We start from the raw sequence: 121,896 nt of genomic DNA, 5'->3' as shown, positions 1-121,896 counted from the left end.
TGCAACAAGAAGAAATGGGAACATTTTTTGATCATGCAATTTATTGAAAACAACACTTGAGCTGGACTCCCTCAAGGTGGTGTCGGAGAGGCGGATGCTGTCCAAGATAAAGACAATGTTGGATAACACCCCCCACCCACTCCATGACATGCTGGTCAGTCACAGGAGCACGTTCAGTGAGAGACTGAGATTACCGAAAAGCACCACTGAACGACACAGGAAATCTTTCCTGCCTGTGGCCATCTCCCTGTACAACGCATCCACTTAACACACTGTTTGCTGCTACAACTACACATGTTTCTTTTTCAGCTATTTATTTATGAGTGACTTATGTATGTATAAGTCACTCATAAACTGCTTGCTTGCAGTGACCTATTGACCTATTGTATTAAATTCTCTGCTATCTTTCCATTATTGGTGTCTTTTATCATGGTGGTACAGTCTTACCTTGCTATAACATATGTGCTGCAGTTTACTCTTATTGGTGGCTTTTATCTGTGAACATAATTCGTTACCTTTATGTATTTGATGTTAATGTGTGAACTGTTTTATTTTTTATTGTTTTATGTAAAGCACTTTGGTATGCCCAAGGCTTTTAAATGTGCTCTATAAATAAAGGTTGTTGTTGTTGTTGTTGTTGTTGTATATATATGTGTATATTGTACTATTCTTAGTTAGTGTATTGTCTGTCTTGTCTTAATGTTGGTTTATAATGGAGCACTGTAACAAAAAATAATTTCCCCCAGGGATCAATAAAGTATTCTGATTCTGATTCTGATTTGTAGGACCTTAATTTTTTCGGGGACATTCTGGCTACAACAGTTATTGTATGTAAATATGAACTTTTAAATAAAAAAATGTATTGTATTATACAGCTCTTCTGTACTTTTTCAATAGGAGACTGTAATCAAGCTTATTAAACGTGTATATTGACAACAGATTTACATCATATTACTTTTTTATTTCAATGTAATTGTTGTACAAAAAACAACAGTTCACTGTGAATTTTACATTTATCAACAAAGTATACCATTATGTATTCTGCACTATATTTTCCACAGTAACATTCAGGTAAACAACGGCTGCCAGTAATTTACTGTAATATTGAACTTTTTAATATTTATTTTATACAGTTTCACTGTATTTAACAATGTAAGACTGTAATCAGGTTAATGGAGTGTATGTTGTTTTTACATGAATTACCCATAAAGAATTTTATAATTTATTTTTAAATTCATAGTTATTTACTGTAAAAAATAAAAAATACAAAAAAAATATAAAACTCTTTACTGTGAAATTCAAGGTTACCAGAATAGTATACCGTTTCGTGTTCTACATTTACAATTGATTTTTCAGGTTGAAATTCTGGCAACCACATCTGCCAGTAATTTACCATAAAGTCTACATTTTTTTTACAGTGTTATTACAACCAAGTAATGCAGAAGAGCATCTCTGAACAAACCACACATCAAACCTTGAAGCAGAAGACCACACTGGGTGCCACTGCTGTCAGCTAAGACCTGGAAACTGAGGCTACAATTCACACACGGTCACCAAATTCTTACTCAAAATTACTCCTTCATGTTCAAGAATCATTTTACCCCTCAGCCACGAAAGCCTGGAAAGGTATGGTCAGGGGACACCCAAGTTTATGACTGCGATAACTCAAGAAGGAAGTCACCTAGGATTTTCACATTTGTACCACACGTGCATCTAGTAGGAGGCTGAGGGCTGACAAAGGTGGCTGCCGGGATGTTGTTTTGAGCGTAGGATGAGAGGCGGCACAAAGCCTGAACACGTCACCAATCTGTCGCAAGACAGGTGTACCTAATAAAATGGCTGGTGAGTGTATGTAAAGCAGTTTTGTACTTTTGTGAAGGCAGGGTCATTCTTGCTAGTAAAATAATGTTAACATTTAATTGTACTTTGTGCATTAGCGTTCTTACACAGGACACTGAGTATTTCTACTTTAACAGACTAAATAGAGTAAAAAGACTGTTAAAGTGAAAACAAACTGACGGCTCAAAGAATTTAGTGATTGTGATGTCGGCTTAAGGAGATGTTGCACCATAATCACAGGTTGCACTACATCCGTTTAATTTTGACGTTACAACTTTTGGGTTATTTCTGCAATTGCACGATGTGAACACATGATGGCGCAGTTGTGTTAGTTTTTAGATTAGCTGGGCTCTAATCTAAGGCCACAGCGCTGCTGGACGCGCGCGCGCACACACACACACACACACACACACACACACACACACACACACACATTCCTTGGGCTACTTGTGTCCCCGCACTGTTGGGAATCACTGCGCGCACTAAGTTAGTACCGGTGTTTTATCTGAGCGTTTTTCTTTAATCTGACATCTCCCGCAGTGCTCATGAACATTCCTGCATTAACTCAAAAATGTCTATCTCTGAATGCGTTTTATTAAACACCGAATTTTGCCTCAGAAATCTTAAATACTTTAACACTTCCGTATTAAAAGCCCCACCTGTGATGCCCAATTACACCTCCGTGGCCTTTTGATACCGTATTTCCTTTATAGTCCCTCGAGAGCAAATATACCAAACCTGACTTTAATGACCTGAAATTTAAAGAGTCCTTTTTTTAAATCGATATTTCTTCCTGAAACCTCACCAATCATATCTGATATTTTGAAAATTGAAAAAGTGACTAACCAACACTGTTTGATTACATTCTCAAGCATTTATTTCCTCCACAGTTTAGCTGTGGGCCTACATGAGCTGACACGCGGTGATAAATATGTTCGTTATTATTTTTGGATAATCTGTTCCTGTTACACGTGTTTGATTTCTTCCCGATCGATCCAAACACCTCTCACACCTCTCAATTTTTGATTCATTCCATTATATTATTATTATTTTCTCCTCAGCTATGAAATTCTTTATATCCCACACGGGTTCATCCGCCACCGCCTCCTTCTTCCTCTATAAGCAAGAAAACTGAAGCATAAAAGACTCTTATTCTCCATAATCAAGGTCAAGAGCGTTTTTTCAATAACTTTGGGAATAAAAGCCTGGAACGGCGCCAGTGCGCCCTGCCAGTCATTTTCACAGCCAGCCGAACACCGCTAAAGTTGTTGACCTTTTGCACCTAAACAGATCAATACGCCGCAGTTTATTCTATTAAAAAAATAGTCCACCGAATTATCTATTAATATTTGTATTTAGTTTAAATCCCCCCTCGGCGGCGTGATAAATTGTTTCAAATAACAGATGGTGCTAAAGGGAGAAACAAAGCGGGGAAATCTGGTAGCAATTATCCTCAATTATGTTCATTGTTATTTTGAGCTAATTATTGTTATTGTCACTTTTGTTTGTGTGTCTTGCGGCGCTAGGCTGCAATAAGCAGGCCCGAGGAAGACAATGGGGGGAACAGGGATATGTTGTGACGAGGAAATGTGGCTTTTATAATTGAGCCTAACCAGCTGGTGTAAATAAAACTTTGATCTAAATGTAGAGGCTGCGGGTCTGCCTCGAGAAATAGACTAATAGGATGTGGACTCGGGACTATGGTCGAACATACCTTATTTTTCTTCTTCTTTTCTTCGTGGGGGTGTGGGGTCGCTACATTATTTAATTACTATGATTTTAAACAAAAACTAAATCTGCGACTAAGGTTTGAGTCATGGAGACAGAAAGATTAAAATCGTGTTTTGGATCGTTTGTTCTGTTCTTAGATAGACTAGAACGAAACTGCCCACGCTGGTTAAATGTCTGAGATTGCCCTGTGATGTCCACTCTGCTGAAGTGCCGTTGCCCCCCCCCCCCCCCCCCCTTTTCAGCTCCTCTATCTGAACTTTCAGCACGGATTCGCGCAGGACTTCATCTCCACATTTACAGAAAACCTTCTAAACGTTTATTAGAAATCCTCCCCTCAAAAAACGAGGAGAAAGCGGACCGGAGGAGGACAGCGGGAGAAGGAGTTCCGTGGCCACTGCACGCGGGGCAGACCTAACTCCTCTCTATTCTTTGTTTGGGGGCGTCTCCTCGCTTCTCTTCCCGTGCTGTCCCCTCCCCTCATTCCCTTTCCATCCCAGCTCTCTCTCTCTCTCTCCCCCCGGGGCGGGAGAAGCCGTGTTTGGTTCAGAGAGGGTCCTTTGGGAAGAGTCACAAAGCGGTTTCCTCTGAGAGAGAGGGAGAGCGAGCGAGAGAGAGAGAGCGGAGTGGCGAGAGCTCGGGAGTCTTCCGCGGGAAGCAGCGCAGCTCTGGACATCACCGACGCCAGCGCGTCCCGGACCACTGAGCTGAGGCAGAGACGAGAGCGAGAGCAAAAAAAAGAGGAAGAAAGAAGTGTCAGAAAATGATGACATCTGATCCGGGTACTAGCTGATCTCTCTGTTTTTTTCTCTGTGACAGCCCAAAGCGGTGGGTTTCCACGCGCACCAGGAGTGACTTTTTCCACCCTACACACATATTTTACGCACAGGGCGTGCGATTTTTAACCCTTTTTTTTAAGTGCTTGGATGTTCTGGATTTTATGACTTATTATGATTCGCCTACCGTTTTAGCACCAACTCCCTCCTCAGGACAAGAGAAAGTGGAATAAAGGGTGCACGCTGGATTGAGGTCTTTCTAAGCGCACGCAGCACCAGCAGCAAGAGTGCGTCTCAAGGTTCCTCCGCTCGAGTCACTGAAAGGGATCCGCCAGAGAACAAGTGCAAAGCCGGGAGGAGAAAGGCAAACGGAGGGACTTGCATCGAGCTCAGGAGGTTTGTTAATGTTTGGAATCCAGGAGAGCATCCAGAGAAGCGGCAGCAGCCTGAAAGAGGAGCCGCTGGGAGGAATGAACGTCCGGAGCTGGATGCAGGGGGGCGGCGTGCTGGACGCCAACACGGCCGCCCAAAGGTGAGCTGTGCCTAAGTGAGGAGCACTTCCACCATCACTCATTTACCGAAAGATGGAATCAGCCTGCGTGTTCTCCTCCAGGATACTGCAGCTGTACAAGAATTGAGACTTTGGGAATGGAAGTGCAGCAGTCCGAAAAAAAATCTGTCCATTCAACTGCTGATAAAATCATCTGTAGAATTAATAATCTCATTCAGAACAATTCTACCACACAAGCTGTCATTAACTAAACAGTTGTAAGCAGCATGTGCTTGGTCTAGAGATTATTTTTTCCGCATATGTTTCAGATGCGATTTATTAAGGATTAAAACAAAGAACAAATACATAAATGCAGTCCTGTGCTAGAGAAAAATAAATCCTGTACTTCCCCCCATTTTCAAACTTACTCGTTGTTTTATTAGAAGGGAATAAAATTCTCCAACTGAACCACAGCCAGTCACAGTAAACGTGGATCTATCACGATCTCCCCTTTACGCGAACAGCAAGTTTGTGCTTCAAGTTGGTTTACAGATTCAGGAGATAATTAAATAAAACAGGCAGCTTTCATAATCACAATCTTTAAAATAAGAGGAAAATCTGCCAAAAAAAAAAAAAGAGCACAAGCTAGATTTTATACTTTCAGTGCTTGTAGGCCCTTTAGGTTTGTTTTTATTTATTTATTTTAGGTTAACTTTACATAATTATTACTATTTAATTTGCTTTCCTTCTTATATTAATTTTGAATTTTTCTAATTTTTACAACATAAAAACTTTACATCCTCTGACTGCTTCTAACACCCCCTCCGTCTGTGTGTCTGCAGTGGAGTGGGTCTGGCTCGGGCTCACTTTGAGAAGCAGCCGCCCTCCAACCTGCGGAAGTCCAACTTCTTCCACTTCGTCCTAGCTCTGTACGACCGGCAGGGCCAGCCGGTGGAGATCGAGAGGACGAGCTTCGTGGACTTCATCGAAAAAGAGAAGGTCGGTTCAGAAATACACGTTGGTCTTAAGAGTTTTTAGATGAAGGAAGATTACTGAGATTTTGTGAAGGCCTCGAATATTAAATTTGGTTTCTGACATTATTGAATGAATTTTTAACGTCCCATTTTAATGAACTACCTGTCCTTTAATTGTTTGTATTATTATTCTTATTATTTATATTAATATTATTATTAAAAACTAAAAATACAATATTATAAGCATTATAAATTTACTGTAAGGCACAAACCTCCTTAAACCCTCGTGTGTATTTGATAAATAAAAAAAAAATGCCTTTTGGAGTTTAAATTGTTTTAATTTACAGCTCCATTCAACCCAACCACTTGTTCTATATAAACAACGGCGCTGCAGCCCGGGCTTCTCATCAATTATGACTTGGCTTAAATTAGATGAAATGTATCGGGAGAATTCCGTGTTGGATTTATTGGCCCTCCGAACACAACTAGTAATTACGCAGGAATTAAAAATCCACAATAACACCACGATTACACACGGAGAAATTACAGGGCTGCACTCCTCTGAGCATAAATCAGCTTTTATTTAATGCAAGACCGCTGTAAAGAATTCATTAAGTTGGATGTATGCTTCACTAGCCTACATGTGAAAAGAGGAAAAAATTAATTTCTTGCTATTTTTTTAAAAATGGTGTTAAATTTTCCATAAACAGCTGTGTGTTTGTTGTGTGTGTGTCAAGGAGACCAGCGGAGAGAAGACCAATAACGGGATTCATTACAGGCTACAGCTTCTTTACAGTAATGGTGAGCAGACTGGCACACTCACACACACACTCACATATATATATGCATGCATAGTTAGAGTCAGCTTTGCCAGATCAGCTTCATGTCTTATTTTATCAGACACTTAATGATATTCACACAGGCAGCAGCTGATTCTTGAGGGGGGGGGGGGGGGTCCTGTCCTCAAAGTAGTAAAAAAAATGTTGCAATGGGTTATCAAGGCTTCCAGAATTTATGTCAACGAAATTGCAGGGCAGAGATTCACGATTGTGTAACGTGACCGACTTCTATTAGTCAAATTTCAAGGCAGTTGTTACAGGATGTGACCCAGCTTTGTGGCTTCATTGCTGTCACTGTCCCTAAATTAGTTTGTCCAGTTTTATGTGCTCTTTATTTTTCTTTTTCTTTTTTTTTTTAAATAATTTTTTGACAGTGTGAGCTGCACTCTAACCCAAGCAGGGACATCACAGCACCAGCCTCCTGTGTAATAAACAATAGCTACAATTCGTGTCTCGCATGTGTTGATATTTGGGAGTCAGAATAGGCACAAGCAATTTATCAGATAAGTCAACAAACAAGGTGTTTGAATCTATTTACCACCTTAACACGGGGCTGAACGGTGTAAACTATGCCGAGTTAAACGTGTGATTTTCGTGTGATTTGGGAGCTATATGGATACAGCCGGCTTGGCGTAAGGCTTGCATCGCAGCAGAGAGAAATGCAGAAGCTGAACAACATTTATTTTCACACTGAACTGATGAGCAGCTGCTGGCTGATCTTTAATAAGCCTCTCACCTTCTTCACAACCCCTTTCTGCCTCGTTAAAAAGGAGCCACTGTCTGTCAAGTCGCAAGTGTGAGCGTTTAAAGCGTTCTGCTCTCAGACTGTTCTCCACTGACTCATATTTCAGGCCTAAATAGGAAACATTAATAAAAGCTTTAAGAAGAAAGAATTTGCGAGTCAGAATTACGTTTGCCCCGCTCCTTTGTTTATTTATTGCGAGCTTATTGCTGTAAATGACGTTAATCTCGTTTCCTTGTTCCCGCTGCTGCCACTTTGCTAACCTAATTCCACGTATTTTAAATGCCCTGCAACGTGCTGCACTGTGTGTTAAAATATGTGTAAAGTTTACAATATTTCTCCCTTCCTCTGGATCCCAACAGGCATCAGAACAGAGCAGGACTTTTATGTTCGACTCATAGACTCCATGACTAAACAGGTAAACACACACCCTAACACACTCTCAGAGCGGTCTGTCACCTCTCCTGTTACCTCTCTGACAAAGAGCTGCTCCACTGATCCTCTTGTTCTCCGCCGCCCTCCTCTATTTCACACAGAAATGAATGTTTATGCGTGTATGATTCAATGGGTGGGTGTTTCCACAGTGTATGTGGGATGTGCTCACACACACACACACACACACACACACACACACACACACACACACACACACACACACACACACACACACACACACACACACACACATGGCTCCAGGCGTCTTTGCCTGTGCTCCTCTCGCTGTGATTAGAGTGAGGAGGCAGCGAGCGGGTGTTGAGGAACAGGAGCGTAATTCTGCTGCTCGCAGTAGGAAGTGGAAAGATATAAGGGCACCTCTGGGATTTGGTCTGCTGCGTATCAAGCATTCCGATCAGATCCAATTTTTCTGGTAATGCTCTTGTTTTTGTTTATGTGTACATTTATAAGAGGGAGGGAGAGCGAGAGAGAGAGAGGGAGGGAGACAGAGAGAGGAGCAGGTAGAGTTTGAGGAGAGAGGCGGGAAGACAGGGATGCATTTTCAGTTTGTGCGCTCCTGGTCCCGCAGGTAAAGTCAGGATGAAAACTGATTGTTTTTGTTCATGAAGAAAGTGCGAGTGAGAGTTATCTGCCTGATGGAATTCAAAATGTGTGTGTGTGTGTTGTGAAAGCCAAGGTATGAGGAGCCAAGAAGCCCACCATGCACTGAATACTTACTAATGTGACTCCAGGCTCTGACAGTCTCACATTACTGCTGCCACGTTGCACCACATACTGTGTGTGTGTGTGTGTGTGCACGCTGGCAGGCCTAAGAGACCACACTGTTTCCTAATAACACTCTTTAGGTTCGGCTTGGTGGGGTGACAACCAGCTACACACACACACACACACACACACACACACACACACACACACACGCATACACACACACGCATACACACAGTTGGGACTTTCTCCTGTAGAGTTTGAAAAAATTAAATACATGCACACTTTTTCATGCTGAAAAAATTAATGGCTTTTTAGAATTTCAATATTTGAAAAGGGGGGGAAAAAGGATGGAGGCAGGTGTGCTGCACCTGTGGTGCCTTCCTTGCACTGTGTGAGTGCTGCTCTGTGGCTGTGTGGATGGGGAAGGGGAGCAGGTGTTTAGTGCTGTATGTATACAGTAAATGTGCAAAGGTGCTTTGGAGAAGGCGTAAAGCATGCTCGCTTCAGTTTGTGTGTGTGTGTGTGTGTGTGTGTGTGTGTGTGTGTGTGTGTGTGTGTGTGTGTGTGTGTGTTATTCCCAGTAGTGGAGGAATGGAACTTTAACAGGTGGTCAAACCAAAACAGTCGCGAGGTTGGCTTAGCTGGTCAGTGATGTCATGGCCGCTGTCTCTAACCGCACACACAGGCATTTGTTCGCACCCACTGTTGTCTTGCCAGGCGGGGGAAAAAAGAAAAAAAGAAAAGAAGAAGAAGCCACACAGAAGACCAGAGGTTGCACTGGTGTCGCTCTTATTTCACTGGTTGTTAACAAGATGTGGCTTCATCCACCAAAATTGAAAACACACGACCCGAGCCCAGCATGCCCAAACACATTTTTGACAGGAACACACAAAATAAAGAGCTGCTGAGTTTGTAACCGTGATAATGAAACAGGCTTTCTGTTTTACAACTTAGGAAATAATCATCAATATTTACATTTGTCATGATGCAAATGCTCGAAAATCCAGCCTTATTCTAGTCTCGTTAATCTCTCTTGGTGCCGTAGTAGCATACCTTTCACACGTTTCACTGTTTAAAAGCCCAGAAACAGAAGACGATAAAAACAAGAAAGCAAGAGGGTCATTTCTCTAAGATTATTCAGAGTAAACCATAGAAACATAGATTTGTTTTAAGTATGAATTTCTCAGTTTTAGTAGTTGATCAGCGGTGTAAAGTATTAATTTTAGTTTTACTTAAATATTCGACTCTGTAATTCAGAGTATGTGCAACACACTATAATGAGGCAAACGGCTTTTATTCTGTTTTTTTCCGCCCTTCTCACTGTGATTTAACAGCCAGTAAAGGAAAAGCCTACTCCAACATTTGGCATTTAAAAGCTGCTGCCTGTTTCTGTTCTATTTCTGTAAGTCTACCTGTTCTGTGTTTGTGCGCTGAGGGCCAGAACTGATTGTGTTAAACGGAGAAGGAGAGCACCTCCTAGTCTTCAGAAGCAGAGCGTGGAGCTCGTTGATCACGACTCTGTCCCGGAGAATAAAGCGTCTGTCACTGCGGCCCTGTCGGATCACTAGCTCGCTAGTCGACCTGACACTAACGCAGGAGGAAGTGTGTTCCCCTGCTTAACGGATCCTTGTTTACATGCCGCACATATCACGCCACTTCAAAGGTGGGGAACAGAGAAGCAAAGATGCTGTGTGAAAGGCCTGCTGAGGTGGAGAGAGGAAGGAGACAGAGGAGGGAAAAGCAGATGAAAGAGAGGAGCAGAGCAGGCAAAGTGACAGCAATGAAGAATCTGAGGCAAACGTGGGCCGTGGCGGTAGAGGAAGGTACACACTAACACAAGAGGCTGTCACAGAGGGTGGATGAAGTATCTTTGCATTGTCACTTTTTCCTCTTTGGAGCTCCAGAGGTCTCCAGCTGCCATGAGGGCAGACCAATTAGAAACTTTAGACCTTCGTTTCATGCAGTTCTGCTGTAAATACTAATGTTTTGTTTTACCTTCCGTAACGCAAGACCTCTCTCGAAAACCAAACTGGTTTAAAAAAGAAAGATTGTTGGCACAGGGCGAGCAGCAATCAGTCAGGTGGGAAAGAACTGGATGTCTTTTACAGTTACAAACTTTTACTTTTGCTGCATGACCCAGACTGTAGCTCATCTATGCTGTTGACCCGATCGCCTTAAATAAAGGAGGTGGGCTGTTATGTGGTGGTACGTGTCACGGGCGACACGGCTGTTCTGTTTAGAAAGATCAATGCATTCACCCAGCCAAAGGTTTAATGGTTTACTTGTGTGTTTGCGTGTGGGCGTAAGACAAGAAAATAGCAAAGTGCAAAAAAAAAAAGGGAAGAGATGATGGTGATGCGCGCTCGGCGAGGTTAGGGAGCAAGCTCATTGCTTTCTTCTGGCCCACTCTTTTCCCATGGCGCGAGGAGCAGGACTAATCACAGACACAACTGTGGTTTATAAAACACGTTTCCTCTTCAGATTTGCTCTGTCAGAATTCTGTCCTTCTCTGCGTTTCCCCACACTTAGATTTGGCTTTCATTAAAGGGCAATCAGGGGGATTTTACGGTTCAAATGTTGATGAGTGAGCGTTTCCAGAAAGAGTTTCAGATGTTGGGTGTCGGATCAACCTCAGTAGTGTGTTAATGGGAGCGGTTTTTTTTCTTCTTTGTCTGAGGTCATTTAAAATATTTACAATCTGAACAAACGCTTATTTTCTTTCCTGCGTATTTGAACTTGCATCAGACGCTTTGACAGCTTTTGGTCAGATTGGCTTTTCTTGGAGAATGTCAGCTTAGCCTGGTGCAGATTCCTCCATGAGCTCATTTTTGTTTCATATTTTCACCCCGTGCTTGAATCGACTGTGGGTGCACATCCCTGGAATCCTGGACCACCAGGAGCTTTTCGGTCTCCAGGTTCACATATCGATAGATTTCCTGCAGGCGTGGGGAGGAGGGGTTCAAATGGAATATGCACATGCATGGAAAATTGTAACTGACAAGGGCCTCGGGGCCTGAAACACATGGGGGCTCCAATTCCAGAAAACACAGCTAGCTATTAGTATGAAATGCTTTAGGCTACAATACTGGGGCCCTCAGACAGTACAGCCTCTGTCACTGCTTTCCATTAAGTTTCACATAGTTGGTACAAATGAGAGGTTCAGCCTACACCCTTTGCTCATCTTGAGGCCCCAATAAGAAGCCACTGGGAGGTTCAGAGCCTCTCCACTGTGCCCCTGAATCCTGTTTTATGCAACCAGCAAAGTGTGCCCCTGTTAATTTCACTTCATGGAGAATGACAAGGAATCACAGGTGAAATAAAAGCACTGATTATTCTTCTTAGAGGGTTTGCATTTGAGTTTTGGGCCATGTGTAGTATATCTGACAGTCCATAAGCTTTAAAGCTACTTAGACATAACATAGGTATGCATTAACATGTGAATATACATGTCTCATTTTCCAAGTATGGCGGTGTCAGTGTGGCCTTGTTAAGTGGTCTTAAAATCAGCTTTATTCATTCATCATTGTTCACTTGATGGCAGCAGGCAGTCTAAACATGAGCCAGAGATGATTTTAAAGGGCAGAGAAACTTCCTGGCTGCTCATGAGGAAAGCGATCTTGTCACTCAGTCAGGCTCGCCGCAGTTTTCGGTACGACACATCAAACCAGCTTTTGCAGACCAAAGACTGACAGGGCGTGCGTATTGATTGATAGGTAGCTTAGTGGTGTGTGACTTATGCCGGTTTATTCTGCTTCCATAGCAGCGCGGGAGTGTTGTGTAACAGAAGCAGGTGAAGCCTCGGCAGCAGAGGCAGAAAATGTGAGGACCATTCTCCGGAGCCGATGAGATGATGGTTGTTATTTTGAGGATTTTCTAAAACAATGAGTGTGAATCAGCTCCGTGTGTGCGTATGTGTGCATGTGTGTGTGTGTAAGGAGGGGTGTGAGACACAATGGGTGTGAGTGTATGTGAAGTAGAGGTGCTACTGATGAAGGATGCGTTCATGGAGGTGAAGTGGGACCTAACCTATTATCTCAATAACACTTTGGCGCTATTCTCAGTGTACGGTGCAGTTACGTTACAGAAAAACTACAAGTCAAGGTGCAGCTTCATGCTCGTTATGATATAAATCTACTATTAAGATAGTAATTTCCTCAAAGCTTTTTTTTGAAAATGAAGGTTTAAAGTTCCCACAAAAACAATTCACTGATCCCATTAACAAATCTCATCGGTCCAACTTCTGATGATTGCTCTGTTGTTGTATTACATATCAGTTAAATGGATCTCTGTGAGCCACTCACACACCGTAAATAAAAACAGTAAGAGGCTTTGGTGTGCTGTGAAATGAGCACGCTGGAGCCTGCGAGTTTAACTCTCCGCTTTCTTCTTCTCCTCTTTCTTTTCAGCCGATTGTTTACGAAGGCCAGGACAAGAACCCAGAGATGTGCAGAGTGCTACTGACACATGAGATCATGTGCAGGTGAGAACAGATGCATCACATCTCTCCTCTCTCCTCCAGCATACTTTGCCTGTGAAGTTCTCACCAATCACCGCTATGTACATTTCTTATTTTGTCACCCTCATTAACCCCCCCGACACGCACATACGCACACACACCTGAAGCCCTATCTGTTGAGGAAGATGAGTTTTGGCTATCATAGTTGTTGCTTTAATTATAAGCTTAAGATGAATTTCTTTGGAAGTAGGTTGGGAGGAAAGTTCTATTTATAGGGACGTTTTGCCGACCTATCCTATACAATAGGAAACGTGCGCGCGAGAACATGTGTATTTTGTGTGCGCATGTGTCTCTGACGCCTGGTTAATTAGGACACAGAGAAACTCATTAGTCAATCTGAACCCTTCTGTTGTTTCATGGCTAACAAATGGGCCTTGCTCTTCAATCTGACTATAAAAAATAGGCAGGAACTCGCGCACACACACACACACTCGCACACACACATAGATCCGTAGACACAAAGAAGTATGCTTGTGTATTCAGAGCCCTGCACAGCGCAGTTATAAAAATTCAGATTTAGCACATGAATTACGTTGTTCTTTTTCCTTGACCTTGTCACTGAAAAACTTTAACTGTACCAATATAAATTGGGGTTCATCTACATGCGCACACAGGGACTTTAGTTGTGAAATCAGGCCCACTAATACTTCATCGTATAGCTTGGTGAATATTCCTCAGGCAGTTCAGCTGGAGAGGCTCATGATAGACCAATTGAAATTCGGATTTACAGTGAATATATAAATAAACAATTTGGCAACAGATTTTATTGTAAATTATTGCCGTTCATCAAGTGGAGGATAATTGCGGACCTGAATCAAATGTGCTTGCGTAACCTGTACGGTATGACTCTCGTACAGTAGAAGGTGCTCGTTCTGTCCTGCAGGATTTTGTTTTAAATACTTCCTTTGGGGGAGCAACAGTGCAGAAAGTATGGCTTCTGCAGCGAGTGTAAACAGTCGCTTGTCTTCAACAGCCGCTGAGGTCAAAGTTACGGCTGTTGCCTCATGTTCTCACATGCTGATTCTGCAGCGGGGGCTTTGCACACAACACAACACGCACACACACACACAAAGAGCTCAGGGCGTCCATTAATCAGTGTGGCTTATTGTCACGGCAGTGCTATTAGCCATATGCTCCCAGCCAATCTGCCACCACAAAGACCTGCGTTGCAAAATTGGCTGGAGCGCTGGCACGAATACGTGAGTGATTTCACTCTAAAATTGGACAATAGATGCTTCAATGAACGCGCTTAATACAAATGTTGGTCGTGCTCAGTGTATTTTAACATTTGCCCTCTTTCAAATCAAGAAGCTTTATGGCATTGTAGATATTTTATTTCACTCTGTCTGACAGAGCAGCCTCGGTATAGCTGGTTGAAATTGCTTTTATTTTTAAGGTGAGTTTAATTTATTGTGGACATTTTAGCATAATAGTTTTCATTTCTTTGGAAACTCCAGGACATGAAATATACTTTTAGACAAATTTCTGTGAATTTGGAAAATCCTTGGCTGCTCAGCTTCTGTGTAAGCAGACGTTTATCTGTTATTATTTGTATCTTTTTTTTTAACAGACATTTGAATGAAACATATCTCTCCAGGAATAGAATTATGGATTAGTGATGAGCCTGTCACTTATGTTTTTAAGTTATTATGTTTGCTAAACTAATCAAAATCTAAGGCTAATCTCTTGACTTTATTTATATCATGTGATCACTGACATGTTAACATAGCTGCTAATCATTCTGACTATTAAAATTAAAGTTAAACACCCATTATCTAATTAGCTTTGATTGGCCAACAGTCAATATCCAAAGATTTTTCATTTACAGAGACAAAAAACAAAGTTTGTAAGTTGTGAATTTATTTTGGCATTTTCCCTCCCAACACATGTAAATTGCAAGTAAGAGACATTGCATCGATTTGGACTCATTGTTTCAGTGATTAAAGCACAAAGATCAGGTGAAAATCATGTCTTATGTGTGTTTGGTGGGAGATGCATGTTAGAGCAGATGATTAGCTCACCAGCATCTACAGATATAGGTCCTGCATTACTCCCATCCCACCCCGTCCTTCTCCTTTCATAGCATAAAACACTCTTCTCCTTCCTCCACTTCCTCTTCTGTCCCTTAAGTTTCCTTCACATCTATTCCATCCCCTCTGTTTCCCACGCCATCACCCAACCTTCCCTCTACCTCTCCCTCATCTGGTTTAGCTTTCCTTTTTCACCCCCCACCCCGGTCCCTGATCTCCTGCTTGATTCCTCTCTCTAACCTCTCTCTGTTGCTGCGCTCTGCTCTCCAAAGTTACAGTGTAATGACCCAGTTCATAGAGCGGCAGAGAGCAAACGACAGCGAGAGCAGAAAGAGCGGCAGATAGCGGAGACAATGAGAAAGGTGTAACGTATCAGTCGCTTTCTTTCTACCTCTGCCATCTGTGACAGCGGGAAACCCGAGATGTCTCCCCTTCCTCTTCTTCCCACCCAGACCCCTCCTCTCCCCTCCCTCCCCTTCTCACCCTCTTCGTTTAGCTCTCCATCCCACGCACACCCTCTCACTCTTTACCCCCCCCCCTCCCCACCCATAGCCATCTTTATCCTCCGCCCTCCTGCTTACACCTTTATTCATAATTGATGCATGGAAGAAAGCCTTTTTGACACACTTGTAGTACACGTGTGAATTTCGGTAACCATGTCAGGTGTTTTGTTTTTTTTCTCACATATGTGCGTGCGTGCGTGCGTGCGTGCGTGTGCGTATACCACCCACGTGTTTTTGGAGCCTCGGGCTTCTTTTTTGTTTCCATCTCCACTTTACCTGATGGTTCATCAGTACAATTAGGATGGACTTTTCGCGCTCGATTTCCAGACGATTATGCTGTTGGTTATGTTGCCTTTGGAAAAAACTTGACTATAAGCATCTAAATGATCTCAGCTTGTTAATTACGTACTCATGAAAACATTTTCTTGCAACACATGTGGAGGGGATTTTAACTAATTAACCTTTCATAACCCCAACAGTATCATATTGACACCAGGAGAGGTTATTATTCTGAGACTTTACAAAACCCCAGAGTTACAATCATATTATGCAGTCACCTTCATGGGCTATGAAAATAGGTGTAATGCCCCATTACAATCTAGTTTCATAGGAAAAAGTGTTGTGGCTCTCCACAGCACAAAGCATGGTGTTTTACAATAAACGCTGTAAAATTGTGACCTAGCATGTAATGTTAGTATATGCGTGTGTAATGTAGGGGCAGGAGTCCTGGCAATCTTGCAAAATGGAAAATGGAGCTTTGCAACATCTGGTTAAGGTTGTTAAAAGATCAGTTTTAAGCCAAAACACGATCTTGGTGCCTGGAGCTCTGGAACTTATCTTTATATTATTTTGCTATTCAGCTAAATTACTACCTGCGTAGTTCTTATAATGTGCTGTGCAAAATTAAATCATCTATTTGAGCCCAATCCTAAAAACCTGAATGTTTGAGAGGTTGTTGGGATTCGGATGAAACTACTATCTTAATAGTTGATTGTTTGAGCCAGATGGGCAAACTGTGGTTAAAGGTGCACCTTATACTGGGAACACTGGTAATGAATATCAACCAGCTCAGCAGTAAAAAGTGGAGAAAATGGAAAAAAGAAATGCTAGGCAGTGACCACAGCAACAAATTACCCACTAGTGAGACAAACCACAACCAACAATAAATCCGGCAGTGTCTTTTTTAATGTATTTGTTAAAGCAGCGATCCCACAGTGTATTTCCTTCAGATCCTGCTATACAGTCACTTTCCTTGTCTTGCAGGTCTATTTTTATCCTTGCTTTCAGGGCAGATTTCTCTGAAAGACTTTCAGTAAAATTCACTATGGCCTGTTTTCGACAGATTGGGACAAATTCTGCAGATGTTGTAATAAATTTGTTTTATCAGTGCAGACGAAAGGCACGCACTGCAACACTCCCACTTAAACCTCTAATCTGGAAATTCCATAAAATGTACCCTATGCCCAAATTTCCCCCCACTTTGCCCTGTGTCTTCTTCCCTGACGGTCTTCTTTTCTCTTCCCGTAGTCGGTGCTGTGACAAGAAGAGCTGTGGAAACCGTAATGAGACACCCTCAGACCCTGTTATCATCGACAGGTACTGTCTCTCACTTTGCCTCTTCTCTCTCTCTCCTTACGCACACACTTGCGCACACCCACAGACACACAGTGGACGAGGGTTTGTGCGCTGACCCGTTTGAACGGCGCGGTGGGACAGGATGTTTGTGTGTTTGGATGAGCTGCTGTCACTCCTCGATAGAATCAGCGGCCTCAGATGCACGGGAAGCATTTGAGAAACCAATTTTGCTTTTATAAGTCAAACAGCAGGACTCATGAGTGGGTGGTGACAGTGTGGAATTACACTTGCAGACACACGCACACACAGGTTTTATCTGCATGTACATGCGCACTCTAGTAACGTAATCATCGATCTTTGCAGAGGGGACACAAATACACATCAGCTGCTCTGTTACATCCCAAAGGCGCACTTTCAGACTTGAGTGCTCAGATGAATGTGTGTTTCCTCTACGTCACGCGAAACACAAAGCAGCTCACTAGCAGGAGTCGTCTGTTGTTTTCCTGCCGCTCGTCTCTGTCTGTCTGTCGCTCTCTTTCTTCCCTTCTGTCTGTCACAGGAGAGGACTGAAGTTATCCCTCCCTTAACATCCACCCCTCTTTCTGTCTCTCCTGCAGCAGCACAGAAAAGTGGGTCATGAGCGAAGAAGAACAAAAAAAAAGTGACAGAGAAAAACTGAAATAAGATCCAACCTCATTTTAATCTGATTTCTCCTTGGCAGTTGTTTTAACCCTGTGCGAGCAGTTCTGTCGGTCTGTCTGCATGTGTTTGAGTAATTCACAGGAAGAGGAGTGAAATATTCTACTCCCTGTCACCACATTGTTACACAACTTAAATCACTGTACAAAATATCATATTCCTGCAGATTTGTACCAAGTGTTTCTTTTTTTTCTTACTTCACCATGACCAGATGTTTAAGTTTCAGTTTGTGAAAGATTTTTGGCAATTATAATATAAGCTGATCATCTGCAACATTAAAAGCACTGACAGATGAGGTAAATACCTCAGATCTTCTTGTTGCAGTGCAGTGGGTGCCGGCATTCATGTGGATATTACTTTCACAGCATCTAGACACTGTTGCAGTCCAAGCACACTCCCTGAGGCACTAGTACTCTTGCAAAGACTTCTCTGGAATGGCTCAAGAAACACGACAAAGAGTTCGGGGTTTTGACCCTGCCTCGGGATATCCAGATTTCCAGATTCCAGTCCAATCATACTGCATGTAAGATGTGCTAGACCAAGTGAGATATACGGAGGAAACACTCCACAACTTACAGGACCCAGACGATCCACTGACAGTGTTCCCATGCCCTACCCTAAGCATACCCCCATTGTGTGGCGTGAGGAACCACACAATTGAAACTGAGGTTTAAATATTGTGGCTTATGAGCGTCTGATGAACAGTAATCACACCATAGACTCTCAGCTTTGTATCTACAGACTGTCCTTCAGTGCTTCTTCACTAAAGGTTCATAAAGACAAACATCAGTGTGATCAGCGCCGCAAACAGAGGTCATAAAGGTTATTACAGGGATAATTTGGCATGAATGAGATTCTTTATTCTCGCCACTTTGGAGGGGATGTACAAGGTTTCGCTCTATACGGTGCAAAACTCCTCTTTCCTCTTTTTCTTTGTGTTTGGAGAAATCTTATTAAGTGCACAAACGTGTGCGTGTGTCATACGCTATACGTGCATTTGTGTGTTCGTGAAGGATATTATAAGTATTGCCACACCACCGCCCAATTCTCCTGTTTTGTCGGCTATCTCAAACGTCTCAGCTTACAGCCTTTTATATATTTGCCTAGAAAGTGTGTATGTAATCTGCGTGTGTGGATTCATGGCTAAGGCTTGGGTTTGGCCCCTAAAAGAATAGCTGATATATTAGACACAAACTGACAAAGTAATAGCTGCATAATCATAATACGTGTGTCACTGTTTGTTACATTGATGCTTGATGACTATTGAAGTGTGTGTGTGTGTGTGTGCGCGCAGGGGGTGTACGTCTCATTTTCCACGGCAGGAGGAGAAAAGCGGAGTGAATTGTGGGAGATGTCAGGGAACTTGGTCAAGATGGAATGTCAAGGTTACCGTGGATACCGTGGGATACTTCCTGTTGCCCCCTCCACTTTGCAGTGGTTCACAGCCTCTTGGTGTAACATCTGGAGCTCTGCTGTTTGACGCAAACATGTGGAGAGAGAATGAGGCAAAGTCAAAATGACAGCTTAAAGTGTCATTGATTGTAAACAGAAGTAGAGCTCGAATTAACTCACCCACTCCAAAGAAATATTCAAAATGTAACTTTAATAGTTATTTTAAACAGTTACAATGAAAACATTAAGGGCTTAGCAGATATATCCCCCTGCATCTGTGGTTATACATACTCAAGTGTATGCTGCATTTAGTTATAATAGTTACAAAGGTACAATCCGGATTGGTTGACAATTTGGCTTGAACTGAAAGGTAATGCCAATGTTTCGGGATGAAGAAGAAATGAAACAAAAAATGGCGTCTTCGCTACAAAGATGTCTGTGATAAATTCCTTCTTTTTAACGGCTCAACTAAAAGACCAAAAACAGCACAAACATAAACAAGAGTATCCCACATTCTTGTCTGTGATCTGTTTTTTTTACACTGCCCTCTGGTGATAGTATGAAGCTACAACATGCAGATGTGCACGTGCCAAGCTCCGCATTGGATTTATAGTTATGTGAAAATGTGGGATGATGGACGCTAATGCACTTAACTGACCGTCAGCAGATGTGAGCGCCTCTATAGAAGAAGACGTTTTGGCAGTTTGGTGGTCTGGGGCGTTTATTCACGGCTTGGGTTTGCAAAGTTGCATCTGAACAAACCACAAAACCTCTGTAACAATGTCCTTTGGACATATGAGACCAAATTGGAGATGTTTGGTTGTAATGCACAGCAGCCAAGCCTGACAGCTAAAGCTTTGCTGAAAATGGATCATGCAACAGGACAATGATCTCAAACAGAGCAGAAAATCTACAGTAGAATGGCTGAAAAAGAAAAGAATGAAGGTGTTGCAATGGTCAAGTCAAAGTCCAAACCTCAACCTGACTGAAATACTGTGGTGGGACCTTAAGCGAGCTGTGCAAAAACCTCAGTGAACTGAAGCAATGCTGTAAGGAAGAGTGGGCTGATTTTCCTCCACAATTAAGTCCTTCACAATGCAAAAGGCTGACAAAGTCATACAGACATACGACAATTTAGTTTTTCAAAGGAATACATAGAGTCCTGTAGAAACTTTCTTTTCCACGTGAATGTATGGACCACCAGTCCACATACTTTGCCAGGCACTTTAAGTAAGTGTGCTATTAAAACAGCTTGAAACCTTGCTCACTAGCGTTAGAAGCCTGTGATGAGCTAATCAGCATCATCAGAGTCAGTGCGATGTGTGTCTTGGCCCCTTTGCTTGACATCATGGGAAAACCAAAGGAAACTGCCCCGACACTGGAAAAAAATTGTGACGTTCCAGAAGCCTTGTTCATCCTCGTGAGCAATTTCCTGAAAGATACCATGTTCATCTGTACAAACAATAGTATGTAAGTATAAATACCATGGGATCGGGCAACAGTCGTAATACTTAGGAAGGAGATGCATTCTGTTTCCGTGAAACTAATGTGTGAACAGTGCAAACGAATCCCAGAACAACAGCAAAGGCTTTTGTGGAGATGCTGGAGGAAAGAAGAGTATCTGCACTCACATTAAAACGAGCCCCATATCAGCATAAAATTGGAAAGAAAGCTCTCAGGAAGAAAAGAAACCACTGCCCTAAGACCTGGATACTGTTGCATGGTATAAATGCTGCCCAACGCTTCTGCAGGGATGGTTTCAGCCAAGTGAAACTGATATTACATTATAGCATATACAGCGCACAGTAGAGAGAAAAGGCTCCAAAATGTTGCTACAGCCAAGTCTGCAGTGGGTTACTGGCAGATGAAGAGATATGCATAAGCACACTTATTTACATACCATTTAAACGTTACATCGACATGTGAACAGAGTTAAGGCTCACGCTCATTTAAACACATTACTCATGCTTTAACAAATTCAAACATTTGTCTGTGCGAACCATTAAAGAGAGTGACTGACAGCTCATTGCGTGTCTCTCAGTCCTTGTGCGCACATGTGTGTGACTGACAGCTAGCCCATCGTACCATGTACGTATGAGTGTATCTGTGAGTGTGTGTGGCCCAGTTAATCCTTGTTATAGCACACTGAGCATCCCACTGCCTCTCAGGGTTAATATAGGGTTAACGACATGCAACGCTATCCTATCATACGCCTGCTTGACTCCTAAAGAGCCACAACCACTCTTCTCCTCTGGGTGTGTGTGTCTATGTGTGTGTGACTGCCATTCAGTTTCTACTTGTAACTCTTACTGTCTTTTTTTTAATCACTCAGCATCCTCATCATCCCCTTTTCTCTTACTTTCCTCCATCACTTCCACTTCCCCCTTTCTCGCTTCCTCCTTTTCCTCCCTTTTTTCTGTGCCTCTGCTTCACCTCACCCTCTCTCTCCACACCCCTCTGCTTTGCTCCCTCTCCCAACCTCCTTTTTTCTTTCTTTGACTCTGTTTTCGTCTCCGTGGCCCTGAGGGGTTACCTACCTCACTGCTCAGCTTTGTGCCTGTTTAGACTGCTACAATTGGCTTAATAGGCTCAGACTGTGCGTGTGTGAGCAGTTTGAGGGGGTTATAGTCTCAGGTGGTGTGTGTTCAGGGCTTAGACGAGTGTCGCGGCGCGAGGAAGGCAGTTTGAGTGTGTGTTTTTCTGTGTGTAGGGGTGCTACGGATACCAGTGTGTGTGAATGTATGTGTCCTCTCAAAGTCTAAAGGGGCCCACATAAGCCTCGGGGTTTAAGGGGTTCCCTGTGTGTGTGTGTGTGTGTGTGTGTGTGTGTGTGTGTGTGTGTGTGTGTGTGTGTGTGTGTAATCTATAGGGTTAAGAGGGGTCAGAGCTTGAGCAAGAGATGATGGGAAAGAGGAAGGGATGGAGGGATGACAGAAAGAGGAGGTGAAGATGATAAGATGGCATTTAGAGGGAGCAGAAGGAAGAAAGGAGGAGTAAGGGGGGGGAGGGGGGGGGGAGAGTGGGAGCTTGTCTAGGCAGACAGAAGAGAGAAAGGAGGAGGAGCAGAGCCAGGTTTGTTTCAGGGGGATAAGAGCCTCAGTCTGGGGAGTCCTGTCAATCAAAGAGCACAGGGTGGGTGAGGAGGGGGCGCTGTCAATCAGATAGAAGAGGAGAGAGGAGGAGGCGGAGGAGGAGGGAGGGCGGATGGAGGGGTGAGGTGAAGAAAGGCGACAGAAAGTGAGAGGGATCTTCTAAACGATCTCTTCATCTTTTCCGCCTTTGTCTTCCTCACTATTGCTCTCTCCCTCTCACTCTCACTTGTCCTAGTTACCAAAATATCTCTGCCAACCTGGTATGTCACTGTTCGCTCAACTGTCACTGTCTGACATGTAGCCTACACACACACACACACACACACACACACACACACACACACACACACACACACACACACACATCTAAAATAGACTGTGAGAGAATATGCCTCCTCCTTTCTTGACCCGTCCTCATCGCTCTTTTCTGTCTTTGCCCTGGTTTCCTTCAGATCTTCATCCTCTCAAATTCTAATTTGCTTTGCTTGGCATCAGCATAATTAGGTACAGGTACAATAATGAACTGTACAATGTAAGAAAATTGCATTAACAGCACATTGGATTTCTTTTTCTTTTTTTTTAAATTGAAGAGGCAGCTGAAAATCACAGATGCTATTTTTAAGGCATAATCTAAAAATTAAAGGTTCCAATGTCAGCTATTGATTTTTTTTCCTGGAAAAACGCCAATGCTTGGTTGTATATATACTGAATAAGACACAAATGACTAAAGAAACTTTATATATAAGCCAACATGACAGTGCAGTGCAGTATCATGGTTTTACACTGTCGATGGTGAAGAAGACATTCAAAGTGGTGGTTTTTCACTTCTTCTAGTTCTTCTGTTTCTCTGAGATAAATCCCGAGAGTTGTTTTGGTCTGACAGAGTTAAATTTCTTTGATTTTACTTTCATCTTGTTCTAAGAATTTGCTGTTTTTTTGTATCTTTACGAAAGATGTAGTGTTGTCTCGTTTTTTGGGGGGAGAAGTGGCATCATTTGCCTTTGGGTTGCCAGGTTTGTCTGCTTCCATCAGTTTCACTGGCTCGGTTATGGTTACTTAATTTGAATTTTCTTAATTTCCTATTTTTTTCTATTTTTATTGTCACTGCCATTAGAAATGGTCAGTTCAGTAAACACGCTTCCATGAAGTTAACCTTTTTGGTGCCATAAGTCCTGTGAGATGTTCTCTTTGTGACATTATTTACCGATACAGATTGCATCAACAAATATAGTCATTTTTAGGTGGTTATAAAGTTTATTGCACTTTTTTGGGAGGATAATGTAAATGAATTTAACCAGATAAACTTCTTCATCATTTATTCTCGGTGTTTCCGTGAGTGTGGAGGATGACATTGAGGTTCTTTGGCTGGTTTGTGAAGATGTCTCGCACTTCATAAACACACACTTATTTAATTATTTGAGGCTGATTCTTTCTTTTCAGCTCACGCTCTGCAGTATCACTTCCTGTGTTAAAGGTCATCGGTGCTGGGAATTATTCATACTATTGACATAATGCCACTGTTCACTTCTCTCTCTTTGTCTGTGTTTGTGTGTGTGTATTTAACAGTGTATAAGAGAGAGGGAGAAAGAGGCAGAGAGGACTATGTTTTATTCATTTCTCTCATTTAGCCTCTCAGTCTGCACCTGTCCCAGCATTTAGAAGCTCGGCATTCACATTACTTGCTGATTTAGTTTGACTGCTTGTTTTAATGGACACACACACACACACATGCATGCACACACACAGACACACACACACACATTTTCATTTCCTCTAACTGTCTAAACTAACGCAGAGGAGCTTGTTTAGGTTCAGAGATGGAGATATGTGTTGTTGTCTTTGTCTATCTACTTTTTCTTCTTCTTTTCATTTTCCCCCCGAACATTTTCCTTTGTATTGTCTGTAAATTGGAATAATTCTAATTCCAACTTATTTTTAAGAGCCAAGTTTCTCCATCAGGCTTGTGTGTGTGAATGGGTGGATGACTGGAAGTGTAAAGCGCTTTGGGGTCCTTAGGGACTAGTAAAGCACTATACAAATACAGGCCATTTACCATTTACCATTTCTGTATCATTTGAATCGGGCGTGGAGTATCAGGAAGAAAACTGCCAAAGGGCAAAACTGAAGAGAGTCCACACAGATGTGTAATATGTACCCCCCCACACACACATACACCTTTTTCCTTTTTCTTTTCTCCCCATTTCCTCCTTTTTCACCTCTCTCATCCTCCCCTTCCTGCTCCTGTCTCCCGGTACTCCCCACCCCCCACCCCAGTGCACATAACCACCCTTAGGCAGGGATCACGTTACCCTAAAAGCTACAAACACGACACGAGGGTCTCAAAGATTTTCCCATCTGTTCCTTTCAAAGCTGTTGTGATGCCTCGATTACTTTAGGTGTCTGCTTGTTGTCAAAAACTACAACTGTTTTCAGCAGCGGGTGAGTGGTGCACTGGATTTTTTTTTTTTTTTTTTGTCCAGTAATAAATATTTGACTACTAAACTGCACAATGAAAAATGTGCCCATTGAGGATGTAAAAAACCAAGTGTTCAAATATTTCAATCTCTGACATAGTAAACGTATAAATATTTAAAGAGGAGTTTAATTGAATTTTTACCCAAATTCATGTTCAGCTCTGCAAAGGCGATGAGGGCATGGATTTAAGCTACTAAAAAAATTTTTTTTTACGTAGGCACGTAAAAGACTTTTGAATCTGTAGAGTCGACACATTGTCTCAGAAATTAGTTCAAGCCTCACAGTGCACTGTATAGACGCCATAGTGTGTTATCACATCAGGTAAGGGGAAAAAATCCCGACGTGGAACAGAAGGCACGCCTTTTCATTTAGTTAACTGACAAATTAGCTGAATGACTAATTAACTTGGCTGATTGATCAACAAACTTACTGATTAATTAAGTCAGAGAGTGATTATGTAACCTACCAATGGACTGACTTCTGTGGCTCTCTGGCAGGCTAACAAAAGACTAGCTGTCGTGTGAGCGCGTGCATTGGTGTGGTATGTGGATAACCTCCAGGTGGGCGATGAGACTGTGGCTAAAGGCCTCTGGGCTCCTACACAGAGATCTCTCTTAGCATGCTCCTATTACTGGACAGCGATTAGTCTCTCTTCCACACACGCACACACACACACACACACACACACACACACACACACACACACACACACACACACACACACACACACACATGGAATTGAGGTAAGCATACAGAGTGGCTCATTCATGATAGGTGGTTGGCGGTGGCGTGTGTGCATGTGTGTGTGAATATCTTAAGCTCTGTCATTAAAAAGCAAACACATTTAGTTTATCTGGAAACTCCCTGCAGATTACACACACATACATATATATACTTGTTAACTGACACACTGATGAGACGTGGAATTTTTTCCCCCCCTTTACCACAAAGTGAACTTGTGGTTGATGTGTTTTGGGAGGCTGAGCAGGAGTGTGTTTACCTACTGTATGAGAGTTTGTACAACTGTAAGAAGGAATTTGTAGAAGAGAAGAGAGGAGAGGAAAGGGGAGGAGAGTACGAATGTGCCAGCCATGCATCATTTCATTATTAATAGCCGTGTCGGGATAAAAACGCTAACCTTGTCTCATCTAACGGACGGCTGAGTCTGCAAGCTCTACACTCTCCTCTATTTGTGTGTGTGTGTGTGTTTTGAAGGGACACTGGTTTGCTGTTGTTTCCCTTTGTTTGGCTGTGCAGGGCGAGCTGGTGAAGTCATTGCAACCCATACAGGTATAAATATCTGTGTGTGCCTCTGTGTGTGTCTGTGTGTGTGTGTTGGGGCAGTGTTTCCCGTGTAAAGCAAACCAGGAAGAGAGCACCAGTGTCCTGCCGAGAGGGGCATTGTTATCTACCTCCTAACACACACACACACACACACACAAACACACACACACATCACCCCTCCCAGTCTGAGCTGCCTGATCTGCGCACCGTCTGTGTCACCACAGTAACACATAGCACACGCCCAAACAACAACAAACACTATGTTTTGCGCTGCTATTGACAAGAAAAAAAAAAGAAAGAAAATTCCTTGACTCACATAATCACACATTTACTGTACATGCAAGTTCACGCATGTGGGGATTATGAGATGGACCACCCTGCTTTGAGAGATGTTTCTGTTATTTTTGTTCCATTGTGGAAACAAAAAAAATAACGAAAACCCAAAACCACACACACACAAAACAAGGCAGGCGAATGCAGTCCTATGGAACTGCGGAGGTGTAATCTGTCAGACAGGAAGCTAGTGAGGTCAGAGGTCACCAAGCACTAATCGATTAGCCGTCAGTTAGTGCTGCGCTCATGAGGAGAGCGCAGCTGTGGCCAGCTCTTCTTCCACTGTGCCTGTGTGTGTGTGTGTGTTACAGTGAAGTGTTTAGGTTTTTTTAGCTTGTGTGCGCTTATTAGGGATGGCTCATGTGTATCTGAGTGCTGATGCTCATGGGTGTCCTCCGTGGCAGCACTGTGTGGGTGTGTGCATTTCTTGGACATATTGATCACAGAGAATTTCAGCTGATTTTTTATTTTTTCAGTCTGACCCTCTGAGGTTAAATGCTGCTCTCTCCCTCTCTCTCCCTCTGCGTCTGTATCTTTCTCGGAGCGAGAGAAAGAGAGATAGAAACACTTGAACTCGGGTCAGGCTGCGTAGGTGTTTGCAGGCTTGAGTCTCAAATCCGCCTCTATCATCCGGGTGTTTATTTAAAATGAAAGAAGTTTTCTTTTTTTTTCTCTAAATCTGCATTTCTTCTCTGTGACCTGTGGGTCTGGCATAAACTTAACTGGTCTTATCATAGTATTTATAATGCTGGCTTTTATGAGAAACTGCCCCTAAAGCCGAAAGGTGGCAAAAACTTGGTTCCTTGCGTTAACAGACAGAAAAACAACATTCAAACACCTTAGTCATATTAACGTCCACAAAATTATGTCCAAAACTATAATTCAGATAATGATGGCCACATGTAATGTTTTTATGATGGACCCATTTTTATTCTTGTTTCTATGTTAAGCATCACAGTCTTTTTATTGGCTAAAAATACCACCTGTTATGTGAGTTTTATGCTGCAAACGCCATATTTCTGTCATGACGCTGTGATACTTATACATAAAAAGGAGAAATTGTTTCTAATTTTTTGCCTGTAAAATTAAAATTGATCATTTAATTAATAACAAAAGCCTAGAGGGTATAAAATAATATGACTTTCCTTTGAGATAACAGAGAAATACATGGTAACATAGTAATTGAGAACTAGGAAGTAGGAAGTAATTACTAAGTTACTCAGTAGCACGTATTTACTCAGAAATAGGGATGTACTGGTAATGAAAGCCTCTTTTTCCCTTTTATGTAAAGTGAGGCATCATAGTCATAGTTTTTTATGATTCATAAGTAACTACTATGTATGATGTTTCCCTCCTCTAGGCAGCAGAAAAACAGCACCTTATCATGGAGTGATGAGTAATTAATGAGCAATTACAGTTTTAATCGCAAACGACACAAGAAGAAGAAGAAAGTGTTGAGTTAAATCGGTTTGTTTAATTATGAATGCATAATTACCTGGTGATAACTCACTAATATGACATCTCCTGTGTGGTTCTTTAGTAACTAAACATCAACTATGTAGTCGTGGATAAGGAGATGTTAGAAGAGCACTGGTGAATGTCTCACTGTCTTCCATGTTAGTTCTGATGCCTTCGTCACGTGTCTTTATGGAAACAAGATCCTCCTGGAAGCACTTTCAGCTGGCAACATGTGATATTTCTCGGCAGGGAGCAGTCACCACTAATTCTTACCCACAAACCTCACTGCTGACAGTTCTTGCTGAACGTATTTTTTTTACAGACGTTTACCATAAAAACTGAAAACCCGAGTGATGTCATCTCATTAGAAATATAGTGTCCTGTGCTACAGTCACACTAGGGAGACCACGGCACAACCAAAATTACTGCGACCGTGTGCGATGAACTTGAGCTCTTGTTGCTTTTGAAATGGTTGCTTAAAAGATGGGCACCAGTTGTTGCCTTCAAAATAATAAAATAAATCAATTTTGTGCAATCAGTTTACAACAAATTGGTGAAAATCACAAATCTGTTGCCGTCTACACATGCAGAAATTAACACTAATTACTTACATTCAGAATCCAGCCAGAACCTCACAGATGTGAAACAGAAAATCAGAAGTTCTTCCACAAATATTGTCAAGGTGCAGCTGCAGAACGGTGACATAGGGGCTCAGCAACCTTGCTTCAATACTGGGATATGACCAGAAACCAAGCAGGTGGCAACTGGCTGAGTCGAGTCCCCTACTGCAGGAGACGCGTCGCAGTTGCACTCATCAGCACAGACTGACTCAGATTTCACACCTTTGCCAGTCTGTCTGAGAGTGACTGGAGTCAGTCTGAGTTGGACCTTAGTCGTATGGAGAGGTTGCCTCCCATGAGGCGACCTGTGCAATCGAAAGCAGTTGCCGCAACTACTTGCAACTGGTTCTGAGTGTGAAAAAATTCAGCGTGTAACCTGCAATTTTTCCCAGCTACTTGGAGGTTACAGTCGTATTTGTTCTCTAGTCATTTGCTAATGATGCAACATGATGCATCAAAAGATTAAAGGACGAGAATTTGTTAGACTGAACTTCAATGACAATCTAATGAAAAGAACTCCCATGATGCTCATTTCCTCAAAAGTCAGAGTTCGGAGTGACGTCATTGCTGAGATGAGAATGTTCCAGTGGTAAAGTAGAAAACGTAAGGCAAAAGAGGATTTGTTTGGAGCCATTCAAACAACACTAGCAAGACAGGACAATGCTTGTGATTTCAAAGCACAGCTGTGGCATGTTCATGGTCAGTGCGCTGTGCATGGCTTATTTTGCGAGTCATAAATAGACAATAGTGGCTGCAAAGATTCACAGTTTTACTACTATTTACATGCACTGCTGCCATGATGGATTGTGAAGCCGGGGATACTCCAGTTGAAAACTCCGATTGGAATCTGAGAAATTCCGACTTCTGACTTCAAATGGAACACACTGATAGATAGCCTAACTGTTTACCTGATAGTTTAGTTGACTCACAGGAGTGTCTGTCCTAACTTTTTACATTAAGTATTGTCTAAATGTGGTCCATAGTCTTCATTCAGTGCTGAATGAGTCTGTATTTCCCATATCCGTGTCCCTGTGTCTAATTATGAGACCCCTGCAGTCGGCGGGTCTCATGGGAGGCTGGTAGGTGAGAGTGTGAGAAAGAGGCATCAGGGGATTAGTTTTTAGAAGGTTTAGAAGGTGACCAGCTCATTATAAGACTACATGTTATAATGATTTGTGGTATGTGGTGTCTGTGTATGTGGGGGGTTATAATGATGCTCAGAGCGGGAGCAGCAGTATTTGTAGTGTTTCTCCAGGGAGTCGAGCTCATGACCTTTCACCCTTCAGCTACACCTAAACCCTAAGATTCCCCTGCTTTGAGTTTCCTCTAACCTTCCCCCATACGGAAAAACACAAATTCTCTCTCATGACTTGGAAGCAGATTCAGAGCAATTGCAGGTTCTCAGCAGCTGAAAGTCAGATTTATCCCCATCAACGACTATATGTGTGTGTGTGCGGTGTCTGTGCCTGCGTGCGTGCGTGTGTGGCGGCTGTTAAGCAGTAACAGATAGCCTGAGCGCACTGCGTGGCGATGCTGTCATTACCGTTGTGCTTCTCCACTGATGTGTCACGGCTGATGTCACACGCTCAATTGGCCCCGCCGACAGCCGCCATCACTCAGACTGTTTACTACACTTTTACTACAGTTATCACTCACTCGCTGTCGCCACCGCCGCTGTGAGGACCAGACGCCCCGCACCGCTGCTGAAACCACGCGCTGAGATAACAACAGAGGCACACAAGCCTTCACACATACATACACACACACGCATTGGTTACTGCATGGGCTCTTTGTCTTGCCCATCAACACACGGAAACACTCATTTAGGCAGGAGTGTGTGTGTGTGTGTGTGTGTGTGTGTGTGTGTGTGTGTGTGTGTGTGTGTGTGTGTGTGTGTGTGTTGGCAGGAGGTAGAGGAAGAGAGGGAAGGTGAGGGAGGTGCCTAAAACAAAACATCTGTGCTTAGATTCTGTGTTGCATTGTTTTTAATTTTGTGATTACTTTGTTTTGTTTGTGTTTGTTTATATAATATATTGTTTTTTCAAGCATGTGTGTATGTGAGTGTGTATCTGGAAAAGTGTGTATTCAGAAAGGTTTACGATGTGTTTTAGTGGTGTGTATGTGTGTCTGCGAATCTAGGTTATGCTTCTTATTTCCACATGATTAACTAACTCGCATCCCCGGGACTGTTCCCTCCACCTCGGCCCGTGCCTACCCATAAGGCCGTGTGTCAGTGGGGAACGCTTGATTTATGCTGGTTGAATATGTAACGAGAGGTTGTAAATTCAGCAGCCGGGGCCACATGCATCACTATTCTGCACCGTCGTAATTTAGATGCCACCTTCATATCTGAGATGCTAATTGGTTAAATTACTGGGTTAGTTCTGGAGATTTATACCCGGCTAACGAGAGGGGTGCGAGGAGAGAGAAATGGGGGGATGCAGAGAAGGAATAACTGAGGGTTGAGGAAGGGGAGTCATGCTGAAAAAGCGGGAGAGGGCTGAAAAATGCGAAGGCTTGAGTTCAGCGGGAGGAGAGGAGAAGTGCAAAGTGCACAGACAGTAAGAGAAATAACTCAACTACAGCCGAGGTTTAGACTAAAGGAGGGCACCAGAGCCTGAAAACAGCACACAGATTTAATTATTCCAAAGAGACGCTTTGTTACATTTAGATACAGGAAAAGTTCGTTTGAGTGTTTTATTGTCTCTTTCAGGGTTTTTTTTTTCCTCTGCAGCAGCATTAAATATTTTGACTTGACTTGTAGGAATAATTCAAGTATTAACAATTGATCTGCTCTAAGCAAGTGTCTCCATTCATCGCCTTTATTGCTTATCTGTACCCTGTATGCTTATTGTTACAGGGTCACCGTTTAGGCCTCAGTCACTGGAGAAAAAGGTGTATTTCCCAATTGGTTGGTGAGTTGTTGCTGGAAGTTTCTGGCAGTTGACAGGTGACATTGATTGTAAAGAGGGCACTGGCACAAAAAACCTCCTTGCATTGCTTTGGTTGGGAGGTTATCACAGTCACTCCTAGTTTGCATGGAAGATGCAGATTTGTAAGCAAACCGTCCCTGACTAATTACCAAATGGCAGTGACACTTGGAAAATGTGTGACTTAAACCAGAAAAGTAGAACTATTGCCTCAGAATAACAGTTGTGCCTCACTGCGGCAACACATTTCAAATAGCACAACTTTATAGTTTACAATCACACTACTGCTTAGAAACTAGTTGGTGAGTGTTTGCAAACAAGCCAGCATCTTCCATGCAAACTACAGGAGCCAATATTCAAGAGACCAAAGCAACTGCAAAGAAGTTTAGGTGGAGAACCGAATACTTCTTTGTGACTGATCAGCAACTGGTTGGGGAATATATATATATATTAGTCCAGTGAAGGGTGGATGGCAGGGGGTTTGCCAAGTTGTCTCTAGGCCTGCGTGACTGGAGCCTTAGCTTGACTGAGAGGTGGGATACACTGGGCTGGTTGCCAGTCTTTCGCAGTGAAACAGAAAGACCACTGAAACCGACATGACACATACAACCAATTTAGAATAATGAATTAACCTAACAGGCAAGTCTTTGGACTGTGGGAGGAAACCGGAGCACCCAAGGAAAATCCAAGCAGACGCAGGAAAACATGCAAACTAAACAGTAAAGCTCCAGCCAGCGAGCATGTTCACAGCCCGAGGCACCGGTGCTAACCACTGCATTACCGTACTGCCCATAAGAGAACCACTTATTCACATTTATCAATAGACAACAAGCAGACTTCCCACTGATTTTTTTTTATTTTTATTAAGCAAGATGTATTCAGTTTATTGATAAAATAAAGTTCCAGTTTGGATACACCACCTACTCTTGAAATGACCAACACATCTCCCAAACACACAGTGTTAGTGGTGGTGTATCTTACTAATTTCAGTGTTTCTGAAACAGTGTTTCCAGTCTTAAAAGAGTGAAACAGTATGAAAACGGTAGAATGCTGGGAGAACACTCTGAACATTTGACCAGGAGAAAGTTAAATAAAGTTAAAGTTTCCCTTTCATTTTGTAAACTCTGTTTAGTTTCAGTTCACTTTATTATTTGGCTAGCTTTCAGCACTTTGTTAGGGTTAGTGAAAAGTTATGATTTGTCTCATTTGTTGCTCTATTTTGTTGGTTTCTTAGCACAGAATTTCCAACCTAATAGTGACATAAAGATATATATGCCACACATTATATATGCACGTATTCACACAGCCACTAGGGGCTGCAATAGCTGGCACATAGTGCCTATGAGGTCATTTTCTTGAACTAGTGCATTCTGACAACCGGTCAACCTAAACACCAACATATTATCAACTTTAGTTAGCGTGAAGTTTCATATGACTGTAGTTCACAATACTCATGACTTGGAAACCCTGCTAGTCTGCTAATCTAGTCGTTGTTTAGTTCCAGACAATGGCACTAAATGGTGACATTTCAGAAAGTACCTGAAATGTATGGCTGAAAAGTATGGTACATGTGTTGCTTGCTGATGTGAGAAAAAATGCTTGCATGCTTTGTTTTTTCAGAGGGGGGAGGAGGAAACGGCGTACAGTTTAGCTTTCTATTCACAGAGACATGAAAGAAACAACAAAGGAGTAATCTACTGCTCTGACATTGTTGCAGAAGACGAATGGAGTTGGCATCAGACATCAGTTAGTAATGTTTAGGCAGTCCTTTTGTCTGCTGCAGGGTGGATGATAATTATTGACGCAAATTAGCTTATGTACACCAACTCACACACTCACGTATACACTTGAGCGACAAAATATATCTTCTCTCTGCCTCCCTGTGTACTCCTTCTCCACCTCTCTCTCTCTCTACCATCTGTCTACACTCAGTGCCAGCCGGTAATTAGTCCTTGTAAAGTCAGTGTAGTGAGGAGTCCCTGTGTTTGGATACTGCTGTCTAGTCAAACACTGGGGAGAGGGGGGTAAGGGTGTGGGTGTGTGTGTGGGGAGGGTGCTAACAGCCTGTGTTTTATCTGTCAAGTTTGTTGCTGTTATGCAACACTCTCCAGGGTTAAGGTTAAATCTCCGGAGATTCAGCCAGAGTGTTGTGACTTTATTTACTAGTTAAATCAGTCTGTTTGCCTCGGCGAACAAGCAGCCGCACATAAATGGCGAGGAGTTTAATTTCTTTGTTTTATTTTATGCTAATTCTCATCTTTGAACATCTTGCGTTTTGTGCTGTAGCTGTTTATTTATGTGCGGCGTGTATTCTGCTCAAATGTGTTACTGACGTCATTAAACACACGGGCTTTGTGTGGTTTTAGGGCCACTTAAAGCATAAATAAAAGGCCTGTGCAACTGAGTAAATGCTTGGCATCAAGTTGAGAAAAAAAAAAACCCTGAAATTTTCACAGATTTCTCAAGTTTTTATCTAAAGGTTTCTTTTAATGGAAATTGAACATTACATAATATAAATTTCAGCCGCTGGGTGATTACAGGAGCTAAATCAGATCAACAAAGCTCCATGCAGTCACCTTCTTCCCTCCAAAGTGCCGCTTATTTTGACATTATGGCTCAGAAAGATTACTCTGTGTCATCATCTCTTCATTACGCCAATTTAGTCTGTTTACAAACAGTTTGTTTTTAAGCAGCTTTCTTCAGATTACAAATAGGTGAAAAGTCTTTAATTAGTCTCACAGGAAAACTCTGAAGCTTGTGCCCTGACCTTTATTTTCATAATTTTTGGCATTACTGTCTTTATTTGCACTTTTAATGTAGATGATAATATAACAATGCTTGTTCCTAATGTGCATATTTTAATCATTAATTTGATTTTACAGAAAAAAACTTATATAATGCATATATGTATGCATGTTTACTGCAGCTGACAAGTGGTTGATCTCACTGTCATCTCCAGATTTTTGGTTTTACTAGAGTAAGCAGACTGAGATCTTGTTTAAAGCTGGCTGGTGTAGTTCTCTCATCATTTGTCACAGTCACTACCTTCAGTCAATGGTTTTCCCCCTACTGGTTCATGAGTGGTTGCTGGCTGTGGAATTTGCATTGAAGATGCCAACATGTCTGCAAACACTCCATGCAAACCACCAGCAATCTTGTAGGATCCAAAGCAACCACAAGGAGCTTTTTGGTGCAGCGCCATATATCTCCTAGCAACCAGTTTCACAGCAACCACTCCCCAACTGGTTGGGGAATACACTTTGTCGCTAGCAAACTGAGGTTTCCAAGGTGTGCCTGGGTTATTACCCTACTGTGCTCCAACACGCATTTGCTCCCACATTAGTAAAATCTTGTGATAATTCCACAATAAATAGGTGGAACTTGTTGGTAAAACATACCACACCTACCACACACTTATTCCTACCAGGACTACAAATAACATTTATTAATAGTGGTGTCGGCTTATAAGAAGAGCACAAACTCGCACACACACAAAGAAAAAGCCCCCTAAGCAGTGCTGGGCCGAGAACAAAGAGTTTATATTTACTGTAGGCTCAGGTGACAATACATGACAAACTGAAATAGACTGGGTGTTGGTTTGTGCTGTGTGTGCGTGCGTGTGTGTTTTGCTCTTCCATATATTTGGGCTCCAGTGCGTATGTGTGGTAACACCCTGGGCAGCCTGCCCTGCAGATGAGATTTCCAGCTGAACAGGAAGTGGATTGCTGCCACTTCCTGTGCAGAACATTCAGGACATGAATACTGTTTCACACACAGACACAAAAACACATCTGCGGAGCGCAAACGCCTCGCGCGGTCATTCTTACCGAGATGACTGATCACACCCAAAGCTTTTATGTCTGTGTATGTGTAAATGTGACATGACATTTCCTGAATTCTAAGACACACAGACAATAGGAGGTGATGATTCAGACCGATGTTTGCATCTTTTCACTGTCTGACCTTTTGCCTTTAAGCCCCTCTCTCCATTGTGTTCAGTCTGCTCTCTACATCTCCTTCTGTTTGTGGTATAAGCAGTTTGTGTCCACTGGTATTGACTCAACAACTTGATAAACATTAAATTTCTGATCGTAGCTAAACAGACAGTCAGTCCCACTGGCAGGGTGACACAGTACAGTACAGAAAGACAGACAGACAGACAGGCGGGCTAACAGGGTGTGTGAGTTACTGTTGTTGCCTTTTATAATTATTTCAGGAAGCTTCGACAATCGTCTGTCAGTAACAAGAGGCGGTATCAATCTCCGTCTGACAATAGCAGGAAAGACAAACACACACACACACACAGGTCTGCATTCTACCACATTCCACCCTGTGTATGTGTGTGTTAATGTGTGTGTGAGCAAATACAGTATAGGCCAGGATACCAGCGTATTTACCGTTTGCCCACACCGATGACGGCACTCACTTCTGTATACGCAGTTTCTCAAGCACTTAAGTGAAAAAAAGCGCCTCTGAATGTCAAAGAGCAAAGGCTCTCCCTCTCTGAGATCAAATTAAACTTTAATGATGCCCACAGAGAAGCTTGATTACACTTCAACACTGCAGTAAACAATGATGGAACAAACCACCAAAAAGAAACCAAATGTACACTAGGATAGTGCATCTGTATGATGGACTGGGAGCAGATGGCATTAGGCATTGTTAGGCTATGAAAAATGTAAACATCAGTGTTGAGGTTGTAATGTATTTGACACAAAGTATGACACTATTCAACCATCAAGCATGTATATAATCAAAATAACCTGTCCCACAACCACCTCTGAGCCAGTTGCTAACAAAACTCATCATTCCCACAGCTTTTTATGAAAAACATTAGTCATATGTTGTTAAAGCTAACAATGTGGCTCTGTGAAACAATCGGTGTAGCATTTCGAATCCTGCAGAGTTGAATCATCAGCTGCCAAATCAGGACAGTTGTAAATGAAACAGATAGACTGACCTGCTTCAATCCACACAAAACCTTAAGAACAAAATAAAATACATTTGAATGAGAAAGAAAAATAAGATTAAACCAGTACGAGAGGAAATCATCAGTATTCATTTCTAATTTGTAAAAATGCAGGGGGGTACCTCCACAGAAATCTGGGTGTTATTATTAAATTTAAAAAAAAAACTGTTCATGTCAGCACTACCTTAAATTCATTCATCTCAGAGAGATTAAATGTACACAATCTGCAGATTTGATCTCCTCCCTTTCGTTTCTCTCCCACCAGAGCCAAGCTCCTGCACTTAGACAATAAAGTGCAAATGTGTTTTTTAGGAACTGCTTAACAGCGATCCCATGCTGTGTTTATGACTCCTCTTGCCCAGGAGGAAAAAAGTTGAGCCAACCCAGCAAGGAGGCAAAAACACAATCCAGGAAGCAGCTGAACTCACACGAAAAGTAAAGGAGGAGCAGTTCTCTGCTTCCTTATCGCCCTGCTAATAGTTACATTCTTTACATGCAATCTGTTTGTATGTGATAAATCGGCAAAAATTGCAAATCCTTTGCTGCCTGTATATACACATAAATTCACATCAAACAGAAATCCACATTATCTACATACATTCAGAGGCCAGTTAGTCCTTCATAGATTTGCAACAGAAATTCCTGCACAAAAAGTGACATAGGTGGTGCAGGATAGCAATTTTACCACAAACTGACATACAGTATGTGTTTGGACAACCGGTTAGCAATCAGCTGAGTCGAGTCCCCAGACAAGTTGCACTAATCTGTGCAAACTGACTCAGATTGCTCCACGTTCGCAATCTGTCTGCATTTATAAATTAGAAAGAGATTATTTGCAAACCTTCATCCATCTGTCTCAGAATGACTGCAGTCACTTCAAGTCGGACAGCAACTGCACCTGTGCAATCAAAAGTCATTGCCCAGAGGTTGTCGGTACCACATGCTCAACCTCTGGGCCCAGTTGATTGTTGCAGTCCCTTGCAACTGATCACTTAATGCAAAAAAAAAAAAGTAATCAGAATCAGAATCAGAAAGGGTTTTATTGCCAAATGTTGAGCAGGTTTACAACATTAGGAAATTGCTGCGGTGCTTCAGTGCAAACATACTGTCATAAATTACGCTTAAATAGACATGAAAATAAAAATAAGAATAAGAATTAAAAGTGCTAAGTAGATAGATATATACACGAGTGCAGGTGGTGATCAGTGCCAAACATGGAATGATGCAGTGAACACAGCGTAGGGTCATGTGTTAGTGGTGGGAACAGGCGACCACCAATTTTTCCTATCTGGAAGGATGTTGCCGTCCCGTTCTTTGCTCTAGACTGACTGAGCCATATCCTCCTGAGACCCAGCCTGTTCATGTATGTCCTATGCAATGGACATTTGTTTCTGATATATATATTTTGATTTGATATCTCATGTGTTTGGTCAGCCACTTTTAGCTCCAAAGAGGCAGGAAATCACAAAACCAGCAACAGTGAAATAATATTTTTTTCCTCAGTTCTCAGGAGGATAAGAGGACAAGCAGGTCCAATCCATGCCAGTAAAATGTCACCTGTTTAACCTGTTTTATCATGCACCAAAGACTTGTCAAGACAGTCTCAAATCATAGAAGAACCTGGTAGCTCGACACCGCACTAAAGTCTAAAGCTGAACTGTTTTAAACATTACAGAGGTCTTTACTTGCCAGGTTCAGGTGGCCAGTTGTGCACAAACGAGTGTCCAGTGAAGCCACAGTGAGGGAGTTGATGTCACATCCTGCCTCCAGTATCCACTCACTAGATGGACACTCAGCTCAAATGGAGCGAGAACACATCTGAAGTGGACCATAACCTGCAGAGTTCATGTTTGCAAACAGCTCGGGGTTTGTATAGTTTTATTTCTTTAATTTGTATATATCTGCCTCCATGTATGTGTATGGGAGCTTGTAGGCGCTCAGTGAAGGTATTCATCTCATCTCAACAGGGAGTTCAGCATCCTCAGCTTCTCCTAAACACAGGAGGGAGGATAGATACATCTGCTTTGGTCTAGTACGACAGTTCCAAGCCTCTCATCCTCCCTCTCCTCTCCCACCACCTCCCTCACATTAATTCAGAGAGGTACTAAATATTTCTTTTAGTAGAAAAAGCTATTTCTCCCCATGGCCGCTGCAATCACCAGCGCTTTCACTCTCTTCACACACACCTCACCCCTGCACACATGGGAAGTGCTGTTTTCTTTTTTTTATGTACTAGCTAGAATTATAAATGTTCAGCTGTGTTTATGGCTTATTAGGCAGTTACAGGAAAGAGGGAAGCATGTGTTTTATTGGCTTAATTGGGAAAGAACAGCTTCCTTGCTGCATTAGCACTATTTTCCTCTCATCAACGGCCTTGGCTGGTGAGGCAGCGCTCTGTGCAGTCAAAGGGGCCCTCGCCGTGCCACTCTTTCTGCTGAGGACGACGAAAGGGCTCCCGCGTGTGCGCGTGCATTTGTGTGTGTGCGAGTGTGAAGGGGAAGGTGTGAGTCTGAGCTGAGTGTGCGCAGGCATTGTGATGCCAAACAACAGCATAAAATCTTCTCTGTCATGTGAATGTGAGCTAAATGTGTTTATGTTTTTGCTTCTTTTTTTTTTAAGTCTAAGAGTATAAGTGTGCGCACATTCATGCACGCGTGTGTGTTTGCAAGTAGGCATGCGTCCTGGTACTTGACTGTGAAGCTGCTCCTTTCATTAGTCGAGAGGAGAGACGATCCCGGATACTCCTTTGAGCCTGACAACGGAGAGCGATCTTGTAATGTGTTTTATCTCCTTCTCCATCCCTCCTTCCCTTCTTTTACCACTTCACCCCTCCCCAATTCCCTTTAATTCTCCTCCCCTCCACACACACCCTCTCACCTCCCTCCCTCTCCGTCGTGTGTTGCGCTCCGTTGCTCTCCCAGCATCTGAGGTGGAGACTAAACAGCCGAGTTATTTATTGTGATGTTTTCGTGGCCGCCTGGTTTAAATAACAGTTTGGTCTCTCTGCAATCCTCCTTCTCATCTCTCTGCCTTTATCCTCTCTCTTTTTTTTAGCTGCCGCTCTCCTCCTCGCCCTCTCCTTCTTTTTCTCCGCTCTCTCCACATGTACCCCTCCTTCCATCATGCTCCAGATAATGGTACATTGTTAACGGGCTGTCTATTGTTTGTGTTGTGCACTTGGCTAAGTGGAGGCTGAATAGTTTTTAGATGACAAACATGTAAGTTTGCTGCCAGCCATTCTGATCTGCTGGGCTGGAGCTAGTTATACACAAGAGCCGTCTGAAGCTCGCTTACCCTCAATCAGCGGGGATTTGCAGTGTGTCACAGCGAAACTTTAGTGCGTGTGTTGGTCTTTGTGTTTTGTGTGACACTGTTAAGACTACAAGTTTGAAATACAGACTTGGCCCCCGCTGATTGGCGTTTAAAAGCGATAGCGTTGTTTAGAGTCTCGATTTGCAGATGGGTATAACTCATCGCTCTCATCTCCGGGGACAAAGAGCCGAGACAAGAGCCCAGTTTCATTCAGTTCAGCCCCCTCGTAAAAGATGACACAATTACATTAGTCACAGCAAGCAGGTTACCAACTCTTATTTACACTCTCACTGGTCATCTGCAAGTTTTTATGCAAGAAAGATTCCAAAAATCCTGTTGAGTTATAACTTTTCCATCAGTTTGGATCAGGTTCAAATCCAGGCTGGAGCCTTTCTGCATGTTCTCCTATGCTGTCTCCCTGGGTACACCAGCTTCCTTGCAAGACATGCTTGAGGTCTGGCTAATTGGTGATTCTAAATTGGCTGTAGGTGTGAGTGTCTATGTATGACAGACTGGCGACCTGTCCAGGGTCATCTCTTGCCCTTTGGCAGCTCAGGCTCTGGCACCCCCACTCCCACAATGCTGATTTGGATAAGCAAGAGCAAGAGGACAGATGGATGCATAGTTCATGAGCTCGAAATAATCAGCCTAGTAAATTCATCAAACTGTGGTTACTTGCTTGTAATTTGTATAATTAACCATTAGTAAGTATATGCTATCATCTTCTTTCATCTGCTCTCTTATATACAAGGGCTAACCACAGCAGATGGATCCACTTACTTGATTTGGTGCAGATTTTTATACCGTTTGAGGTTCATGACACCTCTCATGAACCATTGACCTTTCTCATGTTAGGTAAATGTGTTAACCACTACAGTAGACGCTATCCTAATTATTGTTTGAATTGTGTTTTCAGGCCTTCTATCCATACTGACACTACACAGAGTGTGGAAGGTGCAGTCAGTCTTTATTTTTGTCCTTTTGTTTTCATGAAGGCTATCAATCAGGTCTTTACGCCATTTTATTATGTTTGAAGCCGACCGTAGAGGAATAGTGCATGGAAACCTTTGTTGAAATTCACCCGTGGGAAGTCTAAAATTGAGCAAATTATTAGGTTTAGCTCTGAAAATTAGTTTTATGGAAACATATTTCACATGTTCTATAAAAGAGGGGAATTCTTATCGCAATCGTTAACTGGTGTATTCACTTTATAGCATCATTCCCGGCTGTCCAGGGTAAATCTTATGCATCATTCACGTCACATTCAATTCTTCACTGTCACACACTAACGCTTGATGATCAAATATAAATTCATACAAAAATGTGACACAATTCCAACAAAGGGACACCGCACTTGCCATTTACACACGCACACAGTATGCAATAAAGTGACCCACCACAAACCTCCAGCCTCCGTCTCTTTATGCCTGTAGATCTAACATAGCTGAGTAAATGTGTGTGTGCACACGCACACGCACAATAACACACACATACACAGCATTTATAGCAGCAGCTCCACCATGGATGTGATGGAGGGTGTGAAGCTGCATTTTAATGGATGATTATGTTTTATGTTTTCTCGACAATGACCTGAACTGGCAGACCGGTATTATTCCCCTCCCATCCTATCCCAGCCCTCACACACACACACACACACACATTTCTGCCTCTCTGTAATATCCATTTTGCCCCTCACCCCAACCGTTGTGCTTCACCCAGGGCTGTGTTGGAGTGACATGAGGTGCTCTCCTCTCTCTTTGGGCCAGAGAGGAGCGTGACTTAACATCCAGCCTTTATAGTAAAGGACATTCTCCTCTCGATTACCTACTGATGGAAAGGTCAACCAGCATGAATAGAAAGGTTGGGACCACTCATAATGTAAAACGCATGCTCTTCTCTTCTCTTCTCTTCTTTTCTCTTCTCTTCTCCTACATGTCCTGTCAGCACTCTCGACTCCTTACCGCCGTTAATCTGACACACAGAATAAGTGTGATAGACCGACAGACTGACAGGACTCTGTCAAAGTCATATTCTTTGAGAATGAAGGCAAAGGAAGAGGAAGAGACAGAGATACCACTTCTCTATCAGTGCTGAGTGGCAGAGCAGGACAAAGAAGAAATTATTTTGAATTCTGAGAACCATTAGCATGACTATAGATGCATTAAAATGCTAGATAACAGGAGCATGGAGAGGAGGTGGGTATGGATAAGGTGGGGAAAGTGGTAGGAGGAGCTTGAGTGTATTGTAGTAACTTGACTCCATCCTTGGATGCTTACTCAGTTTATTCCACTTTTTTTAAACTATAGAGTTGATATAGCGATTTGATTTTGCAGGAGAAACCTAATTGTTCAGATTGCATTTAGTTCTGCCTACAGACAGTTCATAAGTGACATTTCTGGAGGTTGGGGGCTTACAGCATCTAAGAAAAGCTGACAGGAGGCAGCTGATATGAAATAATATCTAATCACATTGACAAAAGCATGTTATGCTACCATAAGTACAGTGTTGGGTGCAACACGTTACAAAGTAATGGCAATCTTCGCATAGACAGATGTATAGCAAGCATCTACACAGACAACATGCTAACACAAAGCTAGCCAAGTGTCCAGCCCAGCAGCCAGACCCTGATATTCAACAGGTAACAAAGGCAATGAGGAGCAGTCAGGCCTGTAGGTGCAGTGTAAAAAACTTTAAGTTAAAGGTTTTTTTGTGTTGCAGCGTGAAATACCTCCAAAATTGCAGTCTCTCTGCTGTTAGCTCCCTCCATGGTACATTAGCTCTGGTGCTAACTGCTGCTGCTGTGTTGAAGTAACCACAGAACAACATAGAACTGGGGTCATTGTCTAATCCAGCGTTTTGGGCCAGATATGTGATCGAAATTCCAAAAAGGTTCATGGTTTGAATCCCCCAGAAGACCAGGAGCTTTCTCTGTGGTTTGAATGTTCTCCCTATGTCTAAAGACTTACATGCTAGGCTAACTGGTAATTCAGTATTGCCTGTCGGTATAAATGTGAGTTTGAATAGCTGCCCCTCTCTCTGTGTTAGCCTGGCAACCTGCAGGGTGTAGCCCACATCATGCTCTATGACATCTGTGATAGGCTCCAGCCCCCTCTAGTGACCCTGAACGGGGTAAGAGGTCCAGAAATTGGATAGGTGTGTGGAAACCATCAGATCCTAAATCCACGTAACAACCATCTTCTTGTTTACGCAGCTCTAATCTTTACCAGCGCCTGAAAATATTTGCAAGTTTAGCTCCTCTGCCTGGCTTTCTCCACCAGCTAGTTGCTATCTTTAGCCATCTGCTGTTTAGTGCTGGGAAGAGCTCACAGTGGGTTTATATTTAGATGTTGTTTATGATTGCACTGGCTAAAGAGGACTGTAAATGAAACAATGAGCTTAAAAAAAGGCTGAATACCATTGTTCAGAGTTATATTTTTCTGCTGATTTGCTGAGACCAATGAACATGTGACCTTCTGATTTGGTGCTAATATAAAATACCAGTTGGTGTAACAAAGTTTCTTGAGTGGAAAAAAAGAGCATCCACCTTTCTGCCAAAACAGCTGGTGCAGCAGAGTGAAGGTAGAAAGCCTCTGTGTACTTTCATTACATTACATGTGTGTGTGTCTTTGCGGACAGATTCTTTCTCCTGCATCTGCTGTTAGCCTCTGCTGTTGTCTGTGTCATAGCTGTGAGCTTTAATCTAATGAAGTGTGTGTGTTTGTGCACGCGTGTGTCTTTCTCTGTGTGTGCAAATCAATAGTGATATATAATTCACTGCATCCCAGCCCCACCACTCTTTATACCCACACATACTGACTATTTAATATTGCATGAGGACACACACGTACTGAGCTGGGTGCAGGGGGAGGGAATATATGTGCGATATGCGTGTGTGCAGCCCCTTAGGATAGTAAAAGAGGGTCTTTTACAGCCCTCTAACCTCCTCTCCTTATGCGATCACAGGGCAGTTTTACCTCTTTTCTCACTTTTCCTTCTTTCTTAGGATTTTCCTCATTTTCTTTCTCTGTCTTTCCTTCTCTCTTTCTACTTCACTTTTCCTCTCGTATCTTTATTCATCCCCCCTTGTTCTCTCCCTCTCTTGCTCTCCTCCTGTATTGTTTTGAACCTTACCCTTGGGGTCTTCACGTTCACTCCTTTTCTGTGTGAATAAATAAGAATTCATCTCCACATTTAAATAGCTCCGGGGGGTTTGCAGGACACACACTCGCACGCATAGTGCACACATTTCTCAGTCGTGTTTATAAATCATTAGAGTCCGGGGTCACCGGGGGTCACGCCTCTCTCTCTGGCCACCACGCTCCATCCTGATTGGTTGTTGACACTGCGGGCCACTCACTATGCCTGTTAGCTTAGCTGCGCTTTTTACCCTCACCTTGCCTCCAGTGTGTGTTTGTGTATGCTGAATTATTTAACAGTTACTGCCTCTGTGTATGTATTTCCATATACGTATTTGTGTGTACGTATGTGGGTGTGTGTGTGCAGGGAAAACTCAAAGGCTCAGATGCCCCCCGTCCTCCTCATCTTTTTTGTTAGCTTGGAGTTTCGTCAGATTTAAACTAATTTTATTCCCACTCAGTCTCGTAGACACACACACACACACACACACACACACACACACACATGAATCTTTACACAAACACGCATACACACAAACACACACACACTTTCTCCTCATCTTTGGAGCCTCTGCATTCATATTTCATCGCCTTATGACTCCCTATGAGTTGCTTCAGTGTGTTTTATTGCAACATGAAAGAGCCGCTCCATAAACATGTTAATGGCTTTGATCACATAATGAGCTGAACAAATAGGAAACAACAGTGAGATTAAACAGAGAAGGATAAAAAACCTGTATGCACACAGCCTGTACAATCTTGGTTTGTCTGACTGAGAGATAATTAGTAGTTTACACTCTGTCATTCTTTTACACTGCAAGGCTCGGCATAACAGAGAGAAGCAGTGGCAGCAGACTGAGAGTCAGCTGTATCGCAGACACTTATAACATGGAAACGCACACACACACACACACACACACACAAGCACTCGTTAGTGTGTCTGTGACTTCCACCAGGACTTGCATTAATTTCCTGGACACTAAAAATTGAAAGATTTGTATCACAGGGACACACACACACAGGTATAGTGCAACACATACACACATGCCATCATGGTGTCTTCCACCCATGACAGAGAACAAAGGGGGAAACTGTTAATTGAACAAAGGGTCTAATTAAATTGGTTCATGTGGGGTTTTTTTTAATTATTAATTGTCTGTAGTTTAATTGGTTGAAAGAAAGAAAGAAAGAAAGAAAGAAAGAAAGAAAGAAAGAAAGAAAGAAAGAAAGAAAGAAAGAAAGAAAGACTTAGTATTTTGTTTGGTCATTGTTCATTTACAATAAGTAACAATAAAACCAACCACGCCATGTTAAAATCCCATGTCCTTGAGCAAGATAAGCTCAAGTTGCCCCCTCTGGATACATGTAAGTGTGTGAGCATTAGGTTAAAAGTGCTTAAGCACAGAATAAAGCTCACAGTAAGAAAGTGCCTTGAGTGCTCAAATAGAGTAGAAAAGTGCTAAATAAGTACCAGTCCATTTACACTCAGTGGTTTCAGGAAATTTATAGACATTTGTTTGTGGTAAACTCAAAAAGCATCAAAGGCTTTCTTGTGAAAAGTCTCACCACTCGTTCCGAATCTTGGTAAAACCTTGAGGCAGTTATTTTGGGTTAACATGATCAAGCGGGCAGCACGGTTGGTAGCACAGCAAGAAAGTCATGGGTTTGAATCCAGTCTGGGACCTTTTTTTGTGCGGAGTTTGCATGTTCTCTCCGAGTTCACAAACAAGCCCAGAATTTTTATTACGCAAAGGTGTAAATGTGAGCATGAATGGTTGCAACAGATTGGCTACCTGTCCAGGGTGTATCCTGCATCTCACACCATGATGACTGTGACAGGACAAAGACCCCTACAGCTCAGACTTGGATAAGCAAAGGGACATGGATGGATGGATGGATGGAAGGAAGGAAGAAAGACCAAGCAGCTTGTTCAACATGTTATGGTTTCGGGTTTTATTTCTATCATGCATGTGCAAAGTTTCATAACATTACATCTTAGGCAACTGCCCAAACTAGAGTGCCAACATGATCCATCTCTCTAGCTACGTCAAGGAAAACAATGTTTACAACCATAACAAGAGCATACATAGGATCAGGATTGTCAGCTGAGCTCTTCTTTCTTATATTTATCCATGTTGCGCTGTTATAACGCAAATTATTGGCTGACTCTTTACATTTCTGTTTAGAACGCTTTGAGCTAAGAGCTTCAGTACGTATGGATTTTCTTTTTTCAGGAGTAGAACAAGAAGTTGTGCTGTGTTTCTTACAGACTGCCAAACCATGATCTTTTCCTGAGTCTGCTCTAAACTTCAACCACGAGAAACAAGATGCTAGTTGTCCTGAAACAACACTTTTTGTCACTTTTTCTCTAAATCGTGCCAGATGAGTCTTTTATTAATTAAAAAATCTGATTCTATTATTGAAGCTGTTGATCTTATTAGCAGTCAGAGTAAATGTAATAATTTGTTATTGATTGTGTGACACTTTTAATGGTGGATTTAAAGTTCCCTCGTTATTGTTAATGTAAAGAAAACATAGTAAGGAGATGAGTGATGTAGATGAGTAGAGGAGTGCAGATTTGTTTCTATTTTCATCATTACCCAGTCCTCTGTACTCCTGAGTGGAGCTCCTTGTTTAGAAGTGTGCGCTTGTTTTGTAGTCAGAACGTCTCTTTTCTTCTCGTCTCTTTTTCATGTTTTTGTCGTGAGTCTACCTTGTATTTCTTCTTCTGTGTTCTTGATCCTTGAGGTGTTGTGAGTTGTTTTGTCTGGTTAATTACCTACACCCCAGTCGGGAGGTGAGTGTTTGACAGTTGTCACTGCAGTGTGTGTGTGTGTGTGTGTGAGTGTGTGAGTGGAGGTGTAAGTCTGACTGTATTGCAAGACCTCACTTATGTGACAGCATGTAGACATGATGGCTTTGCTGTTGTTCAGGTACTAGACAACATTGTTCTCGTTCTCCTACTTCTCTCTCCTGCACGCGCACACAGACACAAAGACACACACACACAGTGAGGAGTCTCCCATTGTACTCCATCTCTTGCTGTCTCTTTCAGTGGAGGTGGTATTTCTTTGATCACAGCAGCGACACTGATTAAAAGGAATGATGCCTGTCGTGAAGGCAGCCGTATTTATAAGACTAAAGGAGGAGACAAGGATGCATCCCTCCCTCCTTCTCTATCCCTCTCACACATCATCTTCACCTTTTTGTCTCCTTTTCTCCTTCCTTCGTTCTCTGGGTTGACTTTATTACTCTTGTACTTATTTATAGTTCACACTCATACTTATTGCCCAGTTAATATCTGCACTGTTGGTGATGCAGCAACTCGTTCAGTTTTCATTGTGAACATGTCGGTGTGTGTGTGTGTGTGTGTGTGTGTGTGTGTGTGTGTGTGTGTGTGTGTGTGTGTGTGTGTGTGTGTTCCTGCATGCTAAGTGTGCCAGATCAGGTAGTTTTAAACAGGACAGCAGAACCTGTCTACTTCTTCCCCTTCATCTCTCTTTAACAAGTTCATTTATTCATGAGTGTGAACACACACACACACTTACACATGCTTGTGCACACACACTCTGGTTGTGTGGCAGGAGGATAGACTGCTGGCAGATAAAAGAAAGAGTTCCTGAGCTGTTGTTAAATAGTCTGTCAGCATGACGTGTGCACAGACACACAAACACACACACCAACACACACACACACCAACATACACACACGTAAGCACACAGAAGGTGAAAATTAGCCTCTTTGTTTTCAGATTTATAGATTTTAATTATTAAAAATTTAAAAGGGAGAAAATAATAAGTATTAATTATTCATACACAGCATGTTAATTGGTTCTTGAATATTCAAAACAAAACAATCTCATGAATATTCAGATGTATAAAGAGAGGATTAGAGAGCTCAAATGAAGAAAAACATGTTCCTGTAATGAAAGGAAAGGAAGGAAAGGAGGAGGAAAGGAAAGGGTCAGCGAAGCCAGGAGAAGAGGATGAAGTGATTGGAGGGGGAAAAGGGGGGAAGGAAAATCAGTAAAAATGAATATAGAGCAGAAGAGGTGCTGTGGAGGAAAGAAAATAAGAATAAAAAGCAAAAAAGAAAGAAAAACAGCAGAGAGTCAGGGGCGTCTTTTGTGTTCTCACCATGATGGATGACAGTGTTGACTAAACGAGCTAAATTAGAAGCTTTTTCCTGCAACTCTGTTGAAATATTATTAACACGCAGCAACTTTAGTGAAACATATGATTCAGCTGCACATAATGACCTTGGCTATTGATTTGGGAGTAGAGGGAGTAGCGGTGTTTTTGTACTGAGAGAGCGGGGGGGCGTGTCAGATGGTTTGTTGCAATGCAGGTCTCCGTTATAGACTGTCATTATAGCATTAACTCATGAGATGCCTTAATATACATACTCTCCTCTACACACACACACACACACACACATAGGGACACACACTTAATAGCTTTAATTAGCTGGGCATGTGTCCAGTCTTGTAATTAGCTAATAACAGCAACATGGATGTGGTTAATTAGTGGTGGTAGGAGGTGCTTGTGAATTAGAAAGCTAACGACACCATTACTGTGGCAGGAATAACACAGCTATATGAAACACATGAGCATTATTAAATTAAAAATTATATAGGTTCTTTTCAGTGCGTCTTGTTGACTGAACATTCATAATGATAAAAACTGTGGCTCTGACCACCTCCGCTCTCTTTCGCCTCTCATTTTTTTTGTTTTAATGCTCCCTTCCCTCAAAGGTAAGGGAAGTTCCCTGTTAGTTTTCCCGCTTTGTAGCTTTAAAGGAACGCTGAGAGATTTCGGCTTAATCTCTCATTACACATGAAAAGGAAGCGATTATCTGAAGAGCTTGTCGCCTTTCTTCTCTTCATCCTCCTCTCTGCTCCTCCTCATCCTCTACTTAATTGGAGCCCCATCAACCCGTTAATCAAATTACTTCTGAACCAAAATTGACAGTTTTCATTAATTATAAAGGATTATTCTAATTGCAATTCAAATTTATTCATTCACAACAGACGGCGCTCAGTAATATTTCAGTGAATTAGCATATTAAATGGAGTGGTTCGAACATCAGTTATGGTAATGTATGCATATTTCCTTATTTGGACCAGGGTGAGCCATATGCGTGCCACACGGGCAGTTTATATATATGTGTGTGTGTGTGTCTGTGTGTGTCTGTGTGTGTGTGTGTGTGTGTGTGTGTGTGTGGGTGGGTGCACGCACAGGTGAGGAACCTTGACAGTATTTAATTTGTTTGACAAACGTAGCGGGAGTTAAATGCTCTAACTTGCCCTAAACATTTCCCTCACCTTCTCCTTTTTCTTTCTCGTCCTCATTTCTCTCTTCTGTATCTTTTCTCGCATCCTTTCTTTCACCCTTCACTGCTCACTTTTCTCAGAAAAGTCCCAAAGTAATCTTTAGGCTGTTGTCCCGCCAAAGTAAAAGCTCTCACAGTCAAAACTTTAGGTGAATACCATGAAAAATAATGATCTCAATCCTTTATATGAAAGGAGTAACCAAGTGAAGGACACCGATATTAGTGGTAACACCCTTATATTGGGAATTCGGGTGTTTTTCTTGTGTTTTTCACCCAGAAGTTCTTTTTGTGAGGTTATTTTTTTATAGATTTTCACTTGCTTTTTACTTTCGCTTTTGGTCGTGGTTAGGTGTAGGCACAAAAGAACTGCTTGGTTAGGTTTAGAAAAAGATGTGGTTTGGATTTAAATATACCCTTTCACAACATTAGCATGACTGGAATGAGCTGTGACTTTTTGTTTTGTTTCCTTGCCTCTCTGTATATTTAGAGCCAAAGGCATTATTAAAGGAGACACCAGATGCAAAGACAGAAGCTGAAGCAATTTGTAGCACATAATGTTAAAGTGGCAGCCCGAGTGGACAGTGAGTGCTCAGATCAGACTCCAGCCAGAGAGATAGCAACTTAAATTAAATAATAATTCCAAGATGTTGTGACTAAATAAAAAAAAACATCCCTTTAAATATACTAAATATCTAAAAAACAAACAAAAAAAAAAAACACATACATGTGCATAAGTGCTGAAGCGGCACAAGAATATACCAAGTGGCACTTAACGAGTTAAAGATTATTTTATATTTTATTTACAGTACTGTACATCTTATACAACATGCTTCTTTTATATACAGTTGTATACAGTTGAAGGAATGTTTTGCAGTATTTTCCTGAATCTGAGGAGAGAGCACAGCCCTGTATGCTTCACAGTTCATCCTCCTACTACTATCAGCAGTCACATCATCAATAAATGCCAGTGCTTCCACCGCATCCACCATGGTTGACAGATGATGTGGTATACTTCATATCAAGATCCTTTTTTTTTTGCTCCTTCTCCATACTTTCTTCCTCTAATTATTCTGGTCCAAGTTCATCTTGGTGTCATATTCCCAAAAATTATTTCCAGAAATGTTCAAGCTCTAATCCGGCCTTCTTGTTCCTGAGTGTAACCAGTGGTTTGCACATTGTTGTAAACCTTCTGTATTTTCATGTATGAAGGCATCTCTCACTTGGACACTTGTACAATGACACTCCTACCTTGAGAGTGTTAAATGTTAGAAGGTTTCTTAACCCTGGAAATGGATCTACCATCCTGCACTCTATGTGTCTTCTGTGGCCTCTCAGATCTTTTTATGCTGCTAAGCTGGCCAGTGTATTCTTTTTTTTTAAAGAATGAACCAAATTGTTGATGTTGGCTGCTTTTATATGTCTCTGATAGGCTCGAAAACAAAATAAACCTAAGTAGAAGTGAGGCCTCTGTCAATTGCAGAGAAGACTTTGTATTTTGAGTGCTACCAAATAGATGTCAGTCAATTGTCTGATTACTTTTGATCCTCTCAAAATGGGGATCTATGCATTTAAATGGGTGTAAATCATAAAAGTTAATGCAGTACTTTTGTAACACCACTTGAATTGAAGCTGAGGTTTGACACTTTAGTCACATCTCGATCAGAAAAACTGTGATTCCCCCAAAACGTATGGACCTAACTCTATCACCCTCATTCCTCCTGATATTAAACAAATGATAATTCATAGTTTTTAATGAAATGTGTGCTCATGTTTGCCCACACCTGTACACAAAAAAGGTAAACACATACAGAAGGCTTAAGGTCTTTCAATCCATTAGAGCAAATTGAATAATTAAATAAAGAATCACTTCATGCAAGTGTTTTCTGGTTCTTTATCTACTGTACATGAAAGGTTTGAGTTTAAACTATGGCAACTTTGTAACACTTTACCTTGCTGAGTTCCCATTTGTGTGAAAACAAGAGGTCATGAAACATAAATGTTGAATTTATTGAAGACGGACCAAGCAAGTCCAGCTTGGAGCAACACATGCATGCATCATACATCTGCATGGAGAAGAAACTTATCAACGTCCCCTCAATCATTACCATCATATCTCAGAAATCTCTAAGTAGGCAAGAGATGCATTTTTACTGACAGTGAAGCTGTGTGTGTGTTTGAGTGACTGACTGATGGAGAGAGGAGGAGACAGGAGGAGAGAGGAAGAAGAGGTTCCTGTCAATATCACTTCCTTCATCGCTCTCTTCCTGCCCTCTGTTCCTTTTCGTACCCCCCACCCACAATCCCAGCCCCCCTCCGACACAATCCATGAATTATTTCTAAGAGCAATGACAAAGGAACAGACGCTCACTCAAAAACAGCCCCACAAGTTTAGTTCATCTGCTGAAACCCCCGCGGCACACTGGCGCTGTTGTCTTGTTAGTAGGTAATCACCGAACGGAGGGTGTATCTACGTGTGTGTTTTTCTTTGGTGGTGCTGATAAACTTTATGTGTGTGTGTCTGTGTGAGAGAAAAAAGAGTAAAAAGAGTAAAAAGCACAGAGAGCCTGAGCTTCAGTTCGATTTGAGGTAAGCTGTCTGTGCCTGCGCTCCTGCACACGCATGTGTGTGTTTGTGTGTGCATACTGTACATGTTTGGCCCAGAGCGAGCGATCCTTTAGCTGCTTGCTCCCCACAACTCTTGCCTCCCCCCTTCTCTTCTGTCCCTCCTTCCACCTTTTTCTCTCCTTTTTTTCCCCCTCCTCCTCTGCCTCTCACAAATCAATCTCACTCATCTATAATTCAACAGTTTGCCTTCAGCCTTTAAAATATACACCACAGTAACCTCCTCCCTCTGTCTGTCTAGCCCCTCATCTTTGCCTTTACCTCTTTGCTGTTCTCCCTTGTTTCTCCCCTCTTTTCTCTCCCTCTGGTGAGTCGGACCTCTGACGGCATTTGTAATGATGTTGTAATTTAATCTTATCATGGCCTCTAACTGTAGAGCAGCATCAGAGAGCCAGTAGCGTCGTTTTTGTTCAAGTATTTAACAAAGTTAATAACACCAAAAGCCACTAATCTCTTCAAGTGCATACAAGTAACCCCGGCAATGAATGTCTGGGATCATTTTTATATCAGTGAGGTTTTCAAAACGGCCGCGGCCTCAGTCGTTAAAGAAATCTTAAGATGCTGAAATGTTAAAGATTTTTTCACACAGCACAGCTTGTTTTTTTATGCGGCAGAGTATATTGTATTTATGTAGCTCCTCAGACTGTGTTTATGTAGTACTAATCTCACACTCTTATGGGGCCATAGTCAACACACACATAGAAAAACAAGACAAATTGCTGACTTTGAAGCATAAACCCTGATAATTTCAATATGTTTGCCTAATTTTGGTATCGAATTCATATTCTTATTAAATATCTCTCCAGTGATAATAAACTGTTGTCATCTAAGTAGCGTCATACAGGTTCATCATACAGAATGCAGTATCATCACCAACAGGTTTCCTGACTGAGAGCAGATCCTGTGTGTGTTTGAAACACATGACATCATTTTTCCTTCCACCTATCTGATTCAGGGTCAGCTGGACTCTATCTTAACTGTCAAAGGCCAAGAAGTGGAGTGCACCCTAGGCAGGATGGCAGTTTTGGACTAAGACAGAGAGACATGGAGAGAACATGCTTGCATGGACCTTAGATCTGATCGTGACCACTTTCCGTTGTTAGACTCCAAATGAAGCAGTTTCACTTTCATGTAGCTTATCAGTTGGCCTGTTTACAACTTGTCTGGCTGACCGGTCATGAATGTCTCATCTTCTGCCATTTGTCTGAACAGGATTTGCAGTTTATGAGTCGTCTTCTCTTCTCAGTCGTTCACTGACTCAGAGACACAAACACACTGGAGGTTCTCCTAAACCTCTGTATAATTTTGACCGTTAACCTCCAGTAAACCGGCGCTGGATCGACGTATCGCAGCATTTGTAATGCATTACTGGGCTGTGCATCGCTCTGCGCTGCCTTGTCATAAACTGATGACATCAGTGTCACCCTTACATGCAACAATGATGTAATGACACTTATACAGGTCTGAATGAGTGCAAAGTAAGTACGCCGTGCAAGTTATTAATTCTCAGTCTATCTCAGCCCTGCAGACATTACGAGCCCTTTCTCACAGACATCATGCACACTGGCTATCACCACTCTGGCCTGCGCTGTCATTTAAATATGCAGAGATGACAACAATGACAGCATTAATAGTAATGATAGCAATATGAAGCTAAGCCCTCATCATCATCATCATTAGCATATCTCCAGGGAGATGAGCCGTGATTGACAGCTAGCTGGGTGTTTTTTGGGCTGCAGCTCAGCTATCAATTACCTCTGTGCATATCAACCATCATTATGTAAAATAACTCTGCTTCGCTCGGCTCTCTTAAGTCTTGTTCCCTCGCATAACTCTCTTTCCCTCTCCCATGCATTTCCTCCCTCCTCCCCAGCCCCCTCGCTTCCTCCTCCGCTGCCTTTTTTCTTTCTTCCGCACTCCATTTTGCTCTTCTCCCACCCACCCCTGCACCCGCCCCACACGTTTTGAATGTTGCTCAGCCGCTCTGCTCTTTTTCCTCCACTCTCACACTCGAGTTACGTTCAGCACCGCTCACCCATGGCCCTGAGTGTTTTGCATTTGGACATCTTAGCTACAAAAGTTACTTAATACGGTAAATGTGCCTGACGTGTATAGAGAGATGCACAGTGCGTTGTTGCAAAGCAAATGGAAACACACATTAGCCCTCTGTTGTTCATTTTCAACCAGGTTCCTGTTTCGTTATCTTCAATAAGAGATGTCTTCAGTTTGTGTGAAAATCAGCAGAAACGCTCTTTGCACTTCGTGGACAAATTATTAAACTTTGCTTGTTAGATTTTGTAACTGCATGTAGAAAGCACAATATGAAGATTATCAGCTTTGTGTTAGGCAAGACTTCACAAAACTCACATATTAGTGAACCAACCAAAATACATCTTCCCTCCAACTCAGATCCTTCTGATTTCCTTACATTTCTGCATCATATTAGTCTCTCTAATCCATTTAAGACAACTTATCAGCATTTAAAATACTAACTGCCTTTAATTACCACTCCTCCGACCTGTAAGTCAAAGTGGATGTAAACATTTAAAGAGATTTGAACTGAAATCTGTGGATTATAGCACTGAGCCCTGTATCAGCACCTGTTTAATCTGCTGAAGTGCCCCTGAGCAAGATAAAACCACAGCAAAGTAAAACAAGCATTCCTCCAACAGGAAGCAATATATTATCACATTATGACTGCAGTAACAGCCGAACAGATTGCCTAATAGGATTTTATGTCCTTGTTTTTCCTACCGAATACTCAGATAGCAGGCACGGGGCCCAGCAGTGCTATCTGATGTCATCACATTAAACAATAACAAACTCACAATGTAAACAGGAAACAGGAAGTTGATCTCTGTGAAAGATCAACAGACTGAGAGGGAAACTCTCACTACTCATATTAGCTGCAGATTAGCTACTGACAAATGAGAATAAAGCACATTTAAAGGCCGGTCACTAATGCGCCGCATATAGCGATAGCATGAACTTGTGCTTCATTTTTTTGTATTTTTTGCAACTGGTCCCTCACTTTGTGCAGAAAATGATCAATTATTTGGCTGTTACGATCGGTACACATACATTTACGAGTTGCTTCGCACACACACGCAGATGGAGAAAGTGAATATCATTCTGTCAGAAAGCTTTGCCAGGAAACTTGGCAGCTAGGTAAAACAAGATATCTAAAGAAAGCAGTGAGACAGAGAAGAGACACAGGAGGCAGGAGAAGCTAAAGCACTGATCTGTTGTTCAGTTTGTCTGCACAAACTGACTCACTGCAATTTCTCCACCTGTCAGCAACAACTCAGAATACCGTGTGTGTGTCTGTGTGTGTGTCTGTTTTCTTTCTCTTCCAAGGCAGCATCGTTATTCTTGGCTCGGTAGCACACCAGGTCTTCTGGGAATAAAACGGACACAGAGATTCAGTCTTAGACGCTCACGATCTTCTTCACACATACACACAAAGCTGGAATTCCCCCAGATGTCACCCTTGCCCCGTTGGTATTGTAACTATTTAAATGATGGGAGAGTGGTCGAAACAAACTCCCATAATCCTCTTTCCCGATTCTCTTTTCCATTTGTTTCCCCTTCACACACTCCTCCCCTCCTCCTCCTCCTCTTCCTCCTCATCATCACTGTTTCTCTCTCTCTCTCTGCATTCAGCCATCTCTCCATCCCCTCTCTCTGTCACTTCCTGTCTCTCTGTTCAGGTCTGTGTTAGCCCTACATATTAAATATTAATGTCAGTTGTGCTCTGAGCCATAATTGCCATCTCAGCCCCTGAATAATGGATGCTGCTGTGCTGTTCACCACTACACTATAGCTAACAAAAAATAACAGCATCCAACTGTTGTTTGCTATATTACTACAACCAACGCAGTACAGTGCAGTAGTGATAAACCTGTCCACCCTCAGATAACTTCCCAACATCTGCTGCCCTCAGGGAGAAGGTACAGGTCTATACAGGCCAGAACATCCAGACTGGCCAACAGCCTGTATCCACAGGCTGTGAGGCTCCTGAACTCTCTGCCCCCCTCTCACGGACAATAACCATATCCAACTTCTTAATAGCAATGAACTGGTCTGCATTGGTGCATCATATCTTTATTCTCTTCCCCCTCCTGCCCCCCCCCCCTTTCTTAAATAGATAACTATCATATCTGATATCATATCTCACAGTACAATAATATTGAATGGGTTGCATTGTTGTATTTTGTCATGTTTCTCAGGTCTTTGTCTGAATTTCTACGAACATTATTGCTAAGGATTGTCTTATTGCATTGGAGTCACACTGGGTTAAATATGTACACTTGGGTTTTAAGGGGTATTTATTATTTTCTTCTTTTTTTTTGGGTTGTATGGAAGCCCCAAACGCAATTTCATTGTTCTTGACAATGACAATAAATAAATAAATACTAAAATACTAACAGTGCTGGTACGAGCAGCTGTAGTTACCTTTTCACATTAAATGATTCGTTTTTTTTAACAGTCTAAAAGGGCGTATTTTAACCCTAACTTAACAGTTTTTTGCTAACCAAACAGGAAGTGAAAGAAAAAAAAACAACTGAAAATGAGACCATCTGCCTGCTTGTGCTCGTTTTATGTGTCCGTTTGGACGTTAGGTTCCTGTGCAGTCCTTCAAAAACCCAGCAGCAACAGCTCGACTGTGTGTTGTTCCAACGCTGATCAGTGGACCGCAAAAGAGAAGAGAGCTTCAGCTTTTCATTTTGTATGTTATAACTTCATTCTTTTCTGCAGCTGGCTGACAGAACAACAACAGCACAAGCTAGAGCAGCCCACAGACAGGTCGCACCACATACATTGGAAACTGCCTCCAACAGGCAGCAGACGTTCTCTGCAGGTAGACGGGCTGTCTATAGCACCCTGCCAATGCACTGCCAAAGGAGAACCATATTCTACCCATTATTCACACTTTGACGTCTCATAATATTGAAAATAATTCTTACAAGGGTAATTTAAGCTGGCAAAAATAGAGATAGTTGATTGTTTATATAATCTGGCTGATTATATTTTACGGTTGCCTAGCACTTTGTTTTAGTAGCATCAGTATTAACAATATAGCATGCTAACAACCCAGCAACATCTTTTATATTTAAGTTTATAAAACAAACACACTAAAAAAAGTGCTCTCCTGTTGCAGAGTCTTGCATGGTTAAGAATACCTTAGTAAAGCTAGCATTCAGCTGCAAGCTCTCCCTGAATACTGAAGATGAGAAACACAGAGATTATCCTGTATACACTGGATATTGTAGTCTTTTGCACCTATGTCTTCATCCACACTCTGACTCTATAATGAAAAATCACAAGTGTATAAGACAGTATTACTTTTGCATGTTAATGTTTTTGTCTTTCTTCTTTTATTAGTTTAAATTACTGCTCCCCCTGACTCCAACACTGAAGAGCTGTGTGTGCATGTGTGTGCATGTGTGTGTGTGTGTGTGTGTGTGTGTCTGTGTGTGTGTGTGTGTGTAGCAGGCAGGACTGGTGTCAGGTCAACTCTGTGAGTGTGGTACTCACAATATAGCAGCAAAGGTCAACAGCGCCGTTATCACTTGAACATGATCGGGCCTCAAAGAGGGAGAGCAGTAGCGGAGGGAAGGGGAGCGCTCTCCCCTCCCCCACAATCACTCAGACCCTTATAATTGCCCATTTTAATTGGAGGCCTCTTAACGACCAGCGACTGGACCAGCCAATCAATTCACACAAGGTGTCTCTGTGCGTGTGTGTGTGCGTGTTGCTGCAGGGTCTCTTTGTAGCACAGTTGATTAGGCCAGATGGGGTCAAGTGAAGGGGAGAGAGGATCGCTCCCATACTGCATTAAAATGTAGAATATGTACTTTTGACAGTCAATGAGAGAAAACACTCACACCGGAAAAGGACAGAGTCGAGTGGAAGATGGAAATATGAAAAATAATGAGATCACCAATAAGCTGAGCCAGTGATAGAAGGAATGCACTGAGAGGGGGGAATTATTGCTGTAATACTGATGTGGTGATTATTAAGGTGATGTTTAAACCGTTCCTATCTTTCTCAGTAGAGCAGCAACAGAGAAAGCAGCAAGAAGAGCCTGCAGCAGAAATATTGTTACAGTAGCTGCAGAGCAGAAATAGAAATAAAGAAGTTCATTTACTCAGAGCACCTAAAGGAGTCCTGTTGCGCTGTAGAGGAGTGCCTTGCTGAGGTTTTATTTCTGCCTTCCATTTTATCGATGCAACATACAAGTGCGCCAACGGCTTGTTGTAAAAGTCAGCTGCAAAAGTCAGCTAAGTCCCAGTTTACTAACGATTTAATGAACTGGGACATATAACATAGCAGAGTCTCAGCAATGGCAGGATGATAGGAGGTATGTTAGGACACTGTGGAGACTAGTTGCTGGTGATGGCAGCTCTCTCACCGACCAGTGTGAGGTGGAGATGGAGGAGGCAGGATGCAAGAGTCTAAAAGGCAGAATGACAGGAGAGTATATGAAACAGCCTGATTGGCTCACAGAGGCTGGGTAAGAAGATGACTGAACTTGAGTAATGATGACAGAATTGAGCTGGACACTGTGGGAAAGTGAAAGAGTAGACTAGAAGCCCAAACCCCCAGGAATACACACCTTCCTCAGTGAACTTCTAGGGCTCATTTATAAAATGGTTCCATATTCATACTTGGAAGTCTTCTGATCGTTCCCAACAGCCTGCTTATGTTTTATTCATTAAGGAAAAAACATACGCTTACGAAAGAAGGCTGTAAGGTCCGCGATAAATTTATTTAATATATAAAATCAACTTAATTCGACAGACCCTGCCTTGTTATTTATTCTCGACTAATGCCAGCTTGAATGAGAGATTATGTCAAGAGCGAGAAAAAGAAAAGAGGAAGTCAAACATGGAGCACGAAAATGCATTGATTGAGATGGGACACATAGTCAGAACTGTAAAGTTCACTGCCAGCTTGGATGCATACGTGTAGCAAAGTGTAATACCCTTCACACCAGCAGTGGGAAAATCACTCATGGTGTCTAAACTTTACACAGAGATAACATTGAGGTCAAAGCAAGGTTTATTTTTACATTTAAAGCAATTTAAACAATGTTGTTTGTGGTTATGGTTATAGATGAGACCACAGTGACAGTGCATGTAAAATCCATTCAGTTTGTTTTAACTATCAGAGTAAGACACATGCATTTGATTATGAGAATCCAACCTTGTGTTGTGTCTCCCGAATTCATTGTATCTGCTTTTCTATTGTCTGAAACTCTTAAAAACTTATAAATAATTCATATCACTTATATATTTGTGTTGACTAAAAACCAAGACAGCATTAAAACTAGATGTGTAGAGATGATATTCTTGGTAAGATCTGCGTTATATACTCTTCCATCAGATCAGTGCTTTTGAACAACTCCACAGTCTTTATTTTAATATTTTGTCCTTTATTATACTTTTTATCTTATATGTATGTTATACAACATTGTAGAAGCAAATTATGTTTAAATTACCGTTTCCAGAAGCAGACGTTTCAATTACAGCATCATTTGCAAGAGTTACATTAATAAAATGCTTATAGTTTTACACTATAAAGATGAATTTTTTTCTCTTTCCCATTGGGTTTCTTTTTTGTTTGAATCCATATTATTTTCAGTCTTTGAAATTTAGGTCTTTTACTTGTAAATTATTGCGGGTTTTTTTTAGTTTTTTTTAGTATATCAGACAGATGAGCGGGGAAGTGTGTAAGCCTCCCAGTCGCCTCCTTTACACAGAGATCTACAGCACAGGGTCAGCTGAGGCGCTCATGTTAACGCTATGCTAGTGTTGTGAGAAGGACTAGACAGTGGGAGGTCAGCAGGGGTCACCGTGGCTGTCCTCCGCTGTGATAGGCTGTCACCCGGAGGTTAAGGGTCAAGATAATTAGGTATGCAGAATCCCAGCGCCGGTGTTCTAATGAAGCTTGAGCTCGTTAATGCAGAGTTCTACACTCAGACCTGCCACTAGGCTGTGCTGCACCGTCACACACTCGCATGTGGACTACATGTTTGCGCGCACACGCACGCGCACGCTCATGCCTCTGCTTTGTTCTGGTGGTCCAATTCAAGGGCTGTCACCTCTTGAACAGCAGAGCTTCGGGCTCAGCCACCAGGGAATGGAGATAATACAGACATATTTTCATGAAATCTAACATAATGCAATAGCTCTGCAATCTTAATGTTATAATGGAGTTATAGTATAGGATAGTATAGTATTATATTCAATAATTTTCTGAGATATAGAGGTGTCTTTTTCAATCTTATCTTTAAATATCTTGTGTTGGAGGGCTGTAGTTTGTGTAAATAGTCCTGTAGACCTTTGAAATGGCAAATATGGTTAATGTAAAAAATATTGTATTGGATTGTGTTACAATTTTCATGTGGTGCTTTAGGTTTTCATCCTAGGCTAGTAACGCTGTTTGATCTCATTTCTTTGTTTCTGTAAAGAAATTCCTCCCGGATTAAAGTGAAACTGAAGACAATCATCTGCTGTTTATTAACACAAAATATATTTGCAAAGTAAAAGGTTTTGCATGAGTGCAGAGGAAGGGAAGTGGCGGTCTTCTTTGTGTTTGAGGCTGTGTGATGGGGTATTGCTTTTGTTGAGCTGTGAGGAGCACAGATGTAACACAAATACACATGCAAACATGAACATGTGTGGGTGTTTGTGTTTTTCTGTGCAAGTGTGCCTTGTTGCTTCTGCCAGGCTGGCCAGCTGGCTCACAACAAAACACAACCTGGATGTGTTTGTTTGCCGTTGATGGCCATCTGTGTGTTTGATTTATTCTGTAATATAGATTCATGACATATGGTCCCATTTCAAACACCTAATGTCAACATAGCTCCACTTTTTAATGGCTTGACATCAGGGTTAATGTTAAGAAAGTAGATCCTGAATCTTAAGTTTTGCAGAAATATACAGTTGCTTATTATCTTTAACACTAACTGGATTTATGCTTTTTCGTGACTTATGGAAAGACAGAAACAGCGGGAAGGCTGTAGCTAGAATTTTGAGAGCCGAAATTCACAAAAAGTGTAAAACTTAAGGTCAAACTTATGATTTCCTCACAGTCACGTAGTTTCTGCAGTTTTGCTACAATACTATAAAACTTCCCTTCTCATGTGCTCATCCGCTGTCTTTTTGTGGACTTTTCAAAGAAGCTGCTGTGGATTTAGGAACAAAAAAAGTTCCTTACATCTGCAAGCAAATTCCACAAGGAAATTCATTTTGACTTTCACACAGTATGAAATATTAATTTCTCTCTCTGTTTATGTGGATGTGTCTGCACTGGGCCTGAGCTCGCATTCTGGAGGAAAGCAGTCTTCACTCTGGTCTATTGTCAAGCTGTTAACCTCAAATATGGCCTTATCCTCTTTGTCTCCACAGATTTTTCCTCAAGTTTTTCCTCAAGTGCAACCAGAACTGTTTGAAGAATGCAGGAAACCCGAGAGACATGAGGAGGTTCCAGGTACAAACCGCAAGATTTTCTTCACTCTCGTAATTCATTCCTCATTTTCTTTTGTCGAGGCTTCTCTCTATACCTCGCTGTCTTTTTTCTCTCATTCTCGCCCTTCCCTTTGTCTCCTGTGGACATACCACATAATGACACAAATGCATGGCTGCTGCAACACATATACGCAGGAATGTGTGTATGCGTGTGTTTCTGTGTAAGTAAATAAGCTATCAGCGCCTGTACAGGAAACATGAGATCCTGACCCTGAGTAGTTGGAGCATAAATATACACACAATGCAGGGGTATAGAGGGGAGAGGGTAAGAGAGCCAAGCAGTGTGTGTGTGTAAGAGAGAGGGAGAGATAGGCCACAAATTGGCAATGATAAAAGAAAGATGCTAAAAAAAATAATCATGGCAACCAAAAAGAAAGAGATTATGCAGTCTGACAGGTGAGGCTGGGACAGAGATGGGGGTCCAGGGTGTCCCCCACCTCTCACCCTGTGTCAGCTGGGATAGCTCCAGCTGCCCAGGACCATAAGCTGGGTAAGCAGTGAGAAAAATGGGTGTATAAATAGAATATGGAAGAAGCAACTGAAAAATCCCATTTTTATTATCAGTCTAACATTCCCAGTATGCATCGGCATACTGCAAACCTGAGGGACCACGAGTGACAGAGACACAGCACGCAAATGCATTGCCTGTGACACTGTATCAAGAGAGAAAGAAAGAAGGTTGTGAATAAGATTTCAGGCAGTGCACTCAGTATTATTTCCTTATCTAAAGGCCACAACACAATCAGGAAGACACCACTTGAGCATGAATAGAGAAACTGGACGCCCAGGAGATACTGATAGATTTATTACCGTGGCACATGAGTATGGGAGTGTGTGTGTGTGTGTGTGTGTGTGTGTGTGTGTGTGTGTGTGTGTGTGCGTGCGTGCGTGCGTGCGTGCGTGCGTGCGTGCGTGTGTGTGTGTGTGTGTGTGTGTGTGTGGCGTGCTCTCTTGTGTACAGACTTGTGTGTGTGAGAGTGAGATGGGATGGAGAGAGTCATCCAGCACCAAGTGTGTGACGGTATCTGTGCCTCTAATTGTGCAGCTCTATTGTAGTGGAACCAGAAAAGACAGCTCTGTTTCCCTGGGAGATAATTAAGGGCCGGACCCATCAGGAACTATTGGACAGAGGAGGACACACACACACACACACACAGAGTGTACAGTGACTTAGTGTGTGTTGAGGGTGCTGGTAATAGCAGTGATAACAGGTTACATTTAAAGAGCTTTTCACAGTTTCATGCTTTTAACTCCTCCCTGCGATGATCCCTCGACCCCCGACTTTATAATTCCTCATTTTTTCTTTTCTTTTTTCTTTTTCTTTTCTTTCTCTTTCCCCGCTCCCTCCCTCCCTCCCTGCCTACCTCCTTTCCCACCCCTACCCATTTTTTATGTCCACCTTTTCCACCTTGTTCCCCAATCCTCTCCTTGTTAATCACCTTATTTTCTCAATTGTCCACCCACTCACCCCCTTACCTCTCTCCAGGTGGTCGTATCAACGACAGTGAGCGTGGAGGGACACGTCCTGTCGGTCTCTGATAACATGTTCGTTCACAACAACTCCAAACACGGTCGACGGGCCCGCAGGCTCGATCCTGTGGAGGGGACGCCGTCTTACCTAGAACACGGTAAGGAGTGTGTGTGCATGCATGCAAGCACGTGTGTGTGTGTGTCTGAGAGCATAAGCAGCATGGCCACCAGATGGTTGATGGTTTAATCCTATCAGGTGATTCCTGCCCCTCCATCTGGCTAATCCAACTCACTACACACACACATTGCATGGTGTGGTGCTTTCTGTGTGTGTCAGTGTGTGTGTATCGGTCTAATATCATTATGCTTTTTTTCATACTCAAACCCAGACTAAGGGGTGTTGTTGTAATTCAGCTGCATACTGATAATCACACACAAACACTTACACTGAGATGAGAGCTGGTTTTTGACAGACGGGTTTTTGTTGTTATGATATAGGATTAGATCACATGAGCTTAAACACACAATACTCTGTCATATTGAAGTGACATAAGCTGACTGTATCCATTATGTTTGAAGTCATGTGATGCACACCAAACCGTCTGTGTGTGCTTTTATCCATGTAAGATCATTAGTTTCAGAAATGAACTGTCCTAATCTCGTGCCAGTCAAGCTTTGGGATCAACAAACTGTAAACACACCAATACAGATTGCGTCCAAATGATGCTTTTAAACTACCTTCAATCAACGATAATGGAAAATTACACAGTGAAACAAGAAGTGAGCTTCTGTTTTTGGGGTTTTTTGTACAAGTCATTTAAATAAATCTCTTTTTTACCAGGAGTAAATAGTAAACTAACTGCTGTTGGTTCAGAGCTTTCAGTGATTTCTTTTAAAATTTTGGTTAAATTCTATTATTATGACAGTCTATTCTTTCCCACTCAAACACTTCTCAGAAACATAAATAATGGTTGAAACTGAAGTGAAGAGAACCCAAAGACTTTACTTGATACTTCAGCACTCGTTTCCTGTGTTTATCATTTTACTCAGCAGAATTATTTACAAGGGGAAACCCTTCTTTTTTGCACAAGGACCCATTGAAAAAGGACTCAGTCTTTGAATCTGCAGTGTTTTCAGTGAATAAGTGTGATGATCTGGAACACAGCCAGAATCCGCGGGTGCAGCAGGATGAATTATGAGGTGCAGATGCAACAGGGATGAAAACGCTTCAAGCCAGATTTCCCCTCCAGTTTGCAGACTGATTTGTGTTTTTTTACAATAGTAATATAGTTAATATTTCATGTCTTTTTCAGCTGCAGTTTATTGTAGATGCATGTTAAATACCAAAAGTACCTAATTCTTTTTTTTTCACCCTTTTACTCATGGATCTAATCATGCTCTCATCTATATGCTCCAGGAGCAGCGCCCTGCATTAAAGCCATTAGTCCCAGTGAGGGCTGGACTACGGGAGGTGCTACTGTCATCATCATAGGAGACAATTTCTTCGACGGTCTCCAAGTAATCTTCGGTACCATGCTGGTTTGGAGTGAGGTCAGTTTACCAGCCGTCCTGCCCCAGTGTTGTTTCAACCCCTCAACTGTGTGTTTTTGCCTTCGGAGCTTTGGAAGTAATTCAATATGAAAACACACTTTTCGTCATGGTCAGGCTCTTAACTGTGCGTGATCAAGTGCATGTTTGTGTGTACGTGTGTGTGTATGTGTGTTAATGTTTGTCTAAATGAGGTTTGGCTCTCTAATGAGTCCCCACCAACGAGCGACCACCGCCCCTCACTACCTTCCTCACCCACACTCCCTCTGTCTCTTTCTCTCTGGAATACTGATCAAATCAGCAGATTTTGATAGCCATCAGCTTAATGCTCACAAAAACACTCCCTCTCTCTCACACACACACATACAGCTCACTATCATACTTTTCCCCAGCTCCACTCCTCGACTGAATGTTTATTTGTCTTTTGACTCCACTCACCGTGTGTGCCGAGCGACCGTGGCTCTTTTCCAACAACAACAGCGACAGTGTTTCTGTGTGTGTGTGTGTGTGCGTGTGTGTGTGTGTGTGTGTGTACACACACACTGGCAAACATGGATGGGTGTTTGTGTGTCTGTGTTAAGAGCTGAGGGGTTTGTTTACAGTGTTGAGAGCCACACTTACACTCACTAACATGTGTACAGAGTCTCAGTTCAGTTCAAACTGACTCAGCTCTCTTGGCGTTCCTCATTCCATCCTTCGAATGGATTTTAGCCAACCAAATGCTTCATTTGCACTCAACCTGATTATTGATTTCGAAGCAAGAAAACACAGTTTGCAAAAGGTCCGTCGGTGGAAAGTCATTACATGTTTGCCAAGTGGGGTTTGTCTGTATCTCTCCATCCTGTCTACTTTTTTTTCAAAACCCTTAACAGATATTTTGAAAATCATCCATAAATATGTTATAACTGGTTCAAGTGTGTCTCGAATATGGCTCAAAAACAATGATTTATCTTCCTCCTGGTATAAACAGAGATGCTGGAAGGTCAGGATTTAGTTCATTTCTATTTTCTTTTTATTTACCCTAAACTTGTGGTCCATTTCAAACTAAGTCATGTAACATACTGTCATCATTGTGGAGCAATTCTGTCATCGTCATTTATTGAGGTTTACCACAATTAGTTCATGTCACAGCTCCATTAAGGTCTCACCACAGCATTTGAACCGAGTTGAGGTCTGCACTTTGACTAGGGCCATTTCAGCACCGTTGTTCTGTCCATCGTCTTCTACTGGAACAGATCCCAGCTGTCAGTGGGCGATAGGTGGGTTACACCTTGGACAGGTCGCCAGTCTACCACAAGCTATACACAAAGAGACAGGCAATAAATCACACTCACATTCACAGCTACGGACGGTTTAGAACAGGGGTGGGCAACTCCAGGCCTCGAGGGCCGGTGTCCCTGCAGGTTTTAGATGTGTCCTTGAACCAACACAGCTGATTTAAATGGCTAAATTAGCTCCTCGACATGTCCTGAAGTGCTCCAGAGGCCTGGTAACAAACTAATCATGTGATTCAGGTGTGTTCACCCAAGGTGAGATCTAAAACTTGCAGGACACCGGCCTTCGAGGCCTGGAATTGCCCACCCCTGGTTTAGAATCACCCGTTTATGTAACATGCATGTCTTTGGACTGTGGGAAAACCCAGAGTATGCAAACTCCACATGGAAAGGCCACATCATGTGCATTCAAATCCAAGCCTTTCTTGCTGTGAAGTGAGGGTGCTAACTAATGCACCACTTCACAAGCGCATGGCACAACACAGAAGAGCCACCTCCACAGGACAAGACTCAGCAGTCCATCTGCATCTTAAGGATAAAGGACACTCTTTCGAGGATGCCAATGTTCACATTTTGGACAGAGAGGACAGATGGTTTGAAAGAGGAGTGAAAGAAGCCATCTATGTCCACTGTGAGCGACCATCTTTGAACAGAGGCAGGGGTTTACGACACCAACTGTCTGCCATCTATAATCCAGTTTTGAGATCCCTTCCCAGACGCCTTAACGCCCACTCACATCCTGGGCCATCTGACCTCAGGAATTCGCATGATAAGGTGAGGCCAGGATTCACAATGAACACACCCGAAACTCTGGCTGATTGGGACCCACACCCAGTTTCACACCTTGGCTCAGGCGATTAGAGGATCATCAGGGGGTCCTTTTGTCCCTCTGTGAGGGGAAACTCCCACTAGGTTATATCTGGGACTCCCCACCATTTGACCTTAGAACTGAAGAAGCTTCTCGGATGAGAGGTGAAACGTCTTCAAGCTACTTAAAGAAGTCCAGACGCTTTTCTTTGCAAGCTCCTTTGACTACGATGACGTGGATGACTGAGAACCTTCACAGACATAACTAATGCACCATTTTGCCACCCCCATCATTGTTCTGTTGCATGACCCAACTGGGCCAAAACTTAGCTGTTGGACGAATGTCCCCACATCTTACTCTAGAACAGCGGTCCCCAACCTTTTTTGCGCCACGGACTGGTTTATGCCCGACAATATTTTCACGGACCGGCCTTTAAGGTGTCGCGGATAAATACAACAAAATAAAACTAGTACCGGTACCGAAAAAAGAAGATTTATTCATAACACACGTGAAAAGACCAAGGAAAACCGAGTTAACGATAAAAACGATAACAAAATAACGCTGAAAACCGATAAAAACCCTGAAAACCATACATTTCACACCTGAGCCTCAACTCTCGCGGCCCGGTACCAAGCGACTCACGGACCGGTACCGGTCTGAGGCCCGGGGATTGGGGACCGCTGCTCTAGAACGTTTGGTATACAGAGGAGTTCGTGGTCGACTCAATGATTGTAAGGTGTCCAGGTCCTGTGGCTGCAAGAAAAGCCCAAGTCATCACCCCTGCACTACTGTGTTTGACAGTTGGTATTTCTGCATTATGGCCAAACATCTCCATTATGGTCTTGTCGGTCTAAGGGACATTGTTCCAGAAGTCTTGTGGTTTGTTCAGATGCAACTTTGTAAACCTAAGCCATGTTGCCATGTTCTTTTTAGACAGAGGCTTTTAGAAAGAGGCAAACAAGCCACACTTTTTATTTCTTTTTCTGTGTGTTTTTCTGATCATGTTGTTGTGAACTTCAACATTTAACATGCTAACTGAGGGCTGTAGAGTCTTGGGCGCACTTTCACAATTTCCCAAGCATTGCATGGTCTGACCTTGGGGTGACTTTGCTGAGACCACTCCTGGCAAGATTGTGGCATTGTGTTAACACACACCTGAACGCTCCGGACCAGTAAACCTGCCAAAACCTCTGCTTTTATAGAGGTGCTCACACTTGCTGATGACGACTCTATGACTCATTTTAAATCTTAGCTAATAATGAAAAAAGGAATCAGTGGTTTTGCTCCAAATGCCACCTTCAAATTCAGACTAATGCAAAAATGCATTAAATTCAAATATAAAACCAGGTCAGCTAGAGATCAATTTCACATCATTAACAAGCGATCAATCTCCAACCCAACAACTAAAATAAAGTTTAGAGCAAAGCTTCAGTATGCAGGTTTATTTAAATCTGCGACTGAATTACTAGATTTAAAGGAAACATCTTTTTTTTTTTTTATCAGTGGAGATATTTTTCATGAATAGAGAAAACCTAGCTGCACAACATTAAGAACTAAAGGTGCTGTGGTGTCCCGATGTTTAATACTTCATTCTTCTTGATTCTTCGGGTGATTTGACTCTTGGTACTCTGTTCCTTGCTTTTCTAGCTGATTACACCACATGCCATCCGGGTGCAGACGCCTCCCAGACACATCCCTGGGGTTGTAGAGGTCACTCTGTCTTACAAGTCTAAACAGTTCTGCAAAGGCACACCAGGGAGGTTCATATACACAGGTAGGTTCAAAGAACACAGTTACACACACATACAATTTACTGTATTGTCTTAATTAAAATATGTTTTTCTTCTTCTAATATGAAAACTGTCTAATTTGTCATTGTAGGTTAGTGAAAAGGTGTGTTTGCATATATAAGCTTTTGTATGTGCATTTGTGTGTTTGTACATGTTTCAGAGAGACTGTGTCTGAATGTGCGTGTGTGTGTGTGTGTGAATAACATCTATGAGTTGTAGTTCACTCTCAGGCCAGACAGTGTTGAACTAATGACTGTAGATTAGTCAACATTAACGACCCACACTCGTTAGAATGTTGCCATAATCAGAGGCTCGTTAAAACCAGCTACAATTAAACAGTCTGCTCTTTATAGCCCTCCATACTGAAACTATTAGTGAAATCATCCAGAACACCCAGTTTACTAACGCACATTAAACGCACACACACAAACACACACGTTTCTGACCAGATTGTTGACTTTGAGTGAGCATTTTCCTGCTAAACGGAGTAGTGCAGGAAAAGGAGAGAAAGCATGCGTGTGTGTGTTACTTTGCACATACATGTGGAAATGGATGGAGGTGATGTGATGTCTGGTATTGATCCGCTCAACATGGCTCCATCACACCATAACGATGACGTCATTCACAGATTCACAGACAGGGGGGGGAATTGTAGCTGCCATAGAAATTCTTGGAGTCTTGAGACATTTAATGACGCCAACATTACAGGAGGATTTAAACATGATCAATGAAGATGGAAAAAAAACTTACAATGAATAAATGTGAGTTTTACTCTTGGGGACAAGTACATAAAATTTCTAATATTTCCTGCTCAAGAGGTGAGAAGAAAGTGATGAAGTCTGCATTTCAGCTTTGCGTGCTTTATTTGATTAAATTAAGCTCGATGTGTATTCCATGATAATGCCCAACAAAAAGTCATAGAGGAAGAACAGTATTAGGGAAGTAACTGAAAAAGGAAGGACAAATGCAAGCACTTCACTGCTTTAAACCAGTCGGGATTGTACAATTTAAGAAAAATGGGCTTCTGTGTGAAATCGCAGCTATCACCACAAAAAAAAAGCAGCAATTATAAGCTTAAATGGCAGACCCACAATCAGGATTTTGTTAGATGATGGCTGTACAAAATTTTGAGGAGTAAAATGTCAGGCGATGTGAGTTTCTTTTAAAGGTAGTTCCTTTGTAAAATATCTCCAGCTTGCTTCAGTGTTCTTCAGACGCAACATCTTTGTGACCCTGAGGCTAGCCGGCTGGTAATTGGTCCGTCTGGCATCTAACTGCTGCTCCTATTGGGCGCAGATGACCCACTCGTGACCTTGCGATTGGCTAATGGCTTCAACATGTGACCCAGGAAACGCGATCCGTTAGTGCGGTTGCCTGATCCCGCCTCGAGGTTGACTCCTTGCTAGAAGTCACTGGTGAAAGGTCAGGGTGGTGAAAGCTGATTGGCTGTGGTGGTTTTTCAGCGCTTAAGCTGTGGTTGCCTCTGGGTGTAAGGGCTGCGCAATTAAACATACTCACGAGCACACATGTGCAAAAAAACGCGCACGCACACACCACACGTAAAAACGCACGCAAAGCCACACTTACATGGGGTCATGTCTTACACAACTTACCACACACACTTTCAAACAGGGGCAGGAGTTTAAAGTAATTGTAAATCAGAGTGATATGAGGGAAAGATGGTGACTAGTCTGGTAAACAGATGGTCTACCACATATGTATACACACACACACACGCACACACATACAAACACACGCACACACATACAAACACACGCACACACATACAAACACACACACACACACCCTACATGCACACATGGTGCCGTATGGCTGCCTCATCTGCCCGATGGGAAAAATTAACATTCTCGACATCACACACCATAAACTATAAACACACAAAGGTACAAAGTGACAATCAATAAATGCTGGCATTATGAACGCATGTGTGGACACACACTCGTATAAAGAGCTGATTTATTATCAACAGCTGAAGAAAAAAAAACTCAGAAAGCTCAGAAACTTTTAGAGAAATTTGAAAAATGGTGACAATTTTACACTTTTTTTCTTCACTTTTCCAAACAACCTCGCTTGGAGACGGGAGAAGTGAGAAATAGAGAGATTAAAAACAGAAAGCTGGAGATGCATAAAAAGGGGGGGGGGGGGGGGTGCATAGGAAGAAAGGTGGATTTTTAAAACCAGATTGTAAAGTATCGATCCGCTCATAAGTGGATCACATATACTGATACACACATGCAGATACACTCATCGTACATAGACACATATACAAACACACGGAAAGTCACAGAGAGAAGACGAGCTCGGGAGAAAGAGATCTCATCTCATAAGGAGAAGAATGAAGCAATAATTCAGTGGTATTGAACTGCTGGCTGGCCAGAGAATCAATATCACCACACCTCCTCTTCTCCTCCTCCTTTTCTTCTTCTTTTTCTCCTTTTACATCAGTCCCCTCTGTCCTTTCACCCACCCAATTTCACTCGCTTCCCTCCCCTCCTGCTCTTTACCCCATTGTTTTTCCTCTTTCTGCACATTCTTTTGTTTCAACACCACCCAAAGATAACTAGAAAAACATCGCCATTTTACAATAAATGCACATGAGAAATCCTAGACATACACCACCCCCACGTCTTCTCTTCTGTCTCCCTCCTCTGTTCACATTTTATTGTGAAACAGGAGTGGATGGCCTGTCCTCATGAAACTTCAATGAGTATTGATCTGATGGCAGCTCTGGACTCTGGAGGAAGAACTAGGCTGGAGGATGGAGGGGCGGTGGAAGAATGGATGGACGGATAAAAGTGGCAGAAGGTGTAGTTAAGAAAAAAGGAAGGAGGTGAAGCGGAAGAGAGTAGGAGGAGGGGAGAGGAGGGAGTCATGCAGTGATGATTTCACAGGCAGAAGGGTGGCAGGATTTGTCGAGATGAAACAGGTTCAAGCTTCAGTGTCACCAAATCGTCCACCGTCTTGAAGCTGTTTATCTTTTTTTAGACTCATCATTGACACAACTCATATCATTGGATTAACACGGTGCTATGAAATGTATTTGCCCCCTTCCTGATTCCTTTTTGCATATTTATCACATTTTCAGATATTGTTGACAAATTTGAACATTAAACAAATAATAAACCAAGCAGAAAGGGAAAAGCGCCGAAAGGTGATCTCCTCTCAAAGACCAACACATCATGCAACAATGTAAAGAAACAACTGAGAAACAAAGTCAGTGGCATGTATTAGTCTGGAAAGGGTTACTAGCGAGTTCTAAGTCTTTGGGACTCCAGTCAGAGCCATTATCCACAAATGGAGAAAACTTGGAACGATGAAACTTCCCAGGAGTGGCCGGCCTGCCGAAGTCACTCCAAGAGCGCATCAACAACTTATCCAGGAGGTCACAAAAGAACCTAAAAAAACATCTAAAGACCTGCAGGTCTCACTTGCTTCAGGGTGTAGAAGACTTGCCATAAAAGATGGAACCATGAATTCTGCTCTACCAAAAAACCCTGAAGGTGAATGTCTGGCCATCAGTTCTTGCCCTTAAACTGAAACACACTTACATTACACAGCAGGACAATAATCTGATACCCACCAGCAAGTCCGCCTCTGAACACCTCAAAAAACTAAATAAAGGTTCTGCAGTGGCTTAGTCAAAGCCTGGACTTAAATCTAGTGCTGTGGTCTGACCTTAAACAGGTCATTCCTACTCGGATATCTTTGAGTGTGGATGAATTAAAACAATTCTGTTAAGAAGAGCGGGCCAAAACCCCTCCACAGCAACTTGAAACACTCATTGCCAGTTTTTGCAAACATTTGATTGCAGTTCTTGTTGCTAAGGTTGGCACAACCAATTAATAGCCTTAAGGGGCAGTTATGTTTTCACACAGGGACAGGTAAGCTTGGATAACTTTTTTCCCTTAATAAGTGAAATCATCATTTAAAAACGTCATTTTGCATTTACCCAGTTACCCAGTAAGTGTGAAAAATATGCAAAAAACTAAGAAGCCATGAAGGAGGCAAATACTTTTTCACACCACTGTACTCTATGTCCTTATGTCAAAACTGGCATCTGGAGACCCCCCAACTGATTGTAGTTGTCAGCATTTCTATGGTAAGTGAACCTAATCTGATACTACTAATGCCTTTTATAGCTGATGTGTAACCACTGGAGTGAGTTCTGTTGGGTGATCATTATTGTATTTTGCACAACTCTGTTGCTTGTGAAGCTCGCACACAAGAATTTCACTCACATGTGCTGTACCAATGTACCTGCACATGTGATGTGACAATAAAAGTGATTTGATTTGATTTGATTTGATGTTGTTGCTTCTGTGCATTAAGAAACTGCTAAATCTTTTGGGAAACCTGAACTTTTTGCTTCAAAATTCACACAAACTGTACATGTAACTACGCAAATCCATAAATACGCAAACATTCCCACCTTAAAAAAACATTTAGTTCTATTAATAAAGAGTCAGTTGGAGATACTTGAGGCCTAAGGTACTGAAACCGCTCAAAGTCATGCTTTTGTATATTTGTACATGAATGTGTGTGTGTGTGTGTGTGTGTGTGTGTGTGTGTGTGTGTGTGTGTGTGTGTGTGTGTGTGTGTGTGTGTGTGATATTACAGTTGGCATCGTCTCTAGAGATGTACAGGGAGCGTGGATCTGACACTGGCAGTTAATTTTGGCAGTTGATATCCCGCTGACTGTTAGGCAGCTGTTTTTCTAATTTTTGTTTTTCTCAACTATGACTAAGTTTAGTTTTCGGCTTTGTTTGTTTTTATTGCTTGAACACAAGCTCTCTTCACTCCTTTCGCCACCTCTCACCTGATTCTATTCTTTTCTGCTTTCATTTCTTCTTGCTCTTCTGCTCCTCCTTGACCTACTTCCTTCCAGACCACTCCATCATGTTCACATAATTATCCTATGTGGATCTTAAAAATCATAATTTGTCCAAAAACTTTCCTTGGAGCAGGGAGAAGTACTGTCCATGACAGTTTAACATCTGGTGTTTTTATAGCTCTGCAATTTATGAAGTTATCTTGCTAACAAATTGCGGTTCAGGACATAACAGAAACCAGAAACTTGGGTGTGATGTGATAATAAAACAGACATATATCTAAAACACACACACACACACACACACACACAGAAACTAGAAAACAACACAAGATATTCAGCTGCAACTAATTTAATAGTGCTGGATGTGGAAAGTACCCGATATCACTGCAGCTGCACACTTGGACATCACACACGTGCAGACACACCCTCTGCAGCCCACACCTACTGTGCATCCATTCATGTGTCCATTTGTCTTTGTCTTTTTTTCTACACTTATTCTTTAACTCAACTTAAGCATACATGGGTCGAAAAATGGGGTGAAGACACATGTTCAGCACATATAAATAAACACAGAAAATCCTTTAAAGCCGTCATCCTGACTGACAGAGCTTTCATGTCTCTACTTGAGTGACATATTGATTGTGTAAAGACTGCAGAGGGCTGTAATTGGGACATTAAAGTGAACACTAAACGCTCTTTAAAATCCTTTAGATTATACACCTGCAGTGTTATTATCATACAAGTGCTTTTGACACCATTAGCGACTGCACCAGGTTTATCCATCTCTGCACATATTTGCATTAACCGCCTGCACTCTATCAGGTCTGCTACCATTAATAATGGCAGTGTAATATCAGTTAGACTGGGCCGCCTCCCCAGAGTTAATGCTTATGTTTTAAGGTATGTATGTATTTATTGTAGATTATATTTATGTAGCTCTGCAGAGGTAAAACCTTAATAAATAAAGCTAAAACTATGCAAGGCAACTGTAGATGTCTCAAATAGTGGTGCAGAAATATACTCACTGCCATCAGGGACATATGTTCAATTGCTCATTAAAGTAAATATCTGATCAGCCAAACACATGGAAGCACCTTAATGCCTTAAGGATTGTAGATGTGGTCAAGACGACCTGCTGAAGTTTAGCTGTTCATGGCAGCTGTGGTAATGTAAAGGCTTAGGGGACACTATGACAACTGAGCATTGTCACAGCCTCATGTCCATCCCTTTATGACCACAGTGTACCCATCTTCAGATGGCTTTTTCTTTGCACAATAGCACGCCATGTTGCAAAGTTCAAAACATCTCAAACTACTTTCTTGAATATAATAATAAGTTGACTGTACTCAAATGGCATTCACGGTCAACAGATTTCAATCCAGTAAAACACCTTTGGGATGTGATGGAACAGGGAGATTGAAATCATGGATGAAACTGCAGCAACTGTTTGATGCTGTCATGTCAATATGGACCAAAATCTCTCAGAAATGTTTCCAGCACCTTGTTAAATCTGTGCCGTGAAGACTTAAAGCAGTTCAGAAGACACAAGGGAGTCATACCTGATATTAGTGTGTCTGATAAAGTGACCGGTGATCTTAAACTTGAATTTGATGTTGCTACTCAGTGACGTTATAGTCCCATGTGATGCCCAGAGTGTAGAATAAAGGCATAAAAGAAACAGGTCTGTTTGGCCTGTTTTTGTTCTCTTACATGCATCTGAAGAAACACAATTCAGCTTTAATTCATCACGTTTTCTTAACAGCTAGGCTTTCTTCAAGTTTTATAAATTTAAAATCTGAAGTCAAGCATTCAACATTTAACAGCGTTCTGCTTCGGGAGAATATCCACAGTAGTTGCTGAGAGATGTATTTTTCTCAGTTACAGTTTCCCAGCCCGATTTTGAACTGCCGACCTCTCAGTCACAAGCCCTCATCTCTAACTTCCAGGCTTCTGTTGGCTCATGCTGAGCAGGTTCATTATTTTCCAACCCAGTTTTGCCAGAAAAACCCCCCAAAAAAACGCTTCTTGATACCAGCATGTTCCTTGGGAACAAAATGTCACAAAATGAGATGTCATCCTCTCTCCTCTCTAGTGAGATCTCCCCGTGCTGATTGCCATAGATGTTGTGATTCTGTCTGTTTATGCGCGCTCAGGCTGAGCACCGGCAACAAGAGCATTAAAGGTGCTACTCTAACTTGTTGTTTTTGAGAAAAGGATAGCATCTTTTGACTTATCATTTATCCGCTGAACTACTAGGAGGTTGAGGCGATGAATGGGAAGGCCTTTGAATTTTTGGTTTATCGTAAATCACCATTAATTTACACAAATATGAGTTTATTGTCTGACTTTGCCCCCAAGAAACACACAGACATATTCTGCTAAATGTAAATCTTGTAGGAAAGTCATCTTCCTGATGACTTAAAGCAAGAGGTGAGAGTGAGCTCTGTTTTTATCTCTCAAGGTTCATGACCAGTCCCTAGTTGTACATTTTACAATATATGACACCAGTGGGATTTTGCTGCAAATCAGCAAAATTGCTTCAGACCGTAAAAGTGGTTAAAAGCACATGGAAAAAAGCAAAGCTGACATTTCTAGAAACAGCAGATGGTGGAACAAGAAGTGAAAGGCTGATGGAAAATCTTATCATACATGTGTAGCCTATAAAAAAAATGTGGTAAAGAAGCTACAATATTGTTGTTGTTGTGACAGGAAGCCTTTGGGATTGTGGTAAAGTGCTTTTTAAAGGATGCAATCTGTGTTTTTATATTAAGATATGAGTTACATGACTTGCATGTCTATCACATAATTTAGAGTAAAATAGATAAATACTACCTGTCTCTGAGACTCCCTTCAGGAACATATACAGAAGCAAGTAGCTACAGAGACCCACAATATCTATCTGAGGGCTAAAATGAATTAGGTCTGCCTTTACCAGATGAGTATTTTATTTTTAGCAAACCAAGTCTAAGGCCTAAAGACTAGTTGGGGCACCCCTTTTAGCCTCCAGTAGCTAGGGATAAAAATCTGTTTTCCCTGACTTGTTGGTGAGGGTTGATGGAGGTCGTTGGCTGTCGCTTGGTTGAATCAGTTCCAAAGAGACTCCTGCACCAAAAAAAACCTGAAATCTGAAAAAAGCATCCTCCTCCTCCGTACAGTAGTGGTAAGATCCAGTCGTGAAATTTGAAGGTAATAAAGAGCCATAAAGTGCTTTCCCCTCCTGTTAGCAGCTAAGTGATGGACATATTAGAGTGAGCCTGTAATATCCAGCAGGAGTTGGTGGAGGTCTAGCCTGAAAGATGGATTTAGATGGACACAAATATAATGTGTAAAGTGTCACTTTGTGCTGACAAGCTTGCAGCATGAATTTAACAGGTAGTGATTTAGAGTTGTGTCCACAGCTTGTTTCTGTAGCCACTGATTGGCTGAATAAACACTCAATGCAGGTGCAAAGTTGAAAGATTTAAACTCCCAGTTATTGAGTTATGGGTTTATGTCAGAAAACTTTCCAGCTACACCCACAAGTGCAGCATGATGTCAACACTGGAGATGGAGTGTTTCCAGTTGTTCTCAGGAAATTTCCATATTACTTATTCCCTCTGTTTCTGTTTCTCTTTGTCCTCTCCAGCGTTAAACGAACCTACCATCGACTACGGCTTCCAGAGGCTACAGAAGGTCATTCCTCGGCACCCTGGTGACCCTGAGAGGCTGCCAAAGGTACCGAAACAGTTCACATTCACAACTTGCCCATTTGTACCACAGCTTGTTGGACTTAGAATAAAACAAGAACTTGTCTTTTGTTTAGGGATATTTCAAAAAGGACAGAAACTGTAGCTTTACAAAGATGTGAATGAAAGAACTTTGTGCTTATATTTTATTTGCTTTGTATATGCTTGTTTTTTATATTTCTGACGAGAATATGTGTTTTTAAATCTCCTGTGGGCTGTTCTTTTACCTCTATGTGAACCCTTTGTGTGTCAGTTTCTTAGTTCCACATTTACAGGGTGAGTGCTTGAGTCTCTTCCAGATCAGAGAGTCATATCTGATTATTTGTTTATCAGCTGGAGATCAAGCAGCGTGTTTAAAGGTTCAGCAGATGTAAACAATTAGCACCAAACGATGAGCTCCGCTTTGATACCAAACTCTGTCATCTTGCTCTGTACATGCAGGATGACTTCTCTCAAAGTGTGTGTGTGTGTGTGTGTGTGTGTGTGTGTGTGTGTGTGTGTGTGTGTGTTCACAAGTCGACCTGTTTCAAGTCTGAAATTGTGTATCTGTGAAGGCAGAGGTCATGCCCTTGTAAACAGCTGCTGTTGATTGGTTCGCCATTCCTGCTGGAACTAGTCCATGATTGGCTGTCTTTGCTGTGACATCATCAAAGAGTGGGCGCTGGTCACGATGTGATGGATGTGGTGATACAGCTGTGTCATCACGGTCATGGTGACACCCTGGATCAACCACATGTGTTATCAATCAGATGTAATGTCCACCATCACCGTGGGAACGTGTTCAATACGTTACGCAATAAACATAACTGGTGGATTTGTTGCTTTCACTTATGGTAAACAGTAATGAGCTCACTGTTGCTTAAAAGCTAATAAACCTACAGTACGGTCAAATTTAGAAATGAGATGATGAGGATCAAAACATCAACCTTCTTTATAGTAGGTGACCTGCTCTACTACCTACAGCCTGCTCTACAGCCACCCTGGATGGGGTCCTGGATGTCATAGTGAACATGTAGCTGAGTGTAATTATCATTTTTTCTTATTCTTAAGGTTTACAGTGCTCTGCTGAGATGAGCCAGAGACACAGATAATATCTGCGCCATAAATTAAGGTGTAAAATAGTAAAAAAAAAAAAAATGGTCACATGTACAGTACAAAATGTGACCTTTAAGGCGGGAAAACTTTTAAAACCTTATTTGTGTCAAAGTCAGTAACTTTTCTCAGATATCAGCAATAGTTCCATACATGCATTTTGATATAACTTATCATTAAGATTAAAGTTGTAGCTTTCTCCTTTTTCAATGAGATAAAAGTTTGTCCTTGTTGCTGATAACTCCCCAGGGGCTTTTTAAGATGACTGCCAAGTGGAAAGACTTTCTCCTAAAAGTTCTGCTTTAGTTTGGTGATAACACCCCCAGGAGCTGCTCGAACATGGAAACCCATGTCATGAAGCTCCTAGACCACGTTATTTGTGCTGATTTTAATGCTGAAGGGGGTTTGTAGCTTATCAGCTTTTGAATCAGCAGAGCGTTAGCAGTTTTTATGCACTGGAGCTCAGCACTCAGCAGCCCCACTCTGTAACTTTACCCGGTCTGTCACTTTGTGTCTGAGTTTCTGTGGAAACTTCCCAAACTGACTTGTTGCATTGGTGGCATCCTACTACAGTACCACTCTGAAACTCAGTGAGCTCTTTAGAACATGCTTGATTTTATACAGCAGTGACAATGGACCGAAAAACATCTAAAATTAAATGTAATTCAGATGTAGGATCTAAGAGGTGCAGCCCAGTACTTTTGTCCATGTAATCTACGGTAGCAACAATCTGTTCTTAACATTGCCGCCTAACTCTATCTTCGCTTTATCCCATAACCATGCTATTTCCCTACTCAAACCTATACTATATTCACCGTGCACAAATATTCATAGTCTTGTCTGAGGATGGATCGCAGCTGTAGGGGTATGACCATCAACATTTTGTCTTAACCATTTAATCATGGGTGATATAGTAGTATGATTGTTATTTGGACAAGTTTTTCAAGTCACTGCTTTAAAGAATACATTTAAATCAATTTACAACCCAAACAATGGGATATTATGCAGCTCACTGTTGTGAGTTGTGAGTTGTGAGTCACTCTCCTGGTCCATGACGCCAATGGTTCAATACTTCTCAAGAATAGGAACAGTTAATTTCAGTATATTTTTGCACTGGTTAAACAGGCACCTCTTTAATGGTCTGCGTATGCAGGCAATTCTAAGATAGTTCAGTGTAACTCATTACCTATGGTCCATTTGTTGTTTGTTGTGTTGCACTGGGCAGATTGAAAATGTGTTTTGCATTTTTAAGGCTTAACATAAATACAGCATACATTGTGCAAAAAGTTATCGCAGTCAGGGATGGATATGAGGAATGAAGCCAGCCCATCAGAGAAGATTTAACTCTTTTAAAAGCTTTTCTGAGCAGGCCTGTCCTGTTTCAGCTTACTATAAATGCAATAAGTGCTGCAGAAAAATCTGTGCAGGAAATGAGGTTCGCAACCTGAAGCGTGCAATACCATAAGTGATGTTAGTAGGAGCTTCTGGTAAAGGCTGAGTCAGAGAAGTGACTGACTCACTTTTTCAAGCATAATCGGACTTTCTGCTTAATTTGTGAGCAAGAGACACGCCCTGCTAACATGTAATACATAATGCTTCCAGCTTGTTTTGTTGTGTTTCACATGAAATCGAAAAGGGGGGGAATAATAAACTTAGACCACACTGAAAAATCTGCTGTGTTTGAGTTGAAGCTTTCTGCAAAATATGCTGGTAATGTGACAAAATTGCCACTTAACTAACTGGCAACACTGGATGCTAATTAAGTTTTTTCTTCTGTTTCTTCTTCTTGCACATAGCAGGTGTGCATTCCTTAATCCAAAAAACTCTTCATGAGAAAAGTGATGAAAAGTGAAATATTTAAAGGGGGAGTTGAGCAATCTTGCCTTATCTCGGCCTTAGTTGACATATTTTCTTTTTTTGGCTTAAGTTTGTCAGTTAAAAAAAAAACAAATGAGCACGCCGAGCAAATAAATGTATCCATAAATACCTTTAGAACCAAATATTATCACATCTGACCCCAAAGCACTATAAAGTATTTTTTTCTTGGCCTGTTTTTTTTATTTCATTTTATTTTATTTTTTTACTCCCATCAAAACTGGTCAGGCTCATTATTGAAGCCATGGAAAATATTTTTATATAAAGCTACAATCAGAGCAACCAAAGTAATGCCATGCATTGATCAGGTGTCACACTGAAGCAACAGATGATAAAGAATTAATCAAAAGCCAAACATGAAGCATCTCCCAGAGATTTTCAGTCATGGTGAGATCAAGATGAAGTTCTTCGGGAGCATGAGAAGTGAGGTTTAAGATAATAAGCGTCTGTTCACCAAGGGACATGTCACAGTTTCTTCAGGCACAGGGTAAAGGGTGAAAAACATGGCAAATGAGTTCAGATCACTTTTGAAATTAGACAATGATTGACAAAAGTCTGAGAAAAACAAGTGTACAATCCCATCTCCCCCTCACCTCTGTTCATGCATTTCTCTGAGGCTTACAGCACTGTGGAGCCAATTTACAAAAAAAAGAAAGAGATCATTCTGATGACAGAAAGCTTTTAAAGCCAGACTTTATTTGAATACAGTCTGTACTTTCTTTATTATTAACTGTGTTATACCGTCAGTGCTCCCACTTTAGATCAAGGTTCATCGCACATGCTTGTATCTGCTTCTGTGTGTGAGTGTGTCTTTGTGCGTGTGATGCATGTGTGTGGCCGTCGCTGGGTAATTCATCATTTTGTAGCCGTGTGGTCGATCAAACTGAGACTTCATTATTGCTGCTCACCAAAGAGAGAGGGAGAGAGAGAGAGAGGGAGGGACTGCATGGGGATTTGTCTTATCTGTTAGTGCGATGCTGGATACATAAGAGAACAATATGAAAATGGTTATAATGATGGCGAGTATGTGCATGTGAGCAGGTGAGCGAAATAAGTTTGGGCGATGGAATATAGTGGGGGTGTTTCGGTTGGCGCCAGAGCCACACACATGCAGACACACACACGTGTACACACACCACAGTCTTGGCTGCTCATCCTGAGAATCGATCAGCCCATTTATCGAAGTTATAGGAGTTTGTTTCCAGGCCTAAAAAGAAGACAGACGGACAGACGGACAGACAAACAGGCGGGGCAGTGGAGTGTGTGAGAGGATTACCAGTGGACAGCCGATTCGATAATTGTTCAGTGAACATTCAGGGGATTTTGTTGGCTACACACACACAAACACACACACACACACACACACACAAACACACAGCAATATTCAGCTGCCAGTTTGTGTCACTGTGATCTCTTCAACATCCAGCCATATGTACGTGCACGTACACTTTCTGTACACAGCGACGCACATATGGACCGTTACGCCTGAAGACACATACAGTAGGCTGTGTTTTCAACATCACGAGTGTCATTTTATTTTGAAAAGTCAGCGACTTTTCTATAGTGGTTTCCATCGTTTTTAACATTAACCTGGTTTTAATTCATAAAACCTGAAGAATAGTTATGAGAATTCCCCATCAGATCGCCATTTTAAGGTTATATTTGTTCAGATAATAATCTTGCTTCTTATCTGGGGTAAAGATACATTTTGTAAAATCAAGGGCCAAATTTTGCATGTGCACATCACCCACCCACTGCTCGTCATCTGTGTGAGTGATTGCTCAGTCCTCACTCGATGTTTTACCTCAGTAAAAACTTTTCTATTAAGTTTCATTAAGTTCATTTTGAAAATTATCCTCCCTGCTAGAGTAAAAAAGATGATAAGTCTGGGTTTGCTTTAGGGTGGACCCGAGAATGCAGTGTTTCTGCCTCTTCCTCCCTCATGGTGTGACGCGACGCTCAACTCGAGGCTTCAAAAGTAAAGTCCACAAATTCACTTCAATTCAGTCTTACTTAGAGCCAAATCACAACAACAGTCACCTCAATGATGGTGGTATATGTTATAAGGTAGAGACATGAACAGGTGATGCTTCAGTGTCGTAATGGAAGTGAATTGGTGCAGTTCACACATTTCTTTTCTTGGTAAACGGTTATTTGGGAAGCATATTTTCCTTTTGTTGGATCATTCGACACAGACACGTCTCTCTCTTTTCCTTAAGTTCAGGTTTTGGGTGTTCATGGTTTTAAAGGTTGACCAGTATGTGTCACCCTTGTAAGAGTGGTGACTTCCTCTGGTGACTCACTCAGCTGACATTGCTATGCAACTCCTTTTGATGATGTCGTACATAACTGAGGTCATGTCATCAGCATCACCATTATGAGTAACTGTGGTGATGCATGAACACACATATTTGAAACTACTCTAAATCCGTGTGTGTGTCACACATATCTTTGTTGACACCACCTCACCACCCATGAGAAGAAATAAAATCTGAAGCCTCAAGTACTAACACTATCTGGCAGCGTTTTTAGCAAGAGAAGAAACGCTCCCTAAAGGACGTGTGTATGAGTGAACACGTCAGTACCTCTGTATCTGTGTGTGATCGGACCTGATATCTCCCGTGAGTCCACATGTAAAGTATGACATCATCTCACTGCGAGGTGTGACCCTGCATGTACGGCATCCCTAATGGCGCATTAGAAGCGGATCGGGCAGCTAATGTGCCAGCATTAGGGAGGAATAAGTCATGTGTGTGCCGTGTCTGTGCCGGCCTGGCACACGCACGTTACACACACATCTGACCCCGCAGAGACTCGGCTCAGCATTTCCTGGTCCTAATGCATACAACATGTGTGTGTCTGCGTGTGTGTGTAATGTATGGTTATCGCATTAGTGCTGGTCATAACTCAGACAGTAAAAGCACCTAGACACCTCCTGTTATTCTTTCTCTTTGCCAGCAGATCTGCCTTCCCTTTAGCTCACCTCCCGCCTCTCTCTCTCTCTCTGTGAGTCTGGCAGACGAACTGTTTGTCTGCATTTTTACCCGAAACAGACAGGAATAGATTATGCTAAAGGTTACAAAAGTCTGGAGAAGCAGTTATATAAACTCAATCAAGGACTTGCATCCTTTATTCGATCCAATGTTGAGTTGGAAAAGTGACAAAACACAAACGCACAAAATTGAAATGACAAATGAGTGCTTGTCAGGTATATATTCCATAAATACCTGACAATAGATGAAATGTGACATGATCAAGAAAGAATCAAGCAGAGATAAAAAGCTGTAAAATTGGACTTTATTGCAGCAATTAAAGTAAACAAAAGGATTCATGGTTAACAAGTAAACATTTCAGAGATGGTTTCCATCACTTGTCATAATTCATCATTATCCGCAGTAAGCCGAGACAGCAGTTGATGGGCAGAAACACGAAGGAGGTGGTTGATCCAAAAACACCCCAGTGAGTTTTGATTTGGTGATTTGCATGTCAAAAACATCCATGCAAACATCTAAACTTGGACAGGATTATGGAAATAAGTAATAAAGTCCACTCTCTGTACCTAAACTTTTACATGTAAATCACCAGATGAGCAGTTTTTAAACGGAAACCTGAAATATTTAGACACGTGCAACTTTTTAAGCAAATTTGAACTTTTTACCTAGTTTCTGAAGCGGCTGCAGGCTGTCGAGGCCCATAGGACGTCAAAACTGGATCGTTGGGCTTTTTGACAACCCGTTAAGTCTCATTCACGTCAGCTAAACGTAGCTGGAAGTGTTACTTATCTGTATTAGCCAGGAGGTAATCTGACGAACATACTTTCCTATTTACGGACAAGCACAACCTGAAAGATTAATTAGGTGATGTATGTGTGCGTCTAAATATGAACAAAGTATTCAGAGTGCATCGATTCCAGACACTTGAATCACGTAGCAGCCAAAGCCTGCAGACCTGATAATGATGATGTTACCAGAGGATCATCTTTCCTTCCCGTTTATCAGCTACTGGCCTTACTGGAACCACTCGAACAGTCAGGATCAGATTTCTGTGTGTGTGTGTGTGTGTGTGTGTGTGTGTGTGTGTGTGTGTGTGTGTGTGTGTGTGTGTGTGCGTGCGTGCGTGCGTGTGTGTGTGTGTGTCTCAGCTCACCAGTCTAATAATGAGAGGTTAACAGAGAGGCAGCCAGACCATAATAATGTGTAAGAGATTGAATTTAGCACCGTGGACAGGCACACTAAAACTGCTGACTGGCTCTGTGACCTCACACACGCACACACAGACACACACTGATGGAGAGGCAATATGTTCCACCAGGCACAAACTCGCAGGAGAGCACACATGCAGCCAACTGTAAGTACATGTGTGAGCGTGTCACACGGTGCAGGTTAATACTGTGAAGCACAGAGTAATTTTCTCTCTGTCACCGGGCAGCCTCACGCTGTGGAAACGACAACACATTAACTGTTAAACAAGACACCTTAGACCCCGGGGTGGGCGCAGAGAGAAAGAGGAAGAAACCAAGAGGGCGGGCGGGTGAGGAAGCAAGGAGAAACAATAAAGAGGCTTGGCAAAAGAGCAAAACAGAGTGGAAGACGGAGGAGACGATTCCCAGCATGTGTGCAAAATGGCAAAAAGGAAGTGGAGGAGAAACACTTGAAGCTGGACCAGGAAAGCAGAAGAAGGGGAGGGTGTGGGGAGGACTGACATGAACAAGTGGGGGAGGGGAAGGCATCAAATCCTCAAATAACTGATTGCACTTTCCATCACAAGATCCAGAAAATGTGAATGAAAACTAGCTTAATCTGGCTTTATTGGTCACCTGGCCTGTTAAACAAATAGAGCAGCACGAGACCAAAACTACTCACACTGTGGTCTATTTTGAACAGAGATGCACGGCAGAAGAGCCTGCAGCACTTTAGATTGACTTCAGAGTATATTTTAAATACCTGTCACCTTAAGATGTCATTAAGATGCACAGGCACATAAAAGCACTTGACTTGACAGCAGGTAATCTGCCTTTAAAAGGACTGAGGAGCAATTTGTTTATCGTGAGTAGATGGTAAAATGGATGTGAAGTAAGGGGAAAGGGAATGCACATGTGTATCATTTAGCAACTATTATAAGTGGAAATTATGGGTGTGCCTTCATGTGTGTGAAGCTCAATTTTACTTTATGGATTCAAGGTTTTTCATACTTCCCGTCTCTTAAGGAAATGTAAGTAGAAAGAAGGAGACAGTTACAGGTGATTAACTGTAATACGTGCTGCTGTCTTCAACTTTTCTCTCTCTTTGTGTCAGGAGGTCATTCTGAAGAGAGCAGCAGACCTGGTGGAAGCCCTCTATGGTTTGCCTCATAATAACCAGGTACACATGCACACACCGCATGGAAAGAGGGAAATCAGTACTTTGCCATTGTGTTTATTCTAAAGCGCTTTCTTCTTCCTGCAGGAGATCATCCTCAAACGTGCAGCAGACATCGCAGAAGCTCTTTACAGCGTTCCTCGAGGTCACACCCAGCTTTCCAGTTCAACTCACAGTGGCATGATGGGAGTCAACTCTTTCACCGGGCAGCTGTCCGTCAACGTATCCGAACCCTCACAAGCCAATCAGGGTAAGAATTTGTCATCATGCTGTTTAGTAATTGCCATTAAATACTTAACATCGCTACAGCGCAGCCTAAAAACACCATATGAGCTCATTTTATTACATATTTGCAGGGACATGTTTAAAATTGGTTTACAGGGAACTTTGTAATTTTTGGTTTTAAATCAAAGGCAGGATATTTGTTTCTTTATCAGCCATCCCATAGTATTTAATCTCTATAAACATATATATTTATTATATATATTTATATACAGAATCTGAAGGCAAGACTCAAAATCTCTGGTCTCTGTTTGGAGCTACCTGACCTACTGACCAATCATGTTTAAACAGGCTTCAGCTACATCTTCTTCCTCTTTAGGCTGCTCCATATAGAGGTCACCACAGTGGATCATCCCAAGCATCCTCCTCTGTCACACCAAACCTCTGCATGTCACTACATCCACAAACCTCCTCTGAGGTCTTCCTCTTTTCTTCCTGCCTGGCAACTCTATATTCAACATCCTATGTCCATTATATCCACTTTCCCTCCTCTGCACATGTCCAAACCATGTCAATCTTCCTCTTGGCAAGGACAAAAAATCACTGTGCAAAGCAAAAGAGGGGTTTCATTTTCTGAAATTCTACCTCAGGCCCATTGCCAATTTAGTTTTGTTTATTCACTATTTTAAATTTTAATTTATAAAAAAAGAACAATACATGGAACGGGAAGTCTGTTCTTTGGCTACACTGGAAGCCCTGGAAATCTTCAATGTCCACACACTCCATGCTTCCACTGTTCCACTTTCTGTGGAGTTCTGTTCTGCAACCAGGAAAATGCTAAATTGAAACTTCCCGTGTGTGGAGATGTGTATTATAAATTATTTTAATTAGCATCACTTCAGTCCTTTTTCCGTATTTCCAGCAGGTTTTGTGCGCAGCAGCAGTAGTGTGTCACCCCACGGTTACGTGCCCAGCTCCACACCTCAGCAGACCAGTTACACCTCAGTCACCAGCACCATGAATGGCTACGCCAACAACACCGGCATGACCAACCTGGGAGGCTCGCCCACTTTCCTCAATGGCTCTGCAGCCAACTCGCCTTATGCTAGTGAGTGGATCTGTGCACCTTTACAATGTGTTTGCACCGCTGCCATTTAATTTCAGGTCCTCCACACTGCCCACATACACCATCAGTACCTTCAGACTCACAGATGAAAGCAGCACCATGCACTCACATACAAACGCATACTGAACCGCGCACGCGCAAAATGCCTGTGGACAGAAAGTGAAAGTCTCAGATGTGCTGTGTGGAGATTCCCCCATGGGGCTTTCTGTCACAGCGTCTTCAAAAACAATCACCAACTCACGGCTCATCGCTCCATTTTGTCCTCCGTCCATCTCTTCCCTCCTTCCCAGAGTGCCTTTTATCTGACAGCCACACCTCTTCTCCCTCTGTTGGTTAATTGCATCCCATTTCCATTTAGCAGAAAGGAAAGACCAAAAAAAAAAGCAGAGAGGGAGGGAAGAGTGGAGCCACGTAGAGAGAAGCGAGATTTTTTTGTTTGAGAAGAGTAAACTGGAAGCCTGGAACCATCTGGTGACACTTCCCATGAAGTTCATTTTAAGCCACATGCAATAGATGGACATCTGACAACTCTGGAACCTGATTTGTTTACAATGAAAAGCAAATTTTGCCTGTATTTGCACACCATGAGCACACTTTATATCTCAAATAGGGAAGAAGGTGCTCCCATTTCATTCAAAAGAGAATCAACTATTAGTTTCTGAAGCTTTAATCATTTTTATTTTAATTTCTGTCTGCTCTCTCCTGTCTCTCCAGTTGTTCCATCCAGTCCTACTATGGCCTCCTCCACCTCTCTTCCCTCCAACTGCTCCTCCTCTTCTGGTGTCTTCTCCTTCTCTCCAGCCAACATGGTGTCAGCAGCAGTTAAACAAAAGTCCGCCTTTGCTCCGGTAGTCAGGCCCTCGTCGTCCCCTCCACCCTCCTGCACCAGTGCCAACGGCAACGGGCTTCAAGGTAATTTAGCATGTTAGTCTATCATATGGTGCTTCGAGGTAGGATTTTCCCCAGCACGTGAGTTTAGGATGATTTCGTTCCTGTTTTTTCAACTAGTCTGTCACATCATCCTCTAACTCCTCTCAGATCCTTACTGCATTGTGAGCACATGTACACACTGTTTTAGGGTTAAATATTTTAGATTAATGAGTTTCTTTGGTCCAAACTGGTCCCAACATCCCCTGTGGCGTTCCTGTTTATTAGTGAAATAACGGAAGAGCTATTGACTGGATTGTAATGAAAATGGGTACAATGCTATTCCAAATAGATTCAATTCAAAGTCAGAGTCTCGAGAGTCTGCATGCTTATGGTAATAAGGTGATTCTGGGCTAAAATGACTTTCACTCATTAGTATTAATTTTCTCTTTTCTGCGCTACAGGCCTGAAACACTACAGGCAACAATATCTGTGGTGTAATGAGGCTTATCCAACTTAAAAAATGCTAAACTAATTCTCCTCTCTTAACTTTGCCACTTTTGAATAATAAAAATATCCCTTCCAAAGCTTTAAGTTGAATCTGGAAAGTTCTCGTCCCTTGCCACTTAGAATAGCCCTTATACACCGACATAAGTTTATGACTGGAAAAGGAAGGAAAATGTAAACGCGGAACTTTAATTCAGTGTTATAAAAGTGCAGTTAATGGGTCAGTGGCAGCATTTTATGAAGCTGCAAGTGCAACAAGAAAATAATCCAATGCTGTATTTCTTTCAGTCCTAGCTCATGTCACATTGTGCTATATAGCAGCTCAGAATGAGACCAAGGCAACATTTCTCTTCTGTTTCATAGCAGACTAAACATTATCCAACACTTACAAATACAGCTGCTATTAAGAAATGTTGCAGTCTCTATAAAGGTTAAAACGCCATAAACAACCACAAAGATGACAGCCACCTTCCCCTAAATCAGACAAACGCTAAATAACTGTGTTGGATGTTAACATTTGCAGCCCTCAGAATATTTTTGGTTCCCCAAGGCCTCAGCCATACAGGCCTAGAGACTAGTTGGCAAACTGATGCCAGCTTGCCATTGCTATGGAAAGGTATGTGCTACCTAACCAGCTGGTTTAACGTTTCTGGAGGTTGCTGCCTGTTCCTAGTTGAAATCAGTCACATAGACTGATTTCATGAACTAGACGTGTCCTTGATTCAACACAGCTGACTTAAATGGCTAAATTACCTCCTCAACATGTCTTGAAGTTCTCCAGAGGCCTTGTAATGAACTAATCATTTGATTCAGGTGTGTTAACCCAGGGTGGGATCTAAAACCTGCAGTACACCAGCACTTGATGCCTGGAGTTGCCTACCCCTGCTGTAGACGGTCTTGTCTACAAACACCGTCCAGCTACTTTCCAAACTGTAGCAAAACTGTGAAAAGTGTAACGCAAACTGGAAATGGCGATTGTTTGACTTTAAAGTAAATGTCACGTGTTTTGAACCATATTGGTTACAGGTATAACCTTTACTTTGAAGGCAAACCTTCTTTTACCATTTTGTGTTGCACTTTTTCACGTTGTACTCCCACTCGGCAAGTAGTTAGCAAGTATTTGCAGACAAACGTGAAAAACTACCGACAACAACAATAACTTTGGTGATTTGTGAGAGTCACCAACCTCCAGCAACCACTGCTAGCCATTTGAAGAATGTATCATGTCCAATATGGCAGACAAAGTGCGCATTTGTCACATCTGGAAACCTTAATACCTCTTTGGGAGCAGCGCCATGGTTGCCAACAGGCTGTCTCTAGGCCTGTGTAACTAAGAGTAAATTGGCAAGCAGTGACCAAAACTTTGAGAACGCCACGTTTAAACTATTTAAATAGCTTTTTTTTTTTTTAAACTTTAAACTATTGTATCTAAGTTTTATTTTTGTTTTGCTTAATAGTTTGGATTAAAACATTTTCAGTTCTTTTTCCTGTCTTTTCTTTTTACTTCTAACCTCCCCTCTTTATTATTCCTCTGAACTGCCACCCTTCCCTTATCATTTCTCCCTTCCTCTCTCTACCAGATCAAACATTTGTGGACTCTAGCAAGTACTCAACAGCCAGCTCTCTACAAGGCCTGGCCTTCACCTGAAGTATGTTCCTCTACTGATTCTTCCTTCAGCTCTGTTAACTCATTACATTGGAACATTTACTCAACTAATTTCACTGAAGCAACCATTGCCGTGTTTCACATCTTCCACTGAACGATTGCGCAAACACTTTCCTGCTTTTTCACCCTTGTACGGCTTTTCTTTCCCTCTCTCCCGCCTCATCGCCAACTCTTCATTCTTCTCGTGTACAGATCAAGAAATTTGTTTTGCTGGGTAACTCCTCCCTGTCTTCCTATTGGCTGGGAAGAAAGATGGGAAGTTAGATATTTACAAAGACCCCCACCCAAAAAAGACATTTGGAGTGGAAAATTTATTGCTCAACATCACTGGCTTTGTGTAGCTGTATGTGAGCGTGTGTGTAGAGTGAGCATGTGCGGGGGTGTGGGAACTCAAAGCGTAGCCTCAAAGCACAGCTGAAATAAACACATCCCACTTACAGCTCCACACACACACACACACACACACACACACTTTCCTCTGTCACAGACACTGGGTGATCACACACTAGCAGCTTACTAGGGAGCGATCAACAATGACAGCTGTTCGACTCTCTTGACAGTTTTTACAGTCAGTCTACCTGCTCCATGGTGTGTGTGTGTGTGTGTGTGTGTGTGTGTGTGTGTGTGTGTGTGTGTGTGTGTGTGTGTGTGACTGAAAGGAAAAAACTGGAGGTTTTACTGAAACAATTTTGTCATGCTGGTACTAAAATAAATTAATCCTTTTTTTCTTGATAGTTTTCACTCACTGTGAAATAAAAAACTGTTCACTTAATAATTTCTCCAGTTTGCTGTGCACATTTCATGGGAACATACCTCTGTATTCAAAGCAACAGGGGCCCACCAAGGATAATGTGCAGGGCAAAGGTAGGGGTCAGGCAAGCAGTAGTTGTGGTTACGGTTGGGGTAATTCTCCAGGAAGTGAACATAATGTCCAAAGTAATGTCCTCTGAAGTGATGTAAACGCGGCTCTGTGTGTGCGACATGTATGTGTGTGTCACTTTTGGGCTGAGCTCTGCTTCTCACATGTTGACACCCATCCCTCGGGTTTAAAGGCAGCACATGCCATGATGCAATCTGTCAGGCACACGTACAAACATACAGTTAAAATATGCCAACTGTTGCTGCGCATAATTAAATGTGTGTGAGCTTAAAAGATGCGTCCCCGCACCACTTTACTGATTTATTTGTCTATTGATGTTTTAAATGTCGCTTCGGTCACACAGCTGCGCAGATGGGAAAACATATTGATGTATTTAAAGGGGGGATTTTTTATGATGATGAAATATTTGGCTGTGTTTTTAACAGTTAATTTTTCCTTCTCTTCCCCTCCTTCCTCTCCCTCTTTTCTCTTTTTTTTCTCTTTCTCCCACCCAGCAGCAATCCCGGGAATGATCGTCCCACCCATGTAAAAGTGTGTGTGCATGATTTTGTGTGTGCGTGTGTGAGTGAGAGAGAGAGAGTTGAACCAAGCACACTCTCACTGATCGTGGTGGAGGCTTCAGTGTGAGTCTGACTCTGGTCGGCGATGGAAGGAGTTGTCCCGATTTGAAGGAACAAACCCAACTCAGGCCCTTTCTAACACAACAAAACAACTTCGAGAGAAAAAGAAGAAGAACAAAAAACAAACTGTTTGCAAGAAAATAAGTTGTTTAGACTTTGTACACCTTGATGCTTTTTATAGGAGAACGGCCACGCCTCTTACAACTCTCCAAGGACACAGGAAGTGTATTTATTTTGGAGAGAATCCACTTCCTCCCATGAGTGTTTGTTGACTTTTTTTTTCTTTTCACGCAACAGTTTATGTGTGATAATCATCTTCTAACTGTAACCTACACGAGGTGGTTTCTATTTAAGAAGTTTTGTCTTTAATGAAGGAGTAAAATGTGAAGCATACCTGATAATGATGAAGTGATGATGAGTCAAAATGATGATGAAGTCACAGGGTCAAATCCAGCCAACACAGACAAGCCAAACCAGACACACACTCACACACGCTTTCACTTCTCTTTGCCAAATCCTTGCCACGCCAAGAGGAAAAAAGAGGAAGCTTCTTATCCGCATCTGATGCTCCAGTTTTAGCCATTTAAGAAGTTTACTTTGAGCCTCCTCTACATACATCTGTCCTGCATCTTCAGTCTTTCAGCCAACAGACTTGCTTCACTTGTAGTAGAAGATAGATTTGACAGTAGATGCATGTAAAAAGGAAACAAATGATCACAGATCCTTTCCCACACAGTAGTACATTATTTTTGTGTGCCAATAGCAGCTTCACTGCTCAGGATTTGACCCCTACCCTCAATTATCCCTGTTACAGCAACTGGTTGAGACGCATACAGCCGCAGAGACCTCTATGAGAGGGAGGACATGTCTTAAAAGACTGCTGCAATTTAGACTTTTATTTAGATGTGTGAGATTTGTTTTCTTGAGTTTTGTCATAATTGAAAAATATTTCTTTGGTTTTTTTGGTTTGCTGTGTTTGTTATTTTGTTTTTTGTTTTTTTATCAGCCGGCCAATCAGATTGTGCTTCTTTTTTCCTTGCCTGCTTTCTCATCTAGTTTGATTTGAAACTTGAGTGGGAAAAGTGCTGCGCTGCAACAAATGTCAAGTTCAAAACATTGCAACTGAGGATTAAGAACAATCGTTTTTTTCAAAAAGTGTTTGCGAAAACAAATGCCAACGAGTCCTTGCAAGAAGAACAGCAACATTAGACCTTTCAGCAGCTGCGCTCAAATGAAGAAAGCTTACGTTTTTGTAGTGACTGCAGTAATACAAGTGTGATTCTAGGATAGGTCAAGAAAACATGCAATACTAACAAAGAAATGCTCTTCATTCCATCTGAACCAAGTTGTATTTGTGCTTAATCGTTACTTTAATTCAGTTTTTTATTTTTATTTATATAGCATCAAATCACAGCAGTATTCGCTTCAAGGGGCTTTAGATCGTAAAGAAACCTCAACTATAAGACAGCCCCCTATGTATAAGCACTTGGCGACAGTGGGAAGGAAAAACTCCCTTTAACAGGAAGAAACCTCCAGCCGAACCATGCTTAAGGAGTGGCAGCCGACTGCTGCAATATGTTAGTGGTGAGGGAAGGAGGAGAGGACAAAACACACAGGAGAGCAAGAAATTAACAATAACTAATGATTAAAAAGTTGTGCATGCACATATAGAGAATGAAAGGATCGCCGACATCACTAACCTGTAATTCATAGTTTTGTTACATCATTTAAAAAAAAACCTGATATATTGTGTAATCCTGATAGGGACGTCATATTGTAATTCTGATGTTTATGTTTCATTCAGATGACTCATCGGTTCAGTATTTTGCACTATTTGTGACCTGAGGTATAAAAAAATGGCATTTTTTGCAGCGCAGAACAAATAGCCAGCAACATGTCTTAAATGCCCGCTGTGTAAAAACTAGCTGCAGTGTGTGTGTTTTTTACAGTCTTGAAGTCTTAAAATATGTTATTTTTGCCAAAGCCCTTTTTGAGACATTTATGCTTAAACAGTCTTACGCCACAATTATTAATATGATGTTTCTTGTCACACATCATAAAAAATGAAAATGCCATTTTAAGTTATCTGTCTGTGCTTAACACACAAGCACATCTTTAAGCCAGGTTTATGCTTTATGGTCCCTGCACTGGTTGTGTAACATGTCAAATGTGATGTCACAACGGCCCAGTCACTGTTTATATTGGTGCTCGTCCTGAATGATAGGTCCCGCCATTTGCAAAAAGCCATGACGTAGGTATCCAGTCGTTAAGTCTGACGCAGTGTTGCCAACTTAGCGACTTTATTGCTATATTTAGCGAGTTTTCAGACCCCTTAAAAAAGACGTGAAAGCGCGTATCTCTTTTACTCTGAACAAGCAGCGGGTGCTGTAATGCAGTCAGTTCTTCTTTTACTCTTTTACTCTTATGCTGTTTTGTGGATCACAAGGTTTAAAACTACTTATAAACACACACACACAAAGTAACTCCACCAGAGTGCCTATTTCCGGTCACTTGCCGGTCCAAGCCCGGGTAAAGGAGCAGGGTTGGAATTGTGACATTAAGAAAAAACAATAATTGCTAAAAGAAATTTAATTTGTAGTTCTAAATAAACTCTAAATGCATTTAGGACGTTTTTTACTCACTTTATGTCTCTTCCACGATGTTATTTCTCTCTCCAACAACATAGGTTACAATTAGATTAGCATGACCATATATGCAAATTAGGCGATGATGTCATTTAGCGACTTTTAGGACAACCAATAGCGATTTTCCTTACTGAGGAGTTGGCAACACTGGTCTGACGTCACTAGCCGTGTCTGGGCCTAAACTCCGCTGCAGGTCCATATATCAAACGATCACTATGGCATTACTGAGAGTTGAAAAATTGTCTAAAGTCTTTTATCTTTAATAAAATGATCAGTGTTCTGCTCTACCAGGTGTAACAACCGAGTTTAACATCCAGGCATCCATGAAAACGGAATTTATGACATTTAACGGAGTCAGAAGTTAGCAGGAAGTTAGCTCGCTAGCTTCTATCTAAATACAATATAGCATGTCCTGACTGTGGAGTTTTGGAAACAAATTAAAACGTACAGCTCTGTTATCACTTCCAACATAAATGAAGACAGAAAACTAAACAGCAGTGACGTTTGTAGGGTTACTGAAGTTTGGCTAGCTGGTATATAATGATGTGATACGTGACCGCTAGCGACACAGCTATGTTAGCATAATATAAACAAGCTAACTTTTTTTCCCACTCGATAAAAGTTAACGTGAGTGTTCTGGGTGGTCAGGAACAAATGTAATCGCATGGCAGGATGCTGTAAAAGGACCAAACTTCAGCCAGGAGAACAACTGAGATAATCCATCCACAATACGAGGTTAGTCATTCATATACTGCTGCATGGGCTGGGCTGTAGTTACATCCTAAGGTTTTAAAAACTGAGCTTAAATAAATGATTAGCGGTAATAAAAGCCGAGGGAGATCAACAGGGATCACTGACTGTTTTAGGAGCTTTTTGAAATTAAATAGAAGAAAATACATAACATTAAACATGTTAACAACACAAAAGCCATATTAAATGCAGACTACTTTAGGCCCGGAAGTAGGATTCGTCATGTCATCACTTAACGACCGGATAGGTTTTCTCTGGAAAGTCTCATCTTTTCAAGCTCATTCTTCTCTTCGTCTGGGAATCTCTCACTCATATCTTCAACCTGCTCCCATCCCCTCCCTTGGGTACAAAAATCGACAAGTGTATGACAAGCTGAAATGACACTAAAAGAGTGCTCCAGCAGTTGTGACATCACTTTTGGCAATTGCCTCAAACAGAAAGCTGAAAATGAATTTGATTCTGAACTGAACAGAAAATCACTTATTTAATATACAGATGTCATCTGTAATTATAGCCTGGGGTGATGTGGACCTAGAATGCCATAATGTTACTACCAAAAACAGGGAAGTACATACTTAAAACGCTTCAATTCTTACATTCACCTCCTCAGCCAAGGGGCAGTAACCAGTAAGTCAGTAAAGCAAAACCCGACAACTGGGATTAAAAACACTTAAAAAAAATCAAGTAGAATGTCTTAAAATTTAACCTTTGAGATGTCAGGAAGCAAAAGAAAAATCCCTGAAAAAATGAAGGAAAATCCTGAAAATCGCCTCTGTAGAGCCGCAGATGTGTTCCTTATTTTATTTGTCTCGTGTCACGATTAAAATGTTATAAATTAATCTTATTTGTTTTTGTATTATAGTGTCTGTTGTTAAAAGCCATACTTCCACTGCTAATTTCAATCAAACTAAAGCAAGCCATGGTGTACTTTTATATTGCGTTAGGAGGCGGATGTTTTTCTTTTTGTCATGTCGTTTGTACCATTCTTGTTACAGTTAGCACCATTTTTTGTTGCATTATGTAGATGTAGTGTTTATGAATATGTCCTTATGATTATTCGTGTTTGTCTTCCATTTGATGGATTTTAGGATTGAACAAAGTTGCTCAATGAAGGCTGAAAGGGATAAAGGAAAATTCTCCTGCTTTAGCGGGTTTTATGTCCTCTCTTTGCTTCCTTCCTCTGTTCATTCACCCTCCCCCTGCAATATTAAATCTGTATGTTTGCCCTCTTTTTCTTCTTTCCCTTCACTTACCCTTTAAATCAAATGAGCCACCTATTTATTTTATCTCAAATATGGGTCTGGTGACCACTGTTCTGTTTCTGGAGTGCCTGTGAGTGCGTGTGACTGTCTGTCATCTTTTTCCTCTGAAAGAAAAGTGACGTTCAAAAGCCGAGGAATGTTTTTTTTGTTGCTTTTTTTAATAGTACATATATAAATACCTGTACAGGAAGGTCTAAATAGAGCGTTTTGTCAAAGGAAGTAAGATCCAAAGCACTTGTCTAACAAAAGTAACACCATTTATCATGGCTTGTCTGCGTTCGGGCTTAGAGTGGTGGGCATCTTCTACACACACGTTATCAGCAGTATCAGTATGGAGGGGAAGAGTACAGAGGAAACTACTGTAAAGATGATAATGATGATTTTTTTCTCATTATTTTGAACTTTGAAGTGTAAAGTAACTTTTTGACTCTCACTATATTTAATTAAAGTTCTTTCTTCTCTGTGAAAAGGTGTCGGTTACTGTCTCTAAAGTGCCACATAGAATGCAACACGCAACACACACATGCAAGGAAATTATGCAGTATAATTATTTCCTGAAAAAAACCACAGTACTTACTATTACTTACGGTATAATTATTTCTTCTTTGGGTAAAACTTAACTATAATAATGATAATTAACCATTTATTCTAGTACTGTATATTTACCCATAAGTCTTTGTAGGCCAATTTAATCGCAATCATGAACATAATCATAATTTCAAATAAAATACGTTTAAATTCTATTTGAGTCTAGGGGAATTAAACATTTTGTCATGGGCCATATTATAAAGTGATACCATTAGATTCTGTGTGTTTTTCCTTATGGATCCACCTGCATTAAAGGTGCAGTGTGAATTAACTTTTGTCTGATTCTGCATCCTACATTTGGGTCCTAAATCCACACTTCATAACGGGCTGTCATGTGACAGTAAACCACCAAACACACAGGTCTCCACCGGTTATCTGAAAACACTCAGTATTAATGCAACTGATGAATGCTGGACATTGTTATTACTCTGTCTCTGATATGACCTTTTACACTATCACTGAACAGAAACTTGACCAATATTGGCAATAGAGGGTGTCTTACAAAGGAAGCATGCATACATCCAGAAAGTCCAGGCTTTGCTCCCTCATTGTTTATTTATTTAAAGCAGAGCGATGGAAGCTTCAGAAATATATACCTAGACTTGTTTATCATGCCCCACGGCTGCATTTTAAATTTTATGTCCTTGGCCTTTGGCTAAAAGCAGTATTTCAGTCTGCTACACAAAAATAAACCAAAAAATCTCAGTGTTGCTTTGGACATAACCATAAAAGGAGAGATTGTGTGCATAATGAGATTTGTATGCCATCAGTTTTCTTTTATATGGTCAAATCACTCTTCTGATTAGGGAAAAACATATGATCATCCTCTTAGTGTTTAGGTATGAACACAAAACCAGCAGCAGAAAGCAAATATGAAAACCAGCACAAAGAGACTTTAACGCGATCGCCACAGTGATTCTACTTTAAGATTATGAAGAGGAAGAAATGGAAGCTGTAGCCTGACTGCTCATCACTGCCTTTGTTACCTGTTGAAGTTCAGGCTCTGCCTGCTGGGCTGGGGTCAGCATTCACTCAGCTTTAAAATCACTTTCAATCTTAGCTAGCTTAGCGTTAGCATGCAGTCTGTGCAGATGAAGTTGTGTTAGCAGCATAATGAGGTTGTTTCCATTCCGGATGCAGTTTAAACTTTACTATTGTGCTCTCTTCCTTTGGTACAATGAAAATGAAAGTTATGTCCATATCCACACTGTAGTGTGTAGTCTTTCTGCTGGGAAGCAGTTGTCTGAAAAAACAGTTCTTGATTCCCATCCCTAGCAGCCACTCGTGTTTTGACTTTATGTTGCTTCCTCTATATATTTTCAATAAAATGAAGGAAAATTAGTAGCCTGGGAGTATTCTAGTATTCATATGAACTCTCTGGTGTTAGATGTAATATGTTCTTTTGTAACTTTACATTGCTATAATCTCATCACATAACACAGTTATGTAATAATGTAATATACTACTGTGCTAAATTCAGTAATCACATTATAGTTAGTTACAGTGGTTCCTCTTCCTGCACTACAATCAGCTGGTTTCAGCTTGTGTTCACCAGGGAGGAAAATGATGGAGTGATCTGCAATTTTTGAAGAGAGGAGATATGGACATGACTTCTGTTTTTATTGCATGACTAGATAACAGGGTAATGATGAATTGCAAACTACATCCAGGACAGAAACTTCTCCACTGGTGCTAACATAACATCTGCTCTTTGCAGGGACACAAAGCTATCCAAAAACTGACTGACATTAAAGCTGAGTGTGTGCTGAAATAGGCCCAGCAGCCAGAACCTGATATTCAGCAGGTAACAAAGACAGTGAGTGAGCAGTCAGACTTGGAGCACTGTAGCCTCAACTTCTCCCTGTATCTATTTCTACAGCAGAATCACAATCGCAATCACTTTGAAGTCTCTCTGGGCTGGGTTTCAGTTTTGTGTTGTTGGCTTTGAGTTCAGACTCAAACACTGAAAGAAAGCGTGTATGTGTGTCATCATTAGGATAGGAATATTTGTCAGGGCTGTAAGATTTATATTTATAACTTGAATTATGTGTTAATGCATGAAATGTAGCAAGTAGTGTAACTAACTGCTTTGGCCAGGGAGTAGTTAACATAATATCACATACATAGGCACATATTATCATTCACACTCAAGTTTTACACACAGCCAATTTTGAACCACCAATAATTGTTTTGGACTGGGTAAGAAAGCTGGAGTAAACTACACAGCCAACGCAAAATCGTGGAAAATCCACACAAAACAGCCCCAATGCAGAACCTTCTCACTAGAAACAATACAACCATCAGCTAACCAGTGCACCACTGTGCAGCCTCAAAAATAAAAATAATCTTTACTGTATTTCATTATATATGAAATGTGAAATATTTGAATGCTACAACTATACTGAAAGTTGAATGTCACCTTCTACACAGTAATCCTTTTCCTACTGACTGTGAAGAGAAGAACAAAGCACAATTTCACTGCTGAGTCATAATAAACAGTTCCATGCCAAAATATTTGTCTCTGATACTGACAGACGAAGTGTCCTGGTGTAGTCAGTGAGTATTATTGATGAAGGGTCCGATGTGTAGTTTCTCATCATTTTCAGGCATGTCATAGTCTTATGTAACTTACCATGAAGAAAATATCAAAATATCAGCTCAGCTGGTTCATTTTGGAACTTTCCACTCAAATAAACACACTTAAGATATAATAATTTTGGTTCTCTCTCAACTACACCATACTACACAGCAGACTGTGCAAATTTTGCAGACGTTTTTGCAGAAAATCAATCTAACCGCACGCTTCTTGCTGATTTCAGTGCATGAACTGTAACCAAACTAAAAATGTATCAACTTTTGGTATGTGTTTTGATATGATTACATCAGAGAATTCAAAACAAATAATATGATACAAAAATTTTGACCACACAGTTCTCGCTAATCAGGTTTTGTTGATCAGAAATGGTGATTGTCCTGTTCTTTCCAACATTTTGCAAATTACAATTCGTCAAGCCTCTGGCTAAGCAGTGAAGGCCACCTAGCAACGGCCATCAGTTTGGGAATGGTTGCTTGAGGTTGCAGAGAGTGCTAAGTGAAATTATTTGCAAAAAAGCTGCTGCATCCTAAACCTCCTTGTGATTGGTTTGGTCACTAGCAGAGTGCTGTGGTCACGCAGCTACTACACTCCAACTAAGATGTTTTAATCAACATGTTTCGAAAGGTTCAACTTGTACTTTGATTTCCTTTTCCAGTTAGCGCAAATAGTTTCCTAAAAGTGTTAGCAGACAGGTCTGTGTCTTCCACGAGCAAACAATGGGAGAGCTCCCCAAGTGATTGCCAGCAATCTCTAATCAAGACGATCGAGGAGTACACATTTTTCCCAAGCTAGTGAAAAAAGCGTCTAGGCCTGTGTGAATGTGGCCTAATACAGAATTTTTGTAACGTAAAAACCATTTAGCACAGATAAACTCAATGCTGAGACACATTTGATTTCAATGTTTGATTAAAAAAATAAATAAATCATGCACTTGTGATGAGCATTTCCATTATAGTTGAACTGGTCTGACTGTGAAAGTGCTCACTCATTCGCCAGTGACTTAGACCTCCCCAGCACAAACACATCCTCCAACCACCAGTGACGGGAATAACGGCGTTACTTTTTTCAGCGTCATTCAAAATGAATGACGTTACACCATAAACTCATCGGGAAAGTGTTCACAGAGGTCAAGTCAGAAAGTCGTTTTTTCATTGACCTACAGAAGCTTTTCTGTAACCATAACCACGGCCATCACATGGTGATAGTTTCAGATAGGATGGAGGTGTAAGGCATTTCATTTATTTTTTCTTGTCGCAGAAGCATCCATGTTTTTTACCATGTATCAATTTAAAAAAAAAAAATTATGAACACCCTTTTGAGAACATGTAGTTCAAAGCACTCAAAGAGTGTCTTGCTGTCTGTCCTCAAGTGTCAAATTCACAACACTTTCAGCAGCCAATAATAGACTATTGTTTCAACCAACATTTATCTGTAACATTCATGTTTCATAGTGCTGAAGACTGAAAGGTTTAAAAAACAATGACATGCATCAAAACACTCATAAAGCAAAACCAAAGGAGAAGAGTGAAATAATATAGCTGAAATATGATTTACACAAGATTCTTTTTTAAATGTCCTGCTCCGTGCCAGTAAAAACATACAGCCAGTGAGGTCCTCCTGGGTTAAATTATTACACAACTTGTTGTAAAACTCACAGACAGAAGAAGGAATTCACTTAGTGGGTATATTCATTTCATTATTTATTTTTTTCTTTTATTTCTTCACCATTCTTCTGTAACTTCAAGGTTTTTCTGTCTCCAGCAGCTCTGATGTTGAGCAAGGCTCCCCAGCACTGCCAATAATGTGGTCATAGACATTGTGCGTGTGTGTGTGTGTGTGTGTGTGTGTGTGTGTGTGTGTGTGTGTGTGTGTGTGTGTGTGTGTGTGTGTGTGTGTGTGTGTGTGTGTGTGTATTCATAAACAATACAAATTCTCTAGTGAGACCCGTTTCTGTAATGAGACAGATGGGCCCTGCCTGGAGTTAGCTATCAGCATGACCGCAGGCTGTGAGTGTGGGAAAAGGGGAAAAAGAGTGTGAGGTGTTTTCTCCTATTCCTTGCCTGTAGGCTTAATCAAAGAGGAGCCACAGATGTCTTATTGACACCAATTAGTTTCTGTCTCATGGCACACATACATGTATGCACACGCCCCCACACACACACAGAAACACACAATGATAGATATTTAAAGTGTGGACACATACTTTAAAATATGTGTTTTTTTATCTCATAGATTGCATGTGAGTTGAATTTGAGATTATTTGTGGTCTCGCTTTCATAACATGAGGAGTGCAGTTGATTTGTCTGAGCGCTAACTGCACTCGCAATGCACAAGAACATACCGGTTTGATGGTGTGTGTGTCTTTGTGTGTGTGCGTGCGTGTGTGTGTGTGTCTGTGTGATAATACCAAGTCTGACAAGACAGAACTGAAGACATCCATTAGCTAATGGATTTCTCCTCTCATTTTTTTCTCTTTCTTTTATCCCTCTCATCCTCCCTCCATCACTACATCACACTCCGGGTGCACTTAACCCCATCATGAAGAAACACACAGACACACACTCCCTAAAACCTAAGCACTCCTCTTCTCTCACTCTGTTTCCCTGCTTCCTTCCTCAGCTGATTTGAAACCTTTATTTACACAGCATGTAAAGGACGACAGTAAGCCGTCCTTTGAGGTTTATTTTTTGTCAAAAAGAATTGTTTAAAAAAATCAGTTTTACATCAAAAATCAGTTTTACACCAAAACCAGGACTGTTAGCAGCACACAGAGAAACGTTATTGCCCACAAATGATGATGGTGAAAAGTGCCCGTATGTGTAGAAATAAAAAATTCATGTATGCTTTATTTTTTTCTGAATCTGGACTAAAGAATGTGAACTGTGAATTAGTCAAATTTACTCATTCACAAGTACTGATTCAAGTTTAGTGAAAAGCCACAGATGTCTTCCATTCACTGAAATGCATATTTTAATGTATCTTTGAGGTATAAATCTTCATTTTTGGACAGGTGATAGTTGACAGTTGCAGCACCGTGAATACACAGACTGTTGCTGATTCACTTATGTAAAAAACTGAGAAAGGCAACCAGCTTCATCCTACACATGCCAGACCAGACCAAACTTGAGGAGAATAGTTCATAACACCAGCCCAGCCTTATCTAAATCCTCGGCTATATCTTGAACAACAAAGTCATATGTCTTTGTTTGAACTGCAAATGGTCAAGGGAGCAACTCGGGTGACTAAAAGGTGAGACTTGCAGCAAATACCTGGAGGGCATGATAAAGATGAAGAAAAGTAATTAAATATTAAGAGGGCTTATTTACAATAACTCTCTGTAACTTAATGGGTGGTTAATTTTATTGTATTGCAGTACAAAAGTTAATAAATTATTTACAATTGCATTTGCATTACTGGAACCTATTTGAAATTCCTGTTTGAAGACCACGTTGTTCTCTCGCATCCAGCATCTTTGGGTGATGGAAACTGATAGTCCACAAGAAATCATCAGTGCTTAAGTCTTTGTACATGGCTAGTGCAGTACTTTAATAATGACTAATACAATATTGTTGGGAAGATGCTATGCTGTTTAAGTAAATATTGATACATGAATACTGACTGGGCTCCCAAAAACGCTCAGGTTCTGCTCTACTGTTAAAAAATTATTTTAGTGTCATTATTACGTGGTTGCCAGGCAACATATTGGCATCATAAGATATCATCCAGTGGTCGATATAAATTAGATGTTCTCATCATTAAATTCAAATTATATGATGCTATGGTGTTATACGTGCATACATTTTAGCTGATTGACAGGTGGTTGCTTGGTAACATGATCATAATATTTGATATAGATAAGAACCTTCATGGGCCTAAGATGTACCTTGTGCTGACTGGTTTGCTCAACTCTTGATGATAAAGTTTGTGGACAGACAGATAAAGGCACTGTTGGGATTTGGAAAACGAGAATGTGTATTAGGTGCGAAGTCAGACCTTTTTCTGTGAGTGACCCTGTTACATATGTCTTTGTGGTAGGCCCATTGTCAAGGTAAAAATTAAAGGGAGAAGAAAATTTTAAGTCAAGCATACAAACTGAATTACTAATGTTTGAAGCAAGCAATTTACTGTTAATAGCTCTGATATTTAACAATAACTTTTTGGGGGTGGCACTTGATTTTGAAATTAGCTGGCTATGCCTGTGTTTAGAAAACACCACAATGTTTGTGAATCACCCTTAAAAACATGCAGACAAGCTTGTGTGCAATCCTTCAAAAGACTGAATGCACGTATACGCTGACTGGCTGAAAAACTAGCCTGAAGAGGAAAGGAATGGAGTTCTCCATGAAGGGATGAAAAGTGAAAATGAATCCAGCAAAGATTTTTTAAAAAGAAGAAAAAGAAACACAGACAGTGGCTTTGGAGGACACTTTTCATTGTTTTTCTCCTTTGTTTGTTTGTATGTCTGTTTGTTAGCCGATGTCATTTTCAGATTTTGTGTGATTTTTGATATTAATAACAGTTTGAGCTGATTTAATTTTGAACAAAATCAGGTCAAGGTCACACCAAATGTGAAAATCAGTAAAAACCGAGTAAAAACTATATTACCCACAACAAGCATTTAACCTTGACCTTCATAGTTATGGTCCAAGGTCAAAGTTTACCTTAAAAAAAACATTGAAGAAACCATATAAAGTAATATCTCATATGAAAGGGCATGGACAGAGCCTTTGCCCTTTGGGGGGAATTATGCTCTCTGAGTGCTCTTGTTAACGCTCTGTTTCAGGTCATTGTAAGTTATGATTCTGGTCTTGCCCACAGGTTGGAGGACCAACAAGAGACAAGCAGGCAGAACCCACAGACGGGATTTGTTTAGAAGTTTTCATCATGATCTTCCCTAAAAAATAAAAGTTTGTTAAAGAAAATAGAATTGTGAGAGGTATTTTTTCATGATAGCCAAGGTTCCTCTGGAGTATGAACCTTCTAGTTGTACATCTACATGTTTAGTAGTATATTTATTGTTTTTAACTTCTTTTTTAACACTGCAGTAAAAGTAATCTAATCTTTATTTCAATAACATACAGATAAAGAAAGAGGAGAGGTATGGAGCAGAGGATGAATAGCAGATGAAGAAGAGAAGAGGAGGTACTGGAAGGAAGGGTGATTAGCAATCGATTCGATGCAGATAGAAAGGCGATGTTGTTGTATGTTTTAGCAATGCAGACCAGAAGAACAATAAAACAGCAGTGTGTGTTAATGGTTTGTCGTGTGCATTTGAATGATGGATGCTAAAGCTAAGTACAGGTGATGGCACTCTTCACTGATGCCACTCCAAAACCACTTGTAACACACAGTTTCACACTTAATGAAACACACACATACACACACACTTATACCCACTCACTTAAGTGGAGGGTTTGAAATTGAGCTGGGACTTGAAACGAATACTCAAAACAATTATCTTTCTCTCCTGCGCCTAGTACTCCATTTCCTGTGAATATATTCACATTTGCCTCTTTTATCTATTCCCGCTATTGCCTCCTTCTCATCACTGACACATTTTCACCTCCCTCTCCTCCCCTCCCTCACAGGCAGTGGTATCTCTCCCATGAGCTTTGGACAAAATGTAACAGTATAGCGACCATAACTTGCGATGACTGATTTATGGCTTCAGATGTCTCGGATATGATGTCCAGACTGTGGTTACTGTCGGCAAAATGTGAATGACTATATTTTGTAATTGTAAAGAAGAGGAAACGATTTTCTTGATCCTTCTTCATTCAGTTCTCACCGTAGACTCCAAACCTCTGAAGACACAGGCAGCAGTCCTCGAAACTGTGAGGTGTATCTTTGGCGGGTCAGACTTGTTTTTCCAGCACATGTCACAGGTGTTCAATAAGTCAAGTGAAGGTGGAAGCGAGGTCAGTGCCTGTGAGATATTTATTACGCATTTCAAGCCATTTCTGTAGGCTGTAGGTAGTTTTTAGGCCAGCCACTTCTGCGTTTGTCCTCCAGTTCTTTGGAAAACAGCATGTCTGTTACATGTAGACACGGCACAGGTTCATTCCTTGAATGAGGTGCTCTTTATTGTGCTGTGTCAGTGTGCCTGATTGACTTAACAAAAAAGATCATGATAATGATCAGATACAAAGACTGGATTAAAAATCTGTCAAAAATCAGCCAATGTCCAAATATAAACTTTGGTTCAAGACCTCTTTATAAATGACAAGAAAGTCAGTTTGTTTGGAAGTGAAACATGTGACTCTGGCACAGTACTGTATTTACAGTACAACTTTACAAATATGAATTATCAGTTTATAGTTTAGAGATTTGAAAACTTGGCGTGATTGCAGATAAAAGTATCAAGTTTTAAAAACATCTACTTTTTAAATTCAATCTATGGGCAAAATATTTTTTCGGCTGCTTTTGTATTTTTTTAGATCTGCTGCATCATCACTCAGTGTGAAGTGATATCATCACCCACTTTCAGGAAGTTGAGATGAGCTGATGCCTAAAACTGTGTGGAAATGGACGAGGATGAGTAAGAATGAGTTCACTGTAATAATCACCATAAAACCAAGGAAATTCTTTTAGCTTTTCATGGTGATGACTCTGTCTGCATGTGTGTGTGTGTGCGTGTGTGTGTGTGTGTGTGTGTGTGTGTGTGTGTGTCGGTCAGTCTACAGTGACGTCATCTCAACCCCTTGGGGGTAACACAGAACACATAGACACATGCTTGGACCACCCACAGCGCACTGTTCGTCCGGTAAATGTGCTAAAGACTGGATGTAAAAGTAAAATGCTACAGTCATGAGTTAATGTTCACCTTACAGAAAAAACAGACGAATGAAGGCTGTAGGATAAACTCACATCTGTACATCCACTCACACCAAGTGTGCCGGAACAGATTCAACCAGCAGCTGAAGAAACTTTTAATGATGTAATGTTGATGTAACATATTTCTAAAGACTTTGTCTTCATTCCAATGATGTTTTTTTCTGTTGGAAAAGTTTGCCTTAGTGTTTGGACTTAAAAGAAAACAATGGACCAGCATTACAGTAGCAGCAATTGGTGATTTGAGCCTAGTCATCACTGGCTGTATGTCAGCAGCACAACAGGATTGGCTGCAATCTAGAGCCACATTGGATCTATTGCATATATCAGTGTGCAATTGTGCAAATGAAAAGGAATGAAACAGATTATAAAATCCACTTTTGCATCACAGGTCCATACTAGACTTACAAAAATCACCTGTCACTATTTCTGGATTTTAAGAGCTTTAAAATGAAGACAGTGTTCAGTGTTCTTAGCCTTCCTACAACAACAAGTGATGTAGCTGCATTACTTGAGCAAGGAATGACTGCATGGGCTGAAAGATGGCACGACATAGCCACACTTTTACATTCAGACCAACAGGACCAGTTGTGGTCCATGGCACAAATTTCAGTCAATGTGGTGAAAAGTCCCTGAATCATCATCCTGACACGTCCAAAGTTGATGCAAGCTTGTGCAAGCGCCAGCCATTCATTCAGGACGCGCTGTGTTCTTTCACATTTGTTGTATGGGAACAGCGAAGCAGTGTGAAACAGTTTACATACAATTTGCCTGTAACAAACACACTTTGACATTATTCGATGACCTGCTCTACCTCTTGACTGGAAATTTACAAATTTATTTCAAATAAAGTGCTTTTCCTGTTACAGGATACCTTCAACCACATCGGTTATGGTGCCTCTGTATAGTTTTATCTCAACATTCACACTAAATAAGGATTTTTGACCTGAGCCTACTTTGAATTACGATTACGGTATATTATTCAACCCACATTTTTAAAAAAGTAGCAAAACAAACATTTATTTACAAGCTGCGTTCATCACTCTAACCTCTCAGGGCAGAGCTCACTCCTCCATAATCCTCTCTATCTCTCCGAGTGTTGGTGTTGAACCGGAGCCAACTGAATAATGCCTCTGCCCAGTCGACATGGGATGTGTGGGTGTATGTGTGTGTGTGCGTGTGTGGCACATGTGTGTAACCTAACTCCTGATATTAGCTAATGTGTGAATGTTTGAGCATAGGGAGCTCAGAGCACACACACACACATTCCTAGTGTTTTTAGTTTCTCAACACATCCCCAGTGTAGCCTTCTGAAAAGCTCGCTGCTGCCAGCTGAGTGCTCATGCAGGAGGTCTGCAGCCTCCCCTGACCCCCACAGCGGCCTCTGGGAGCCTCTTTCAGAGCACCATGGCTCAAGTGTGTTACACCAAGCACTGTGCAAGGTTAAATCTCCTGCTGCGCTCCTGCTACAGCAAACACAGAACAATATATCACCAGGGACTGAACGGTTCATCTGCTGTCTTAGACTTTAACCCGTCAGTGCAGAGCTACACTCTTATAGACATGCACCCCCTTCTTAATGTAACTTAATTTGTTATTATCATTATCTGTTTTTTTCTTTTTCTCAGTGGCGCTTCAGTTAAATATTTAAACAAGTTTTTTTAATCCAAACTGCTCGAATTAGTTTGCAATGTTTAACAGGCAACAGATGTAGAAATCCTGGTCAAAAGTCATAGAATCGGAGTCAAAAGAAGCACAAGTCATTCAATGTGCAATGCTTTTAATGCAGAGATATAATGAAATATGTTTTTGTTTTCCATGTGGAAGTGATGTGAAGCTTCATCCTCTAAAGGGCGCGTCGGTTCTGGTTCGAGGGGGCAAGATTATTTTTCAATGTAGTGTCCAATATCCTGTTGCTTTGCTCATATCGTTGCATAAAATTGTGGGGAAAAAAGTTCAAAACAAATAAAGCTCATCATCGCCATCATTAGGAATATTAAAAATCTTGTTTATACAGCGACAACTTTACACACACATATACCAAATCCATTCTGTCTGCAAAACCGCATACACACATATCTGAATAGCATACTATGTGCACTCTCACTCTAGCGGACACATACACACAGACTCACACAGTAATGTCCAACTCGGTTGTTTTTCTAAGGGGTGTTTATGTAAAGGAAGTTGGATCCTGAAACTCGCTGCATACTTCAAATTTATGAAGCCTGACTGCTGATATGATTGCAGCAAGAAGCAAGGAGGAAAAAGCTTTGACATTCTCATATGGAAGCTATTATCTGCATCACTTTCTTTCTGTATTTATCTTCACCTCTTCCTCTAACCCTCCCCTCTCTCATTCTGACTTTCTCCTCCATGTTTTCCAGTCTTTTAATTTCTCTTCTAAGTTTCTTCCATGCTGTTTTTGTTTGAGTGTTTGCTTGCACAAGCAGCATGCGTGTGTATCTGACGCCCGCTGTAAACTGTGTTTGTGTAGACACAGGAATCACAAATGAGGTGAGCAAAACACACACACACACATAAGGGAACATTTATAGTTGGGTTTGATTAACAGCTAGCTGGCCTGACTTTTCTTTCTGGATCAGCCACAGTGTTAGGCATTAAAAACTCATAATTTGTTATTAACACCCCACCAGATCTGTGTGTGTGTGTGTGTGTGTGTGTGTGTGTGTGTGTGTGTGTGTGTGTGTGTGTGTCTGTCCTCCTCTGCCCATCAATCCACTCCCAAATGACATCAGAAGACTGAGAAGTGAAAGCGGAGTGCATGACTGACAGAGACCAGGACAAGAGGAAACTGAGCGTATGTGTGTGCGCGCGCACTTTTACCTCGCATCCTCTGAATGCCGTAATGACATAATCATTTCTGGCTGAACAGAGCTGGTGAAGACAGAAGACATAGACACTGCACACACATACTGTTACACACCACACATGCACACACGCACAAACTGAAAGTGAGATCCACCCTGCCTGACTGCAGCCTGATTTCCAAACATTGCATCAATTTCCCAGAAATATGACAACAGAAACCTGAGAGGCCAGAGAAAGTCTGTCACTGACCTAAACTGCTCCACACACTGAGGAATCTCCACTCAATGAGCTAGAAACTCATTTTAAACTAATTTTTCACTTTATTAATGCACGACACAAACCACAGCCTCCCAACAACAACACCTATAACAGCCTGTAACCAATCATTTCAGCAGTTCTTTTCTTATTATTTCATATTTCTGGTTTACAGCGTCTGTTTTGTTTTCATGCTTCTGGTCACTGTGTCTACCAGTGGTGGAAACTACCATGCAATCAAGTACTGCTCATCCCTGCAAATCTTTTTATGACGCTATCATCATTTAGGTTGGTTGCCTATAAATCTTTTTGTCATTGCTGCCACCAGACTGGAATTTTCCCATTATTAATCAGGTCTGATTTACAGCAAAAACGAAGTACATCACTACCAAGCACCACTTGGTATTTGGCTAACACTAGAGATTCAGTTTTAGTGTTTATTTTCAGGGTTCGTTTTAATCTTTTTAAGTATTATGGAATGGCAGGCATATGCCAGAGGTAAGATTCAAGAAAATCAGGGTATTAAAATAAAAACAGATTTTTTTTTGAAAGCAACTGACAGTCTTGTAGACATTCAGAGTCTTATCAAACACCCCTACATCAGCAGCCTCATCAGGTAAACTGTGATAACCTTTTTTTTATATATCAGATTTATTATGACTGAAACTAGGGATATTAACACATTGTTTTCACAAGCTCACAAATTAATTTAGTTTTTTTTTTTAAGTCTATTTTTTATTTTTATATCAGTTAAATAAAATGATTTTGACATCTAGTTTTAGTTTTTAATTAGCTTTGTTTCGTTTTTCATTTTAGCTTACTACAGTAACTGTAGTTCAGAGATACTGGGGGATACCTGCAGATAAATGAACACCTTAACAAAACACAGCCATTTCAAAGAACAGGAGCTGCTTTATAAGAAGAAGCAGCAAAGAAGAAGATAGAGAGTAGCAGAAGACAAAGTGAGGGTTAGCCTGAGACAAGCATTCACACAATGGAGAGAGCTTAGGGAGTTAAGGAGCTTCAAAATAGACAGACAGCCATTATTCCTCCTGATCAGTAACAAAACATGGCTATTAACTCAGCAGTTTCCTATGACTGTAGTGTACTATTGAAATTTGTTATTAGATTTTAAATGTGCCTTTTTAGGATTTTGCACAGCATTAGCCGTGTTGCTAAGCTACCTGCAGCAAGTCAACAATGAGCTAATGTCTGAAAATTATCAAGAAACAACCACAGACAAAACAGAGCTGTGGATTCTGTTTCCAAAGTAAAAATAAAAATAAAAATCTGCCTGTTAGCATTAAGTAAGCCTAAAAAGTAGCATCTATAGACAGTGCCGGTCCTAGCCTGTTTGGCACCCCGGGCGAACACTCCCTCTGGCGCCCCCCCCTCCACACACACACACACACACACACACACACACACACACAAAAAAAATATTAAGGATTATACATTAACATAAAACCGTTGTTTGGAGTTTAGTCTGTTACTGTTGCTATTTTTACCATTTCTTTTTGGAGCAACTGTAATCCACATTATTTCCTTAGGGATTTATAAAGTATTCTGATTCTGACTCTGATTGTTTCAGGATGACCTGCCATTATCCAACGACACATCTGCTTACCAGTATCTGTTGCTGTTTCTCCTCCTCTTCTTTTCTATTTTTTCTAAACTGAGCACCTGATGGCTTTGAACTTTTCTTGTCCATTTTGGTTTTAATTTTGCACTCCAGTATGAACACAAATCCCCCAACTCGAGGATCGCCACAACATACCTAATAGACCTACACCTTAGTTCACAGATTCACTTTGTCTAAGGTGTATTTCTGGGATTTCACACAACCCAGGATTCAAATCATGAATACATAATGGGCTTGGATTTACATCATTATGAATGAAATGTGCTCTATCTGGAAGCAGCCGGCCCCCCTCCCCTTTCAACGGGTTGTGTGTGAGACTTTAAATCAGCAAACTGTAAATTATAAATTTTAAATTGTTATTGGTCCCTTTACTCCTGGTCCTAAAATGTATATTTATTTTCTTACTCTTCTTATATTTATTGTTTGTTTACTTGCACTGCTGTAACTGGAGCCCCGTCGTCTCGTCTCTCTGTATACTGGACTGTATGTAGCGGAGATGACAAAGTTTACTTTGACTTCGCGCTCACTTTTCGTGTATAGAATTTCGAAAAAACATCGGCGCAAATTATAAGTCTGTATCATAATGTCTGGTGTTTTCGTGTTTGTTAGTTTGTTTTCATTTTTGTTTTATTTTGCGAGTTGGTTATTAGACGCTGCTCCAGCCAGCCAGAGAATCCGCCGCCGCCCCGCCCCCTCCTCCCTGTGCCTCAAGCAGCAGGCGCACCTCGCAAACGGAGGGTGCCCTTAATCCCAGCAAATGGGCGATAGAAAACCGATCGGTGGCTCTCCTATTCCCAATATGCGCTGGCTGATGTAGATATGATCAATAAAGACAAGTTATTTTTATGTGCTCATCACTCTATGTGGTGTGTTGATAATGCTTTATAGGTTGCATAACACAGCACACAGCACCGTTTAGAATCTGTAGAGAAACAAAAGTTATCTATTGTAGGTTTAATCAATCTTGCGATCAATATTTTTTTTTACTATGTAAAAAAAAACCATTCTACTACTTGGCATATGTTACAACTTTATCAAAAAAAAAAATAGTGACATCTGAGAAATGATTAAATGGAAGAAAACAACAACAACAAACAAGCATCTTAACTGCAGGACACGTAGTTAGCAAATATCAAAATGATCCATCTGACTTTTTCTGGGGGTAAATCAAAAGTGATTGTATCAAAATGCCAACCAAAAGACAAAATTCATTACAACTGGCCTCCTGGCAAATAGGTTTTGGGGTTAGATGGGGCCCTTCTGCACAGACTTTGCATGACTTTACACCCACCACTTTGGGTCCACCCCACACTGCAAAGATATGCATGTTTGGTATATCTGTGATTCTAAATTGGCCGTGAATGTGAGACAGATAAAGTGCATGGAATAAAGACTTGTAGTCAAAAATGCTTTAGGTGGTCGGTAAGATTAGAAAAGCACTTTATTCAGTAATTTTCATTTCCTTTCCATTCTAATGACGCCAGTTCTCCACTTCTCAGCAGCAGTTACTGTAACTTGTAAGTTAAATTGCATTGAGGAGAATAACTCTGGCTCAAACTGAGAAAACAAGAAAGTTACAATATGCTAAATAATCCGTTAAATTACTAGTTTAAAAGTTCAAAAAGAGTACACATTATTTTACTTTGCTACAGTTGCTGGTCAACAAAAATAGAGAAATGAGCAAAACCCTGGTCACAGAATAAAAGGCAGATGTGAATGTAATCTGCATGTTAGGAAAAACATGCTGCGGCCTGCTCGTCTCCCATAAATAGAATAGACTGGGGTCTATTTAGAAAAACTTTCATTTTTGCAACACAATAGTCTGAGGTCTACCACACATCACCACCACTGAGGAGCACAAGGTACAGAAAGACAAACTACGAGAGCGGAGTAACACAAAGACTAAATAAAATCAAATCTGGCGAAGACAGAAGGGTCATATGCCTCCTGGACTTGTGGGGGTCCCTGAAGTCTTACATTGTTTTTCTCCTGTGGTTGCAGCCTCAGCATCAGGTTCTGGTTTGGGTTAGGTCTGATATGTTACTCTACCGAAAACATTGGCATTGCAGTGGGACAGCCTGAGAATGCGGCGGGGAAAGCACAGGAAAAATGAGCTGAGAAATGTCTGTTTGTTTGTTGCGGGGGAAGAAAAAGGAGCGCGAAATTGTGAGTTCATCTTAGGAGAAAGTTGTGTGTTTCATTTACTTTGAGTCCGCATTCTTTCTCTTCGAGTTGATTTAAATCTGTGAGCCTCGCTCGTACAGAGTTTGTGTCTGAGTATCCAGCTAGAAAGAGGGCAGATCTTTGCTCCACCCTGCAGTGTGATTGGTGGTCGGCTGTCTCTGCTGATGGATTGATGAGGTCTGCTCTCCTGCGGTTGGTTGAAGGGTTAATTCATCATTCACCTGTCCAGGTGCAGTGCAGACATTTACGCTCATCTCACACATGCCCTCCTTTTATCTTCCCTTTCTTAAGTCTCAAATCCTTCAGGCTGTCTTATCCGATTTAAATCAGGCAGTCAGAACACTATAATAATCTGTCTTCAGGTCTAGCAGGAAGAAATACTGACACTTTGCAACCTCTAAGTGGCCTCACATCAGCAGACTTTTCAGGTTTATACACATTCCTGGAGCCCATCAAAATATACTGTAATTGTATTTATTTTGGAGGTGATATGGGGTTCTGCTTGCTGACTCAAATAATGCAAGAATCATAGCTATTCTCTCTCAAGATTGCTTGTTTGAATCACATATTACTCCAGTAATTGTGTGTTTTCTGCACAACCACAAGCATGCCATTCATTTGTTTTTAAATTAATATTAACATGTGCTTTAAACCAGGTATGTCAAATATTATCGGTCTCCCTTTCATGAAAATACATTGAGTTGTTTCTGTAATGAAATATGCTATGCAAATCAAACTGAACTGTGCACATGCTATACATATTTTGTGGCCATGTAAGTCGAGTGTGGTAGTATGGCTGCCGGCAGACAGCCACACTAAAAATACTCACGGTACTGAAAAAGTGTTTCGGGCAGTATTTCTACATGATGCTCTCTGGCAGATCATATAAAATAATTGCCTTCTTATGCCATTCTGTGGGGAGAAAGTTTCAACACACACAGTTCGTGCAGCAGCTCACTATCGCACACGTTGCTGTGCTCGATCAGCTTTTCAAGGTGTTTCTTTGGCCTCCCTTGGATTCCAGCATTTCTGATCAGCACCTGCAGTGAACTGTGATTGTCTGGCACCTCTGTTACGGTTGATGTTCGTGCTGAAATGGAAGTGCGTGTTCCAGAGGTGGATTTTTTCCCATCTGGATAGTTGGCAATGTAATTCCTCTCTGACTGGCAGCACTGTGTTTGAATGCAACATGAACAAATTTTTAATGCATTGCTGCCATGTTTACAAAAACTGAGAAAAAGCTAAGCTCAGCTTGTGTTTTCGATTTAATACCAACAGACTTTAATTCTATCGTAAAAACACACAAATCACAAGCAGACCTGCAACATGCCTTCCCCCCTATTTGTGCATGAGATTTGTCCACTTCAGAATATGTTGTAGTAGAGTGCACTGAATACACTGGTAGCTGTACTGATGGCGGTAAAAAGGAAAGTACCTACCACACTCGCTGTGAGGGTGGTAGTCCCACTTTCTGTGAACCATGTGGAAGCTATTGCACAGTAATCTGTTGTAATTGTGTTGTATTTTAGAGAGAGCTGGACTGCATTACCTACTTCATTACCAGTTTGTGTGCGTGTGCATGTTTGTGTGTGTGTGTGTGTTGTTGGAAGACACAAGGAAAGGAAAGATAAACAGAAAGAGAAGATTGATTTTAAAAAATTATTGTTGTGCATTATGAAATTCTATTCATATTTGGCCATTACATTGCATTCTAACAAAACATTTGTTTAAAACTAAAACGTCAGGCCAGGACACACTCACATGCAAACACAAACCCATACACCATTACACATATAGACTGCATAATTATACATAATGGAATGAGGGCTGCTAGCACTCGCAACGTAAGTCTAGCGTGCATGTAGACCTGACTCTGTGTAGTTTACCTGTAAATAATCTGAAATAAGCCATGTAATTTGGCCGAACTGATATCCCCAAAGAAAAGTGGTACATTGTGAGTCTAGTGAGCCAGTTCTACAAATATGCAGCTTACAACATGTCTGTGGTCACAGAGCAGGATGTGTCAATCAGTTAGATATAGCTTGCAATAACCTCCATCATGATTAACATTAAGGGAAATATGCAGATCTGTTTTCTTGCTGAAAGCTTAATGAGAAACTGACTAGACTTGTGATACGTCCATTTTCTGTCAGTTATCCAGGTTCAGGTTGTGGGGGAAGCAGTTTAAGCAAAGAAGGCCTGACCTCCCTCTTAGTAAGCCAGCTCCCCCAAGTTCTTCTGGCCGGGCACATCGAAGCGTTCCCAAACCAGTCTAGAGATGTAATCTCTCCACGTGTCCTGTATCTACCCCAGGGCCTCCTCAAGAGTTGGACATGCAAGAAACACCTCACTTCAGAAGCACTCAGGAGGCAAAACTTATCAATTGTCTTCTTTCAATGTGGAGAAGTAGTGGTGCTACTCTGAGAGCTTCCTGAATAACCAAGCTCATCACCTTACCTCTAAGGGGGAGCCCAGTCACCCTATGGAGGAAGCTCATTTCGGACACTGTGACATTGTGATTTAAATTTTTTGTTCACTACCCAGAGCTCATACCCATAGGATTGACTGGTAAATCAATAGCTTCTCTTTCACACTCCGTTCTCTCTATAACACAACAGACTTATACAGCATCTACATCACTGCAAACACTACACCAACCAATGTCATCAATCAGACTCAATCCTAACCTATGCCTGACTGCAAAGCACTCCAATGCAAACTGGAGGTCGTTGTTTAATGAAGCCAAGAAAAGGAGATCCAAAACACACCAAACCCAACACCCTCCACCCACTGGCTGTGCCTAAAAATTATAACTGTAAGAGTTCTGAACAAAATCTGTGACAAAGGGCAGCCCAGGCGGAGTTCAACTCTTACTGGGATTGAGTCCAACTTGTTTCTGTTCACCAAAACACACGTAGACTGGTTGGCCAAGACATTCAGGCATTCACATTGCATCACAAATACTAAGCTAAATATTTAGCATGCTACAGTTATAGTAGTTTAGCATAAAGACAACAAGCATGCGAAAAGAGCTTTACAGCCAGCAATGTAACAGTTCTGCAAATGGAAATTAGCTAGTAGCTACATTTGGTACAATGCATCTTTTCTCTTATGAAATTAATGATTTCTTTTGTTTGTACATTGTACAAAGTTCACCTCCTGATGGTTTCTATATGTGAAAGACTCTCTTCAAAGCTGTTAAAAGGACTTTACCATGGATAAAATAAACACAAACTCCAGGTAGTTGTTGTACAAAGATGTCTCTCTTCAGGTCTTTCTGCAAGAACGGGCTTTGTTAAAACTCAGTAACATTCATGGAAAGGTGTGTTTTGAGACAAATCGGAACATTTTCCTAAACCTAGCAAAACTGTGAATTAAAATTGAAAATCATGACAAAACCCCAGCGTCAACCACAAGCTATCACTGTAACTGTATTTATCACCAAGTGCAATAAATATTCCCTTACAGTGATGTGGCAAATATCTCCTTGACAGCTATCCGTGTGTCCCTTGTAAAGTTTAAAAAGAAATGGTGATAAGAAGCCAGATTTGAAAACAAAAAACCCAAATACATCAAATTATCCAACTTATCAGTACACAAACATTAAAAAGAGTCCAAATAAATAGAATTTCATATATTATAGCAAATAAAAGACTCTAATATGAACAAACATTCAAACGAAGCTCTGTGAAAGAATGGGTACTAGAAAGATCATCAAGTTGAGGGTTAATTTCTCCTGTTTAAACAGAACTTCATCTCGTAAGTTTAAAGCTCTTTTTTATGGCCATTACATTGCAAAGCAAAAATAACACAAAATATGTTTCTTATTCTTTGTGGGACAAAGTGGTGCAGTAATTAGAAGTCAGGTCCAATGTCTGTGGTGCAGATTAAAACAGGCAGAAACTCACTGCTCTGAAATGAGAACTCCTGGGTGAATATGGAGTGGAGCCTCCTAGTGGCATCACTCACTGAACTGCTCTCCAGTCAGCCATCTCAGTGCAGCACTGTGATTGATATGCTGAGTTACTGGCTGCATGCTCACCATGATCTATCCTCTGGAAAGAGCAGACAGTAGAGACAGAGGAGGGAAAGATGGAGATGTAAACGTCAAGACAGAATCGAAGCCAGAGAAAAGAAGGTACTCAGGAAAACATCCAGTCTCTCAGCACCCTGCAAAGAGAGATAAATAGGAAGGGCGGTCTGATACATGAGCTGATGAATGATTGAGTTAATACCTCCTCCAATAGCCTTCCCATCACCTTCCTCTTCTACACACATCTTCACTCCCTCTGTTTATTTATTTACTCCAGCAGAGCAGCGTGGGACCAGAGAGGAGAGGTGATGAATGGAATGGAAAGTTGGCATTTGGACTCAGTGTGTGTGTGTGTGTGTGTGTGTGTGTGTGTGTGTGTGTGTGTGTGTGTGTGTGTGTGTGTGTGTGTGTGTGTGTGTGTGTGTGTGTGTGTGTGTCCTACTGAGAACCAGTTTCTTGCTTTTCAAGTAAGAACATCTTCACAAAGTGATGTAACTTTGGTCAGTCTCTATTTGATGGTTATTTTAAGTTTGATCATGAGATTGGAGCAAGTACAAACAACAAGAAGCCAAATGTTGAAGCCAGTGTATGACCCTGTTTTTCCAAAAAGATGCAACACTTAAAAAAAATAGAATACAATGATTTGTAAATCATTTAAGTCCTATATTTAACTAAAAGCCAGAGAGCTCAAAGAGGGAGAGGCAAAGCGTGAAATGGACACGGTGGACCGGCGTGTCTATCGGGTTCCAAAGTGACTGAAACAGTCATGAGAGGAAAACAAAAATTTTAATAAAACTGCCATTTTTAATTCAACCAATTCAGGATAAAAATGCTGAGTGCAATGACATCCAGAGGTTAGCAGCTCACAATCACAGTGGATTCATGACCTCAAACTGAGTGGATCTAAATAAAAGAGTCAGACTGCCCTCATCAGTACAGGACCAGCTGCACCTCTCAAACAAAAAAATGAATAGAAAGAAGAAGAAAGAAAATAAAAAGTCTCACTCTCAAAACAAGTTGTCTAGGCACCATCAAACAGTTGTGGGTCTGTAACTCCATAATTTGGGCATGCAAGCAGCAGCATGACTGTATAGGAAAAAAGCTAAAAGCTAATTAGAGGTAATGCAGTACACTGGTAAATATGGTCTGGTTTGCTGTGTATTAAAGTCAAATTGTGTGCATATTTAAAACAATTTCAATTAAATAAAGCAAAAACACATTTAAAAAACAAATTTCTCATTATTTGATATGTTGTTTTTATACTGTTTTCCCAAAAATCAAATGTTTCATATACTCACACATATTCATTATTGTTAAAGTGGTTGTAAAGGTGCATCAAATATCATTCAGTTCCTCGAGTGGCTCACAGAAGAATTTCCCTGTGCTGACCTCATTGGGAAAGACCCCAACTTTTCTCTCAAATGCAATGTTTAAAACAACTTGTGGTCTTTCTGGTGTATTTACTCAGTACTTTTCAAAACAGTGCTGAGGAAATAAATCGAGATCAGTGTTGTTCAAGACATAAAGCTGAATGATTATACAGAAACATAATCCAGGCGGTGTTGAAATGTGTCAGAAAACTTGTTTCCAGTTGGACAAAGTATAACTGCCTTTTTACTAATGTGAATATCACATTAGGGAGCCTGAAATAATGTTAGTAAATATTAGCAATATTAGCAAATTAAGGGATTGAGCTGTTCAAATAACTCTATGTTTGATGAAATGAGTAAGAGTAAAGAAGTGATGTGGATGATAAAAGAGGCCAGTTCTCCAGATCTGCCCCAGCTTCTTTTTTAAAGCGCTAAATCTTTATTTTGTTACTCAGAGTTATGTAAATATGTTCAAAATTCATCGCTTTTTATCTGCCATGTCAGTATGTATATGTTGACACCATGATTGATGTCACTCTCCTGTAATTTCCAGTATAAATACGGCACTGGGCCTGAGATTTACTTCATATTATTCAGGTTTAAATAATTTTGATAATTGCAAACTTTTTGGAGATTTGCACGACTGAAAAAGAATACTGTGTTGTATTCAGTGCTGTTAGTCTGCAATGACAATGAGGTATCACTCAATTCAATTCAGTTATATATATATAGAGTGAGAGAGAGTCAAATCACAACAACAATCACATTAAGGTGATTTATATTGTAAGGTAAAGATCCTACAATAATACAGAGAAAATCCCAACAATCAAACTACCACCTATAAGCAGGCAACTGGTGACAGTGGGAAATAAAAACTCCCTTTTAACAAGAAAAAACCCCATCAGAATCAGGCAGTTATAGGGAAAACCATCTGATGTGTGCGGTTGGGGGTGATGGGAGAGAGTCACAATGAAAAACACTGGAAGAGCAGATGAATAATAACTAATAATTGAATGCAGAGTGGTGTATGAACACATAGCGAGTGAAAAACATGAGTGAAGAAGAAACTATCATCAACGATCATCAGAATGACTTTGTTGGTCCCAAAGGCTCATCTAGTCTTTAAAGGTGTTCGAGTCTTTTCAGTCCCCACAAACTATCAAATTCCTTACATGAGGATCCCAGTTTACATCTCATCATTTGCCTTTTTATAATCATCATATAATCATTATTATTTTTAAGCACTTTGCAACTTTCATTTGAAAAGTGTTACATGAATACAAATAAAGTGAGCTATTCTGGGAAGAGACTTAAACTTGTTGTGGATGCTTTAAATGTGCTGAACAAGCTTGTGAAGCCTCCACTATTGACTGTATGTAGTGTTTGTGCACACGGTGGTGTTCGCATATCTGCTGGTGAATTGTCATCTACACTGTGGTTCATCCCACTGATAATAATGACAGCTCCTGCACTGCCTGTTCCTAATCTGTAGATAAGTCTGTTTTACAGCACTAATTATTATTTTAGTGTACTTTTAAATTTACCTTCATTTCACTACTAAGTACCATTAAGATCAAGATTGGTGACAATACAAATGCACAACATATTAGATAAGCAAGGACATGAGATAACAAGGCAACAACAAGTACTGGGAGCCTCTCACGAAAAACAACAACATCTCTCTTTCACCACATTTTTTTATACTGACTTTAAATTAAAAAATAACATGTATAAGTACGAAGTATATGTTGAAAGTATTATTTTGAGGCTGTTTTCTCCAGATCAGTCAAAACCTGCAGCACAATAAAAAGCAAGTTTAGATAGGTGTTAACAGTTGGCACTCAGACAGGCAAGGAAATCCAGAGGTAAGCTGGAGATTTATCCTGTATTGCTTTATAGATAAAATGGTTTGCAATGTCAAATGTGCGGTGAAATGTCTGTATTAAAGAGCCTATGTATAAATGACAGACACAGATTAGCAAATGGAGTTCTGTTTGTGGATATTTTATCTCAAAGAATATTTGATATTCGCTATCTACATTTGTTTTGGCCAGAAACTACAATTATTTCTCTATATCTTCATTACTGAACATTATGAGACTTAAATGCTCCTCCTGGGTGTCATTTTTAAGTGGATCAAGTTTAAAGTTTTCAGCACTCTGATGAGCAGCTGTCATGTGCACTGAGTGCTAAAATAAATAGAGCTATGTTAACTCCTGACCTCACAAGATTAATGATGCCCACATGCATCATTTGCAGTTCCAGTGTTGCTCTTGTAAATCTGTTTCATGTTCATCATAACTTTCTATTAGCTGTTACTCAGCCGATGTCCTGATACCTATTATCTTTGCTTGGGAATTTAGGTTTTGTTAAACTACCTAATGCAAAGTATAGCTTTGTTAAACTCATCTACATGCCACACTTATGAAACTGTACTATCCAAAAAAAAAAAAGGAAGCTTATCATCAGTTATTCCTTTCAGGTATGAAGTACTCCAAATTTCTTCGCTACAGGGTGTAAAAATAAACCTTATATGTTAGGTTATTAGAGAGAGAAAGGAAATCATCTCATGTGAGATCATCACAGCCATGCTTTAAACTCATTTTCCCCGTAAAGACAACATCTGACGACCTCCCCGGTACCCTTTATGACAAATTTTGATACCTCAGTATACATTAACAAAGGCATGGTGAGACAACCATAAGAACGGGTTCTGGGCTTGTCCAAGGATAGCACTAGTAAGCTGTATAGGAAGAAATCGCCCAGCCATTTTCAGGCCTGAAATATGACAGAAACCACTCACTTCAGAAGAGAGACATAAGGGTTACCTCTTGGTGGTGTCCAAAGGATAAACAGTAAAGATAAATTTGTGATTTGGGGGCTATAACTATTACATTTTTATTTTAAAAAAGTCATGCCAAATACTGTACTGCCATGTAGCTAGTATAAGTGTGATGCTAATACTCGGATGAATAACTGAATTAGTGCATCTATATGCAAAGGAGCCCTTAAGTCTTTTAAATACTGAGTGCATTGCAACAAATGACACTAAAATCTGAATTTTGATATATTGCAATGTTGTCATGTAGCATATATCCTGATCCTGACATTTCTAAACAAGAAATGGAGGTTCTGGGTTCACAAAATTCTATCAACAAGGCAGCAGCAGGGAGAATTTCATGGTTTGATCCAGCAGTTGAAGCTGAATCACTGGTTTCAGTCGTCAGTGGGGCAGTTTGAGCTGTTGTTGGCAGAGTTGGGACCTCATCTGAGCAGGCATAGGAATAATTTCAGAGCTTACTGACATGGAGCAGCATTTAGCTGTGCGTGTGAGGTAAAATAGTATTATTTTACTATTTCTATAGCATTGTATAATCAGTACCAGTGCACATTTGGCGCTAGGAGCATACTTGTTTCCAAATAAAGTGATCTGACTGGTCAAATCTGTTTATTCACATGTGAGAAATCAGAACCATCGAGCTTGATCTGAAAAAATAAGTGACGCAAATTTGTCCTGTGAAAATACGCAGTCAGTGTGAACGGCTGCATTAAGAATAGGTGAGTCTAAAAAATACTTTCACACTATTTACATGAACTTATATTTAAAGCATTTTTTGGCAAAATAAACTCCTACCGATGTATCTGTCAGTGAATGAACCACACATTTGGCCTTTAGCCTAAAGTAGTCCCTACCACAGAGAATAATGAAACCAGCTGATATGAAATTGAATAACTTAGATTTTGAGGAATTTACCAGGACAACTTTGCTACTTGAGGATATTTTTGAGGTTATAATTAATCTCAGTTCTTCTCCTCGCTTCGTCCATACAGCTTTGGCTCTGACTAAATTAAATCTATCGACTC

The 121,896-nt window shown here is 41.2% G+C and overlaps 1 protein-coding gene across 6 annotated transcripts; it reads left to right on the top strand.

The window, feature by feature from the left end:
* Positions 1–4,095: 4,095 nt before the first annotated feature.
* On the top strand, positions 4,096–96,144 carry LOC146565950 (transcription factor COE1). 6 transcript variants are annotated; one of them, XM_085289397.1, is made up of 17 exons: positions 4,096–4,875; positions 5,676–5,832; positions 6,545–6,608; positions 7,751–7,806; positions 12,959–13,032; positions 17,129–17,197; positions 61,246–61,327; positions 62,852–62,993; positions 64,253–64,386; positions 68,113–68,239; positions 76,733–76,821; positions 85,094–85,159; positions 85,244–85,406; positions 86,304–86,486; positions 87,219–87,416; positions 89,459–89,527; positions 90,919–96,144. In XM_085289397.1, the coding sequence occupies exons 1-16, from the start codon at positions 4,748–4,750 to the stop codon at positions 89,524–89,526; spliced, it is 1,800 nt and encodes a 599-aa protein (XP_085145523.1). In that variant the 5' UTR covers positions 4,096–4,747; the 3' UTR covers position 89,527; positions 90,919–96,144. The 6 variants fall into 6 exon arrangements, with proteins under 6 accessions (XP_085145523.1, XP_085145522.1, XP_085145521.1 ...); XM_085289396.1 differs by having other exon boundaries at positions 86,301–86,486; positions 90,922–96,144; XM_085289395.1 differs by having other exon boundaries at positions 86,301–86,486.
* Positions 96,145–121,896: the final 25,752 nt, after the last annotated feature.

The sequence above is a fragment of the Mchenga conophoros genome, linkage group LG10 (assembly GCF_057382185.1).
Source record: "Mchenga conophoros isolate Kocher_MC1m ecotype Shallow Benthic linkage group LG10, M_conophoros_male_GT1.1, whole genome shotgun sequence".
In the NCBI taxonomy this organism is placed as follows: domain Eukaryota; kingdom Metazoa; phylum Chordata; class Actinopteri; order Cichliformes; family Cichlidae; genus Mchenga; species Mchenga conophoros.
The sequence above is the reverse complement of the archived record's forward strand: the minus strand, read 5'-3'. Positions and strand labels throughout refer to the sequence as shown.

Coding starts and splice junctions, on each gene's coding strand:
- LOC146565950 (XM_085289396.1), top strand. CDS start 4,748: ATGTTTGGAATCCAGGAGAGCATCCAGAGAAGCGGCAGCAGCCTGAAA. Junction 17,198..61,245: donor GACCCTGTTATCATCGACAG/GTACTGTCTCTC, acceptor TTGTCTCCACAG/ATTTTTCCTCAAGTTTTTCC. Junction 85,407..86,300: donor ACCCTCACAAGCCAATCAGG/GTAAGAATTTGT, acceptor CCGTATTTCCAG/CAGGTTTTGTGCGCAGCAGC.